Below are 144,179 nucleotides of genomic sequence, written 5' to 3'. Positions count from 1 at the left end.
TATGTGGTACCAAGGATTTGAACCCTGGGCTTCTTGCATGCTAGACACACACTCCCTGTCCCCAAAATATTTTTAATTTAAAAGTTTAATTAAAGCGAGGTAACAGTGACTTACGACTATAATCCCAGCTATTCAGGAGGCTAAGCTTTGAAGCTCTTGGTTCAAAGCCAGCCTGAGCAGGACTGTCCATGAAGACTCTCATCTCCAATAAATACCAAACTGTGGCTCAAGTGGTAGGCTCCTTAAACAAATCAGGGGTAGCAGCTGGGTCCCGAGTTCAAGACCAGGGGAAAAAGATTAATTGATCATTCTAAACCCTCACTGAATGATATGCTTTGTATGTCTCATTATTAGACATAAAGCACAAACATACAAAATACCTCATATAAAAATTAAAGCAGGCTAGATGCCAGTAGCTCATGCCTGTAATCCTAGCTACTGAAAAGGCTGAGATCTGGGGATCATGGTTCACACAGTTCAAAGTCAGCCTGGGCACCTGCAAGACTCTTATCTCCCCACAATAAAACTGGTGCTGTGGCTCAAGGGGTAGGGCAGTAGCCTTGAGCTTTTTGAAAAGCTCAGGGACAGTGCCCAGACCCCAAGTTCAAACCCCACAACCAACAAAAACAAAACAATACCTTAAAAACAGATATATAAAATATCTTATTATATTCAATTCATAGTGAGGCAGAATATTAGAGAAAAAAGGTCAAAAGATATTGATGCATGCCAACTACATTATATTTCTAAGAGCACTTTCAGGACATCACACCTCTAGCAACACACAATCTCAATGACGTACATGTGCCAGCTACAGAAAAGCCCGTAAGAACAGACTACTGACTGACTGACTGGCAACTCTCACTGCTTTATTCTGTGTAAGCCATTAGACAGATACTTTGACTCTTTAAAAGAGGTTTATAAAAATCAGCTAATTCACTAGGTTACTGTGGCTCATGCCTGTAAACTTAGGAGGCTAAGGTCTGAGGATTATGGTTCAAAATAAGCTTGGTCAGGTAAGTCTGTGAGACTTATCTCCAATTAACAATCAAAAATCTGGAAGCAGGGGCCGGGAGTTTAGCCTAGTGGTAGAGTGCTTGCCTAGACATGGGAACCACATACATAGAAAAAAAGCTGGAAGTGGTGTTGTGGTTCAAGTGGTAGAGCTCTAGCCTTGAGCAGAAAAGCCAAGCCAGAATAATGTCCTGAGTTCAAGCCCCAGTACCAGCACAAAAAAGCAAAAACGAACAGCTAATCACCCCCATAGAAAAAAAATCACAGATTGGTCAATGATTTAAAATAAAGGGTACAGTTGTAAAACTTCAAATGTACAAACAAAAATCAAAACAAAAAGTGATGAAAGCACTGACAGAGCCAGTTCTTGGAATTCAGATTTCATCTCTTATAGCTTACTATATCTTTGGACAGTTGCATGCACAAAGTCCTGGGTTCAATTCCTTGATACCACATACATAGAAAAAGCCAGAATAAGTGCTGTGGTTCAAGTGGTAGAGTGGTAGCCTTCAGCTAAAGAGTTCAGGGACAGCACCCAGGCCCAGAGTTCAAGCCCCAGGACTGGCAAAATAATAAAATTTCAGCCATGGACACAAAACAAGACACAGTGCTGTCACTGATTCCAGCAGTTCCACATTTTCAGGCCAAACTCTCTACCATGCTACTCAGGACAAGTTAATAACATTAGCATGCTGATAAACCAAATGTTAATAATACAGTTGGCTCTTATCTTTGAGTTCTACATCTATTAAACTTAAAAGCAGATGAAAATACCCTAAAAACATTGCATAATATTTACACTGTGTTTTATAAGTAATCTAGAGAAGATGCAAAGTATATGGGAGGATATGGAGATATCCTATTCAAATACTAGCACATAATCCCTTATTGTATATCAAAGATGTGAACATCTGGGGACCTTGGTGTTTGTGGGGCTACCAGACCCAGTCCCTCCCCCCACCCCAATGGATACAGAGGAACAAATGTGACTATAAAATCTTTACAAAGGCTATTTTCTCAGTTTCATTTGAGACGGTATTACTTCTTGAAGATTAAATGATAGCCGAGAGCAATATCCAGCAACATCCTGACAAAGAAACAATTGTCTAATTAATCTTCCAAATGAAAAAAAGCATTATTTCAAAAGGTCATACATACCTTGCAACCTTGACCATCTTTGGATTATGTTGCTTCACCAAGGAAAGCAAGGTCTGCATTGTTTTGCCAGTGTCAATTATATCCTTTAAAAATAGAAAAGACATTTTAAATGATAGAAAATACAGCACATTTGTAGTCACTATACAAATACATAATACCCAAACCTCAACATTCAGACATTTTGTCATGGCACAATGGCATTTCTTAACAGTGTAGTAGTTCTCATGAAAATTCACATACTCTGGTTAGTCAGTAAACTGTAAGCCATGTGGGCCTTACTTAATAAGTACTGAGACTGCCAATCCTTAATACTAGAATTTTCTAGGCATAAAGGGGTCAAGAACAGCAAATTTAATTACGTACATGTGAATATTGTCTACATCTGTAATCTTTTGTTGAGACAAGGTCTTGCTATGTATTCAACACTGGTCTTGAACTTGTGATCATGTTAGAAAGGTATGTTACCCCATTTTTTTCTTTTGTACAGGTTTTGGGGCTGGGACTCAGACAATGTTTCTTATCTTTCTTTCATTCAAGGGCTAGCACTCTACCACTTGAGCCACAGCTCCACTTTTGACGTTTTGGTGGTTAACTGGAGATAAGAGTCTCATGCAGTTGACTGCCTGTACTGGCTTTTAACTGCAGTCCTTAAATCTCAGGCCTCCTAAGTAGCAAAGAAGTCATTAGCCTTCCGTACCTGGCTTGGCCACTTCTTTGTTTTGTTTTGTTTTGCTCAGCCACAGGACTTTAACTCAGGGCCCGGGAGCTGTCCTTGAGCTTTTCTGCTCTAGGCTAATGCTTTAACCACACTGAGCCACAGCTCCACTTGTAGTTTTCTGGTTTTTAAATGGAGATAAGAGTCTCACAGCCTTTCCTGCCTAGGCAGGCTTTGAATCATGATCTGCAGATTATCAGCATCCTGAGTAGGATTACAGGCATGAGCCACCAGCACCCTGCTTATCCACTTCTTTACAAAAGGAATTTTAGATTTTTTTCTTCCTAAATTCAAGACAGGGACTCTCTCCTTCCCAAATCTCTGTATTTGGTTAACAGAACACACTTTCCAAAATACTATTTGTATCATCTTAAAAAGTATCCAAATGAATAAGGTTTTCCTAAATGTCTTTAAAGTGAATCTGGGCTATTCAGTAAAACAGTAGGGCATTATCCAAAACTACCACCCATAAAACCAGGGGCAGGATATGGCTGGCCATTCTTAAATCATTTACTACATGATGGGACAGACTTATGTATGTGTCTCTGCATTTTCCCTTGGCCTCCTGAGGCTCTTTTGCCTGCATTGATGGCTGTGAATGACGTTACAAAAACCCAAATGGTCCTTAGCAGAAACCATAAACCATAACCCTGATGCTCTTCATTGAAACCACCCACTCTTTAGGAATTTTAAAACACAGAAGTGGTACAGTGCCTCAAATGGTAGAACTCTTCTCTTTTGTTGCCCTTTGGTTAATCTCACATTGTTACAGTATCTGACTTTATTACCTGGCATATTGTATATACATTGGTTTATTTGGAATAGGAAAGGGGGAAAACAAGATGATTGGGAGGGGTGGAGGAAGGGAAATGGGGACAAACACATGAGAAAGGGTATCAGTGTGAGAAGTAATGCACCTACTATCTGGCGAATATAACTCTAAACCCTCTATACATTACAATAAAAAAAGAAAAAAAATTTAAAAAAGAACATAATATCTTGAACACTCGTTTGTTAAACATGGCATTTGAAATATGATGTAAACTAAAAATAGTTTAAAAAAAGAACATAATAGCCAATCTAAAATAGTGCATTTACAATATTCATTGATTCTTGAATATAAAATAGCATTTATACAAAAATTATTTGCCATATAACAATTTTATATTTCAGAAAGCAAAAAATTAAGCAAGGCACTAAATTATACAAACACACACACCTTGTCCATTATCAGTAAAGCAAATCATTAAGTAGTCTCCAATTTTTTCTTTCCCCAAACAGTAACTATACAGCCCAGGCTGGCTTTTGAGATCCTCCTGCCCAAGTCTCCTGGGCACTAGGATTACAGGTTCTCTCCCAGCCTGGTCTACCTTCACTATATTGACAGAACACAAGCCTACCATAAAACTGATGATGAAAAGTTTCTTTTCCTGGCTTACCTTTAGGATGCAGAACATTAAGACAGAAAAGTCATAAATACTATATTAAAATTAAATGTAGAACTTACTTCAACAATCAAGACATTCTAGGAGAAAAAGAGAAATGAGTATCAGTACATTTGTACTTCAATAATCAGTAGAATTACATCATAAAAAGCTCTAAGGAAATCATTCAAATTCTTGTTTGTGGATACTTTACAAAGCAAACTCTGCTTGAAACAAGCCAATTTGTTGGCACTGGATGTCCTTAGTACTGAGATTTTCTTTTTTGCCAAACCTGGGGCTTGAACTCAGGGCCTAAGCAAGTTCTTGGTCTTTCTCAAGGCTAGCTCTACCACTTGAGCCACAGCACCACCTCCAGCTTTTTCTATATATGTGCTACCAAGGAATCGAACCAGGATCTTTGTGAATACTAGGCAAGCACTCTACCACTGTGCCAAACTCCTGGCCCCAAACTCCCAGCCCCAGAACTGAGACTTTTTTTTGTTGGTCATGGGAGTTGAACTCTAAGCCTGGGTGTTGTCCCTGAGCTCTTCAGCATAAGGCTGCCACTCTACCACTTGAGCCACAATGCCACTTCTGGTTTTCTGGTGGTTAATTGGAGATAAGAGTCTCATGAACTTTTTAGAGCCTGAGCTGGCTTTGAAGGGTGATCCTCAGATATTAGCTAGGATTACAGGTGTGAGCCACCCTGGCCAGCAGTACTGAGATTTTTTAAACAAAAAGCTGCAGGGCATGTTGGCTCACACCTGTGATCCTAGCTACTCAGGAGGCTAAGATCTGAGAATCAGAAATTTTGAGATGGCAGCTGAAGGCTCACACCTATGTTCCTACTCAGGAGGCTAAAGATGTGAGGATTCTAAGTCGAAAAAGCTATTAGTGGCACTGCAGCTCAAGTGGGAGGGAGAGGGAGAGAGAGAGAATTCAGATGTATCCATATTTTTGGATTATACAAAAGAAAGATATTAATACTTCCTCCTCATAAAAACCCTCGCCCCATTTTCATTTCAAAATTCCATACCTAGAGGATTCCTTAAGAGAAAATATCATGCAATAGTTACTTCCCAGAGTAAAGAAAGGTTCTATCATTTCACATATTGATTATACAGGAAAATCTATACTAAGCTGCTTATTTGTTGTTCCAATTAGTATTTTTCTTTGGGGGGGGGGAGGTAGGCTAGAACTCAGGGCCTGAGTACTGTCCCTTAGTTTTTATGCTCAAAGCTAGTGTTCTACCACTTGAGCCATGGTTTCACTTCCAGCTTCTTCGGTGGTTCATTGGAGATAAAGTTTCCCAAACTTTCTTGCCTGGTTGGCTTTGAACTGAATTCCTCAGATCTAGGATTACAGGTGTGAGCCAACAGTACCTTGCACAACTATAGTTTATTATCTAACAACATACTTTATCATGACATCAAAATTTTAATGCTCTACATATTTTTCTAAACTCGTAGTCACCAAGCACACAACACATCCACTGTCTCTATCTATCTGTTTACCTTGTCTGTCTATCTACCTACATTCCTACCCTATGTTTTTTTTTTGGTGTTACTGTGGTTAAACTCAGAATCTCACACTTGCTGGACTGGTAGTCTACCATTTAAGCCATACCCTCAGCCCTAAATCTGCATTTTTCTATTTTTTTGCCAGTCCTGAGGCTTGAACACAGGGCCTGAGCATTATCTTTGGGCTTTCTCAAGGCTAGAGCTCTATCACTTGAGCCATAGCACCATTTCCAGGTTTTTTTTTCTATGTATGTGTACCGGGGAATCGAACCCGTGTCTTGGTGCATGCACTCTACCACTAGGCCAAACTCCCAGACCCTAAATCTGCATATTTCTACTTTTCTTTGGCCAGTCCTGGGCTTGAGCTCAGGGCCTGAGCACCGTCCTTGGACTTTCTCAAGGCTAGAGCTCTACCACTTGAGCCTCAGCACCACTTCTGGCTTTTTTTTTCTATGTATGTGGTGTCAAGGATTCGAACCCGGGTCTTCGTGCAGGCTAGGCAAGCACTCTACCTCTAGGTCAAACTCCTGGCCCCATTTTTTTTGCCAGCCCAGGGGTTGGAAGTCAAGAGCCTGTGCACTGTTCCTGAGCTCCTTTAGCCCAAAGCTAGCACTCTACCACTGAAGCCATAGCGCCATTTCTGGCTTTTTTCTGTTTATTTGGTACTGAGGAATAGAAAATAGAGTTCCACATATGCTAGGAAAGTACTCTACCACTAAGCCACATACCTAGCCTTCTTATATTTTGTCTCACTAACTTTAGTGCCCAGGGTGGCTTTGAGCCATGATCCTCATATCTCAGACTCCTGAGTAGCTACGATTACAGATGTGAGCCCCCAGCACCCAGAAAAAATCTATATTTTTTTTATTCTTTTTTTTTTGCCAGTCCTGGGCTTGAGCTCAGGGCCTGAGCACTGTCCTTGGACTTTCTCAAGGCTAGAGCTCTACCACTTGAGCCTCAGCACCACTTCCGGCTTTTTTTTCTATATGTGGTACCGAGGAATTGAACCGGGGTCTTCATGCATGCTAGGCAAGCACTTTAACCACAAGGCCAAACTCCCGGCCCCCAAAATCTATATTTTACTGCAAGTTTCTTTTTTCCCCCAGTCCTGGGGCTTGAACTCAAGGTGTGGGCACTGTCCTTGGACACATTTTGCTCAAGCCTAGTGTTCTATCACTTGAGCCACAGCGCCACTTCCAGCTTTGTCTGTGTATGTGGTACCAAACAATCAAAGCCTAGGCAAGCACTCTACCACCAGTGTATGTTCCTGGCCCCTCTACAAGTTCTACAACAGCTATTATAATTCATATATAACTGACAAGTATATTAGGAGAAAATGCTTGGAATTTTTTACTAATTAAAAGTGAGGCGATTCACTGGTCATGTATTAAAAGTAAACCTATAACTTTGTAAAGCTTCAGTTATTTCCAAGTGTCAAAGAATATCTCTCAAGGCTGGATTAGTTCAAGGATATAATGGAGCTAGGCTAAACCATTCCTTTTGGCAAGCAAGTTATATTCGTTTTCTCATTGTGGCCCATCCTCAATGAAGCAGCTGCTAGTGACAACTGCAGTTTACAGACAAGAAAAATTAACCTTACATTTAAAACAAACTCAGAATATGGGGAGAAAATAGAACAGATACCAAATTTGGGGCAATCCAAAGGCATACAACAGATGAATAACTATGTTCTTGCTTTTTTGCATACAAATGAATACATATGTTTTTGTTTTTTTATTTTTAAGAGATTATCAGTAAACTAAATTTCAAATATATTAAATACTGGTTTTAAATAGCTATCAAACTGTTCAAATGAATCCAGCATAGTACAAAGAACACAGATCCAGGAACTAGACGTTTTCTTGGTGCAGCTTTATGAGTGAATTTCAATATCATTTTTTACAGAAAAGGGTTAAAAACTTCACAAAGAATGATAGCTGCTGCACTGGGACAGAATTACAGAGTGGAAAACAGCATGGAATGAGGAAATAGACCCATTTATTATTTGAGTGTTGCTTCTACTACTAAGTAGACAATTCTGAGCAAGTCATGACCAAAAACGTTTTAGTATGATACTGATAAAAATCCAAGTCCAGAGAAATGATATTTAATCATTCCTATTCAAAACTAGAGCTTTATTACAATTCAAAAACTAAGAATTGCAATCACTAAAGGTTTACTGTATGTCAAGTACCTATACCCCTATTCAATAAGAGAAAACAATGAGGCTCAGAAGACTTACCTAAGATAATAAAGATAGGCAAGTAGAAGAAAAGAGAATTGAACACATGTGTATTCAGGATCAAAATGCCATCTTCTCTGCCAGGGTTCAACAGCTCATGCCTGCTCAGGATACTGAGATCTGAAAATCCCAGTTCAAAGCTAAAGTACCAGCACCTACACAAAGTCACTTTCAAAGCAGAGACTTAAAAGATAAGACAAGGTCAAAATAAAAATAAATCACAGGTCTTAAATGCTAGGCCTCGAGGCCAGGAGTTTGGCCTAGTGGTAGAGTGCTTGCCTAGCATGCACGAAGACCTGGGTTCGATTCCTCAGTACCACATAGATAGAAAAAAAGATGGAAGTGGTGCTGAGACTCAAGTGGTAGGGCTCTAGCGTTGAGAAAGTCCAAGGACAGTGCTTGGGCCATCAGCTCAAGCCCAGGACTGGCCAAAAAAAAAAAAAGCTAAGCCTCTCCGGGCTGGGAGTTTGGCCTAGTGGTAAAGTGTTTGCCTAGCATGCCCAAAGACTTGGGTTTGATTCCTCTGTACCACATACACAGAAAAAACTGGAAGTGGTGCTGTGGCTCAAGTAGCAGAATGCTAGCCTTGAGAAAGTCCAAGTACAGTGCCCAGGCCCTGAGTTCAAGCCCTAGGACTGGCAAAAAATAACAAAAAAACAGGCACAGGAGTGTGAACTAGTGGTAGTGTGTTCGCCTAACATGCATGAAGCCCAGGCTTCGATTCCCCAGAACCACATATACAGAAAAAGCCAGAAGTAGTGTTATAGCTCAAGTGGTAGAGTGCTAGCCTTGAGAAAGCTCAAGGACAGTGCCCACACCCTGAGTTAAGCCCCAGGACTACCAAAAAAAAATAGACAAATAACACAGCAAAACAATACTAGAAAAATTTTTCACATATTAAAGAAACTGTCTTGCCAAGGGTCCGTAGCTATAATCCTAGCTATTCAGGAGGCTGAAATCTAAGGGTCATGGTTTGAAGCCAACGTGGGCAGGAAAGTCTGTGAGACATTTTCTTTTGCCAGTCCTGGGCTTGAGCTCAGGGTCTGAGCACTGTCCTTCGGCTTTCTCAAGGCTAGAGCTCTATCACTTTGAGCCTCAGCAAAACTTCTGTCTTTTTTCTATGTATGTGGTACCGAGGAATCTAACCCGGGCCTTTATGCGTGCTAGGCAAGCACTCTACCACTAGGCAAAACTCCCGTCCCCAGTCTGTGAGACTCTTATCTCCTATTAATCACCAGGCAACCAGAGGGGCATGGTGGCTTAAAGTGGTAGAGTGCTAGCTTTGAGCAAAAAAGCTTTGGGACAGAGCCCAGCCAACCTCAAGCCTCAGAACAACAACAAAAATTGTCTTTAGCTGGGTACCTGTGGTTCAAATATGTATTCCTAGATACCCAGGAGGCTAAGATCTGAGGTTCACAGTTCAAAGCCAGCCCAGGCAGGCAAGTCTGAGACTCTTTATCTCCAATTAATTATTCTGAAAATGCCAGAAACGGCCCAGTGGCTCAAATGGTAGAGTGCTAGCCTTGTGCACAAAGAAGCTCAGGGACAGTCCCCAGGCCCTGAGCTCAAGCCCTAGGAATGGAAAAAAAGAAAACAAAACACCAAAAAACCTGTCTTAACATCTCTACATAAGGGAGGGGTAAACGGGAGAATATGAGGGAGAGGATAACAGACTTTAAAAAAAATGTACTCTTGGGAGGAGGTGGAGGGAGGGAAATGAGGACAAAAATGTGAGAAGGGGTATCAACGTGTGAAAGGTAATGCACTTACTATCTGGTGAATGTAACTGTAACCCCTCTATACATAACCCAACAATAAACAATTTTAAAAAGAAAAGAAAAGATCTCTACTGGGAATGTGGCTTGGTGGTAGAGTGTTTGCCTAGCATGCAAGAAGCCCTGGGAGCTGGAGATGGTGCTGTGGTTCAAGCTGTAGAGTGTTAGCCTTGAACCAAAGAATCTCAGGGAGTTCTAGCCCCAGGACTGGCAAAACATTACAAATTAAAAAAAAAAAAAGATCCCTACAAGTATTACATCACCTAATTGAATTAAAACTTCTTTGTAAAACTACTTTAGGATAATAAAAATTAAAATTAAAAAATATAAGATCTCGGGCCGGAAGTTTGGCCTAGTGGTAGAGTGCTTGCCTAGCATGCACGAAGACCCGGGTTCGATTCTTTGGTACCACATGCATAGAAAAAAGCCGGAAATGGTGCTGAGGCTCAAGTGGTAGAGCTCTAGCCTTGAGAAAGTCCAAGGACAGTGCTCAGGCCCTGAGCTCAAGCCCAGAATTGGCAAAAATAAATAAATAAATAAAATAAATTTTAAAAAATATAAGACCTCGGCTGGGAGTTTGGCCTAGTGGTAGAGTGCTTGCCTAGCATGCATGAAGACGAATGCCATGCATGAAGCCACTATACCACACTCCTGGCCCTTGTTTCAATTTTTGTGATATTCTAATTTGAACCCAGAACTTTTCTCTTTAGATAGGCATTGTATAACTTGAGCCACTTTTCCATCCCTTTTATCTATAGTTATTTTTGTCAGATATAGAACATTTGTTCCTGGGCCAGCACTGGATCATAATCATCCCTTCCTATACCACCCCCATAGCTGTGATCACAGGAATGACTCAATGAATCTTGTCTCAATATTTTAAAATTTTTCTCTTTTCATTTTTTCTTTGACCTATTAGTTATTAAGGATCACATTGTTAACTGAACATAATATTGGTATCAAGGTATTTAAACATCTTGTGTGTGTGGTACTGGAGGTTGAAACTAGGACTCCACAAATGCATAGTAGGGTATTCTATTACTGGGCAACTTCCCCAACTTTTGAATATTGTTCTTTTGACATACTGCATTATTTTTTTTTCTTGTGCCAGTCCTGGGGCTTAGGCTGAGGGCCTAGGTGCTGTCGTTGAGCTTTTTATGAGTAAGGTTAGCGCTCTTCCACTTTGCGCTTCCACTCTACTTCTGGCTTTCTTTGGGGGGGATGCTTAATTGGAGGAAAGAATCTCATGGACTTTCCTACCTGGCTTTGAATCTCAGTCCTTAGATCTAAGATCCCTGAGTGGTCAGGATTATAGGTATAAGCCACTGACACCTGGTTTACACTAAAATTTTTATTGAGTAAACAGTGACAAATGGTAGAATATTGCTTTTCTCTTTGATAATCACTTATTTACTTGCAGACATTGCCAAGTAAGAGATTGATCTCTTTGTTGCCAGTCCTGGGGCTTGAACTCAGGGCCTGGGCATTATCCTTGGGCTTTCTCAAGGCTAGTGTCTACCACTTGAGCCACAGTACCACTTCTGGCTTTTTCTGTGTATGTGGTAGAGAAGAATCATATTCAGAGCTTTGTGTATGCTAGGCAAACACTACCACTAAGCCACACTACCCAGAGATGGATCTGTTAATGAAACACTTCAGTGAAGGAGATTATTTATACATCCGCCATATTGCATGTCAGAAAATTAAAAAACAGAAGTATTCTTTGAAAAACAGCATGGAATTACAACATACAAAAACTTCCCATAGTCCCCCAAATCACATAACCAGTAAGTGGAATAGCTTTCATTTGAAGACAGACATCAAAGTTTCTTTTTTATTTTGGCCTTTAGATTTTAACGTTCACTTTTATTTAACTGGGTATCCATAAGAAAAGTTAAATGTATAACACGTGTGCTTGCCTAGCATGCACGAAGACCTGGGTTCAATTCCTCGGTACAACATGCATAGAAAAGCTCTAGACTTGAGGGAAAAGCACAAGGACAGTGCTCAGGCCCTGAGTTCAAGCCCCATGACTGGAGAAAAAAAAAGAAATTGTGAATGTCTTACTCAGGGCCTGGGCATTGTCTCTGAGCTCTTTTGCTCTACCACTTTGAACCACAGCATCATTTCTTGTTTTCTGGCTGTTAGTTGGAGATAAGAGTCTCAGGGATTTTCATGCCCAGACTGGCTTGGAACTGGCATCCTCAGATCTCAACCTCCTATGTAGCTAGGATTACAAGTGTGAACAACCAGCACCTAGAACTGTGTGCCTATTTTTTAAGAAGAAAGCTCTCTTGGGCTGGGAGTGGTAGTGTGCTTGCCTAGCATGCACAGAGCCCTGGGTTCGATTCCCTGGAACCACATACACCGAAAAAAACCAGAAGTGGTGCTGTGGCTCAAGTGTCAGAGTGCTAGCCTTGAGCAAAAAATGTCCAAAGACAGTGCCCAGGCCCTGAGTTCAAGCCCCAGGACTGGCAAAAAAAGGGTTCTCTTTCTTTCAGCTGTAGTGGCAAACTGTTGAACTCTTCTTTTTGGTATACAACTTAGGAAAATGTAATTAATTCTGAGTATTTGCAAAAAACTAACCATTCTTTAGTTATACAACGTAAACTGCATCTTGGTCATGGATTAACAGTGATATAAAGTTCTCTTTCCTTTCCCTTCCAGACACATACCTTTCCAGTTAAAGCTGAGAGGTCATCTCCACCGATGACTTTTATGTCCCCTGTTGACTGATCATTCTAGTTAAGAAAAAAATACCATATATATGTACATTATTATGTATACAGACACTAGAAGACTTAAGATCTAATGTCCACAGCATTATGATATTCTACATGGTAGGAATTATGTTTTCAGAAATGAACTAAATAACTTTCAAGTAGAGATTAGTGAAAATGAAGTCCTAAAAATAGAGCACACCCATTTTCTGAGAGCGAAGTATTACTGAAGCCACCAATCATCAGTTACAGTCATTTTGAAACCACAAAGACAGTTATTAGCATGACAGGTGTCTGGTTCTGGCCCTGTACAATTCCCATGTGACAAGCAAGTTGGAAGGACTAGTTTATATTACCTCCAACCCCAAGGATATGTCCCTCAAAATTCTGGCCCAGGCCCAGGTCTACTCAGCACTGTCTGAGAAATCAGGTCTGATCAGTAATCCTTTAAAAGGCATAACTCCCTAGCTCTCGTTTTTCTGCTACCACAGAACCCATCAGAAACCCGTATAGGAGTTTCAAAAGGGAATACTTAGTGTTCACTTGAGTTTGAGTGGTGTTAAGTTTACTTTGGATGTGCTGGATTCAAGACTAAAAACTCGGTTGAAGACAGGTGAATTAACAGCCTGAGCCTTCCCTGGCAGACAGCAAGCCATACCATAAAGGCATAGTAATTATGATGGCATGGTACCAGCACACTAATTGACAGACATCAAGGAACAAAGTAAAGCCCAGAAACAGACCCAGTAATATTAATTTAGTGTATGATAAAGATGGCATTTTGAGTCAGTAAGAAAAAGATGAATTATTCAATAGGTGGTGTTTGGTCAACTACATATCCATTGGGGAAAAATAAAGTATGGGCCCTACCTCACAGCATGCACAAAAATAAATTCCAGATGGATTAACATCTAAATGCAAAAAATAAAGCCATAAGCAGACTGGAAGAAAATGTAGGAAAGTTTTTGTTCCACATTCTTAGAAAGGGTAAAAATTCAGAATATATGAACCCAAAATGAACAGATCTGTGACAAACATTGTCAATACAGATTCCACTCTAAAATAACCTATAAGAAACTGGAGAATAAACACAAATGGAAGAGGTCCATAACATATACACTGATTCCTATTTGAAAAATACTAAAAGTGATCTGTTCACACATTCATATTCACAAATTTAGCTTCAATGATATTCATAGGAAATAAGCCCTCTAGTGGTGAAACTATAAATTGGTACCACCTCTTTTGAAAAGGATATAGCAATACTTACTAAAATTACAAACATGCATGCCACTTTTGGCCCTGTAATACTGTCTACAGGAATTGATGCCACAAAAACATTTACTAGGGGCAGAGAGTTTTGCCTAGTGGTACAGTGATTGCCTAGCATGCATGAAGACCTGGGTTCAATTCCTCGGTACCACATACACAGAAAAAAGCCGGAAATGGTGCTGAGGCTCAAGTGGTAGAGCTCTAGCCTTGACAAAGTCCAAGAACAGTGTTCAGGCCCTGAGCTCAAGCCCAGGATTGGCACAAAAAATTACTAACATCCAACGGTACATTTAACATCTATTAACTGTTCACCAAAAATGACTAATGTCACCGGGCATGGTGGTCACGCCTGTAATCCTAGCTACTCAGGAGGCTGAGATCTGAGGATTGAAGTTCAAAGCCAGCCAGGGCACTAAAGTCCGTGAGACTCTTACCTCCAACTAACCACTAGAAAAGTGAAAGTGGCACTGTGGCTTAGGGGGTAGTACGATAGCCTTGATCTGAAGAGCTCAGGGACAATGCCCAGGCCCAGAGTTCAAGCCCCATAATGGACAAAAAAATGACTAGTCTTTTAATAGGTAATCACTTCAGTTAATAGTAATATGGTCATACAGTAAAAAGAATTGGGGGGGGGCCTAAAAGTGTAGCCTAGTGGTAGAGTGCTTGCCTAACACACAAAGCCCTGAGTTCGATTCTTCAGTACCACATAAAAAGAAAAGGCTGGAAGTGGTGCTGTGGCTCAGAGGTAGAGCATTAGCCTTGTGAAAGCCCAAGGACTGTACCCAAGTCCTATGTTCAAGTCTCAGGACTAGCAAAAAATTTAAAAGAATGCATTTGTTTTTGAACAGTGTCATCCCTTCCTGTTTTATGTGTGGTTTTGTGAAGGTACCAGGACTTGAACTCAGGACCTTGCACATTTGCTCAGTTTTTCTACTTATAGCTGGATACTCTACTATTTGAGCCATACCTCCAGTACCTGTTTTCCACTGTAAATATAAATTAAGCCATGCATGATAGACCACAATTACTTTTCCAGCACTCAGAAGAATGAAACATGGGGGCTGGGAGCATGGCCTAGTGGTAAGAGTGCTTGCCTAGCATGCACAAAGCCCTGGGTTCGATTCCTCAGTATCACATATACAGAAAAAGCCAGAAATGGTGCTATGGATCAAGTGGTAGAGCACTAGCCTTGAGAAAGCCCAAGGACAGTGCTCAGGACCTGAGTTCAAGCCCCAGGACTGGCAAAAAAAAGATACAAAAATGATCTGGGGCTGGAGGAGTAGCTAGTAGAATGCTAGTTGAACAAAAGGCACTCAGTTCAAACCACAGTATTACAAAAAGAAAAAAATCCGGTTTTAAGTGCTCACATTTGTAATCCTAGCAACCTAGGAGACTGAAATGAGGAGGACCATGGTTTAAGGTTTGCCCTACAAAACACTGAGCTCCTAGCCTGCCATCCCAACTATACAGGAAGCATAAACAGGAGGTTCATAATCCTGGCTGGCACACGCAAAAATATGCCTTATTCAAATAATAAAGAAAAAGGACTGGAGGGTATGGCTCAGACTGTTTGCCTAGCTACCACACCACCCTCAGTTTAAAGCCCTAGTCTCACACAGACAGGCATATACACATAAACACACAAAAAACCCTGTAATGGAAGCATAGTAACATGAAAGAACACTAGGAATACCAAGTCACAGACCAATGGGATACCAGCAAAACTGTGATTTGATTTAGAGGCCCAGCACTCAGGAGGTTGAGGCAGGAAAATTAAGAGCCACTGGTGGCTCATACTTGTAAGTTTAGCTGCTCAGGAGGCTGAGATCATGACTCAAAGCCGTCCTAGGCAGGAAAGTCTGCGAAACTCTTATCTCCGAGTAATCACAGAAAAATTGGGAAGTGGTGCTGCTCAAGTGGTAGAGCTTCAGCCCTTGAGCAAATAGGAGCTTAAGGACATCACCCAGGTCCAAAATTTGAGGCCCAGGACTAGCCAAAAAAGTAGGTAGGTCTGGGGCTACCTAAATTCCAAGGAAAGAAGGGAAGGAAAAGAAAGAGGGGGATGTAGAGAGGAAGGGAAAAGAGGAAAAGAAAAGGGGGAAGTTGGGAAGAATACATTTTATGTTGGGCTGAGGGTATAGCTCAGTGGTTGAGCGCCCTGGATTCCATTCTCAGCACCAAAAGAAGTAAACCAAAACACAAAACTAAACCCCCATGCAACTACTATATGTTGGAACTAAATATATGTAATTACCAAAAACACCTAGAAGTGGAGCTATAGCTCAAGTGGCAGAGGGCTAACTTTGAGCAAAAAGCTTGGGGGAATAATACCTACATCCTGAGTTCAACCCCAGTACCAGCATGGGCAGTACCAGCACACACACACCAAAAAAAAAACCCCAAAAAAACACTCAGAAGATTTAGTGAAATTTGTTTGCATTTCCATTAGAAATCTTGGTAAATATTGCCATCTACTGTAGAAATGTGGTATTACAACCAAACTTCAATTTATTCAGAGTAAATACCCCCAAAACAAAGTGGGTTTTTTTTTCCTTTTTAAAAAATAAAGTTTATTAGATCATAACGTTGTCTGAATTTACCACCTTTGTCAAAGTCAATTCCAAGCTTCCAACATAGACTATAATTCCTTTATCAAAGTCAGAAACTTATGGATAGCTTCCGAATCAACAGTTGACCTTTCACTAACCAGGCAAACTTCCTGAAATAACTGTAGTGACTGATTCATCTTCTCAAATTCTCTTGCTTTTCTATGTCCCTTCTGAATAACTTCCTCTGGAAGATGTGCAAGCCTTGCTGCATTAAAGCCATAGCTCTTAGGACAAGCTCCCTTAATGAACTTATACAGGAAAGTAATTGTCTCCTGGCTGGGATCTTCACCTTCGTTTTCTTTTCTTTTTTTTGCCAGTCCTGGGCTTGAGTTCGGGGCCTGAGCACTGTCCTTGGACTTTCTCAAGGCTAGAGATCTACCACTTGAGCCTCAGCACCACTTCTGGCTTTTTTTCTATATGTGGTACCGAGGAATCGAACCCGAGCCTTCATGCATGCTAGGCAAGCACTTTAACCACTAGGCCAAACTCCTGGCCCCCTCAGTCGTTTTTCTACCATGCATGCCATATGTCCTAAGCGCACAGAAACATTTTTAGAATAATCTTCTACTAATTAATGGTAATGGGTAGAAAACAATGTACGACACTTTATGGTCTCAGCAAGTACTTTAACAACAGGATTTGCTATTGCTGTCCCATCAAATGTTGCAGTACCTCTTCCTAATTCATCCATAAGCACTAGGGAATGTGCTGTTGCATGCATAAGAATGCTGGCAGTTTTACTCAATTCAACCAAAAATGTGCTTTCACCTGACATTATCCTGTCTGAGGCACCAAGTCTAGTAAACACTGGATCAACTGGTGTGAGCCTACATACTTTAGCAGGTACATAACAACCCAACTGGGCCAGTACAGCTAATAGACCAGCCTGTCTTGTAAGTGTGGATTTGCCTCCCATATTTGGCCCAGTAATAAGCACACAAAAAGCTTTGCTACTTTCCTCCTCTTCCTTGCAGCCTATTAGAATGCCATTAGGAATAAAATCATCTCCAAAATATCTCTTTGTAATGCAGGGATGTCGTGATCCCTTAAGCTCTAAGAACGGGAGAGTGTTTTCTTCTGGTAACAAAATTACTGGGCGACACATAGGACCATCACCTCCTTCACTATAGTTAGCTAGGCACAGTAAAACATCCAACACTGCAATGCATCCTACAGCAGACTGCCAGTCCTTGTAATTTTTATCAAAGTTATAGAACAGTCGCCGCATACAGTCTCTATGTTCTTCAGCATTTATCAGATTAGCCAACTTTTTCTCAATAGTTTTGGTCCAGTATCGTTTACAACCTTTCCTGGTAGATTTCAATTCATATTCTTCTGGCAGATTCCTGGTGGTAAAATTCTCTGGAATTTCCAACTGGTAACGGTTCCTACCAATCCCCCAGTACTCAATGCTCCTACAGCCAATTCGATTACGCTGTTTCTCTAAGTACTCCAGGAGGCTCTGTTCATTTTCTCTTATGTCAGCAAGTACTTGGTCATAATCAGTATCAAATCCTGCTTTGGGAATTATCAATCCAGTCTTTCGAGCCTTTTCGTGGTCAAAGGCTGTATCCCATCGGTTCAGTTCTGCAGTTAAGTCAGGAAAGAGACCTTCAGGATTTTTTGCCTGTGGAGTCACAATCTGCCTAAGAGTTTTAGACTTAAAACCTTCAGTGACTTCTCCCATAATTCTATAATTTTACATATTACTTTGAATCCTTCCAGAGCAGAAAGAAAATCAATTGTCTTTTTTTTACTGTATGTGGTTTCTTCTTACATTATAGCCCTGCTGTCTGGGTGGTCGTGGTTCTTTAAGGGAAATCCAACATGATGAATTTTACTCAGGAGTCTCTCAAGATCTGGAAGCTTTTTTAGAAGGTCTGCAACTTCAGAGATTTTGTCAGGTGGTACCATGAGGTCTTCTATGGCATCTAAGTGATCATTGATGGCAAAAGGGCTACAGACTGGGGCACAAAGCCATTGTTTCAGAAGTCGCTTTCCAAAGGGAGTATGGCAGGTATCAATCCTCTCTATCAAGGTCCCTTCAGTAGAACTATTTGTCCCATTCAGAAAAATCTCCAAGTTGCTTAATGTCACTGCATCTAGCACCATACGCTGCCTGGCTTTAGTAAAGATAGCATCACGTTTTGTAGTACCGGCCATATCAAAATCCAAAGGAATATATTCCTCAAAATTAGCCATAGATAAAAGTTCCTGATCAATACAGCATTTTTTTGAGGTAAAAGACACAACCACCGAGAGCAGAAAGGGCCAACTCACTTTTCTCTCCTGGTGTCAATCCAATGGAATCTGAATCTGAAGTCATACCTTTAAGCACTTGCAGCAATGCAACTCCACTGCCCTCACTTATCTTTTCAGTAAAATATCCTTCTTCAAGGAGTGTTCTTAAAGTTTTAGTTGCACCCCAAAATTGGGAGCCAGGTACCAGACCTTCCTGAAAAGAAGATGATAATGAACCCTTCAGAAGTATCTTAGTTTCTGCTGAAAGATTTCCTTTACCAAATAAGAGTTGTACTGGAGGATAATGTGCTACTAGAGTCCTCAACTTGGAACAATGGCGATCATCTGAAAACTGACCTATGAAAAACTTTCCCAGTGAAGTATCAACAAAGCATACACCATACACACGACTGTGGCCAGCAAATTCTTCCTCTTTCTCTTTGAGGCTACGAAGACACTTACTGTAGTTCTCAGAGGGCTCACCTTGCAGCACACTGTAAGTCTTTGTACCCTTGGTAATGATCCTACAAATTTCCCTCCTTACAACCCTATCAAACCTAGATATATGTGCCATCTTCCGGCATCTTGCTTCCATCATTTCTGGAGTTTCAGTCTGTTCCACTCGTGCTACTTTATAGCCCTTCTGTACCAAGGAATCTGAGTATCTTCCAAATGCTATTTCAGGAAAACCAGAATGAGCCCAACTGCCTTTCATGAACACCAGTCCCAGGTCATTGACTCCAATAACAGCATCCATATGATAGAGTTCATAGAACTTCCCCACCTTATAAAAGATGACAAGATCAAAATTTTGAGACTTAATTTGCCACCACTTCCTCATCCCAGGAGTACAGGAATTAAGGAAATCTTCAGGCACAGAGTAGATGGATCAAAATCTGGGTGATCAGGCCACCTCTTGCGTTCATCTCTTCTCTTTTCCTTCTAAGCCATTCTAAAGTTTCATGATACCAGACAGTAGGGGAGCTGTTGTCATCACCTCCACTCACATGGACTTGGGATTCAGAATTCTGAGGGGCAGAAAAACCACTCAACGTGGTCTTGTTTCCCAAAAGTCCAGTTATGCATTTGGTGTTTCTTTTGAACTTTTCCTTTTAAATGTGCTGCCTCCAGTCACCATTCTCTTCCGCTTTGGAGCAACTTTGACAGGGCTGCTCAGACCACCACTCTCACTGTCTCCCATTGCACTACTCACTTTATCATTGCTACCCTCCTTAGCATCGGGCTTGAATTCCACGTCAGTCTCCAGCACTCTCCGAGTCTGATAGGACCCTTCTTTTTTTGCTTGCCGGCTGTTTCTCCTAGGTCCTTGCTTCTGAGGCTGCATTTCATCTTCACTCTCCTTTTCTTCACTCTTATCTGATACATAAGTTGCACCTACCTCTGTGTCTTTCTCATCTTCTGTCTCTGAGGGCTCATCATACACTGCCATTTCAAGCCTCTTAATCTTGTCTTTCTTTAAGGCTTCATCTGCCCGTTGCATTGCTCTGAGTATTTCAGACTTTGAACTACAAAAATGACCGCCCTTTTGGGCTTCCTGTGATTTTGAACCTGTATATGGCTTTAATAGCCTTTTGCTGACCCAACCCTTGCTGGGTTGTCATCAAAAAACTGCACATGAACACGGGTTGATTTCCCTTTCTCCCGGATGAATGTGCCATCAAAGGGATGGTTGTAAACCAGGCAAGGCCACCAGGGGTAACCCTCCATCTTGGCCCAAACTAAATCAACTGGTGAGAAGTCGCAGGAACTGCTTGCCGGGGCCGCAGGCTGAGCCGAGCTCCGCAGCCTTCCATTGAGATTCTTGGCTTTCGACAGTGACGACTGGGGCCCGGGCTCAGGCCCAGCCTCGCTCTCGCGCGCCCCCCCCCCTCCCCCGCCTTCTTGGCATTATTCAGCGCCGAAGACTTGGGGAAGAAGCTATATAGCGTGCTCTGTCACGACATTGCGATGGTCGGAAAACCAAAAAATATAGAAGGCTTCACGAATTTGCGTGTCATCCTTGCGTAGGGGCCATGCTAATCTTCTCTGTATCGTTCCAATTTTAATATATGTGCTGCCGAAGCGAGCACGGTTTGTTTTTTTTTTTAATGTTTTTTTTTCCTTTTTTTTTTTTGGTTGGCTGTAGGGCTTGATTGAACTCAAAGCCTGGGCACTGTCCCTGAGCTCTTTTGCTCAAGGCTAGCACTCTACAACTTGAGTCACACTCTACTTTCGGTTTTCTGTGGCTAATTAGAGGAATCTCGAGAACTTTTTACTGCCCAGGGTTGGCTTTGAACCGTGATTGTCAGACCTCAGCGTCTTGAGTAGCTAGGATTACAGGCTTATGCACCAGCACCCAGCTAGTATATTGTTTGTTTGTTTTTTACCAGTTCTGGGACTTGAACTCAGGGCCTGGGGACTGGCCCTGAGCTACTTTTTGCTCAAGGCTAGCCTTCTAGCACTTGAGCCAATTTCACTGTCAGCCTTTTTCTCTTTATATGTTACTACAGAATCAGATCCAGGGCTTCATTCATGTGAGGCAAGCACTCTATCACTAAGCAACATTTCCCCTTGTGCATTCTTTTTTTGCCACTACTGGGTCTTGAACTCAGGGTCTGGGCACTGTCCTTGGACACATTTTTCTCAAGGCTAGCTAGCGGCCTGCCACTTGAACCACAGCACCACTATCAGCTTTTTTCTGAGTATGTGGTACCAAAGAATTATAGTCAGGGCTTCGTGTGTGCTAAGCAAGCACTCTGCCACTAGGCTATACTCCCAGCCACTTGTACACTCGTTTTTTAAGAGAAGTAAACATCCAAACACTGAAGTGTACCCATCATGGAAAAATACCCCACAAAGGTATAATTGATGGGGTGAGAGGCAAGAGATCTCCAAACATTCAAATGCTCTACCAACATCCAAATTTAAACATTCCTGTTGGCCCCAAGATTTTTAGCTTGTGTTTCATCTCTAGCGAACATATCCATCGTTCCAATGGAGGTTAAGAAAAAATATTTAAGAGTAAGGGGGCCAGAAGTTTGGCCTAGAGGTAGAGTGCTTGCCTAAGACCTGGGTTTGATTCCTTGGTACCACATACACAGAAAAGGCTGGAAGTGGCGCTGTGAGGCTCAAGTGGTAGAGTGCTAGCCTTAAGAAAGCTCGAGGACAGTGCTCAGGCCCTGAGTTCAAATTCCAGGACTGGCCCAAAAAAACCAAAACCAAAAACAGAGTAAGGTAGGAAGTTGTGAAAGAGTTCAAGCACTATAATCGCCACAAATGTAAAAGGTCTTTAAAAAAGGGCTGGGCATGTGGCTTAGTGGTAGAGTGCTTGCCTAGCATGCATGAAGCCCAGGGTTCAATTCCTCAGTATCACATACACGGAAAAAACTGGAATTGGTGCTGTGGCCCAAGTGGTTGAGTACCCTCGAGCAAAGGATGCACAGGGACTGTGCCTAGACCCTGAGTTAAAGCCTTGGGACTGGCAAAAAAAGAGTAATGGCACATGAGTTAGAGATTTGACTCAAGTGGTAACACGTTAGCATTGAGTGAAAAAGGCAACACAAAATGGAGGGACAAAAGGTAAATAACTGCAGCAGCAATAGTCATTAGCTGTGGCTAAAATTGGTAGAGCACTAGCCTTGAGCAAAAATGTTCATGGGCTGGCCGGGAGTTTGGCCTAGTGGTTAAAGTGCTTGCCTAGCATGCATGAAGATCCGGGTTTGATTCCTCGGTACCACATACATAGAAAAAAGCCGGAAGTGGTGCTGAGGCTCAAGTGGTAGAGCTCTAGCCTTGAGAAAGTCCAAGGACAGTGCTCAGGCCCTGAGCTCAAGCCCAGGACTGGCAAAAAAAAATGTTCATGGGCTGGGAGTTTGGACTACTGGTAGAGTGCTCGCCTAGCATGCATGAAGACCTGGGTTTGATTCCACAGTACCACACACAGAGAAAAAGCCGAAAGTGATGCTGTGGCTCATGTGGTAGAGCTCTAAACTTGAGGAAAACCGAAAGACAGTGCCCGGCCCCTGAGTTCAAGCCCCCAAATGACAAAAGAGAAAGACAGAGAGAGAGGGGGGAAGGGGGGCAGAGAATATGTCACTACTTGACCTATCTGGCTGTCACTCTTTATACTAACAATTTAAAAATGAAAATCCAAGCAAAATGTGAAGCCCTAGGTTGAAGCCTCATTATCAACATAGACATGGTTTTTCAAAAGATAAAAGTCTACTTACTAAAATATTGGTGTAAGTGTTCAAATTATATATAATTGTCAACTGTGAATCGACTGTATCACCTGAGTGTCTAGAGGAAAATAAAAACCTCTGTTCCTCCTTTCCTGTCTGGAATGGGCTTCCTATTTACCCTCTGTAGGATCCCCACCTTACGTACATTTTTGGGGGGGTGGGGGGTATATACCAGCGGTTAAAATCAGAGAGAAGCTGGGCATGGTGGCTCACGCCAGTAATCCTAGCTACTCAGGAGGCTGAGATCTGAGAATCACAGTTCAAACCTAGTCTAGGCACTAAAGTCCGAGAGAGTCTTATCTCCAATTAACTACCAGAAAACCAGAAGTGGTGCTGTGGCTCAAGGGGTAGAGCGACACTGCCCAGGCCCAGAGTTCAAGTCCCACAACCAACAGGGGGAAAAAATCAGAGCCTCATGCTCCCACTCACCTTGCTTACTCACACTGGTGTTGTTACACCAACCTGGCAATATAACCTCATCTTTGATTTCAATAATGCTACTAGGAAAAAATAGTGTGTAGGAAGAGAGCCACCTAATGAGTTGCTCCAGTCATCTCTTTTCCCTCCTTTCTCATTTTTCAGAGGCCTGAAACTAACCTTGAAGTGTTTTATCAAATGGTAACCCCACTGTACAACACTGGGGCTAAGAGCATGGCCTAGTGTTAAAATGTTCACCTAGCATGCATGAAACCCTGGGTTAGGTTTCTTGGTACCATATACACAGAAAAATCCAGAAGTGGTGCTGTGGTTCAAGGGTAGAGTGCTAGCCTTAAGAAAGCTCAAGGGCAGTGCCCAGACCCTGAGTTCAAGTCCCAGGACTGGTGGGGGGAGGTGGGGGAGAACTTTGTATAAATACATATCCTTAGCATTTGTTTCTTCTACTTTATCTTCATAGGTGAAACTATGAAGATAAAAGGAAAAACAAAGTTTTCCCTAGAAATTGTGAAAACCTCTATGCAGCAACAGATTCCAGCTTTGGTACTAACGACCCTGAGTTTATCCCCAGCAGTGTGTCGGGGGGAATATTTGTCTGATAACTTTTCCACACAACATGCCTAACATGCATGAGGCTCTGAGTTCAATTACTCAATGCCACATAAACAGAAAAAGTGGAAAGTGGCGCTGTGTTTCAAGTGGTAGAGTGCCAGCCTTGAGCAAAAGAAGCTCAGAGATAGTGCCCAGGCCCTGAGTTCAAGCTCCAGGACTGGCAAAAAAAAGCCTCAAATAAAATTCATAGCAGAGGAAATATACTTGCATATTTAACTGACATATTTTTCTGAATGTCACAGGGCCTTAGAGACAATGAAGGCCACTGAATATATAGCACAGTATTTTATTTCAATTTTTCTAAGATTCACATTCTTGCTTTAATAAAAGTGCTGTCTTTCACAGCAGATCACACACAAAAAAAGGAGGGCTGGGAAGATGGCTCAGTGGTAAGAGTACTCAACTCCCATGCATAAAGTGCTGGGTTGGTTTCTCAATACCACATACACAGAAAAGGCTAGAAGAGGCGCTGTGGCTCAAGTGGAAGATTGCTAGTCTTGAGCACAGAGGCACCCCAGGCCCTGAGTTCAAGTCCCAGGACTGGCAAAAAAAAGTAAGGCAGGTATACTGGCAGGCCATGCCTGTTATCAGGATGCTGAAATGGGATGCTCAAAGTGCTGGGATGGCTCAAAGCCAGCTCAGGCAGAAAAGTCCCCATCAGACTCTCATCTCCAATTAACCACTCAAAAACTGCAAGTGGCACTGTGGCTCAAGTGGTAGAACACTAGCCTTGAGCACGACAAAGTTCAGGGATAGTGCCCAGTCCCTGAGTTCAAGCCCAACAACTGACCAAAAACAAAAGTAGAGCCAGGCAGGGCATCAGTGGCTTGTGCCTGTAATCTTAGCTATTCAGTAGCTTGAGATCTGAGGATTGTGACTCCAAGCCAACCCAGGGCAAGAAAGTTTGTGAGACCCTTACCTTCATTAATTACCAAAAAAAATCCTAAGTGGAGCTGTGGCTTGAGTGGTACAACAGTATAAAAAAAGTTCAAGACAGTGTTCAAGCTCAATGTTCCAGTCCTGGCACAAAAAAAATAATAATTTGCTGCAGTTGTATTGCTTTGTTAAGGATGAATTGTATTAATTAGAAAATGCAAATTTCATTTTGAAGAAAAGAAACATATTCTCATATGGTATAATGGATATTATATAGTCTGGGAATATTTAGTAGTATATGGAGTATTTATTATGCTCAGTACAGACTCAGCAACTTGAATTCACTATTTCAAATTGGTAATATAAAATCATAACTAATACCAATGTTAATTATACTACAATTTTAAATTTATACTTTAAGTTAAGCTGCCTAGTTTTTTTATCTACAATTTTATTGTTATTATTAAAGCATTATGCAAAGGAAGCTGCCTGCTTTTAAATGCATATATAAATATATTAATTCTGTGATGTTATTCAATTATTAAGTAGGTTAGAAATGTTACAAAAAATCAGTGAAGAGCATCTGGAATGATTTCTTTTTTCTATCATTTAGTAATAAAATTACAGAATTTCATAGCATTGATATTACTCTACATGAAAATTTAAAATTAAATTTTTTTCCTTATATTTTTTTACCTCAAATAATTTTTTGCTTATGTTTGAGATTCAAGGTTTTTTAACTAGTTTAGAGTTCAGCCCAAGAATGCTCTATGATCTAAAACTAATAGGGAAAATTAACAGAAAATGGAATTAAAAGGTCAAAATGTTTCTTCCTCTCCTTATTGCTTTTATAGCTGCAAAAAAAAAAAAATATATATATATATATATATATATATATATTGCCAGTCCTGGGCTTGAGCTCAGGGCTTGAACACTGTCCTTGGACTTTCTCAAGGCTACCACTTCCAGCTTTTTGCTATGTATGTGGGGTGCCAAGGAATCAAACCCACGTCTTCGTGCATGCTAGGCAAGCACTCTACCACTAGGCCAAACTCCCGGCCCCATGCAAAATATTTTTTTATAAAGTACTAAAGCTTATTTTGCTTGTTCTTCCTTTAAAAATTATTTCATAGCTAGGAACTGGCAGCTTAGGTATTTAATCTTAGCTACTCAGGAGGCTGAAATCTAAGGACTGCAGTTCAAAGCCAACCCAGCATGAAACTCCATGAGACTTTTATCTCCAAATAACCATCAAAAATCTGGAAGTAGAATCATGGTTCAAGGCATAGAGTACCAGCTTTAAGCACAAAAGTTCAGGGACAAGGCTCAGTCTCTGAGCCCTAGTATGAGCCTGAGCCCTAGAACATGTACAAAAAAATATTCTGAACAAATTCTATAAATGAGTTTTAAGTAGTAAAAAAAAAGGGTAGGGGAGGTTAAGCAAAATCAAAGAAATAAATCATACCAAATGCATATTTTGACTCTAAGCAACAATGCTATTAAAAGTTGGCCAACTGGCCAGGATCATGGCTTGGTCATAGAGTGTTTGCCTCGAGTGCATGAAACACTGGGTTTGATTGCTTGGTACCATATACACAGAAAAAGCCAGAAGTGGTATTGTGGCTCAAGTGATAGGGTGCTAGCCTTGAGAAAGAACAAGGACAGTGCCCAAGCCCTGAGTTCAAGCCCCAGGACTGGCAAAAAAAGATAGCCAACTATACTGCCAACACCTATACTGATAGAAAAGTAAGTCAGAACAAAATGTCAACCAATAAATCACTAAATTCTGTGGAATAAGAATCTAATTTTTATGACTAAGTAGTTTATTCCAGAAAGGCTCTGAAAAGTTAAAAAGAGATGTAAGTAGGCTATAGCTAAGTCTTCTCCTGAAATACAAAGAGGGAATGAACTCCAGGGCGAGGTGTCTTTGCCTCTTTTTTCACTTATGTAAATGACTGTATGGAATATATGATTAATTTACACATTCGTTATCTGGGTCTCAAGGCACAACTGTTTTTAACACCTTGAGATTCCTTGAGCTACAGTTAGAAGGCAGGGGAGGGGTGCAAGGAAACTAGGAAATCATGAGAAACAGGATTACACTTTAATGTAAGCCTTTTAGTTATGTAAGCAGAATTCAATTAAACAAGAGATGCTCTCTATGACAAAAAAAGAGATGTAAGTAGGAATATCATAGTACATGGGCATAAAGAATTTAATGGGACAGAAAAAAACATCTATGACAATATTTAAATAGTTGCTCAGTCAACCACAGAGCTGATCAAAATATAGAAAGAGCTATCTCAGTTCCTTGCTTTCAAGATGACAAAGTAAAAGGGGAACAATAGTCATGCCAAAAAAAGGGACCCATGGGCCAGGTGTGGCCTAGTGATAGAGTGCTTGCCTAACATGCATGAAGACCTGGGTTCAATTACTCAGTACCATATACACAGAAAAAAGTCAGAAGTGATGCTGTGCTGAAGTGCTAGCCTTGAGGAAAGGCCAAGGACAATGTTCAAGCCCTGAGTCCAAATCTCCCAGGACTAGCAAAAAAAGGGGGAGGGACTAAAACCACAGGTAGCCTGTTTTCTGTATGAACTGTATTCCATGAATGTATACCAAAGACCAATGCCACTAAGAAGTTCATTCAAAACACTGGGAAGGGCGGGGTACTGGCTCAAAGCCAGGTTGGGCATAAAAGTCCGTGAGACTCTGATCTCCAATTAATCACCAGAAGTGACACTATGGTGCAACATGGTAAAGTACTAGCTTTGAGCTGAAGAGCCCAGGGAGACAGTGCTCAGGCCCAGAGTTCAAGCCCTATGACCAACCAAAAAAAAAATCACTGAATCACTGAAGGCCACAACCACCTGAGATGCTTCCCAAGCTGTATGTGAAGATATGTTATTATGTCCGTTGTATCACTGATACCAAAATGATTAGAAATCAGTCTTGTAAGACCTAGAATGAATGAAACCCCTGCCTCAGATTATACCTGCTGGTGGTATCCCAGGACCTCCAGCAAAGCCCATGGAAGGGGTGCAGGACTGAAAAACGCTATTCTCCAGGAGAAAAAAATACAACAGAAATCTGTTTGAAAAAAGAAAAGAGATTCCCTATACTTGTTTGTTAAACATGACATTAAATATGATATAAAAATCAATGTTAATAAATTCTTTAATAAATTAAAAAGAAAAGAAAAGAAAAAGAGTGCTTGCCTAGCATGCAACGACTGGGGTTTGATTCCTCAGTACCAGACACAGAAAAAAACCTAGAAGTGGTGCTGTGGCTCAAGTGGTAGAACTATCTAGCCTTAAGAAAGTCCAAGGAGGGCCGGGAGTTTGGCCTAGTGGTTAAAGTGCTTGCCTAGCATGCATGACGACCCGGGTTCAATTCCTTGGTACCACATACATAGAAAAAAGCCAGAAGTGGTGCTGAGGCTCAAGTGGTAGAGCTCTAGCCTTGAGAAAGTCCAAGGACAGTGCTCAGGCCCTGAGCTCAAGCCAAGGACTGGCAAAAAAAAAAAAAAACTTAAAAAAAAAAAAAGAAAGTCCAAGGACAGTGCTCAAGTCCTAAGTTCAAGGCCCAGAACTGGCCAAAGAAAATTAAAAAAAAACAAATGATGATCACCAGATGCCAGTGGCTCATACCTCTAATCCTAGCTACTCAGGAGGCTGAAATCTGAAGCTTGTGGTTCAAAGCCAGCCCTGGAAGGAGAGTCCATGATACTCTTATCTCCATTAAACACTCAGAAAAAGCAAGAAGTGGTGCTGTGGCTCAAGGGGTAGAGTGCTAGCTTTGAGGAAAAGAGCTCAGGGACACTCAGGGACAGAGCCCAGGCTCTGAGTTTAAGCACCAAAAACAGAAGTGAAAACAGAAAAAAAATGATGATAGTGGTTCCAAGCCAGCCAGGTAGGAAAGTCTACGAGATACTGATCTCCAATTAACCACTGAAAGTGCAGCTGTGGTTCAAAGTAGCAGAGTGCTAGCTTTGAGCAAAAGAGCTCAGGAATAGAGCATAAGCCCTGAGTTCAAGCCCATTGACAGAAGAAGAGGAAGATGAAGAAGGGTGAGGAGGGGAAGAAGAGGGGGGAGGATTAAGTAAAATTAAGATGTAAATAGTTTGGAGAACTTCAAAAAATAAAGATAAAACCAAACTTGCTCTTACTTTTTAAACAAAAACATATATTAACTATACTTACACAGTAGCTCTTCAGTCTGATAAAATCTACAGTCATAGGAATGGATCTATCACTATTTCTATTCAGTGCCTTAATGTAATCCAGCAGATCAGCAAAGAACTTATAGCCCCCCTTGAGTACACAGAGGGCTACGATGTGATGTCCTCCCATCTCTTTCATCACATCTCGAGCAAGCCTTTCCGTCCTGTGGAAATATAATCAGAAATTGAAAACAAAGTTCCATATATTTAAGCTTCATTAGCATCCAACATAAAAAAACACATCCTTTTATCCCCATGACAGGTATCTTTGCTTCATAAATCAAAAATTAAGCTTATGTATCTATTTAGTTTTTAAAGAAAATAGTCACTATGGGGGCTAGAGTTTGGCCTAGTGATAGAGTGCTTGCCTGGCATGCATGAAGGACTGGGTCCAATTCCTCAGTATCACGTACACAGAAAAAGGTGGGAAGTGGTGCTGTGGCCCAAGTGGCAGAGTGCTAGCCTTGAGGAAAAAGCCTAAGGACAGGGCTCAGGCCCTGAGTTCATGTTCCAGGATTGCCAAAAAAAAAAGGTCATTATATAAATAAGTGATGTCTCAACCTTGTAATTCTCCTACCTTCTAAGTACTAGAATTACATGTGTTTGTCATAACATACCCACTCAAGCAAAATTAAAATGCGGTATCTTTAAAATTCATGTAAATATGATCCCTGTGCTGGTGACTTATACCTGTAAAGCTACTACTTAAGAAGTTAAGATCTGAGGATTTCTGTCTAATGCCAGCCTGAGCAGACAAATCCAAGAGATGACTAGCAAATTGACCAGCAAAAAGCCAAATGTAGAGATGTGGTAGTGTATGACCCTGAGTTCAAATCCCAGTACAGGGCTAGATAGACACAATGGACACTATATCATTACCAGTTTTAAATTGGAAATACAAAGATGTCACTTTACTTTTCAGACTGGCAAACTGACTAAACTATTTCTCCACTATACTTTATTAGAGATTGTGAGAGAGTATACCATTGGGAGTACACAATGATATAATTTTTGAAGGATAATATACAATGAATAACTTGCTTCTGATAGATTTATGTCCCAAAAGCATGGAAAAGGATATCTCTCTAATATAGTAAGTAAAGGCAAATCAATAGATTCTAAGTATCCATCAACAATGAATTAAAAGCTATGGCATATCTATAAATAGAAATGCTGTGCTCTCTCTGTATTTATATATTTATATTAATATATGTCTCTATATTTATATTAGATATGTATGATAGTTCTTGATGTACTAATATGAAAAAGTCTGATAAAATTTAGTAGTAAATGATAGTACATATATGTATTAAATATACAGGCATATAACCATATTTACACATAGTAACTATAAATACACAGCTGATGTCTAAGAAACGTTTAGATTTAGGTGTTAAGAGATGTGTTTTCCATTTGCTGACTCCATAAATAAAATGCCTTTTTTTGGTCAGTTATGGGACTTAAACTCGGGCCTGATCCTCAGATCTCAGCCTTCTGAGTAGATAGGATTAGAGCTATGAGCTACCAGCACCCAGCCTAAAATGCTTTATTATTCCAAGATCAAGATTATAACATTAACATTTGTACACAAAACTTTTAAGGTACACTTAGATTTTTTAAATGAAATTTGAGCTGGGTGAGGTGGTTCATGCTTCCAATCCTAGCTACCCAGGAGGATGAGATCTGAGGATCATGGTTCAAAGCCAGTCTGGCAGGAAAAGTCCATGAGACTCTTAACTCCAATTAACCACCAGAAAACCAGAAGTGGCACTGTACCTCAAGTGGTAGATTGCTAACCTTGAGTGAAAACCCCACGACAGAAAGATTAAAATTTTAAAATAAACAGAAGAGCCAGACACATAAAGCAAATATTTAAGAAAATCTTTTTACTCTTATAGAGGAGAAATATTTCAAGCTAGATGTGCATAATAATGAAAATCTGACTGTGCCTTCATATGATTTACTTCCAGGATACTACTCTATCCAGGACTGAGAAATCAGACTGAAAGATTTCATTTTTCCAACCTCCTTTCGATGTTTATTTTACTCCCTATAGATTCCAAAATGCTGACATTATACTACATAATTATTAAGTCTCCCTCTTTTTTTTGCCAGGACTGTGGCTTGAACTCAGGGCCTGGGCACTGTCCTTGCACTTTTTCAAAGTGAGTGCTCTACCACTTGAGCCACAGCACCACTTAAGGCTTTTTTCTGTGTATGTGGTACTGAGAAATCAAACCTAGGCAAGCACTCTACCTAAGCTATATACCCAGCTCTCCCTCTTTTGTTTTTGTAATGATGACTTTAAAATAAAAAATATTCAAATCAACAAGTTGGCCACGTTTATATTCAAATATCAACTACTCAACAATAATTACTGGCACATAAAATTAATTTTAAAAAATTTAAAATTTCAGGGTGGGAGTTTAGTCTAGTGGTAGAGTGCTTGTCTAGCACACATGAAGACCCGGTTCAATTCCTCAGTACCACATACATAGAAAAAGCTGCAAGTGGTGCTGTGCCTCAAGTGGTAGAGCTCTAGCCTTGAGAAAGCCCAAGGATAGTGCTCAGTCCTGAGATAAAAAGCCTAGGACTGGCAACAAAAAGTTAAAATTTCTATTTAAGATCTTACCTGTCCATAATCAGTCCATGGGGTATAAATACCCTTTCCAAATCCTCAATGTAATGTTTAGGTATGCAGAATAAATCTAGGTCATAGCCTGGTTCATCATCACTAATCTGAAAAAGAAATAGAGTTGTTTCAAATCAAAGCATTATAAGACACAGTTAACTGGTTTTAGATGGTAACTACAAGACAAATTTAGGTATGAGATTATAAAAAAAATTGTTACTTCTTTGTGTATGTGCCAGTCCTTGGGTTTGAACTCAGGTCCTGGGCACTAGCCCTAATAAACTTTGTGCTCAAGGACAGCACTGTACCACTTAAGCCACAGCTCTACTTCAGGCTTTCTGGCAGTTAACTGGAGATAATAGTCTCACTGACTGCCCCAGCTGGCTTCAAACCATAATTTTCAGATCCCAGCTTCCTGAGTAGCTAGAATTATAGTCATGAGCCACTGGCTCCAGCTAGAACTGTTAACCGTGCAGTTGTAAATTTCCTTATGTAGTAATAAATCCTTCTATATTATAACATTATCCTCCTGTAGGAAAAGCTTATCTTAGGGCCTAGAGTTTGGCCTAGTGGTAGAGTGCTTGCCTAGTATGCTCGAAGACCTGGGTTCAACTCCTTGATACCACATACATAGAAAAAGCCGAAAGTGGTGCTCTGACTGAAGTGGTAGAGTACTAGGCCTTGAGAAAGCCCAAGGACAGTGCTCAGGCCCTGAGTTAAAGCCCCAGGACTGGAAGAAAAAAAAAAAGAAAGAAAAGCATATCTTAAGAGATGAATAGTTAATGAAAAGGTGAGTCAGGCACTGGTGGCTCACACTAATCCTAGGAACTCATTAGGCTGAGATCCAGAAGGTCTTTGTTTAAGAAAAGTCCATTTCCGGGGCCAGGAGTTTGGCCTAGTGGTAGAGTGCTTGCCTAGCATGCATGAAGACCCGGGTTCAATTCCTCGGTCCCACATACATAGAAAAAAGCCAGAAGCGGTGCTGAGGCTCAAGTGGTAGAGCTCTAGCCTTGAGAAAGTCCAAGGACAGTGCTCAGGCCCTGAGAAAGCCCAAGACTTGCAAAAAAAATATGGAAGAAAAGTCCATTTCCAAAATAACCATCAAAACATATCAGGATGCGGGGCCGGGAGTTTGGCCTAGCAGTACAGTGCTAGCCTAGCATGCACAAAGCCCCGGGTTCAATTCTTCAGTACCACATACACAGAGAAAGCTGGAAGTGGTGCTGTGGTTCAAGTGGTATGGTGCTTGCCTTAAGAAAAGGCCAACAGGAGTTTCGCCTAGTGGTAGAGTGTTTTGCCTAGCATGCACAAAGACCCGGGTTTGATTCCTCGGCATCACATATATATATATATTTTTAAAAAGCCGGAAGTGGTGCTTAGGCTCAAGTGGTAGAGCTCTAGCCTTGAGAAAATCCAAGGACAGTGCTAAGGTGCTGAGCTCAAGCCCAGGACTGGAAAGAAAAAGAAAAGGCCAAGGACAGTACCCAAGCCCACAGTTCAAGCCCCACATCTGATCAAAAATTCAGGCTGGAGGCATGGCTCATGTGGTCAAGTACCAACTGAACAAGCAAGCCCAACAAGCTCAAGATTCTAAGTCCATGCTGGGCGGAGTGGCTCATGCCAGTAATCCTAGCTACTCAGGAGGCTGAGATCTGAAGATTGAGGTTCAAAGCCAGGTTGAAGTCCTTGAGACTCTTTATCTCTAACCACCAGAAAACTAGAAGTGGTGCTGTGGTTCAAGGGGTAGGGCAGTAGCCTTGAGCTGAAAAGCTCAGGGACAATGTCCAGGCCCAGAATTCAAGTCGCACAACCCACAAAGAAAAAAAAAATCCTAAGTCCAAACTATAGTGCCTAAAAAAAAATGAAACACAGGCCGGGAGTTTGGCCTAGTGGTTAAAGTGCTTGCCTAGCATGCGCAAAGACCCGGGTTCGATTCCTTGGTACCACATACATACAAAAAAGCTGGAAGTGGTGCTGAGGCTCAAGTGGTAGAGCTCTAGCCTTGAGAAAGTCCAAGGACAGTGCTCAGGCCCTGAGCTCAAGCCCAGGACTGGCAAAAAAAAAAAATGAAACACATATGAAATTTAAGCTGGGCGCCAGTGGCTCATGCCTGTGGAGCCTAGCTACTCAGGAGGCTTAGATCTGAGGATCATGGTTGAAAGCCAGCCTGGGCAGTAAAGTCTGTGAAACTCTTATCTCTAATTTACACAGAAAATTTGAAGCAGTGCTGTGGCTTAAAGTGGTAGAACTTCAGCCTTCAGAAGAAAAAAAAAAGCTAAGAACAGCAGCCAAGGCCCTGAGTTCAAGACCTACAACCAACAAAATAAAGTATTAAGTCAATCATCTTTCATGAAGTTTAGGATTTGAAGTCTTCAGGTTACATACAACGTAAGCAGTAGGGAAATGATTTAATTTACTTTAGGTAAGTCACTATGAAAAAAGGAAAATGTTTAAAGAGTTAAGAGATGTGGCCAAATGTTAGGCATTTTTTTAAAAAGTGACATGCATGAGGAAATGTATTTTTCTCTCCTCCTCTGATTTTGTTTGAAAATTTAATAATGTATTCTTCTCACAAGTTAAAATATACCGGTCAAGAAACCTAATCTGAAACCACCTGAAAAACAGAAGTGAAGCTGTGTCTCAAGTGGTACAGCTCTAGCCTTGAGCTGAAAAGCTGAGTCAGTGCCCAGGTCCAGAGTTCAAGCCCCACGAATGACCAAAAAAAAATACGTAAATATATGGAAAATTCTCCTGGGCACCAGTGGCTCACATCTGTAATCCTAGTTATTTAGGAGGCTAAGTTCTAAAGATCCAGGTTCAAAGCCAGCCCTAAGCAGTAAAAAGTCCATGAAACTTCTAGTGACTCAAAGTGGTAGAATGCTAGCCTTAAAGAAAAGAGCTCAGGAACAGCACCCAGGCCATGAGTTCAAACCCTACAACAGATCAAAAAATTAAAAAGAAAGAAAAGGGGGGAAGAGAAAAGAAGAGCCAGGTGCAGCAGCTCACGCCTGTAATGCCAGCTACTCAGGAGGCTGAGATCTGAGGATCAAGATTCAAAGCCAGCCTGGGGAGGAAGTCCATGAGGCTCTTATGTCTAATTAACCACCAGAAAACTATAGTAGGGCTGTGGCTCAAGGGTTAGGGCAATGGTCTTGAGCTGAAGAGCTCAGGGACAGCACCCAGGCCCAGCGTTTAAGTCCCACAACAACAACAATAGAAACATGACCTGAGAAGTGGAACTGTGGCTCAAGTGATAAATTGCTAGCCTTGAGCACCCAGGCCTTGAGTTCAAGCTCCAGGACCAGAAAAAAAAAAGCCAAGGATGATTTTGCTGAGCACAGTTGGCTGATAACTTTAAATGCCAGCTACTGTGGAGGCTGAGATCTGAGGATCATAGTTCAAAGCCAGCCTGGGAAAGAAAGTAGGTGAAGAATCAATCACAGAAAAAATCTGAAGTAACACTGTGGCTCAACAGGTATAGCACTCCCCTTCAGCAAAAGGAGCTCAGGGACAGCACCCAGGCCCCGAGTTCAAGCCCCAGGACTGGCAAAAAAAGTAAGAAAAAGAAAAAAGAAAAAAAAACTGCACTGTTCTGGCTGGGTGACAGTGGCACACGCCTATGACTGAGATCTGAGGAATCTGGTCCCAAGCCAGACCAGAGGGACAAATCTGAGACATTTACCTGCATTTCACCAGCAAAATCTGGAAGTAGAGCTATATATAATTCAAGTTACAGCATGTCAGCGTTGAGTGAAATGAAGCTAAGAGAGAGCTCATGGCCTGGACTTCAGGTCCTAGTAACCAGGACCAAAAAAAAAAAAAAGCCCTATTTCATCACAAATACAAATTGCCTTTTTTTATATATCTCACAACAGTGGGGAATGTGACAGAAAGCTAAATTATCCTTTAAAACCTATACTCCTGAGCCAAGAGCATGACCTAGTGGTAGAGTCCTTGTCTTGCATACATGAAGACCTGGGTTCGATTCCTTGGTACCAGACGCACAGAAAAAAAAAAAAACTCGAAATGGTGCTGTGGCTCAAATGGTAGAGTGCTACCCTTGAGGGGGGAAAAAGCCTAAGGATATTGCTCAAGCCCTGAGTTCAAGCCCAAGGACCAGAAAAAAAATACTCCTATAAGCTTGAAATTATTACAATCAATTATATAATCAACAACTTAAAGTGATTTCAAGTCAATACTCAAAAACTGTTTTAGTGGGATCCACTTATTTGTTGTTTTTAGATCCAGTCTCTGACATACAAAATAGTTAAGGATACCAATGAAGCCAGGCACCTAGACCAGAAGATCAATGGAACAGAATAGAAGATCTAAAAATGAAACCACATGCCTACAGTCAACTTATATTCCACAAAGGAGCCAGTGATACACAGGGGAGTAAACACAGCCTCTTCAATTATTGGTGCTGAGAAAACTGGGCAGCCACATGCAAAATACTAAAAATTGGTCCCAGCCTAACACCATGCATAAATATTAATTCAAAATAGATCAAAGACCTCAATATCGGACCTGAAACCTTGAAACTGCTGCACAATAGAGTAGGAGAGACACTGGAACTCATAGGCATTGGTAAAAACTTCTTGAACGAAGTCCTAGGGCCACAACAGATTGGAAAGAGACTCAACAAATGAGACTACCTAAAAATAAAAAGTTTCTGCACAGATAAAAGCATAGCTACTAAAGTAGAAAGACAGCCAACTGGGAAAAGATATTTACATCAGACAAATGCTTAATATCCAATATCTACAGGTAACTCAAAAAACTAATCCCCCAAAACCAACAAACAAATCACTAAATGGGCAAGGGAACTAAAAGAGAGACTTATCAAAAGCACAGGTAAAAATGGCAAAGAAACATATGAGAAAATGCTCATCATCCATGGTCATAAAGGAAATGCAAATAAAAACAACTCTAAGATATCACCTTACCCCAATCAGAATGGCCAATATTCTGAACTCTAACAACTGCAAATGCTGGCGGGAATGTAGGGAAAGAGGAACCCTACTGCATTGCCGGTGGGAATGTAAACTACTACAACCACCTGGATGGCAGACTGAAGATTCCTCAAAAAACTAAAAATAGATCTTCCCTGTGACCATACCTCTCCTAGGCATGTACTCTGAGCATCATAACCCAGGATATGATAAGGACACCTGCATAGCCATGTTCATCGCTGCACTATTCACGATAGCTAAGTGATGGAAACAACCGAGATGCCCCACTACAGATGAATGGATATAAAAAAATGTGGTACATATGTACAATGGAATTCTACATAGCCACCAGACAAGATAAATTATGTATCTATGGCATACAAACCTTCAGCCTAATTTTGATTATGTTCTAAAATCTAAGTGCCAGTGATTGTATATATAGATTCCCATCTTGAATACCTGTTTAACACATCATTTGAAATATTATGTAAAAATCAATGTTAATAAATTCTTTAATTAAAAAAAATAATGGCATTCTCTGGGAAGTGGATGGAACTAGAACAAATCATGATGAGTGAGATAAGGCAAGACCAAAGGAATAAAAGGTGCATGGTCTCCTTGATATGTGGATATTAGATCCAAACAGTACAAGAGTGATGACTCAATATTCGAGTATATAAATATAACTACATAGACATATAAATCTATAATGGGATATATTTCTATAAGCATACTGATATATTATATTGGTTGATATGTATCTATGACATACAAACTCAGTTTAATTTTAATTTTGTTCTTAAACTTATGTGACAGTGATTACATATAGAGATTTCACTCTTGAATACTTGTTTGTTATACTTGACATATGAAATACAATGTAAAATAAAAGTTAACCACAAACCAGAAAAGAGAAGGACCCCAGTGGAATTGAAGAGATAGAAGTCAAAATAACCACTAAAGAAATGACAGAATTGGCCAATTAAATAAATGGAGAGACACAGAAACAATGTCAAGAGTACAAAGAAGAAATTGACAACCGGGCACGGTGACTAATGCCTATAATCCTAGCTACTCAGCAGGCTGAGATCTGAGGATCACAGTTCAAAGCCAGCCTGGGCACTAAAGTCCTTAGGAAGAGAGAGGGAGAGAGAGAGAGAGAGAGAGAGAGAGAGAGAGAGAGAGAGAGAGAGAGGGAGGGAGGGAGGGAGGGAGGGAGGGAGGGAGGGAGGGAGGGAGGGGAAGGGAGAGGGAGGGAGAGGGAGGGAGAGAGGAGAGAGGAGAGAGGAGAGAGGAGAGAGGAGAGAGGAGAGAGGAGGGAGGAGAGAGAGGAGGAGAGAGGAGAGAGGAGAGAGGAGAGAGGAGAGAGGAGAGAGGAGAGAGGAGAGAGGAGAGAGGAGAGAGGAGAGAGAGAGAGAGAGAGAGAGAGAGAGAGAGAGAGAGAGAGAGAGAGAGAGAGAGAGAGAGAAACAATATCCAGGACTCCAAAAAGGATATGGAGGGGCCAGAGTATAACCTACTGGTAGAGTGCTTGCCTAGCATGCACGAAGACCTGGGTTCGATTCCTTGGTACCACATACATAGAAAAAAGCTGGAAATGCTGCTGTGGCTCGAGTGGTAAAGCTCTAGCCTTGAGAAAGCCCAAGGACAGTGCTCAGGCCCTGAGTTCAAGCCCTAGGATTGGTGAGAATAAAAGAAAAAAAAGAAAAAGCTGGAAGTGGTGCTATGGTTCATGTGGCATAACAGTAGCCTTGGGAAGCTCAAGGACAGTGCCTAGGCCCTGAGTTCAATCCCCAGGACTGGCAAAAAAAATAGAAACACTATACATCCCATTATAACACGAAATTAACATCATGAGAATTGATCTGTGAAGCATAGAAGGTTCAATTTCCACATTGCAAAGCACAGTGGAATGCCTAGGTAACAGAATAAGTGAAATGGAAAATTATCAGGAGTTGAGCATAAAACAGAGGAGCTAGGGGGAAAAAAGTCAAAATGGGAAAAACAGAATCTACCAAAGGAAAATCCAAGAATTGGCAGACTCAAATTTATAAATAATTGGAATCCATGAGGGCAAAGAATTCAATACTAAAGCCAGCGAAAAACCTATTCAGTAAAATAACAAGAGAACTTCCCAATCTTTTTTTTTTTTGCCAATCATTGGGCTTGAACTCAGGGCCTGGGCACTGTTCCTGAGCTTCTTTTGCTCAAGGCTAGCATTCTACCACTTGAGTCACAGCGTCACTTTTGGCCTTTTCTATATGTGGTACTGAGGAATCAAATCCAAGGCTTCATTGATGCTAGGCAAGTACTCTACCACTAAGCCACATTCCCACCCAACTTCCCCAATCTTAGAGAAAATCTCACCCACCGTGCAGATGCATACAGAACTCCTACTAGGCAGGATCCAAGAAGAAACACTTCTAGACACATCATAATAAAAACATTAGATTTGAAAAGCAAGGAATTGATTTTAAATGCTGCAAAATCAAAGAAGGAGCTCTATTACAATGGAAAAAATCAGAATCACTGCAGATCTCTCCATACAAACTCTCAGGACAATGACAGCTTGGAATTGTATAATTCAAGCCCTGAAGATCAACAACTGCCCACCCAAACTGGTTTACCCAGCGAAGCTATCATTTACATTTGACGGTGAAACTGAAACTATCCAGGACAAACAAAAATTAAAGGAATTCATGAACACTAAACAAGCATTACAAAGAACAAAGGAAGTATAGAATCTGAAGAAAACAAGGAAATACATTAAATAAAAATCACTGGAGGAGAAATTTAGTTAAATGCAGGAAGAGGAAAGAAGCAAAGTACATAAGAAAATGTCTCTCTATCATTTAAGTATTAATGGACTCAATTCCCTGATTAAAACAAAAAGAAGAGCAGATTGGATAAAAACAAGAAAGATCTTAGAAAAGCCCGGAAGTGGTGCTGTGGCTCAAGTAGTGGAGCTCTAAACTTGAGAAAGCCCAAGGACAATGTCCAGCTCCTGCGTTCAAGCTCCAGGACTTAACAACAACAACAAAAAAGATCCATCTACTTGTTGTCCCCAAGAGACCCACCTCACAAAGATAAAAACAATCCCCAATAGACTCACCTCACAAAGATAAAAGCAATCTCCAAGTGAAGGAATGGAAAAAGATCTTTCATGCAAATGAATCCTCCTGGAAGGCAGGAGTAGCCATATTGATACATGATAAATCAGATTTTTCATTAAAAGCAGCAAGAGACAAACAAGGTCAGTACATAGTAATAAAAGGAATGATCCATGAATAGGAAATCACAGTCAATACCTATGCAACCAATAGTGAGAACCTAAATATGTTAAACAAATACAGACAGGACAGGATAGACTCAAACCCAAAAATAGGAGATTTTAATACCCTGTTCTCACCAAAGGACAGGTTAGCTAAACAAAAGAAGATTCTAAACTAGAGCGGGGTGTGGTAGCTCACGCCTGCAATCCTAGCTACTCTGGAGGCTGAGATCTGAGCATCAAGTTTCAAAGCCAGCCCAGGCACAAAAAAGACCTGAGACTCTTATCTCTAATTTACCTCTAGAAAATGGGAAGTGAGTCTTGGCTCAAGGGGTTGATGAGCTCAGGGACAATGCCCCGGCCCAGGGTGGTAGCCTTGAGCTGAAGAGTTCAGGAACAGCGCCCAGGCCAAGCCCCATGACCCACAAAAAAAAAAAGATTCTAAACTAAATGACACCAGTCTGGTTTCTGAGCTGAAGAGCTAAGAAACAGCACCCATAGACCCAGAGTTCAAGCCCCACAATAAACCAAAAAAAAGAAAAAAAAAACAATGCAGCAATCACTCAAACACATGGAGGCTGAAAAGCATACTACTGAACATCTGGGTCACAGAAGAAATTAAGAAAGACATTGGAGGCTAAGAATGTTGCTTAGTGGTAGAGTGCTCACCTAATAAGCAAGAAGCCCTGAATTCGATTCCATAGTACCAAATAAATAGAAAAAGCCAGAAATGATGCTGTGGCTCAAATGGTAAGGTGCTAGCCTTAAGTAAAAGCAGCTCAAGGACAGTACCCAGGCCCTGAGTTCAAGCCCCAGGACTTGAAGGAAAGAAAGAAGTAAAGAGAGAGGGAGGAGGGAGAGGGAGGGGAGGGATTAGAAAGTTCGTATACTTCAATGAAAATGAAAACACATCACAAGAGAACCTCTGGGATTCACCCAAGGCACTGCTGAGGGGAAACTATATGGCTCTAAGTGTACACAAAGAAAACAGAAAGTGGTCAAGTAAATAACTCCATGATGCAATTAAAACTGCTTGAAAAACAGAACAAATCAAACCGAAAGCTACTAGACACAGCAGGGCAACCATGGCTCACACCTATAATCCTAGCTACTCAGGAGGCTGAGATCTGAGGATCACAGTTCAACGCCAGCCTGGGCACTAAAGTCCATGAGACTCTTATTTCCAATTAACCACCAGAAAACCAGAAGTAGTGCTGTGGCTAAAGCAGCTGAAGAGCTCAGGCTCAATGCCCAGGTCCAGAGTTCAAGTCCCACAACCAACTAAAAATAATAATAAAATAAAACTACTAAACAGAGAGAGAAAGCAAAGATTCAGGAGAAATCAACAAAACAGAAATTTAAGCTATACATAAGAGCAAATAAACAAAAAGATCGTTTTTTGGAAAAATTAATAAAATTGACAGAGGTTGGAACACCACCTTGTCAGCACTTGGAATTCTGAGCAGGCCATAGGAAGGTTAAAACAGCTTGGGAAAGGGTGAAGAGTCAGGGGTACCACACACCCTCCTTTCCTTGGGCTGGCAGCTGTGGCCAGGACCTTGACAACTTAACCTTGGGGTAAATATATGGAGACCTCATCTGGACTTTCCCTGGGATACAGCCTCCGGTCCCAAAAGAATAAGGGAACCTGTTTGAAAACTCTGGTTTAGCTCTGATTGTAATATTAATATATATGCTTTATTTTTGCATGTATCCATGGTAACCTTCCTTGTGTGAACTCAAAAATGCTTGCTTGTGAGACTTGGGGCCAAGTATAGGAGAGCTTTAGGACCCTTGGTCTCCCCGCTTTTTATCAGTCTGCCTATGTCTCAGTGTTTTCTCAGGATGCAATTGGCAACATTTATGCACACATGAAATACTGCAGTGAAACCTCTGAATAATTAACATAAATTTTAAGAAAAAAATTTAAGCAGGGTACCTGTAATCCCAGCTACTTAGGGGGAAGAAAACAGGAGGATTATGGTTTGAAGCAAGATTAGGCAGAAAAGTTCATGAAACTCTCTTCAATTAACTAGCAAAAAGCTGGCCTAAAAGGGCATCAGAAGTGGTAAAGCACCACACATTCAAGCAAACTTATTAAGTAATCAAGTGTGAGGTCGAGTTCAAACCCTGATACTGGCAATAATAATAATAATAACCCTTTATGAATATATATGAAAATGAAAATGATCACACTGCATTGTACTTACAACTACTTAAAATAAAAAATAGCTGAAAAATGAAAAAAAATAGCTGGGCACCAATGGGGATAGTGGTTCAAAGTCAGCCCAGGCAGGAAAGACTTTTTTTTTGTCAGTTGGGAACTTGAACTCAGGACCTGAGCTCTACTCCTAAGCTCTTCCATTCAAAGATAGTGTTCTAACCCTTGGAGCCACAGCACCACTTCTAGCTTTCTGGTAGTCAACGGGAGATGAAAATCCATGGATTTTTCTACCCGGGCTGGCTTTGAACCATTGTCCTCAGATTTCAGTCTCCAGAGTAGCTAAGAATACAAGTGTGAGCCATTCGTCCCAGGCATATACGACTCTTATCTCCAATTAACTATCAAAAAGCCAGAAATGAAACTCTGAATCAAATGGTAGACTACCAGCTTTCAGTAAAAATAAAAAGGTCATGAATAGCACCTAGTCCCTGAGATCAAGCCCCAGGACCAGCACAAGTAATAATTAAACAATAATAATTTTAAGTGAACAGAAAATGTTATTAAAATTGGCTTGAGGATGAAGACAAATTAGGGAAAATGGAGGGATATCTTATTAAGATATTAATTATATTCATATACATACATATCAACATGAAAATCCCTGTGCAGCTGATTGATGCCCTGAATCCAAGCCCCATGACTAACTAATAAAAAAAACCCTATTACTTTATTCAGGTTGCACTAACAACATATCACAAACTGGTAGTTTAATTAATATTTCTCAAAATTCTGAAGACTGGGAAGTTCAGAAACAAGGTACTGACAAGGTAGGCTTCTTTCTGAGGCCTGTTAGCTCCTGACTGTCTATTCACTTAAAATCTTGCAGCAATCTTCTCTACTACTTCTTTTCTTTCTTAATAAGAAGGCACAGCCAGGCACTGGTGGCTCATGCCTGTAATGCTAGCTACTCAGGAGGTTAAGATCTGAGGATCATGGTGCAAACCCAGCCAGGGCAGGAAAGGCCATGAGATTCTTATCTCTAGTTAACCACCAGAAAACTGGAAGTGGTAATGTGGCTCATAGTGTTAGAGTACTAGCATTAACAAGAAAAGCTCAGGGACACATTGCAAGCCCCATGACAACAAAAGAGGAAGAGGAGGACAATGACAAGGACAATGAGGATGACGAGGACAAAGAAAAGGAGGAAGAGGAGGAAGAGGAGGAAGAGGAGGAGGAAGAGGAGGAGGAACAGGAGGAGGAAGAGGAGGGGGAGCAGGAGGAAGAGCTGGGAGAGCAGAAGGAGGATGAGCAGGAGGAGGAGCAGGGCCAGCAAGGCCAGTAGGAGGAGGAAGAGGAGCAGGAGGGGGGAAGGGGAAGAGGAGATGGAACAGGAGGATGAGGAATAGGAGGATGAGGAGGAAGAACAGGAGGAGGAGGAGGAGGAGCAGGAGGAAGAGTAGGAGGAGGAGCAGCAGGAGGAAGAGGAGGAGGAGTAGGAGGAGGAGGAGGAGCAGCAGCAGCAGCTTGTACTAGGACCTGGGAAGTGTCCCCTTAACTTTTTTTCTAAAGGCTAGGTGATGTACTATTATATTAGTTACAGTTCCACATGGTGGTTAATTAGAGCTAAAACTCTCACAAATTTCCCCACCCCAATCCTCAGACTGCAGCCTCTGGAGTGCTGAAATTACAGGTATGAGCCACCAGAGGGAGTGCTTTCAAGTAATCCTTTCAGAAGGACATCAGGGGTCCAGCCTCAAAACCTTAAATCTCACTCCCAGTAGCCATCTCCTGATACTATCACATTGGGATAAAGGCTTCAACATACGAATTTGATGGGATAGCACACAAATGCTCCAGCCATAAAACAAGCACTGAAGCCAAGCGCCAGTGGTTCATGCAAAACTACTCAGGAGGCTGAGATCTGAGGTCCGTGGTTCAAAGCTAGCCTGTACAAGAAAGTCTGTGTAACTCATCTGCAATTAATCACAGAAATGGCCAAAAAAAGATAAACTGGGCATACCAGCACATACTTATCATCCCAGGGATATGGGATACTGAGACCAGGACGATATCAGTTTGAGCAGATTTCAGACAAGCAGAATAGTCTAAGAGACCTCATGTTAATGGAGGAATATGGGCATGGTGGCATGCACCTATCACCTCAGCTACCGCAGGAAACAAAACATAGAGAGGACTGAGACCTCCAACTTCATGACCAATTAGGAAATGAGACTATCTTGAAAATAACCAGCATAAAATGGGTTGGAGATAGGGCTCAAGAGTAGAACACTTACCTAAGTAAGCATTAAGGTCCTGAGGTTCAAACTCTAGTACTGCAAAAATAGCTAGAAATCACAAAGTGGTTTTAGATGACTTTAGGAGAAAGTGTCCAATTCAAAAATATTTGTGCTATGGCCAGTAGTGTTAAAGGTAAAAGGTAGCTTCCTCTAAATCTACTATGGCCCTTTCGAGCTGAACTGAAAACCCCAAGAACATGTTGTTAATAGCTCTGAATTACTTAATAAAATTGCACAGGCAGTTCAGAATTCTGACTGCATCATTGCTTCAGCAGTTCTAAAATACAAGTCTCAGATTCTAATCTATTTGTGATAAATATCTAGTGATAAAATCTGACAGGTACTTTATTTGTGCTAAGCCTGGGGCTTGAAGTCACTGTCTGAGCACTGTCCCTAAGCTATCCCACTCTCCAGCTAGCACTGCATAATGAGCCGCCGGTCCACTTCTGACATTTTTGGTGGTTAATGGAGCTAAGAGTCTCACAGACTTTCCTCCCCTGGGCTAGGTTTGAAACACAATCCTCAGATCTCAGCCTCCTAAATAGCTAGGATTATAGGCATGAGCCACCAGTTCCTGACCACAAATTCTTTTTAAGTACTTTTATTTTAGGCAGTATTTGGAGTTGAACACAGGGCCTCATGCTTATCCACTGTTTTGTTGAGATAGAGCCTGACCTTAAATTCATAATCCTTCCATTTCAGACACCCAAGTACAGGCACTGAATACCGTGTCCAACACAAATTCTTACTATTATGTTGTCTTATTTGTAATAGTAGTCTCAATGTGAAAATAAAGTGCATTATCCTGGCACTGATGGCTCATGCCTGTAATCCTAGCAGTTCAGGAAATTGAGATCCAAGGAGTCTTCGTACTCGCAAATATGACCTTTTTTTAAAAAAACAATAGAAACTAAAGCAGTCCTACTTACAGATGAGAAGTTGATGTTGCAAAGGTTGTATTAAAGATTAGTGTCCCAAGGCACCAAAATCCATGAGACACTTATCTTCAATTAACCACCAGAAACCGGGAAGTGGCTCTGTGGCTCAAGTGGTAGAGTGCTAGCCTGGAGCTGAAGAACTAACTAAGGGACAGCACGCAGGCCCAGAGTTCAAGTCCCACAACCGACAAAAAAAAAGATTAGTGTACATTTTATTTATTCCCTATCAGTCATGGGGCTGGCTTTGAACCATGATCCTCAGATCTCAGCCTCCTAGCTAGGATTATAGCTGTGAGCCACCAGTGCCTAACATTAGTGTAATTTTCTTCATTACGGTATTTTTAGGTAATGTACTTTTTTGGTGCCTCGCTCCACCACCTGAGCCACAATGCCACTTCCAGTTTTCTGGTGGTTATTTGAAGATAAAAGTCTCAGGGACTTTCATGCTAGGGCTGGCTTTGAACCATGATCCTCAGATCTCAGCCTCCTGAGTAGCTAGGATTACAGGTATGACCCACTGGTGTCCAAATTAGGTGGCATATTTTTATTCATAACAATTCAGACATATTGGGTCGGGAGTTTGGCCTAGTGGTAGAGTGCTTGTCTAGCATGCACGAAGACCCAGGTTCGATTCCTTGGTACCACATACATAGAAAAAAGCTGGAAGTGGTGCTGAGGCTCAAGTAGTAGAGCTCTAGCCTTGAGAAAGTCCAAGGACAGTGCTCAAGCCCTGAGCTCAAGCCCAGGACTAGCAGAAAAAAAAACAATTCAGACATATTAAAATATCAAGAAAGGGCCGGGAGTTTGGCCTAGTGGTTAAAGTGCTTGCCTAGCATGCATGAAGACCCGGGTTCGATTCCTCGGTACCACATACATAGATAAAAGCCAGAAGTGGTGCTGAGGCTCAAGTGGTAGAGCTCTAGCCTTGAGAAAGTCCAAGGACAGTGCTCAGGCCCTGAGCACAAGCCCAGGACTGGGAAAAAAAAATAAAATAAAATAAAATATCAAGAAACACCAAAGTACATAATGTGTTTCATTCTTAGGATAATTTGTATTAATACTGGACGGGAGAACCCCCAAACTAAAATTTACTGATGCAAATATTCTTAAATGGGAAAAAATTAAAACTAATAATATGTTCATCTTCCAATTTTATATCAGCTCCACAACTAAATCATATATAATTTGTTTGCTTTCCCATCTAAGGGCTAAAATGATAAGAGTGAATATCAAAGCTGGGCGCAGTGGCTCATGTCTGTAATCCTAGCTACTCAGGAGGCTAAGATCGGAGGATGGCGGTTCAAAGCCAGCCAGGGCAACAAAGTCTCCTCTTAACTCCAGTTAGCCACTAGAATATGAGAAGTGGGGCTTTGGCTCCAGGGGTAGGGCAGTAGCCTTAAGCTGAAGAGCTCAGGGACAATGCAAGCCCGAGTTCAAGCCCCACTACTCACACATACACACACACACACGCACTAAAGAATATCAGAATCTTTACTATTCAACATGAGGATAAATTATGACACTCTAGGCAAGAGTCCATAACTACACATGTGCAGGATATGAATAAACCCAACACCATAAGCTTTCCTTTTGCTAATGTGCATGGTGAGATAACAAGACATGCTTACTCTGGACAAAAAAAAATATACCTATCAAATATCAGAAGCACATTTTTAAAGATGATAGTTCCATAGTGACTGGAAGTGTTTCTTTTTTTATTTTTTGGACAATTGTGGGGCTTGAACTTAGGGCCTAGGCACTGTCTCTGACCTTTATCGCTCAAGGGCAGTGTTCTACCACTTTGAGCCTCAGTACAACTTCCAGGTTTATGGTAGTTAATTAAAGATGAGCCTTTCCTGCCTGGGCTGGCTTTGAACCGTGATCCTGAGATCTCAGCCTCCAGAGTAGCTAGGAATACAGGCATGAACTACTACTGGCAGCTGGCCTGAGATGTTTCCATTCGTATTAGTAGTACTGCCTTTTTTTGTCGGTTGTAGGGCTTGAACTCTGGGCCTGGATGGTGTCCCTGAGCTCTTCAGAACAAGGTTATGGACTTACCCCTTGAGCTAAGTGCCACTTCTGGTTTTCTAGTGGTTAATTGGAGATAAAACTCTCAAGGTCTTTAGTGCCCAGGCTAGCTCTGAACTTCAGTCCTCAGATCTCAGCCTCCTGTAGCTAGGAGTACAGGTATGAGCCATAGCACTCGGCTAGTAGTACATTTTGGGGGGGTGGGTCATGGGGCTTGAACTCTGGCCTGTGCACTATCCCTGAGCTCCTCAGCTCAAGGCTACCGCCCCACCCCTGGACCTGGTTCCTATCTCTGAGCTCTTCAGCTCAAGGCTACTGCCCTACCTTTGAGCCAAAGCCCCACTTCCAATTTTCTAGTGATTAACTGGAGATAAAAGTTTCTAGCTTTGTATTGCCCGGGCTGGCTTCGAACCTAGATCCTCAGATCTCAGCCTCCCGAGTAAATAGCATTACAGGCACCAGCAAAATTATTTTAAATGTTAGTAGTCACTGGGAAGAAAATAACTAATGAGTCTCCAACTATTGCTATTAATGGTAGTGATCAACACTTGTGTGTATTCTGAGTCCACATGATATAGTTACACTATAAAAGCACATCTTCTGTATCCTACAGGAGTGAAAATGATAAGGCCCATTTACAGTCAAATAACTACAGGAAATTCGACTGGGTGTGGAGTCACATGCCTGCAGTCCTAGCTACCTGTGAGGCCAAGGCAGGAGAATCACTAGAGTCCAAGAGTTTGGGGCCAGGCTGCGCAACCTAATCAGATTCTATCTTTTAAAATATTTTTAGGGCTGGGAATGTGGCTTACTGGCCTTGCATGCTTGAAGTCTTGGGTTTGATTCCTCAGTACCACATAAACAGAAAATGCCAGAGGTAGCACTGTGGCTCAAGTGGTAGAATGCTAGCCTTGAGCACAAGAAGCTTAAGGACAGTGCCCAGGCCCAGAGTTCAAGACTCAGTACTGGCAAAAAAAATTATATATATATATATATATATTTTTTTTTTCTTTTAAAAAAACTTTAGGGCCAGGAGTTTGGCCTACTGGTAGAATACTTGCCTAGCATGCACGAAGACCCGGGTTCAATTCCTCAGTGCCACATACATAGAAAAAAGGTGGAAGTAGTGCTGCAGCCCAAGTGGTAGAGCTCTAGCCTTGAGAAAGTCCAAGGACAGTGTTCAGGCCCTAAAGTCAAGCCCAGGACTGGCAAAAAAAATCTTTAAGGGGCCAGGAGTTTGGCCTAGTGGTAGAGTGCTTGCCTAGCATGCACAAAGACCAGGTTTCAATTCCTCAGTACCACATACATAGAAAAAGCCAGAAATGATGCTGTGGCTCAAGTGGCAGAGCAATAACCTTTGAGAAGCCCAAGGACAGTGCTCAGGCCCTGAGTTCAAGACCGAGGACTGGAAAAAAAACTTTAAATAATACAAGAAATCTCCAAGACAACCCTGCTAATCTGGTAGGTCCTTTTCCCAGATATTGCAATATGCAGACATATACTATAGGATGAAAACAAAGCCAGCACTCTCCCCGTAATCCCAGCTACTCAAGAGGCTAAGATCTGAAGATCTCGGATCAAAGCCAGCCCAAGCTGGAAAGTCCCTGATACTCTTATCTCCAATAAGCTACTCAGAAAAAGCTGGAAGCTCTGCTGTAGCTCAAGTGATAGAGTGCTAACCTTGTGTACAAAGAGGCCCAGGAACAGCATCCAAACCCTGAGTTCAAGTCCCAGGACTGGAAAAAACAAAACACAGAAAACAAAATGAATCTGTAGAATGCATGACACTTTTCCCTTAACAAAAAGAAACCCTTACAATAAACTGCTCCTTTTCTTGAGGTCAAAAGAGTAATTTCGGGGCTGGGAGCGTGGCCTAGTGGTAGAATTCTTGCCTAGCATGCACAAAGACCGGGGTTCGATTCCTCAGTACCACATACACAGAAAAAAGCCAGAAGTGGCGCTGTAGCTCAAGTGGTAGAGCTCTAGCCTTGAGAAATCCCCAAGGACAGTGCTCAGGCCCTGAGTTCAAGCCCCAGGACTGGCAAAAAAAAAGTAATTTGGGAAGAATGATGGGAAGGGTAATATTACTCAATAAGCATTGTACTCATATATACGGAACTGAAACCCCTTAGTACAACTATTTAAATTTAATAATAAGCCAGGCACTGGTGACTCACACTTGCACTCCCCGCTACTCAAGAGGCTGAGATCTGAGGATCACAGTTCAAACCCTGGAGAGGAAAGTCCATGACTCTTATCTCCAAATAATCTCTAGAAAACTGGAAGCCAGAGTTCAAGCCCCACAACCAACTAAAAACAAAATTAAATATAAAGTAAAATAACTGGGCACTAGTTGCTCATGCCTGTAATCCTAGGTACTCCAGAGGCTGAGATTTGAGGATGACGGTTCAAAGCCACACCAGGCCAGAAAGTCCTTGAGACATTTTTTTTCTTTCTTTTTTTTTTCTTGAGACTTTTTATGTCCAGTTTACAACCAAAAATAAACCTGAAGTGAATCTGTGACTTAAGTGGTAGAACACTAGCATTAAGCAAAAAAAAAAAATCAGGGCGGGGCCAGCACGTTCAAAGTCCTGTGTTCTATTTCTTAGTACCACATACACAGAAAAAGCTGGAAGTGGTGCTGTGGCTTGAGTGGTAGAGTGCTAGACTTGAGAAAGCTTAAGGACAGTGCCCAGGCCCTAAGTTCAAGCCTCAAAACTAGCACATGCACAGGCACACAAAAGCTCAGGGAGAGCCCAGGCCCCGAATTCAAGCCTTAGGACTAGCACCTAAATAAATAAGTAGATAAATAAATGTTTTGCCCAAGTGCCAATAGCTCACATCTATAATCCTAGCTACTCAGAAGGCTCAGATCTGAGGACTGTGGTTTAAAGCCAGCCACAGCAAGAAAATTCCCAGAGACCAAACCACCAAAAAAAAAAAGGGTGGGAAGGATGGGACTGTGGCTTAGTGGTGGAGTACTTGCCTAGCATGCATGTAACCCTGAGTTCAATTCCTCAGTACTACATAAACAGAAAAAGCCTAAAGTGGTGCCTCGGCTCAAGTAGTAGAGCACTAACCTTGAGCACAGACAGGCTCAAGGACAGAGCCCAGGACTACACTTCAAGGAACGTGATGGCAGGGGGGAGCCAGAACTGGAGGTATGGCTCAAGTAATACAGCACTACACTAACGAGAAAAGGTCAAGAACAGTGCCCAGGCCCCTAGTTCAAGCCCGGGTCCTGTAAAACCAAAAAAAAAGTTACTTTTGTCTATACCTACAGATAACAATAATATTGTGTGGACCAATTTTGAAAACAAAAATATCACCAACAGATGACTGGGGGTGTGGCTCAGTGGTAGAACATGTGGTTACCACGAGAGGCCTGATTTTAAACTTCAGCCCATGTGGGTGCACAGCATGTGTGGATACACACACAATCACTAATACATCAGGCATGGTAGTATATTATATACATCTGTAATCCAAATACTTAGGAAGTCCTAACTGGATAATTGTGAGTTGTAAGTCAACCTGCATTTCCCTATATTGAGACCCAGTCTAAAATTATCACAAGCAAGGTAATATTAAGTTAGCATAATATTTCTAGCACTGCTGTCCTGAAATTTAGAAGACATAGTTAAAAAAGACATGGATTTTCATGTTTACAAAAACTCTGATGCTTTTGGCAAAATGAGATTCTATAGGGCCTTTATTTTGTGTATACTATGACTTCCCACTTGCCAGGGAAATACTGGCTACTACTACTATTTGAAACATCCCTAGTCAGCTTGTTCTAAAATGAGTTACAAGCCACATGGGTTGTATTAAGCCAATCTGGAGGCTAATTTCATCAAACAGATCTAGGGCAAGTTACTACACTTATCTTAAGTCTCCAAGGTCATACCTGTGTTGATCTACCCATTGTGTAACTTTAGGGCATTTACATTAGATAATGTTTGCAAAATATTTACTTGCAGGCCAAGACAGAATAAGCGTTTAACATCTATATAGTCACTAAGTGTTTAGTGGTTAAGATCAGAATGTGGGACAGATAAATTTGATTCAAATACAGGCAGAGAGGTTGAGTGGCCTCATATTTTCTTTTAAAGAACAAGTTAGTAATACACAGAGGTCCACAATCAGTAAGTAGTACTTAATAAGCACAATTTAACTGCTTGTTATTGCTAACAGGCAAACAATTTAGGGGAAGGAACTTTAAAAAAGAAACAGGAATTTGTAAAAAAAAAAACAAAAAACAACAAAAAAAAACAACGAATTCCTAGATGGTCAAACAAAACTAACAGGCAGTTACTACAAATGCACTATAGGCTGGGATACGGATCATATCCCTTTGTTGACTACTGATAGCAAATTACCATATTATTACCTGCCTTTCTTTTTAAAATGTGTTTATTCTGGAAGTGGTACTGTGGCTAAAGGGGTAGAGGTAGCCTTGAGCTGAAAAACTCACGGACAGCGTCCAAGCCAAGTTCAAGCTCCAAGACCAACAAAAAAATGTATTTATTCTCTGTACCCCACTTTGTGCTGGGGATTTAATGCAGGACTTTGTGTATGCTAGGCCAAGTCATACAACTGTACCACATTCCCAGCTTCTCTTACTCCTACCAACTATATGACCCAGGGACTGTGTGTTATCCAGTTTAGGACTTAGACCATTCTTCATTCTGTAAAATGGTATTAATGATCATAACTTCCTGGGTTGTTTTGAAAATTAGTTAGGACCACATATATAAACATAATGATGGGTACAATTAGTAGTGTCCAATAAGAGACCATGCAAGGTTTATTGAGACCATCTTACAATCTTTTCAGCAACACCAGCAAGTAATTACTTTTAAAAGAACCAAAAACCTAGACAGGTAAAGATGTACAAGACAACATAGGTGGCTCAAGCAAGAGTTCAGGCCAAGGTCCATTAAATGACACTGCTTTTTACATTAAACCATAATGCCTAATATGAAACAGAATCATTTTTTTTATTAGGGCTCAAGTGGTTATTTGTTCATTCACCAAACCACAGTTGAGAACTTTCCATAAGCCAGGTATAGTGCTATACGTTGGAGTTAGTGTTGTTTCCTAGGTTACAAGCCAGGTCTGTAACTCGGTACAGAGGTTGACTAGCCCAAGGAAAGCCCTAGGTTCCATCCCCATCCCTGCAAAAAATAAAAATAGAAATAAACAAAGGTTGTATATGTGGTAGACGCAGTCAACAGGTAACAGGTAACCGTTAAATCAAGAATAATAATCATTAGAAACCAGCCATTTTAACAGGTGGCAGAAAGTTGGCCTATTTTAGCGTGTATAATCATAAAGGTTTGTTTTTTTTATATATTTTAAAGAACGAATGAAGGTGGAGACAAGGTATCAGACGCTGATTGTGGTAATGATGTCCTTGAATGTAAGGGTCAGATCAATCTTATTTACAGTGTCTCTCACACACATACACAACACGGAAGAAGGAAAACGTGCATCAGAGAGCATGGGATCTCGACTTGGTCGTGTGTAAACTCAAGGCCCACTCCCCTGAGTCATGTGGAAACGTCTGTACTAGTTTCTGGGGTAACGCTGGCTTGGTCACCGTTCACGAGGCTAGGGGGGGGAGAGGAGTCTCTAAAGCAATGTGCATTTCCCCCAAACAGGAATCATAGCACCTGCAGGTCTAAATGGCTCGACCCAGTTGTCCCACAGCCATGCGCTCGCACGCGGTCGTACACCACCGTTGAGTCCTCCTCAGGGAGCGGCTGTGGACCTCCTCGCCATCCCTCTAACTTTGGTGAAATGGCCTCTCCCGAAAAAAAGACCCCACGCCCTCACCCCGCCCGAACCTTCTAGAAGCAGCCCTCAGCCCCTCCCCACAGCACGCTTTCAGGAGGCACATGTTCACCCAAACGCCATTTCCACCTTCTTTACCGACACGCAGTCCTCTCTCCCAAGGATTTCCCGGCAAGGGCTCCTTTCCGAACCCCGCCATTCCGTCCTCCTCGCCGCCGCGTGTGACGTCAAGCCAAACTGGGGAACCTGTAACCGTCCCCGCCCCCGGGGGTTCCCCCAGGGCCACCCATGCCTGAACACGCAATGCGGGCCCCGGCGCCTCTGGGCCCAGCCGCCCGCTGCGGCAGCCGCTGCCGCTCAGTCCCCAGCCTCGTGGGCCTGGGCCCGGCTAAGCTTAGACACTCAAACTGCTTACCACAACGCCAGGGCTACGGGTCGCCATATCAGAGTCGGCCAGCTTGACGGCTGATGGTAAAACGGAGGAAGGAAGAAGCTGGTGAAGCAGCAGACGAGGAGGTGGAGGCGCTACAGGAGGCAGCGGCGGCGGTGGCGCGGCGCGGGAAAGCTGAGGGGTTCGCTCAAAGCTCTTTGCCTCCTCAGCAACCGCTCAGAGCAGGGGAGCGACAGGCCCCGCCCCCAGCCCCGCCCACGCTGGCCATGGCGCTGCTTGCACTGTCCGCGGCGCGCCCCAGCCAGCTCCTACCAGACTGTTTAGGGCTTTAGGTAGCCCTGGGGATTTTTTTTTTTTTCCGGAAGAAGCGGAGGTTTCTCCTGGCGCAGCCGCTTATTTCTTTTCCGCAGTGTCCCAAAAGGTTCCCCAAAATTCTCTAACCTTCCTAAGCCTGCATCCCCCCCACCTCCGCGCCCTACTAGTGGGACCACGTTCCGCACGTTCTATTTACCACTTGCCTCCAAGGTGAGTAGTACCGTCCCAAGACTTTGCTCTATATCGTAGTTTCCATTTTTGATTCGTCGCCCCCCAGGTTGGTTTATTTTTATTTATGAATCCTTCCCTGGTTGTAAGAATTGAGATCTAGCACCCTATCACACCCTGTTGTGGGTCCAAATCCCAAAAGAACACGTAACCCTGTAAAAGTCCGAATGTTGGAGCCTCTTTTTAGCTCAGTAAATAAAATGAGCTAATTAAAGTACATAAACATGATCACTATGGCAGTTAAAGAAAAACGAGGCAAGGTAGGGACAGTACTTACTACAGTATACAATCAATAAACGAGACGTACTACCGTAACTGATCTTCATTTTCTTATACGTAGTAGAAATACAAAATCGTCCACTAGGTACACACAACTAGGTCAGGTAAGCAATCAACACTCATTGCTAATAATCTCATCTATAAATGCAGCAGCACTATCACAACACTCTCTGTTCTTCATCTTTACTAAGGACACTGAAAAATACAAAGATATATGTGGCAGTAGATTTGTAAAATGGATTTAGTCGTTGTATTGCTCTGAACCTCAGTCTCTTTCACCTGAATTGAAGATTACTAGAGTGACTCTGACCTGTGAATCCCACCCACTCCTGGGGTAAAGGAGAAGGAAGGAAAATCCTATGGAACTTCAGGCTAACTTAGGCCACAGAATGAGAATTTTTCGTAAAGAAAAATGAAACGAAAAGACAAAAGGATAATCCAGGCACTACTCACTTACATATGTAATCCTATCCATTCAGGAACCTGAAATCTGGATGATGGGAGTTTGAAGCCAGCCCTTGTACTAATGACTTGCAGAGAGTGTCTACAAAATAACTGGCAAAAAAGCTGAGCTCTAGGTGTAGCTTAAATGATAACGTGCCAGCTACGAAAAAAGCAGAAAAACAACTTGATAGAACAGTTCAAGGACCTGCGTTCAAGCCCCCACACTAATTTCTGCTATTAGAAGTTAGTATGAGAGCCCAGGAGTTTGGCCTAGTGGTAAATAGAGTGCTTGCCTAGCCTACATGCAGACCTGGGTTCGATTCCTTAGTACAACATACATAGAAAAGCCGGAAGTGGTGCTGGGTTCAAGTGGTACAGCGCTAACCTTGAGTAAAAAGAAGGGACAGTTCCCAGGCCCACAGTTCAAACCCCAGGAGTGAAAAAAGAAAAAGAAAAGTTAGTATGACAGCTGGGAATGTGGCTCCGTGGTAGAGTGCTTCATTTTCATGAATGAAGCCATGGGTTCGATTCCTCAATACCATATACACAGAAAAAGCTGTAAGTGGTGCTGTGATTCCAGACTTGAGCAAAACAAGCTAAGGGACAGTGCCCAAGACCTGAGTTCAAGCCCCTAGATTGACCAGAAACAAAAAAAAGGAAAAGAAAGCATAAGAATTTCATTTTTGGAAAAAAAAATTTGGGCCAGTCCTGAGACTCAAACTAGGGGCCTGGGCACTGTCCTTGAGCTTCCTTAAGGATATCACTCTCCCACTTGTGCCACAGTACCCCTTCTGGCTTGTTTTGTGTATGGGATACTGAAGAATCAAATTCACGGTTTTGTGCATGGTAGACAAGTACTATACCACTAGGCCACATTCCTGGCCCCTGTAAAATTCATTTTTGCAAGCTATTTAGCACAGTACTTGCCCATTATAAGTGCTTAAGAAATGCTAGCTATTACAATTTTAGTGTGAATGTGCTAACTCTACACTTCCTATTTTCTCTGCCTTCCCAATCTCTTATGGACGGGCAATAAGCTATAAGAAAGTGTTGGATGGGGCCGGGAGTTTGGTCTAGTGGTTAAAGTGCTTGCCTAGCATGCATAAAGACCCGGGTTCGATTCCTCGGTACCACATACATAGAAAAAAGCCGGAAGTGGTGCTGAGGCTCAAGTGGTAGAGCTCTGGCCTTGAGAAAGTCCAAGGACAGAGCTCAGGCCCTGAGCTCAAGCCCAGGACTGGCAAAAAAAAAAAGAAAGTGTCGGAGACATTCTCGCCTTCACTGAATTCTTAGCATAAGAATGTGCCTGCATAGTTCCTTGCCCTAAGGTCACTAAGCAACTTTTTCCTGCTTGTCTTGATATGTAAACATCCTACCACCTGACCTCCTACCCTGAGCAGTACCCCAACCCCCTCTTGCCACTCCTGAAGAGGCATATAAACCCCTGTGTGAAAAATAAAATTCGCAGCTTGATTAGAATGCTTGTCTTGCTGCCTTCTTCGTGTCTCCTGTCCCTTTCATTCCTCCCTCTAGGTTCTTGGCCCTAGTTGACATCCCGCCGGACGGGACAAGAAAGGTTCTTGTAGGCTTTAAATTGATAGAGATCTGAATTCATATTTTGAATTCACTGTCTAGTGTTGTGGATTTGAGCAAGGTCGTTGATTGCTGTGTGCCTTAGTTTCCTCACATGTTAAACAAAGATATTAGCCCTCACGACAGAGTGTGTTAAATGATTTAACAAAATAATGTGTACAAAATGTACTAGCAGAGAACTTGGTTCAATATATGATAATATCAAAGTTGTGTGTTCCTTAATTTTGCCTTGAATAGCTCTTTACACTGTTTTTCCACTCCATTTTCTAGCTTATGGACATTTGGGCAGTTTGCAGAATTGAGCTATTAGAAATGGTGCTGCTATGAACATTTCTTTACATACCTTTTGTTGAATATATAAATGCTTTCTATTTGGTACCTTGGGGTATTGTACTAAAACAGTGCAAAATAGTACATTCTCTTTGCATTGTATTATTGTGTTGCTCTCAATTCTGATGATTTGCAGTTACTCCTAACACTTGTAGATTTAGCTACTCACATTCACTCATTTATTTTTCCCTTTATCCTTCCTTCATTTCTTTCTTCCTTAATTCCTTTCCTCTGTCCCTTCCTCTTTCCTTTCATCCTTTTCTGCCTTCCTTCACATGCTAAAGAATAAATCCAAGGTCTCCAGCATTGTAGTGAAGATTTCTTCGACCAGGTAGGTGCCAGTGGTGCATGAGTGTGATCCTAGCCACTCAGGAGCCTGAAATCTGACAGTGGTAGTTTGAAGCCAGCCTCTGCAAAAAAAACATTTCCGGCCGGGAGTTTGGCCTAGTGATTAAAGTGCTTGCCTAGCATGCATGAAGACCCGGGTTCAATTCCTCGGTACCACATACATAGAAAAAAGCTGGAAGTGGTGCTGAGGCTCAAGTGGTAGAGCTCTAGCCTTGAGAAAGTCCAAGGACAGTGCTCAGGCCCTGAGCTCAAGCCCAAGACTGGCAAAAAAAAAAAATTTCCATAAACACATACTTCCACTTAACCACCAGAAAGCCAAATATGGCAGTTTGGCTCATGTGGAAAGTTAAGGTACCCAGGCCCTGAGTTCTAGCCCCATTCTGTACTGGCACACACTCCAGCACACACAGAAGCAAACACACACAAACTTTTTTTTGCCAGTCCTGGAGCTTGAACTCATGGCATAAGCACTGTCCTTGGGCTTTCTCACTCTTTCCGAGATAGTGACGAATTGAAAATCGGTCTGAGTGCATGCTAGCCAAGCACTCTACCACTAGGCCACATTCCCAGCCCTAAAATGCATGTTTTTTAAACTTCATTTTTCATTTTTTTGTTTTTTTTGCCACTACTGGGGCTTAACTTCAGGGCCTGAGCACTGTACGTAGACTTTCTCAAGGCTAGTAGTCTGCCACTTGAGTCACCGTACTACTTTCAGCTTTTTTTTCTATGTATGTGATACCAAGGAATCGAACTCAGGTCTTTTTGAATGGTAGGAAAGCACTCTACCACTAGGCCAAACTCCTGGTCCCAAAACTTTGTTTTTCAAAAGTAAAGATGAAATGAAATGATTATTAATAATTTTCAGAGGATACTACTGAAAATAATTTTCTCATATAGGAGAGCTTAAAAATGGTCAATGTATAGGGCCGGGAATTTAGCCTAGTGGTAGAGTGCTCACCTAGAATGGATGAAGGCCTGGATTCCATTCCTCAGTACCACATACATAGAAAAAGGCTGGAAGTGGTGCAGTGGCTCAAGTGGTAGAGCTCTAGCCTCGAGAAAACCCAAGGACAGTGGTGTTCAGGCCCTGAGTTCAAGCCCCAGGAGTAGAAAATAAAATTATCAATGGAGGGCTGGGTGTTTGGCCTAGTGGTAGAGTGCTTGCCTAGCATGCATGAAGACCTGGTTCGATTCTTCTTTACCACATACATAGAAAAGTTGGAAGTGGTGCTGTGGCTCAAGTGGTAGAGCACTAGGCCTTGAGAAAGCCCAAGAATAGTATTCAGACCCTGAATTCAGTCCCCAGGACTGGGGGAACAAAAAGATCAGTGGAAGTTAAAATGGGGCTGGAGATGGGGATACAGCTTAATGGTAGAACACTTAGTTATTACTGTGTGAAACCCTGGGTTTCATATCTAACACCACAAAATTTAAGAAGAAAAAAGTTCCTTCTGTACTCTTGCCTTTTCAGAAACAATTTGTAATCTACTTCTTTGGAAACAATTAGGAATTTTTTACCATAACTAATTGAAATGATGGTTTGGTTTAGTAGGTTTTCTTAATGTTTATATGCCATTACTGGTTACTGGAGCTTGAACTAAAGGCTTTTTTCCACTCACGGATGGCACTCCAGCATTTTAGCCACAGCTCCACTTGTAGATTTTGCTGTTAATTGAAGAGGTCCAAGATTTGTCTGCCTGGGCTGGCTCTGAGCCATGATTGTCAGATCTTAGCCTCCTAAGTAGCCATGAGTGTCTGGCTTCTAGTAGTTTCTTTTTTCTTTCCTTTTTTTCCGGGTATGGGATTTGAACTCTCGCCCTGGATGCTGTCCCTGAGCTCTAGGCTAGTGCTATTCCACTTTGAGCCACAGCGCCATTTCCAGTATTTATTTGTTTTCCAGTCCTGGGGCTTAAACTCAGCCTGGGCACTATCCTTGAACTTCTTTTGCTTAAAGCTAGAACACTACTACTTGAGCCCCAGCGATACTTCCAGCTTTTCTTTTGTTTATGTGGTACTGAGGAATGGAACCCAGGGCTTCATGCATGCTATGCAAGCATTCCACCACTAAACCACATTCCCAGCCTGAAGTTTGCTGGTGGTTAATTAAAGAATCAGACTTTCATGCCCTGGCTGGCTTTGAATGGAAATTCTTAGATCTCAGCCTTCTGTGTAGCTAGGATTACAGGTATAAGCCACAGATATCCACTTCCAATTCTTTCTTTTTTTCTTTCTTTCTTGCCTCTCTTTCTCTCTCTCTCTCTTTCTTTCTTTCTTTCTTTCTTTCTTTCTTTCTTTCCTTCCTTCCTTCCTTCCTTCCTTCCTTCCTTCCTTCCTTCCTTCCTTCCTTCCTTCCTTCTCTTTCTGCCAGTTCCAGGGCTTGAATTCAGGGCCTGGGCACTGTCCTTGAGCTTTGTCAAGGCTAGCACTCTACCACTAGGCCACATTCCCAGTCCTCTAGCACTAGGTTTCTTGAGCATTAGTTTAAGCTAATGGAAATTTATGTCTTACAATTATGGAAAATTGAACTCCAAAATCAAGGTCATGCCAAAACTGGTTTCTTCTGAAGCTTCACTCCAGCAGATGGCTACCTGCATGGTTTGAACTTCACAGACTTCAAAGTCCATTATGAGTGAGGCAAATTAATGAGCTGTAGATGTACACCACAAAATGAATAACTTGGCCATTGGCTCAAGGACATTCAGACTATCAGCTGTATGTTCTATGGCAGGGCTGGGAATATTTTACACTCATGTGACTACAGAATTTCCCATATCCACTAATCTATGCACAGCTTCCTTTTATCTTACGGCTTCAGCATTTTTAAAAGTGGCAGGTAGAGCAGGTGTACCTGCAAGAATAAGATGGCGAACATTCCACTCCCTCCGGGGTCTTCAGTGAGTTACGGATCCTTAACCTCCGGAGTCTGAATGGCCTTCTTATATTATCAGTTCCATTACCCAACATACTGTCCTTTTGAAAGAGCAGTGTTAGTTATGATACATTCAGAAAAGATTAGAATATCTAAGGATTATCACTGTCTTCATTTTACCCTGTGCTAAAATGAGGTCTCAGTTTTGCATGTGTGTCTCACAAGTTAGCCGATAAGACCAAGGAAGAAGCCTAAATTAAAAAATTGCAATCCAGGGCCGGGAGTTTGGCCTAGTGGTTAAAGTGCTTGCCTAGCATGCATGAAGACCCGGGTTCGATTCCTCGGTACCACATACATAGAAAAAAGCCAGAAGTGGTGCTGAGGCTCAAGGGGTAGAGCTCTAGCCTTGAGAAAGTCCAAGGACAGTGCTCAGGCCCTGAGCTCAAGCCCAGGACTGACAAAAAAAAATAAATAAAAATAAAAAATTGCAATCCATCGGCTTCCTCCTGGCTTATTTCAGTGCAATGTACTAATTATTATTTTTTTAGTCAATTGTGAGACACCTGGGTGCTATTGCTGAGTTTTTTCAGCTCAAGGCTAATGCTCTATCACTGTGAGCCCTAGTTCCACTTCTGGTTTTCTGGTGGTTAAATGGAGATAATAGGCTCAACAACTCTCCTTGCTTGAGCTAGTTTTGATTTGTGCTCCTCAGTTCTCAGCCTCCTGAGTAGCTAGGATTACAGGCATGGACCATTAGCACCCAGTTTGTATTAAAATTTAGATATCAGAAAATGGAAAAAATTGAGACAAGTGTCAAGTTGGATAAAATGCTGGAAACAGAAACGAGGACGGTGTAGTCATTCAATATAAGAAAGCTAGGATAGGGAGTGCATTCCTATGTAGCTCACAGTAGCTCATGAATAGGAGGATTGTGACCTAGCTGCAATGTAGCGCCTGTTCTTTTTTCTCTAGCCACCCTAATTGGATGAAAACTATGAGGGATCTTTGGTTGATGCTAGTTTCCTGATTTCCTAGATACATTTGGTTCTCACTTGAACCACACTCTCCCACACTTCTGGGAAGTCTTTGTATCCCTCAGATTCAACTGTGCCAAGAAGACTAAGTCACACCCTGGCTCAAATACAGAACCTGTTTTATCGGCTAGGCTGTGAAAACTGCTGAAGAAAATTTCAGAAGCAAAAATTGATAACTCCACCACAGATTTCTGGTCTTCATTCATAACTGAGATCTCAACACACCTCCACAATCCTTTACAAGTTATAAATCAGCTCTGTGCCTTGGACCTCCACTGTTTGTACTCTTAAAAGATAGGCTTTCCAGGCTGGGAAAGTGGCTTAGTGGTGGAATGCTTACCTAGCATGCATGAAGCCCTGCATTCGATTCCTCGGTACCACATAAACAGAAAAAACTGGAAGTGGTGCTGTGGCTCAAGTGGCAGAGATCTAGCCTTGAGCACAAAGAGGCTAGGGGACAGAGTGAAGGCCCTGAGTTCAAGTCCCAGGACTGGCAAAAAAAAGACAGGCGGAGCTGGGAGTTTGGCCTAGTGGTAGAGTGCTTGCCTAGCATGCACAAAGACCTGGGTTCGATTTCTCGGTACCATATACAGAGAAAAGCCAGAAATGGTGCTGTGGCTCAAGTGGCAGAGCTCTAGCCTAGAGGAAAGCCCAAGGACAGTGCTCAGACCCTGAGTTCAGTCCCCAGGATTGGCAAAAAAAAAGATAGGCTTTCTGCAATATTCACAATAACCAAGATATGGAAACAATCCAGATGCCCCACAATAGATGGGTGGGCCTGAGCATTGACCTAGAGCTTTCTCAAGGCTAGCACTCTACCACTTGAGCCACAGCACCACTTCCAGCAATTTCTGTGTATATTGTAGCAAGGAATCAAACCCAGGGCTTCGTACATGCTAGGGAAACACTCTACCATTTAGGCCACACTCCCAGCTATAGCACTGATTTTAAACCCAACTACCACCCTCCCACACACACACTAAAAAAACAAAAACAAAAGCAAAAAACTTTCATGAGCTCTTTTGTGACTGAACACATGGAGGTGTTGGAAAGGCATTGGGCCCAGGAATGAAAACTTCATCTACTCCCCATAGCTTGCTGTATGCATCTCTTCCATTGAGCTGTTTATCTGGATCCTTTTAGTCTCTTTTATAACATATGGTTTATTAATGTTTCCCTGGAGTTTGTGAGCTGTCCTAGCAAATTAATCCAACTCCAACAGGGCATTGGTGGGAGCTCCTCCCCTCTCTTCCCCATTTAGTGCTGGTTGATCAGAAGTACAGGTTACAACCTAGGACTTGGCAACGGCATCTGAAAGGAAGAAGGGGGTAGTGTGTAAGACTGAAGCTTTAACGTGTGGGGTCTGATGTTATCTCCACTCATACATATTCTGCTGGTGTCTGCTCTGGAATTTCTTGGTGGGTGGGAGTTTCCTACACATCTGGCCACAGAGAGGCTCTGTGCTATATTCAATGCATACAGAGTAGGAGAAACAGATTTTTCCCTATTCAAGTGTCTTACATCCAAACCATCTTTAGTGTTTTACTAGATGGTTGTAGCACCCAAGGTTTTCCCCAGTCTCATGGCCCACAATTTGTTTGTTGGCCCGGCAGTCCATTCCTAGCACTGCAAATGAAAAGGAAAGAAAAAAAATTAGATATGATGGCTTGGAGTTTGGCCTAGTGGTAGAGCACTTGCCTAGAATGCAAAAAGACATAGGTTCGATTCCTCAGCACCACATACATAGAAAAAAGCCAGAAGTGGTGCTGAGGCTCAAGTGGTTGAGCTCGGGCCTTGAGAAAGTACAAGGACAGTGCTCAGGCCCTGAGCTGTAGCCCAGGACTGGCAAAAAAAAATTAGGTATGATAGATATGATTCATATATTTTTAATGAACTCAAACAGTACACTTTATAATTTTAGGCATATAATATAGGGAAATCTCTCAAGTGAAAGAAAGAAGTGTGCTTTCCTTTCGTTAACCTGTTATTGTGATGAAATGAGACCTTTTCAAGTAGAGCAGTGACAAATTTATGTTAATGTTCATATGTAAGAACAACAAGGTGACTATTAACAAATCAATTTCAAAGTTTTTTTTGTATCATTACTGGGGTTTAAAACTCAGGGTCTCATGTTCTTGCTCATGGCTGGTGCTCTACCAGTGGAGCCATGACTTCAATCCAGCATTTGTCTGATTAATTGGAGATGGAGTCTCACAGGCCTTTCTGTCTGGCCTAGCTGAGTTGCCATCCTCTCAGTCTCAGCCTTTTGAGTAGCTAGGATTCTATGGGTGAACCCCCAGAGCCCTGTCAAAGATTTTGTCACTCTGTTTAAAATCCCTCAGTTGTTTGAAAGGAACTATACTATACAGTGAAGAACAGATTTTAACACCTAAGAATTTGTTTAGGTCTTCTCTGTTCAAAACAAGTTCTGATCTCAGAACAGATAAGTCCATTCACTCTCACTATTCCTGAATAGGGTTTATCTTTCCCCTCCATTTTGTTTTTGTTGTTGTTTTGCCACTCCCAAAGCTTTAAGTCAGGGACTAGGCATTGTCCCTGAGCTTCCTTTGCTCAAAGCGAGTTCTCTACGACTTGAGCCTCAGGACCACTTCCGGCTTTTTCTGTGTATGTGGTTACTAAAGAATTGAATTGGAAGCCAGGTGCCAGTAAAACTAGCTACTCAGGAGGCTGAGATCTCAGTTCAAAGCCAGTTCAGGTATGAAAGTCCAGAAGACTCTTATCTCCAATTAACCACCAGAAAGCCAAAAGTGGTGCTACGGCTCAAGTGGTAGAGCGCTAGCCTTGAGCTGAAAAGCTCAGGGACAAGGCCCAGACCTAGCATTCAAGCTCCACAATCCGAACCCCGCCTCCAAAAAAAAAAGGAATAGAATCTGGGTCTTCACACGTGCTAGGAGAGCACTCTCCCACTAGGTCACATTCCCAGCCCTCCCCTCCATTCTGATATATATTCTTTTTTGTTTCTTTTTTTTTGGTGGTACCAGGACTAGACTTAAACTTGGGGCCTCAGCTTCATCTGCCTTTTCTTTTTTGTTTTTGCCAGTCCTGGGGCTTGAACTCAGGGCCTGAGCACTGTCCTTGGGCTTTCTTAAGGATAGAGCTCTACCACTTGAGCCACAGCACCACTTCCAGCTTGTTCTATGTATGTGATACCGAAGAATCAAACCCAGGTCATAATGTATGGTAGGCAAACACTCTACCACCAGGCCAAATTCCTGGCTCACCTAGCTTTTTTGCCCATGGCTAGCATTCCACCATCTGAGCCATACCTCGTCTAGCTTTATTGCTAGTCAATTGGAAATAGTCTCTTGGATTTGTCTGCTTGGGCTAGCTATGCACCTCAATTCCAAAATCTCAGCCTTTTGAGTGGTGAAACTTATGGTGATAAGCTGCCACCCACATCTAACAAAAACTTTCAGTTATTATAATAAATGAGCCATAACCACTTGGCCATTCAATGGGTGGTTCTGCTCTCCTTTCATAATTGCCTGTTGGTCTCTGTTACAAATTAGTTTCCACTGTCCAATATGGTAGGCATTAAGCATAGATGACTATTTAAATCTAAGTTGGTTTAAATTAAATGTTAAACTCTGGCTCTTCAGTTCACCTGGACACATTTCAGATGTTCAACAGCTCCTTGTAGCTTAGTGGAACTACCTTGAATAGTACAAACAGAGAATATATCCATTGTTATATAAAGTTCTGTGCAGCCCTGGGTAGTTCTTCTGGAAGGAATGGCAGGACGTCTCAGAATGTCAGCAGAGGACTGCACTAGAAACCAGCTTCTCAATGTAAACCACTGTTGCTGCCAAGTAAATGGTCAGTCTATTTCAGCGCACCTGCCCCAGGGCTAAGACTTCCAGGAATATTTTAGTGCAGAAGCAGATGGCTTCATGAAAGCAGACTCCTGCTATAAGTAGGAAATACAATGGAACAGGGTAAAAATGACAGAAGGAATCCAGTGAGAATTCTTAGGGAAATTTGTGTGTGTGTGTGTGTGTGTGTGTGTGTGCTGGTCCTGGAGGTTGAACTCAGGGCCTAGACAATGCTCTTGAGCTTCTTTTACTCAAGGCTAGTGCTCTACCACTTGAGCCACAATTCCATTTCTGGATTTTTTTAGGATAATTTGAGATAAGAGTCTCACAGACATTCCTGCTCAGGCTAGCTTTGAACCATGACCCTCAGATCTCAGCCTCCTGAGTAGCTAAGATTACAGGTGTGAGCTATCAGCTCCTGGTTTTAAGTTTTGTTTGTTTTTTCCCAGTCCTGGGGTGTGAACTCAGGGCCCAGGCACTGTCTCTGAGCTCCTTTTGCTAAAGGCTAGTGCTCTACCACTTGAGACACAGAGCCACTTCCAGCTTTTTCTGTAGACCTGGTACCGAGGAATTGAACTAAGTCACATTCCCAGCCCCTGGGAGTTGTTGTTGCTGTTGCTGTTGTTTTCAGCCATGGGGCTTGAACTCTGGGCCTGGGTGCTGTCCCTGAGCTCTTCAACCCAAGGCTAGCACTCTGTCACTTGAACCCAAGCACCATTTCTGGTTTTTTGTGCCCGAGCTGGCTTTGAACTGTGATCCTCAGATCTCAGCCTCCTGAGTTAGCCAGGATTACAGGCGTGAGCCACTGGACCTGGCTGGAAGTTGTTTTTTTAAGTTCTATTTTCAGACAACCATAGACGGACAAGCTTTTTTCTTTCTCTCTTTTCTTCTTTGATTTTTTTTGGGGGGGTCTACTTCCAACCCTCAACCCTCAGTTTAACAATGTGTGTGTGTGTGTGTGTATGTGTGTGTGTGTGTGTGTGTGTGTGTGTGATGCTGGGGATGAATCCAGGACCTCACACACGCTAGATAAATGCTCTACCACTCAGCAACAACCCCCAATCCGTCAAAAATCATTGTTTTGACTACATTGTCTCCACAAATAATCATTACCAATGGACCTCTAACCTAGACTTCTCAACAAAAACCATGTTACTTCAGTTATCTGATTTGTGCACTGATTGCTCTTAAAACCTTTAAGGGAAGAAGCAGAGGAGAATGGAGAAAGGAGATAGCTTAAATAGTCATATGGCCTCAATATAGTTAAATGTTTTCTTCCCCACTGGGGGAAGAAAAAGTACAGTAGCTGTGCCAGGAGTTTTGAATGGTAAAATTTCTGCCTACCCATCAATAGAGGGAGCATAGTCTCCTGGTTACATCAGGGAAGGGTGAATGACCGGAGAAAGTCACAGGAACAAGCTGTACTTGAAGCAAATGTGGAACCTAACACTAGCTGGTTAATTAAGGACCTGATCCGGGTGCCAACAACGTGGATGGACTGCACCCAGGGCTGCATGCCAGAGATCCCACTGTACATGTGCGATGTGATTATACTTGGAAGCGCCTTCCTAAGATTAGAAGCTAGCTTAAAGGAATACGAGCAATAAGAATGGAAACAATGCTAATAATGAAGATTATGCTACCTTCTCACCATTTCTTAGACGTTTTTATAAAGCTATTGATTAGACATAGGGATGTGTTCAGGGCAGAGCACAAGCTTGATATATTCTAGGCCCTGTGTGTGTGTGTGTGTGTGTGTGTGTGTGTGTGTGTGTGTGTGTGTGTGTGTGTCTGTGTGTGTGTGTGTACATAACTGTGCCTGCTCATGCTGGTCCTGGGGCTTGAACTCAGGGCCTTACACCCTCGCTTGGCTTTTCTACTCAAGGCTACCATACTACCACTTGACCCACAGCTCTAACTTTTGACTTTTTTGCTGGTTAAGAGGAGGTAAGAGTCTCACTGTTTTGTTTTGTTTTCTAGGTGGTCTGGTTTTGAACCAGGATCCTAATATCACAAATCTCAGCTTCTTGAGTACCCAGGACTAAGCCACCAATACCCAGCTTCAACTTACTTATGTTTTATTCTGGTTCTGGAGCTTGAACTCAGGTCCTGGGCACTGTCCCTGTGCTTCTTTTGCTCAAGGCTAGCACTCTACCACTTAAGCCACAGCACCACTTCTGGCCTTTTCTGTTTATGAGGCACTGAGGTATTGAATCAAGGGCTTTATGCATGCTAGGCAAGCTCTCAACCACCAAGCCCCATTCCCAACCCCTATCTAACGTTTTGACTTCAAGATGATTTCAAGATGTGTTTGTGCCCTCTCCATCTGTGTAAATTACAACCATTGCAGAATTCAAAACACTGGATATTTGAAGATCATCAGGGATTATTTTAAAAATTGAGGGGTTGAATAATAGTATTGTAACTATATTTCTAAGTTATTTCTATTGTATTTTGGAAGTGAAGTATACAATATCTTTTGGGATTGCTTCAGATTAAACCCTGGTGTAGTGGGTGAAGGGCTGGAAAGGGCTATATGAAATAGGATGAAGGCCAGGCACAGGTACTCATGCCTATAATCTTAGTTACTCAGGAGGCTGAGATGTGAGGATCATGGTTCAAAGCCAGCCCTGGAAGAAAAGTCTGTGAGACTCTTATCTCCAATCAACACAATAAACAAAACCAGAAGTAGAGCTGTGGCTCAAGTGGTAGAGCCCTTGCCTTAAGCAAAAATGTCCAGGGACAGGCCTGAGTTCAAGCTGCAGGACAAGCACAAAAAAGAAAGAGGAAGGAAGAAAGGAAGGGAAGAAAAGGGAAGGAAAGGGAAGGGAGGGACAGGGAGAGAGAGAGAGAGAGAGAGAGAGAGAGAGAGAGAGAGAGAGGGAGAAAGTGAAAGAGAAAGACAAAGTGAGGGAAAGAAAGAAGGAAAAGAAAAGAAAAATAAACAGGATGAGAAATTAACTTGAAAAATGTTGAAACTGGGTAAAATGTTCATGGTAAAAAAAAACCTGTGAAGGCATAAAACAATGGGCTTTATGAAATGTACACAAAAGTCTTTGACTTAGAAATTTCTGTTTTACAAATTTATCTTAATAATCAGACAATAGAAAGCTGTATAGACAAGAATGGTCACTTCATCATGATTTTTTAGACATTGCGCATGCAACTCATAAGAAGAAAAGGGCTGAACGAGGACACGGTTTGCCATAAGGAAGTTCAGTGGGCTGTGAACCAAACAAAAATCAAGGAAAATAGAGATGTAAAGTGGGAACTGAGCTTCCTAGAAAAATAGATGAGGAGAAAAATGGGGTAAAGCTAGTGTTGGGAACACATGCTAATTTTTTGGGGGGGTCAGTTGTGGGTCTGGGGGCTGTCCCTGAGCTCTTTTGCTCAAGGCTAGTGCTCTACCACTGAGCTACAGCACCACTTCCAGTTTTCTGGTGGTTCGGGCTCTGGCTAGCTTTGAACCGCTATCTTCAGATCTCAGCCTCCTGATTAGCTAGGATTACAGGTGTGAGCCACCAAAGTGATGTGTTGGTGTGAAGAACTATTTTTCTCTGTATGTTATTGATGAGATAACTGAGGTAGAGACTCAATAAATATCATGTTTCAATGGAATTGGAACCCAAGCCACTCAAATGTCAAAGCTAAGGGAAAGGGGTTATTTTGAGTAATAGTTGTGGGGTTCTACCCCAAACTCAAGTGGGCCTCTAATGAGAAGGCATATAATGATGATGACAGGCATGCATGGCAAGTGAAAACCACTCTCCTCTTTGGCCAAGAAACAAAGAAGAGAGCAGGGTTCCACAATCTTCTACAGGGGTGCACTTGCAACATTTACCTCTTTTTTTTTTTTGCCAGTCATGGGGCTTGAACTCTGGGCCTGGGCATTGTCCCTGAGCCCTTCAGCTCAAGGCTAGTGCTTTACCCCTTGAGCCATAGCACCACTTCCCGTTTTCAGTGGATTAATTAGAGATAAGAGTCTCATGTCCTTTTGTGCCAGGGTTAGCTTTGAACCTTGATTCTCACATCTCAGCCTCCTGAGTAGCTAGGATTATAGGCGTGAGCCACTGTGCCTGGCAACATTTATCTCTTAAAAGTTCCATCGTTTCCTAAAGTGCTACCTTGGGGACTACTGATCACACCATAATATTGGTGTTCTTCTCTTTGCCATAGTTTTCTCACCAGTCACCATCTACTGCCGTTGTAAGCTATCACCAGTACTCCACATCAGTCCTTAGTCCCTGAAAGCCTGGACAATCAACTCTTGTCTGCGATATTCCTAACTCAACCTACTAGCCACTCAAGTATGAGTCCCAAACTAAATTTCCCAGAACTGTTTTAGCTGTATAATAATAATAATAACAAAAACAACATGAGGGGCCGGGAATTTAGCCTAATGGTAGAGTGCTTGCCTAGCATGCTTGAAGATCGGGGTTTGATTCCTCGGTACACATACATAGAAAAAACTGGAAGTGGTGCTGTGGCTCAAGTGGTAGAGCTCTAGCCTTGAGGAAAGCCCAAGGACAATGTTCAGGCTCTGAGTTCAAGGCCCAGGACTGGGAAAAAAAAACATGGTCAAAGGGTTAGAGTTGTGTGCTCCCTTCTCCATATCCACTTGCTAAGTGGATCATTTTGTCTTCTGAAATCCATCCTGTATTGTTATTGCTGATAAGCTAGTGTAGATTCTACTTTGCCTTTATAACCTTTGCCCAGATTCATCAGTCTTTAGTCCCTTTGTTGTGTGTGTGTGTGTGTGTGTGTGTGTGTGTGTGTGTGTGTGTGTGTGTGTGTGTGGTTTACTGGCAACAACACTCTCAAAGGACTTTCTTGATGAACTGGCTTCAAACCATATTTCTCATTTCATAGCCTCTGAATGACTAGGGTTACAGGTGTGAGCTACTAGAGCCTAGCTTTCTTTTCTTTTCTTTTTCTGATCCTGGGGCTTGAACTCTGGGCCTGTGTACTGTCCATGAGTATCTTTGTGCTCGGGGTTAGAGCCCTATCACTTGAGCCACAGCACTACTTTCAGCTTTTTCTGAGTATTTTACTGGAGTTAAGAGTTCCACAGACATTCTTGCCTGGGCTGGCTTTGAACTGTGACCTTCAGATTTCAGCCTCCTGAGTAGCTAGGATTACAGGTGTGAACCACCTGTGTCAGTCCACCTTCCCTTAGTTTATAAGCTAATTATCTTTTTTTTACAGCTACAAAAGCCTGATTGATACAGCAGGAAACACTTTGGCTAGAGGTAGAGACAATAGTCAGAACACAAATGGTCTTGATGGAGTGAAAATTAAGGTAAGAGTTTCCACAAGGGCAAGGGCACCAGAAGAAAAAAAAAATGTGACTATTTTAAGTTCTGTGTTGATCTTTCTAGGAAGTGACCCATATACTGTTGGCTGCTTTTCCAAGTTTCAGGGACTGGAGTGACCCCAGTAATTAAAGCATTCCAAAGACTACAGAAAAGGTTGTGCTCAAACCTCTCTCTAACCCTGTCTCTTTCAATGGAGAAAGAACAGCTGTGAAGCCCTCTTCGTAAGCAACATATTTTCATAAATGCACTCTCCCAGCATCCTAAGCATGCTGGCTAACTGCCAGAAGCCACTGAGACACATGAGCTAGGTTGAAATGCTTAAGAACAATTCTAAGTGATGTCTACAAAGAATGCTGTTATTTGAGGATAATGCCAAAATTCCAGCTCTCTGATCTGTATACATTCAGAAACTGCTTATCTTTTGTGCTTGCTCTCTAATCAAGAACACATGTGACAAAAGTCCAAAGAAAGACTGCTTCCTGGTAACACTAAATCAATACTAAATACAGAACATAAGCCTATTGGGTTTAAGGATCAGGGATGTTGGAAAATTAAGCCTTTGTGTTAAATTGTCTTGTTAACCTCAGAGAGGAAAATGACAGCAGCTCTCCTGTTTGTTGCTCTTCCAAGTTAGACAAACACTGTCTAACGAATTCACCCAGTTTTGCTGCCCTTCTTGAAGGAACTTAACAAACCTAGGAAGGATGAGTGGAAAGAATCTTGATTAAAGCATTGTGCGGGTTTATGGTAAAACATTTAAAGTTTATTTTTGCAATGGTATAATCTGACTTAAATCTTTGTTCAAATAGTTACCCCATTACTATAAATACTAATTGGTAAGAGGTGATTTTGAGTATTAAGGGGAAAAAACATTTTTCATGTGACACAATTTATTCTTGACTACATCCATTTTATTCTTTATTTAGAAATTTTTAGTGACTGACCAGCATAATCGATTATGTGTTTTTTTAACAATAATTTCTTTTCAGATGTTCAGGCAACTGTTGTTTGAAATTGTTAAATGGGAAAAAGATCATTTTTTAGTCAATGAGCCAAAAATGTCAAGTCAATTTTTCTGTAAAGCAAAAACAAGTAGTTGAAACATAAAAAAAAAGTAATCAGACAATAGTGGCTTATGCCTATAAGCTACTCAGGAGGATGAGAGCTGAGTATTCAAAAACAGATTGGGCAAGAAAATCCATGAGGCTCTTATCTCCAGTGACCACGCAAAAAACTGAAAATGGAGCTGTGGTAGAGTGCTAGCCTTGAGCAAAAGAAGCGAAAGGGACGTGACCAGGTCCTGAATTCCAAGCCCCAAGACTAGTAAAAAAAAATTAACGAAAAGTAAAAACAAAGTTCAAATAATGTTTTCTTATTTCACAGAATTGATCAGTTGCAAGACATAATTGTAACTATATGGATAAGAACCATAACACAACAGGTAAGAGCATAGAAGCTCTTCAACAAAGTATAACACACCCCTTCATGTGTACTGGGCTGAATCACTCAGACACTGATGTGTAGAACAGGTCCACATAGCCTTAATGGCAGTGATGAATAATTGATTACTCTTCAGCAATCAAGAGGAAGGGAAAGGATGGACTAATCACTATAGCTGGTAACACATGAGACACTTTTTTTCCTTCATATAAAGTGTTTTACAAATGAAATACAGAGCCTGGTTTCACAGAGACAACTTCATGTCACATTGGGGTACTACTTTATATGGGCTTCACAACAAAACCAAAACCCCACAGTGTGTGTTAAAAAAAGGCACCATATAGCTGGATGTGGTGGCTCACGCCTGTAATCCTAGCTACTCAGGAGGTTGAGATAGGAGGATCTCAGTTCAAAGCCAATTCAGGCACTAAAGTCTGTGAGACTCTTATCTCCAATTAACCACCAGAAAACGGAAGTGACTGCTATGGCTCAAGTGGTCGAGTGGTAGCCTTGAGCTGAAGAGCTAAGGGACAGTGCCCAGGCCCAGAGTTCAAGCCCCACAACCAACAAAAAAGGGGGGCACTATACTAGGGCTGGAAGCATAGCCTAGTGGTAGTATGCTCGCCTAGCATGCACGAAGCCCTGAGTTTGATTCCTTGATACCACATACACAGCAAAAGGCAGAAGTACTATTGTGGGTCAAGTGGCAGAGCACTAGTCTTGAGCAAAATGTGTCCAAGGACAATGTCCAGGCCCTGAGTTCAAGCCCCAGCACTGGCAAAAAGGCACTATACTGCTTGGCGATGGTGGCACACACCTTTAATCCTAGCTACTCAGTAGTCTGAGATCTAAGGATCATGGTTCAACGCCATTCTGACCAGGAAAGTCCATGAGACTCTCATCTGTCTGTCTGTCTTTCCTTCCTTTCTTCCTTTTTTTCTTTTCTTTTTTTGGCAGTCCTGGGGCTTAAAGGCCTAAGCACTGTCCCTAAGCTTCTTTTTGCTCAAGGCTCAAGGGTAGCACTTTATCAATTGAGTCACAGTGTCATTTCCAGCTTTTTCTGTTTTTGTGTGGTGCTCAGGAATCGAACCCAGGTCTTCATGCATGTTGGGCAAGCAATCTACCACTAAGCAATACTCCAAACCTCTCCATGAGATTCTTGTCTCCAATTAACCACCAAAAAGCTCCCAAACCAAAACCAGAACAGAAGTAGAGCTGTGGCTCTAAGTGTGAGAGCACTGGCCTTGAGCAAATAAGCTCAGGGACAGTGTCCAAGTCCTGAGTTCAAGTCCCAAAATAAACACAAGTCAACAGAATAAAGACCCCACACTTCTTTTTACTAAAAAGCAATCCTTTGAAGTGGAGAAGCTGGAGGAGTTAATCCCACTGTTCAATGGACAAAAGGTTACAAAGAACATGAGAATGTATGTGTGACTACATAGAACACTATTATTTTTTTTAATTTTAGGCTAACCTTCACTCTATTAACATGTATAATTCATAATTGTTGGTATTCTCATAAAATCACAAAACCATCAACCATTAGTTCCTGATATTTCATCACCCTCCCTGAAAAACACTCTCTTCTAGGCAGGGTAGCTAACACCTGTAATCCTAGCTACCCAGAGGGGCAAAGATCAGGAGGATTGCAGTTTGAGGCCAACCCAGCCAAAAAGTTAGCAAGACCTCATCTTAATAAAAACAAATTGTGGTGAGGCATACGTGCCTTCCTAGCCACAAGAAAGTGGGAGGCTGAAGGAGTATCGGTGGAAACTTGAAATGGCAAATGAAAGTGAGACCTTACCCGAAAAAAAAGTAATCTAAAGCAAAAAGGGCTGGAAATATGGGATACACTGTACAGTTGGCCCCAGAAGTCCAGCCAAAACAACAACCAAAACCTTCTATACCTGTTCATCATCATTCATTTTCCCATCTCCGTTAGCCCCTGGCAACCCCTAATTGGCCTTCCATCTCTCTAGATGTCTCCTTGGAAACTTCATATAAATAGAAACATATCATTTGTGGCCTTGTGTCTAGTTTCTTAGTGCAATATTTTCAAGATTCATCTACACTGTAATGTGTTATCAGGAATTGCTAGTATATCTTACTTGTACTTAAAAATCTATAAATGGTTCTATTTATTTATTCATTTGTTTATTTACTTTGGTTCTGACTTTTTTTTTCCCAGTCCTGGGCTTGAGCTCAGGGCCTGAGCACTGTCCTTGGACTTTCTCAAGGCTAGAGCTCTACCACTTGAGCCTCAGCACCACTTCTGGCTTTTTTCTATATATGTGGTACCGAGGAATCGAACCCGGGTCTTCATGCATGCTAGGCAAGCACTTTAACCACTAGGCCAAACTCCCGGCCCATGGTTCTGACTTTTAAAAGGGTAAAGTACCCTTCTGTACAAATCATTTTATTGAAAACCTCAAAGCCCACAGCCATAAATTCAATGTCCATATTTCAGTCCCATCGATTTCTTACAACACTCCTTATACTTGGCTTACTGTACTGTCTCTAGGATCTCATTTCAAAGAGCATCTCAGTAAATGTCCTTTGTTTTTATGTGATTTTGATTATACATAGGAGACTTACCGAATTTAGCTGCCTGGATTTTTCCTATCTCATCCAGAAGCATCATAAAAGACATTCACACACAGACACAAAAAGGTACAAAGGCATGATTTGAAAGTTTGGGATTTATTGTCTCTATTTTATTATTTTTTGCCAGTCATGGGTTTGAACTCAGGGCCTGAGCACTGTCCTTGGGCTTTTTCCTCAAGTCTAGCATTCTATCACTTGAGCCACAGCACCACTTCCAGCTTTTTTTATGTATGTGGTACTAAGGAACCGAACCTTGGTCTTCGTGCATGCTAGGCAAGCACTTTACCACTAGGCCAAACTCCCAGTCCCTGTTTTATTTTTGTGCCCATCCTGGGGTTTGAACTCAGTGCTTGTGCACTGTCCTTGAGCTTTTATTTCCCCCTCAGGACAAGTGCTCTACTCCTTGCTCTACTTCTGGCTTTTTTTGGCAGTTAATTGGACATAAGAGTCTCATGGGCTTTCTTAACCAGGCTGGTTTTGAACCGCAACCCTTGGATCCCAGTCTCTTTAGTAGCTAGGATTACAGGCATGAGCCACCAGACCCTGGCACCCTGGCTGTCTTTGTTTTGTTTTTAAGACAAATCAGTTATGCAGCTAGGAGTTTCTTTTGGGGGGGTTGTTTTCAAAATCACCTTCTAATTAGGTTCAAGAGGTATGAATCTGTAGGTGTCTGAACCATTATGTAATGCCAGTTATTTTAATTCTTTCTTTTGTCAGTCATGGAGCTTGAACTCTGGGCCTGGGTGCTGTCCCTGAGCTCTTTAGCTCTAGGCTACAGCCCTACCACTGGACCTGGGCATTGTCCCTGAGTTCTTCAGCTCAAGGATATGGCCTAACCCCTGGAGCCACATCCCCACTTCCTGTTTTCTAGTAGTTAATTGGAGATAAGAGTCTCAAGTTCTTTAGTGCCCAGGCTGGCTTTGAACCGCTATCCTCAGATCTCAGCCTCCTCAGTAGCTAGGATTACAGGCATGAGCCTCTGCACCAGGCTTTAATTCTGTTTTTTACTATTATAAAGGAGATGTACAGAAAGCTTCCAGTTACATTGTCAGAGGTAATGAGTACCTGTAACTTACTTTCTACTCCAAGCTACTCTCAAACTCACAATCCTCCTGCTTCAGCCTTCAGAGCGCTGAGATTACAGAAGCATTGACCATGCCTGGCCATCAGCTGTCTTTTGTGGTGTGAGATTCTAGTACACAGACCATATGTATGTCAGTAATCTTCACAGTAATTGGTAATTTATTGTAGTTTTTATATTCTGATTAAAATTTAAGAACACAATTCTGCCTTATATAGTTAACATTCTGTCACCTTATTATCTTAGCAAGGCAAGATTATATAATATTTGTCTCCACAATTGAGGACTGTAACATAGGTGTTTTTGATTCCGCCCTCTTATAAAAATACAGACTGGCCATTTGCTAGCTATAGAATTTTTGTTTGAGCTGGGCACAGTGGTTCACACCTGTAATCCTAGCTACTCAGGAGGCTGAGATCTGAGGATGAAGGTTCAATGCCAGCTTGGGCACAAAGAGACCTGAGACCCTTATCTCCAATTAACCTCTAGAAAATGGGAAGTGAGACTTGGTTCAAGGGGTAGGGTGGTAGCATGGAGCTGAAGAGCTCCCTGAGTTCAAGCCCCATGACCCACAAAAAAATTTTTTTTTCTTTTGACATTCTCTATTTCTTTGCTTGGTAATGATGTCAGCAATTGCAATTTCTAGGAACTACAGTCAGAACCAATATATAAGTGCTCAGTAGTTTTGATTTTCTTTACCAATCTTTGTGTTTCTCATTATAGTAATTAAAAATGAAACTTCATAGTGAATTTTAAATACACATACCACTTGCACTAAATCACAGTATTCTACGATCCCTTTCCCCCACCCCGAGTGATAATACAGACTGGGAGTTGTATCTGGAATGGGAGATTTCCACTAATTAAAACATTGATTTCTGCCCTGGATAGGAGCAACCTCAATATAGGAACACAGTACCAGCAGGAAGCAGTTGATGAACTGTGAGGGAACTTAAATGGCGAGGATATTAATCCTGTATCCTGGTACCCATAAGATAAATTGTACTAGGAGTTTTTTTTGGGGGGGAGGGTTGAAAATCACTTTCTAATCAGGTTCAAGAGGTATGAAACTGTAGGTATCTGAACTATGATATAATGCCAGTTATTTTAATTATATTTTTATGATTATTATAAAGGTTATGTACAGAAGGCTTCCAGTTAGGTAATGGACACATTTCTTTTTGGACAATGTCATCCCTTCCCTCATGTTCTCTCAGGACATAATGATAATTCTATTGTATATAAAAAGATCATCACTTCGCCCTATGATAAAACCTTTGTATTATGGAACTTGGAATGGAATTCAAAATCAAGTATTTTGAATTCCCCACGGTTTTTTTTTTTGTGCTGGGTGAATTTTGTTGTTGTTTTGGTGCTGCCAGGCACCTGCTAGGCTGGCAGCTACCACTGAGCTATATTCCCAGCTCTTTCCCCACATTTGTTGAATGAGAAAGCTATCAAACAGATTAGCCATTTTATCTTGATGTAAAGCAAGACTAAACGTAATACAATATTTTGTGAGCGTCAAAACTTCATTAGAAGACTTCTCAGAAAAAAAGACATACAAATATGAAATTCATAATTGATTTATTGAATGAATAGTATATGCAAGAATACCAATAAAAGGAACTAATACTACAAACTACAATTTGAAAATAAAGCCAATATAACAGGAACAAAATATACATAACATGAGAGGAATGTTTGATTTTTGACCCATGATGCATTCCACATTTTCACAATTAAATTCTGTTCAAACAAAACTATTCCTTGGTCTAACCTTAGTGCTTTTGAAAAAAGCAACAACATGCCAGAACGCTTTTTACTTTTGCTTTGAAATTCACACATTTGTTCAAGTACATAGATTCAGATTCAATAGTAGATCTACAGCGCTTATTACTCTGTTCGTATCTTGAGTAGCATGTACTTCTGCGCAAGTATGATTTGAAATTTCTAAAACTGCTGATCCTTGCAAGAGAATTTAAGTTGTGGGTTTTCATAAATTGAGATGAAAAGCAAAATTCACGCCCCCCTCCCTTCTTTCCCCCCCAGGAACAAAGAGCTCTTATTAAAGTCTAAAACTCAAGTCTATCCTTCTGCTCTAAAGAACATTTGTTACTAACATTTTCTGGTAAGGTAATAAATGCTCCAGAATCATCTTCAATATACGCTTGCAAAGGTTACACTGTTTAATACTCATAACAACAACAACAACAACAACAAAAATGAAAACAAAAAAGGGGGAGAAAGAAAGAAAGAAAATAAAGAAAAAAAGACACTGAAATTGCAGGCTAAAATATGCATAAAAGACAGTCATGGCAGTATTTTTGGAAAATGGTGTAAATGTCATATACTTATCAAATAATGTCATGCTTATTAAAACTACAGTTAAGGACTTAAGAGATGTACAGTAAATACACTGCTGAGGTCCATTTATCTAAATATTAATACCACAATGTAATTACTACCCAGAAGATGACAATCCTACATGGGAACACAAGTACTGTACAATTTTTACATTGTAAGGCACTTTTTACTCAGCATTTGATGAAAACATAGGTAGAGAATCAAAATATTGGAGGCTTACAGCCCAACGTGATACTTCAATGTGACTTCAATTTACATTTCAATTTTTAATGGAGGATTTAGCCAATCACACCACAGTGAGAAAAAACAGGTAGTCAACCACCTATCTAGCCAACCAAAAGGTAAAGTGCTATTCTGGTTGGTAGTAGCAGAAAAGGGCTGAAGAAACCCATACCAAGTCCTATATCTTACTACACAACAAATTCATCAACTGACAGCTATCATAGTTGAAGTTTTTACATAATAATTGACTGGCCAATTACCCCTGGTACCTTCCTTTTTTGTTTTTTTTTCCTAAAAAATGCATTACAGTAGTTGTCTAAAAATGAAGGATATCTATTTCTCCATGGGTAAGTTCTATGGCACACAATGTAAAAAATGATCTAGACACAGTGATTTCAAGATCTTTAAAAATAATATTTTTCAAGCTGTTATAAGGAAATAAAGTACAGATCCTTTGGGAAAAGTCACATACCTTGGTAAACAAACATTTAGATCTGTCCTTGTACTTCAAGTCATGACAAATTTTGAAAATGAATCACACACAAATGGTGGCAAATTAAATGCAAAGGGAGAAACATACATAGCAGTCCACTACTAAAGCTAGTTTCCTTCTAAAAAGAACAATAAAAGAGTTAAAAGAGAGCAAGCATTGAGTCCCTTGTTTGAAGTAAATGTGCGAACACACACTTGACAAATTGGATGCAAAGGGACGAGCACTTATAAAATTCAGTCATTCAGCACAGTGTAATTTTCCACCTGTATATAGTTTAAAAAATGCTGTTCTATCAGCTCATTATGCAGTCACATCAATATGTGTTTTCTTACTTGCAAATTTGCTCTATTGTGGTAGGTGGAATAACAACTCAGTAATCAGAATCCCTACCCTTTCGTCTTATGGTGCTATGTTACTAGCAGGCAGACCACAACTACACAACTACACAACTAAAGTGTTTCGTTTTGTTTTGGTTTGGTTTTGGTTTTGCCCTAAAGAAACATATAAATGTGCTTCAGCAGGTAAGTGGAAAAAAAGATCACTAGCTAAAAAAAAATGCCAGTGTAAAAATCCTTTTGAAAAAAGCTGGGTTCTTAGGCTTTCATAAACAATCCTGATCATTAGTTAATGACACAATACCAAACCCCAGTAAGAAGAAAAGCAGGGCCCGGAAGCCCATAAAACATACAACCAAAGCAATGACTGAAAAACATGGAAAACATTAAATCAAGTTTCTAAAATAGTGGTCACAACATTCAAAATAAATACTGTTTTATGCAAGACTGTTTTTCACTCTTACAGCCCACGAGCCCTCCTTAAATACTCTGGGTCAAGATGTGAAGCGTTCCTCAAACAGGGCACTTGGGAGGAACCCGTTTTAGACGTGGGGTCTTAAAAGTCCTTAGCAAGTAGTAACCCCTTTCATCTCAAAGAGGTTTAGTTTGCGGTTGCCAAATGGTACTTTGAACCTGGAAAAAGGATTCAATCATTTTTGCCAGAAGCTCTTGGTGTGAGTTGGAAAGAGAAGAGGTGGTATTGTCAAAAGAGAATTTTGGCATAAGCACTGGAGAGCATCAGAGCTTATAATCACCAGTTGCCAGCGTCCACGGTGGTGAGTGAGCCCAACTTTAACAGGAACCAAAGAAAAGCTGGAGCACACTTCTTGGAAGTGACTTTATAGCATGTGCTGTCAAAGCCAAGAGAGAAGAAGGAACTCTTCATTTCTAGCCTCCATTACTTGAGGGTGAAAAAAAATCTCCACAAAGGGTCATGGTTGCATTGTAAAGTAAAATTTGCTTACGTTTTCCCTTGAGCATGAATCCACTAAGCCAACTTAAACACGCTAAACAGTAGAACTTCATTCAGTCCAGAAATATAGTTTAGTTCATTTCAATGTCTGCTTTAACTGATGCCACTCTACACAGGGTTAATAGTGTTTTCAAACTGCTTCCCAGAAACTGCAAGCTACAGCTACGTAATATCAACATGTCAAACTCAGCCATTTAGTGAAGGCTTTATATAGAACAAACAGGATGCTTTTAGGCAGTTCAATGAAGGATCTAAGAGTTGGGCAGTAAAAAGTTACAAACCCTTCTGGATTTTAGAAAACAGTGGAAAAAAAAGAATAGTAGTTATAGATGTCTTATTCATTCCCAGTTTTCTAACTCTGTCCCATGAACCTGTTTAAAAGACGATAAAAAAATGTAAAATATGATGCTTGACAGCAATTCAATCAACATAATGTTATCGAGGGGAATATTTTACTGATTTGACATTAGAACTACGTTTACTGATAAAGTAGATAGCTTTATTTTTTATGGTTACAAAATTGGCTAGTAAAGAAAGAAAGAAAATAAAAAAAAGAACTATGCAAGCCTAAACAATCCTCAGCATTCCGGAAACATGCTCTTAGCCAAACAGAATAGAATTTGAAAAAAATTGACTGCATTTCATTACTTCACTATGTATTTATCAGTGTTTTTTATCCTGATAACAGATATGATATAATTAATTTTCATACCTAGTTCCCATTAAGTTGCTGCTGCATTAGTTGTTGCTCAATTTCTACTTTTCCTCGGCTTTTACTCTCTCGTTCCTCATCTTCTTCATCTCTCTCATCATTTCCACTATGGTTTTTACAATATAGTCTACAATGATGAAAGACAAAAATGTCAAAACCCTTTGTCACTTTGATGAGAATACATGCATGCAATCATTCGTGGAAGAGCTGGGTCCCATGTACTACAGGTAAGACATGGGTATTGCTAATCATTCTCTCTGTCTGTCTGTCTGTCTGTCTGTCTGTCTGTCTGTCTGTCTTTCTGTCTCTCTCTCTTCTCTTTTCTTTTTCCTTTTTATTGGCAAGTCCTGGGGCTTGAAATCAGGGCCTGAGCACTGTCCCAGAGCTACTACTCTACCACTTTAGCCACAGTACCACTTCCTGCTTTTTCTATATATGAGGTACTGAGGACTTGAACCCAGGGCTTTGTGCATGCTGGGCAAGCATTCTACCAGTAGGTCATGTTCCTGGCCCATAAAAGCACTTTTTTTTTGTTAGTTGTGGGACTTGAACTCTGGGCTTGGGCACTGTCCCTAAGCTCTTCAGCTCAAGGCTACCGTCCTACCCCTTGAACCACAGCACCATTTCTGGTTTTCTGGTGGTAAGTTGGAGATAAGAGTCTCATGGACTTTTGTGCCTGGGCTGGGTTTGAACCATGATCCTCATGTCTCAGCCTCCTGAGTGCCTAGGATTATAGGCATAAACCACCACGCCTGGCTAAAAGCAAATTTTTTTTGGTGGTGTAGAACTTAAACTCAGGGCCTGGGCACTGTCCAGTTTTCTGGTGTTTATTTAAAGATGAGTCTTGTTGATTTTCTTGCCCAGGCTGGACAATCCTCAGATCTCAGCTGATTGAGTAGCTAGGATTACAAGCATGAGCAAACAGCACCCAGCTAAAAGCAAATCTTGAGCCAATTAAAAACATAGGAAGGAGTCGGGAGTTTGGCCTAGTGGTAGAGTGTTGCCTAGCATGCACAAAGACTAGGGTCGATTCCTCGGTACCACATACAGAAAAAAGCCAGAAGTGGTGCTGTGGCGCAAGTGGTCGAGCTCTACCCTTGAGGAAAGCCCAAGGACAGTCTTAGACCCTGAGTTCAAGCCCCAGGATGGGCAAAAAAGAAAAAAAATATAGGAAGGCCGGGAGCATAGCCTAGTGGTAGAGTGCTTGCCTACCATGCATGAAGCCCTGGGTTCGATTTCTTGGTACCACATACACAGAAAAAGCTGGAAGTGGTGCTGTGGCTCAGGTAGTAGAGTGCTTAGCCTTAAGCAAAACATGTCCAAAGACAGTGACCAGACCCTGAGTTCAAGCCCAAGGAGTGAAAAAAAAAAAAGGAAGCCGGGCAGTGCTGGCTCACACCTGTAATCCTAGCTACTGGGGCTGAGATCTGAGGATCACAGTTCAAAGGCAATTTGGCCATAAAAGTCCATGAGACTCGGCTGGGAGTTTGGCCTAGTGGTAGAGTGCTTGCCTAGCATGCACAAAGACCCGGGTTTGATTCCTTGGTACCACATACTTAGAAAAAGCCGGAAGTGGTGCTGATGCTCAAGTGGTAGAGCTCTAGCCTTGAGAAAAATCCAAGGACAGTGCTCAGGCCCTGAGCTTAAGCCCAGGACTGGCAAAAAAAAAAGTCTATGAGACTCATCTCCAATTAACCATCAGAAAATAGGAAGTGGTTCTGTGGCGCAAAGTGGTAGAGTGTTAGCCTTGAGCTGAAGAGCGTTGGGACAGCACCCAGGCCCAGAGTTCAAGTCCCATGATCTATGGGGGGAAAAAAGGAAGCTTCAGATATGTAGATGAAATACATCAATTATTAGAAACCCCATACGCATAATTTGCAATCATATATCAACACTGCTACTTTTTGCTCATATTTCTCAAAACAACTGTACTCAAACCTTTCAAATGCCTTTTGGTCATGACCACCCTGGCATTTTGCTAGAATATCTTCATGAATTATACCATTTCCCACATTATATTTGGATGTGAGTCTCTTAAACTAGTCTGGTACTTTCAATTCATTGTGTGTGTGTGTATGTGTTGTGCTGGTCCTAGGGCCTGAACTTAGGGCCTAGGTACCATCCCTGACCAAGGCTAGCCCCCTAACACGTGCACTTTCAGCTTTTTGGTAGTTAATTGGACATAAGATTCTCATGGACTAGGGCTGATAAGGCTAGCTTTAAACTGTAATCCTCAGATCTCAGCCTCCTGAACAACTAGAATTATGGGCATGAACCATTAGCATCCTGACTGGTTGAGATGGGATCAGATGGTTTCTCACCTGTGTCTATTCCTGCTTCATTCAGGTCTCTCCTATCCCATATATACAAGCTGGGAAAAAAAATAAAGCCTAAAGATATGGTTAGCTTCTGCTTCAATTTTGGTTGTTCAGTCCAGACATTTTGTAGTTCATTCTTCATACTTCAAGAGGCATGTCATTTCACACTGTGCCAATATCAGTGACACTTTGTTCAATCCTGTGGCTAGCAGTCCTAGTTCACAATTATGATGGTGGGTGTGTCCCCACCCCATGTTTTTTGTTTTTTTTTTGCAGTCATGGTGCTTGAACTCTGTGCCTGGGTGTTGTCCCTGAGCGCTTTACCTCAAGGCTAGTGCTCTACCACTTGGAGCTACAGTGCCACTTTCAGTTTTCTGATGGTTAATTGGAGACTGTTATGGACTTTTGTGCCCAGGTTAGCTTTGAACCACAATCCTTGGATCTCGGCCTCCTGAGTAGCTAGGATTATATGCGTAAGACATCAGGGCCTGGCATTTTTATCCTTTTTTTGTGTCAGTATACTAAGGATTGAACTCAGGCCTCACGCTCTTGCTTAGCTTTCCTATCTATTTTTCAAAGTTTTGTGTGGTTCTAGGGTTTTAACTCAAGGCTTTGCACTGTCACTTGGATTTTTCACTGAAGGCTGGGGCTCAACCACTTGAATCACATCTCTACTTCCAGATATTTTTTGCCAGTCCTGGGGCTTTAACTCAGGGCCTGAGCACTGTCCTTGGGCTTTCTCAAGGCTAGAGCTCTACCACTTGAGCCACAGTGTCACTTAAGGGTTTTTTTCCCTGTGTATATGGTACTGAGGAATCGAACCTAGGTCTTTATGCATGCTAGGCAAGCGTTCTACCACTCAGCCAAACTCCCCACCTCCTTCCAGATATTTTTTGTGCAGGTCCTGGGACTTGGACTCAGGGCCTCAGCATTGTCCCAGAGCATTTGTGCTTGAACCACAGCTCCACTTCCTACTTTTCATTAGTCAACTGAACATGAGTCCCACAGACTTTTCTGCTGAGGCAGGCTGGACTAAAACCACAATCATATCTTAGTCTTCTGAGTACCTAAGGATTACAGGTGGGATTCACTGGTTATTGGCCACATTTTTACCTTTTTATGGCATTATTATTCATTTGTGGATTATTTCCCATAGTCCTTTATGTGTTCTTCCTGAGTCTATGCCCAAATCACAGCTGCCAACTGATCAAATAAGACCTGCACTATGACAGAGTATGTTTATGATGGGAGGCTGGTTATTTCGAAAATTCATATTCAATAAATGAAAATACAATGTAGAACAAAACAAAATAAGCATAAATAAAAATCATTATGTCCTCCTTCACTTTTTTTGGCTTTGGGTAGATTTTTTTTCTGAGATAGGGCCTTCCTATGTAGCCCCAGGACTCAAACTCATAATTCTCCTGTTTCACTTCCTGAATGTTGACATTACAAGAATGGACACCAGGCCTAGCTTCCCTTGCCTTTTTTTTTTTGCCAGTCCTGCGGCTTGAACTCAGGGCTTAAGCACTGTCTTTGGGTTTTTCCTCAAGGCTAGTGCTCTACCATTTGAGCCATAGCACCATTTCTGACTTTTCTATGTATGTGGTACCAAGGAATTGAACCTGGGTCTTCATGCATGCTAGGCAAGCACTCTACCACTAGGGCAAACTCCCGGCCCCCCTTCCCTTGCCTTTTAAATGATATATCCAGTCAGGACTTGGAAAAGGATGCTAAGCAATGAAAGCCATATTGGAGAGATAGTGATACCATTTTATTCAGTAGTAATCTATGCATGAATTCCTCTCACAATCCAAACTACTTGCATGTAGATTCTCATAGGAAGTCTAAAATCCACATAACAAATTTAACAAACAAACTTAAGTCTTGTGCCAGTGGCTCCTGCCTATAATCCTAGCTAGTTATGAGGCTGAGATCTGAGGAGGGAGGTTGAAAGCCAGCCCATGCAGGGAAGTCCACAAGACTATCTCCAATTAACCTGCAAAATGCTAGACTATGTTCACAACTCAAGGGTTAGAATGCCAGCTGTATGCAAGCAAGAGCATAAGACCTCGAGTTCAAGTGCCCATACTGGCACACATATACAAAAACACATTTCAGTGTGAAAAGTAAAAACAACAATTCAGTTCAATCCAACTCAGCATAGACCCTAGTACAAATACTTTTGCTTAGAGATAGAAAACCATGCTTGAGTGGCTAACAGCTAAAAAGTTAAAATAGCTGGGTGCTGGTGGTTCACCTCTATAATCCTACTCAGGAGGCTGAGATTTGAGGGTCACAGTTCAAAGATAGCTTGGGCATGGAATTCCGTGAGACTCTTATCTCCAATTATCCACCAGAAAACCGGAAGTGGCGCAGTGGCTCCACTGGTAGAACACTAGCCTTGAGCTGAAGAGCTCAGGACAGTGCCCAGGCCCAGAGTTCAAACCCCACAGACAAAAAAAGTACAAATAACCTAAATAAGGAACCAATAAAACAACTATAACAAATATATATACATATATATTCTATTATATATAATAGAATACTATATAATCATCAAAACAAGTGTAAATATTTGTCACAAAAATGTTTCATATAGTAAGTGGAAAATAATTTATAAAAGTATATTATAAGGAGGACCGGGAGTTTGGCCTAGTGGTTAAAGTGTTTGCCTAGCATGCATGAAGACCCGGGTTCGATTCCTTGGTACCACATACATAGAAAAAAGCTGGAAGTGGTGCTGAGGCTCAAGTGGTAGAGCTCTAGCCTTGAGAAAGTTCAAGGACAGTGCTCACGCCCTGAGCTCAAGCCCAGGACTGGCAAAAAAAAAAGTATATTATAAGGAAACATTGTGGGGGGCTGGGACTGCTTGCCTACCATGCATGAGGCCCAGGTTCTATTCCTTGGTAGTACCACATACCCAGAAAAAGCTACAAGTGGTGCTGTGACTCAACAGGTAAGAATACCAACCTTGAGAATAGCCCAAGGACAGTGCTCAGACCCTGAGTTCAAGCCCCAGGATTGGCAAAAAAGTAAACATTGTGGGCTGGGAATGTGGGTTAATGGTAGAGTGCTTGCCTAGCATGTATGAAGCCCTGGGTTCAATTCCTTGGTACCACATTCATAGAAAAATCAGAAGTATTGCTATGGTTCAAGTGGTAGAGCACTAACCTTGAGGAAAGCTCAAGGAACTAGACCTTATCTGGGCGTTGTCCCTGAGCTCTTCAGCTCAAGGCTACCACCCTACCCTTGAGCCAAGCCCCACTTCCCATTTTCTAGAGGTTAATTGGAGATCAGAGTCTCAGGTCCTTTTGTGCCCTTTGTGCTGGCTTTGAACCTTGATCCTCAGATCTCAGCCTCCTAAGTAGGTAGGATTACAGGTGTGAGCCACAGCTCTGGCTCCTCTTGATTTCTCTGTCTAGAACATTTCCAGTCTATTCATCCATCCTTGGCCTTCATATCTCTCAGCTTAGGTACTATTTTCTTCAGTAAATCCTTTTTTTTTGCCAGTCCTGGGCTTGAGCTCAGGGCCTGAGCACTGTCCTTGGACTTTCTCAAGGTTAGAGCTCTACCACTTGAGCCTCAGCACCACTTCCAGCTTTTTTCTATGTATGTGGTACCGAGGAATCAAACCCAGGTCTTTGTGCATGCTAGGCAAGCACTCTACCACTAGGCCAAACTCCCGGCCCCTCTTCAGTAAATTCTTAAGGACATACTCCCTAACTCTTCCTTCTTAGATATTCTAAGAAGGAACTTAGAATAACTTCTAGTTGTAACTTCTAGTTTATAACTGTATTTCCTTGTCTAGCCATTTGATTCATAGGTCTCTGTATAGTTTATGATGTAGCAGACTGTGTCTAGTCTGATTAATTCCTAATTAATGACTAACAGAGTGAACATTAATATTGGAGGAGATATATATATAGTCAAGAAAAAATCCTTATAGAAAAACTTCAGAAATGAATAATATTATTCAATAGTGGGCGGGGATGGGAGGGAAACCCTAGGAGACAGTGAGAGAATAGTTGACATTATCCCAAAAGAGATGTACACCTTACCTGACATATAACTGGAACCCCTCTGTATATCACCTTTATAACAATTTTAAAATAAAAACAATTAAAAAAAAGAATACTGGGTTGGAAGTTTAGCCTAATGGTAGACTGCTTGCCTGGCATGCATGAAGACCCAGGTTCAATTCCTTGGTACCACATACATAGAAAAGTCGGAAGTGGTGCTATGGCTCAAGTGGTAGAGCACTAGCCTTGAGGAAAGCTCAAAGACAGTGCCCAGGCCCTGAGGTCAAGCCCCAGGACTGGCAAAAAAAGAGAATACTTTTAGTATTCATGATTATACCACCTAATAGAGATTGAGCAAAGTTGTGCTATCTATTTAAGGGATATTATTTATTGACATATTTAACCAAATGGAGAATTCTTTGTTTTTCTTACTTGTAAATGCCTCGTGACATATTTTCAATGTATTTAGCTTTGTCTTGTACGCCACAGTGGTAATGGTAGGTTTTAACACAGGCTTTTATTTCACATCCAATAGTAGCACCAGGCTGACTGCAAAGTGTACATTTCTGTTAAAAAGAAAGAGAAAACAATCATAAGCAGTCTTTACCAGTTTAGGCAATTTTATTTATTTGCTCTGAGTAATAATCTCAGTAAAACATTCCAGTGTAAAAATAGCAGCCATTTTCTTCTGAAAAAAGTATACCAATAAACCTATTATCATATAGCACATAATTAAAATTGTACGTTCCAGAAGAGAACTGATATCCAGATAGATAACATATTCCTTGTCAATGCTTACAATAGAAACTACACTGTATATTTCAGAGATGATTTTTTTTTGGCAGTCACGGGGCTTGAACTCATGATCTAGGCGCTGTCCCTGAGCTCTTTCACTCAAGGCTAGCACTCTACCACTTTGGGTCACACTGCCACTCCTGGTTTTCTGGTAGTTAACTGGAGGTATAAGTCTCACAGACTTTCCTACCCAGACTGGCTTTGAATTGTGATCCTCAGATCTCACCTTCCTCAGTAGCTAGGATTACAGATGTGAGCCACTAGCACCTGGCTGATTTGTTGTCTTTTCCTTCCAGATACCATGTTCTTTCTGATTATGATTGAAGAAAAGAATGAGAACAAAGGAAAGCAATCTTCTCAGAAGAAGGAAAATTAGGCAAAAGGGCAGAGGGATACTAAAAGGGCTAAAATCATTTCCACAGTTTTCATTTTGGCCCAAGTCATCCTCACCTAAAGAATATTCTGAGATGGGCTAGGAGTTTGGCCTAGTGGTAGAGTGCTTGCCTAGCATGCATGAAGACCCGGGTTGAATTCCTCAGTACCACATACATAGAAAAGCCAGAACTGGTGCTGTGGCTCAAGTGGTAGAGCACTAACATTGAGGAAAGCCCAAGGAAGTGCTCAGGCCCTGAGTTCAGTCCCCAGGACTGGCAAAAAAAGAATATCCTGAGATGGCCAGGCATGGTGGCTCACACTTATAATCCTAGCTACTCAAGAGGCTGAGATCGGAGGATCAAGGTTCAAAGCCAGCCTGGGCACAAAAGGACCTGAGCCTCTTATCTCCAATTAACCTCTAGAAAGCAGGAAGTAGGGCTTGGCTCAAGGGTAGGGTGGTAGCCTTGAGCCGAAGAGGGACAACGCCCAAGCCAAGTTCAAGTCCCAGAACCCACAAAAAATATTCTGAGATGGCTAGGAGAGTGCCTTAGTGGTAGTGTGCTTGCCTAGCTTGCACGTAGCCCTGGGATGGATTCTTTAGCATCACATACACAGAAAAATCCGGAAGTGGTACTGTGCTCAAGTGGTAAAACACTAGCCTTAAAAAAGCCCAAGGACAGTGCACAGGCTTGGAGTTCAAGCCCCCAGACTGAAAAAAAAAAAATAAGAATATTTGAGAAGCTGGGTGCTGACCATTCACACTTTTAATCCTAGCTACTCAGGTGGCTGAGATCTGAGGATCAAAGCCAGCAATGGCAAAGAAGTGTCTGAGATTCTTATCTCTATCTAATTAACTACCAAGAAAGCAGGAAGTTGGGGGCCAAGTGCCAGTGGTTCACGCCTATAAACCTAGCTACTCAGGAGGCTGAGAACTGAGAATCACGGTTCAAATCCAGCCTGGTACAAAAGTCCCTGGGACTCTTATCACCAATGAACCATCAGAAAGCCAGAATTGGTACTGTGGCTTAATGTGGTAGAATGCTAGCCTTGAGCTGAAGAGCTCAGGGACAGTGCCCAGGCCCAGAGTTCAAGTCCCACAAGTGACAAAACAAAAAAAGCAGGAAGTGGAGCTGTGGCTCAAGTGGTAGACTGTGAGCTTTAAAATGGAAAGACTTGGAAAAAATCTTATTAAGTAAAGTAGGCCAGACCCAAAGGAACATAGGCTAAATGGTTTCCCTCCTCTGTAATAATTAGTACACCTCTAGAACTCTCCTAGCAGAGGATCACAATAGCTCAAAACCTAGGTACATAAAGTCATATAGAATGAGACTAAATGAAAGGACCTCCAGGATATGGAAACAAGAGCTTCATCTTGTGTGATTGTTGCTCTTAATGTACTATGTTATTTCTCTACTGCTTTGTTGCGTTTTGGTTAATCTCATATTGTTACTGCAACTGACTTTGTTACCTGGTATACTGTATATACATTTATTTGTCGATTGAAATAGGAAAGGGAAGGGGTGAAAACAAGATTACTGGGAGGGGATGGGGGGGAGGTGGGAACAAACACATGAGAAGGTGTATAAATGTGTGTGAAGTAATCCACCTACTATCTGGCGAATGTAACTGTAACTCCTCTATATATTACCTCGACAATAAAACAATTAAAAAGAGACCAAAAACAGAGAAAAAAACTCATCATCCAGGCCATAAATTCAAGCCCCAGGACTGACACCAAAAAAAACCTTTGTCAGATAAAAAGTGACTGGCTAGGGTGAGAGTTTGGCCTAGTGGTAGAGTGCTTGCCTAGCATGCACTAAGTCCTGGGTTCGATTCCTCAGGACTACATACATAGAAAAAGCTTGGAGTGGTGCTGTGACTCAAGTGGTAGAGCTCTAGCCTTAAGAAAGCCCCAGGACAGTGCTCAGACCCTGAGTTCAATTCCAAGACTGGCCAAAAAAAAAGTGACTGGTCAATGTAGGATTTTAATGCCAAGTAAATTCACAAAACAGTGAGTTAAACAGATTTTTTAAAAATATAGAACACCTCCCAGCCTTTCCTCTAGTAAACTCTTGAAATTTGTTTATTTATTTATTTAGTCATGGGCTTGAACTGTAAGCCTGGGTGCTGTCCCTGAGTTCTTTAGCTCAAGGCTAGTGCTCTGCCACTTGTGTCACAGCACCACTTCTAGTTTTCTAGTGGTTCATTGGAGATAAGAGTCTTACAGACTTTCATGCCTGTGCTGTCTTTGAACTGTGATCCTCAGATCTTACCCTCCTGAGTAGACAGGATTATGCGTGTGAGCCACCCACACTCTGCAACACTTCAAATTTATTGAGCTATAGAAGTTCTTTTATTTTTGGTGTGGTAGGCCTTATATGTTACCAATTACCCTAATCTTCAACAAAGAAAAACAATAAATTGACCATGAGATCTATTTTCCTTCTCACTATTTGAATTTTTTAATGTGATATGATATTGCTACATGATAAGAGAAAATAAGTTTCCTGTTTTAGTCTAAACGTTCTGTTTTTAAATGTCTGAGCTAGTACTGGGGCTTGAACTCTGAGCCTTATATTCTTCCTTAGCTTTGATTTTTTTCTAAAGGCTGGCATGCTATCATTTGAGCCACAGCTCTACTTTTGGCTTTTATCTGGTTAGAATCTCATAGATTGTTGTGCCCAGGCTGGCTTGAACCTCATTCCTCAGATCTCAGTGTCTTGAACAGCAAGGTATGGGTCCTCAGCACCAGGCTAGGTTCTCATTTTTAACATCTTAAAATAGGAAGTTTGACAAAGAAAGGGTTACTGCTAGTACAGTCAGATGAATATCCTAAGTGTCTGAAATCATGACATGAAAGACAGAAGGTTTTTTTCAGTGGGAGGATCAGATTCAGTGTCTGACTGCAAACATCAGCCATCCATTAGAACCTATCTGATAGGACTAAGTACAAGTACAGATGACACAGTCCTACCAGTGAACAAGTTTTATCTCCCCAAAAGTTAAAACTGAACTAATCAAACCTTTGCTTGTAATTCCCACTTTAAATGGAAATATGGAAGATAGAGAAGTGACGTATCACAAAAAATTTAAAAAATAGAGAGCCTCCTACAAGGCAAGGGTTCATTTCCTTTAACAAATACCAGCACACGTACAAAATAAAACAAAACAAAAAAGATACAGAGCTGGGCACTGGCTCCCCATGCCTCTAATCATAGCTACACAGGAGGCTGAAATCTGAGGATCCCCATTCAAAGCCAGCCTGGGCAAAGTCTATGAGACTCTTATCTCCAATTAACCATCAGAAAAATGAAAGTAGCACTATAGCTCAGAGTGGTAGAGTAGTAACTTTGAGCAGAAGAGCTCAAGGGCTGCCACCCAGGTCCTTAGTTAAGTCCTATGACCAAAAGAAAATTTCAGGCAACACGAATCCAAGGCATAAGTGAAATGAGAGCCAACACATCTTGATAGCTGATGAATCAAAGTGAAGAATGCACGTGTGTTACTAATCTTTTTAATTTTGAAATGCTTAAACATTTTCACAATCAAAATTGTAAGTTCTTCCTAGAGATAAGTGCTATTTTAAAGACTGCATTCCCGGCCAGGAGTTTGACCTCGTGGTTAAAGTGCTTGCCTAGCATGCATGAAGACCCAGGTTCGATTCCTTGGTACCACATATAGAAAAAAGCCGGAAGGGGTGCTGAGGCTCAAGTGGTAGAGCTCTAGCCTTGAGAAAGTCCAAGGACAGTGCTCAGGCCCTGAGCTCAAGCCCAGGACTGGCAAAAAAAATAAAAAATAAAAAGATTAAAGACTGCATTCCATTTTCATAAAGCTTAAGGGAGTAGCTGATCAATAAAGATGCCAATATTTCAGAAAGCTACTTAATAATTCAATAATTTTAAAACATGAAACTAAAGTCCACGCATGGTGGTTCACACCATGTCTAAGCAAAAAGCCAACCCAGGCAAAAAAGTTACTGAAATTCGATCTCAACAAACAAGCTGAGTGAGTCTATGGTATAAACCTGTAACTCCATCATCATAAGGAGTGTAGTCAGAGAGGTGGTGTTAGGAGGATCAAAGTCTCAGGCTGAACCCAGGCAAAAAAGTAAAACTCTATCCAAAGAATTAATAAAGCAAAACTAAGGTGGGGACATGGCTCAATTTTTAGAGCACCTGCCTAGAAAGCTCTTACAATATTACCAAGTAAATAAATATAATCTAAACCCTGAAAATAAAGTCAATTTTATAAAGGAAATTTTAAAGATATGATAAAACAGTATAATAGACATAAACGTCTATGTTGACTTCAAATAGAAGACTCTAAAATGCTTTCCTTTTGCAGAGCACTGATGGCTCATCACTGTAATCCTAGCTACTCAGGAAGAGGAGATCTGAGGGTCCCAGATCAAATTCAGCCCTGACAAAAAAAGTTCATGAGATTTTTATATCCAAGTAAGTACCAAAAGAGCTGGAAGTGGGGCTATAGCTCAAATGACAGAGTGCTATCCTTGAGCAAAGAATGCTCAGAGACAGTACCTGGCCCCCGAGGTCAAGTGCCAGGGCCAGCACACCCACAGAGCTTTCCTGTTATTGAAAAAAAGAATTAAGATTGGAGAGGTTCTAAAAGCTATAATAGGTTTATCGAATTTTTTGCCAATCCTGGGGCTTGAACTCAGCGCCTGGGTACTGTCCTTGAGCTTTCTCAAGGCTAGCACTGTACCACTTAAGGCACCTCACCCCTTTTGGCTTTTTCTGTGTATATGATGCATGATAGGCAAGCACTCTATCCCTAGGCCACACTCCCAGCTAGAGGTTTATGGACTTTTTTTTTTAATTAAACAAGCTTAAACAATATATTTAAACTTAATAAGGTTTCTCAAAGTTATCTCATTTCTTTCATCAAAGGGCTTACAAAAACCCGGGCAGTGGCTTATATCTGTAATTCTAGCTACTCAGGAGGCTGAGATCTTAGGATCACGGTTCAAAGCCACCCTGGGCACTAAGGAATGTGAGACTCTTATCTCCAATTAATCACTAGAAAATGGGAAGTAGGGCTGTGGCTCAGGGGTAGGATGGTAGTCTTGAGCTGAAGAGCTCAGGGACAATACCCAGGCCAGGCCCAGAGTTCAAGCCCCACGACCAAAAACAGGGGGGAGGGGCTCACAAATATCCTAAAATATAAACCTTTCCCATATAGCTCTCGTAAGAATCAAGTTACATAGAATAAGGAGTGAGCTTTAGTATTAGCCTTTTTTACATTATAAATAAATAGTATTAACATATGGATTACTTCATATTAAATTTCTTGATGACGACATATTTGAGACATATTCTAAATTTAAAAGACTTGAGTAATATGCTACAACATAAATACAAAAATCACAGACCATCCTTTTTCCTCGCTTAATCTCCTGGAGTACTGTTTTAATATCAAAGTCTCCAAATTCTGCTCTTGATGTGGTTGTCAGCTGCACAGTGCCAGAGGAGAACAACTAGAAGAAAATACAGGAACATTACCATTTATAGTCCTAGGAAAGATGAAATCATATGTCAAATGTGTTATGTGATTTTAATTTCCACAGGAAAGGCTGACTTCTTCCCCTTAATAATCTAATACCAACACAAATATTTTATATATGTACATATGATTACAATATGACTCAAAATAAGGTCACTGAAAAAAACCCTAAGATTGCTGGTAAGATCTATTTAAATATCCTGGTTTATACAATGAAAGTTTCAGCATCATACTACGTGTCTCAACTGTTTTACATTCCAACAAAGCTATTAGGTCTACATTTTTTTTTGCCAGTTCTGGGGCTTGAACTCAGGACCTGGGCTCTGTCCTTGAGCTTTCTTAAGGCTAGTGAGCTTCCAGCTTTTTCTGTGTATGTAGTACTGAGGAATTGAACCCAGGGTTTCATGAATGTTAGGCAAGCATTCTAACATTAGATGACACTTACAATCCATCCTCCTCCTTCTTCTCCTCCTCCTTCCACCCTCCTCCCCCTCCTCTCCTTTTTCCCCCTCCTCTTCTTCTTCCCCTCTTCTTCCTTCCCCTCCTCTTCCTTCCCCTCCTCTTCCTCCTCCTCCTCCTCCTCCTCCTCCTCCTCCTCCTCCTCCTCCTCCTCCTCCTCCTCCTCCTCCTCCCCCTCCTTCTTCTCCTTCTCCTTCTCCTTCTCCTTCTTCTCCTTCTCCTTCTCCTTCTCCTTCTCCTTCTCCTTCTCCTTCTCCTTCTCCTTCTTCTTCTTCTTCTTCTTCTTCGTCATGGCTAGAACTTTCCCACTGCAGCTACAGTACTACTTCTAGCTTTTTTGGAGTAGTTTTTTAGAAATAAGAGTCTCATGGCCTTTCCTGCCCAGGCTGGCTTTGAACCATGATCCTCAGATCTGAGTAGTAGCATTACAGGCATGAGCCACTGGCACCCAGCTAAAACTATTTATCCACCATGGGGCCTCCAACTCAGGGCATGCGTGCTGTCCCTCAGCAATTTTGCTCAAGGCTAGTGCTCTACCACTTTGAGCTAGAGTACCACTTCTAGTTTCTGTTGGTTAACTGGAGATAACAGTCTCATAGCCTTTCCTGTTTGGGATCCTCTGATTTCAGCCTCCAGAGTACCTAGGGTTTACGGACATGAGCCATCAGCACCCAGCCTAAAACTCTTTTAAAAGGCCAATTTAAACTAGTGATACAAATCAGAAACACCTCCAGGTTTTTGGTTTATTCTGAAAACAGACATTCCTGCTATGTTCTCGCAGGGATACTGGACACACATATTTTAGAAAAATCCCACGTAAATCTGGTATGTACTCTAGTCAATCCCTTTTTATAGGTCTGGGTGCTGGTGACTCACATCCATAATCCTAGTTACACAAGAATCTGAGATCTGAGTTCAAAGTCAGCCTGGGTGAGAAAGCCCATCTTGTTTCCAATTAGCCTACAAAAAAAGCCAGAAGGGGCCAGGAGTTTGGCCTAGTGGTAGAGTTCTTGTCTAGCATGCATGAAGACCCGGGTTCGATTCCTCAGTAGTATATACATAGAAAAGCTGCAAGTGGTACTGTGGCCCAAGTGATAGAGCATTAGCCTTGAGGAAAGTCCAAGGACTTGAACTCAGGCCCTGAGTTCAAGCCCCAGGACTAAGTTCAAGCCAGAGTGGAACTGTGCCTCAAGTGGCAGAATGCTAACCTTGAGCAAGAAAAGCTAAGGGATATTCCCAAACCTAAAATTCAAGCCCCAGGACTACTCCCCCTCTCACACTTACACTCACACACACACACACACACACAGACACACACACACACACATACACATCTTTTTACATAAACATAATTTTAGAAATGTAAGCAGAAGTGGATGAGTAATTTAATATAATTGAATAAAATATTAAAAGTTAAAAATATTTGTGCATTCTGAAAATCAGCCCTGGATCTGCAGTTGCAAAAATAAGAAATGTATCTGTACCTTATTTTTGTCTTCCAGGAATTTTAGAAGACTATTAGGGAAGCTAGGTTCATAAATAAACAACTATAATATACTGTTCTAATTATAGCAATATTAAGTGATTTATTACAGTATACGAGAGGTCTTAAAGCATGTTTTTTGTATGTGCAGGTCCTAGGACTTGAACTCAGGGCCTGGATACTATCCTTCAGGATTTTTTTTTGGCTCAAGGCTAGCTCTCTGCCACTTTCACCACTGCTCTAATTCTAGCTTTTTGGTGCTTAATTGGAGATAAGACTCGGTTTTTCATGCCTGGGCTGGTTTTGAACGATGATTCTCAGATCTCAGCCTCCTAAATAGCTAGGACTGCATGCATGTGCCACCAGCGCCTGGCTCTTTAAACATCTTTAAAGACACTGAGGAAGATGAAATTTTTGTGGTTGTGAATTAACTATAATTACAGTGATACTATATAACACAAACTATACAGTGTAGAACATATTATAATATGTTAATTATTATAATAGAGTACTTATATCAATACATTATACAGTATGTTATAATAAATTATGCTCATATTGTAATTATTATGATTATCAGTTAATTATAGATTATTTCAATATGGTAACTGTAATTAGTCTTACTTGAAAACCTACAAAAATATAAATGCTGTTCTTTGAAAAAAATTTACACTTTATTAAGATTTGAGATTCTAGAATACTGCTATTCATGAGTAAAGCATTAATACTGAGGGAGAGCTACTCTACTTGATTACTAGCTGAATGATTTTCAAAAACAGTTGGGCTTAAAAGCACATGAAAAGAGCCATACTTACCATGCACTTATAATGTGCAGCTGCCTTCTTGGCATTAAATATGTGCAGTTTTCCTCTGGCTTCATTTTCTTCCTCCCCTACGTGACAAAATCCACATTTAGGCCGAGTGTCACTAGGGCTGCTTCTGTGGGGAGACCTGTCTCTCTGTAAATGCCAAAGGGGGGGGAACACAATAAATTTTTCTGAGTACTTGTAGCTTTATAGCAACTCAAACTGTAAGCCTTCCCCATAGCTGAAATGAAATATTCACATTTCAACAAAAAATAAGGTTCTGCCAGCTTTCTACTTACATAGGAGCTACTTTCCATTTCATCTGTTCCATGGGAAGATGTGGACCTGGTATCTTCTGACACTCCTTTAAAATTAGTTTTTCTTGGTCTTCCTTTACGACTTTTCTTTTTACTTTTGGGGGATGAGGGCTCCAGTTCATGCTCATTAAAACTTTCTTCTAAATCAGCTGTTTTTAAAAAATGAATAAAAGCTTTATATAGCTCAATCTTAAAATGAGACTATGGGGGACAGAGAATGTGGCTTAGTGGTAGAGTGCTTGCCTCGTCATGCATGAATCCCTGGAGTCGATTCCTCAGTACCACTTAAACAGAAAAAGCCATGGGTGATCCTGTGGTTCAAGTGGTAGAACATAGCCCTGAGCAAAAGAATCTCAGGGACAGTCTCAGGTCCTGAGTTCAAGCCCCAGAACTGGCAAAAAAAAAAAAAAGAACCTGGTCGTAGTAGCTCACGCCTATAATCCTAGCTACTCAGGAGGCTGAGATCTGAGGACCTAGGTTCAAAGCCAGCCCGAGCATGAAAGGACCTGAAACTCTTATCTCCAATTAAGGTCTAGGAGTGGGGCGTGGCTCAAGGATAGTTTGGTAGCCTTGAGGTGAAGAGCTCAGGGACAATGCCCAGGCCATGTTCAAGCCCCATGACCCACCAAAAAAAATGAGACCACGGATCCTTAGAATGAAATTGTTCATACAAAGGAAGAGCCATAGCTGGGTGCTGGTGACTCACACCTGTAATCCTAGCTACTGAGGAGGTTGTGAGCTGAGGATTTTGGAAGCTGGTTGGAAGCCAGTCTGAGTAGAAAAATCTGTGACTCTTATCTTCAATAAACCACCAAAAAGCCAAGTGGTAGAGTACTAACCTTGAGAAAAAACAAAACAAACCTAAGGAACAGTACTCAGACCCCACGTTCAAGCCTCAGGGCTGGTATGCATGTGTGTATGCGTGCGCGCACGGGCACACACATGTGTATGCGCGCACAGGCACACACACACACACACACACACACACACACCCCTTTCAATATCACAAGGAAAATAAAACTTTTATACCCTATGGGTAACAGAAGGATTCAAAATAATCAAACTATATTATGTCAATGAAACACACTAATTTGTACAATTAATCTCCACTAATAAAAAATAAAATTAGCACTCTAGTGACAAACTAATATTCTAGGTAGTGATTTCAGTTACAAGACTTTATGTGTAAGTCACTGAAAATGCCCATGAAAACATACATATAAAGCTAATTACAAGGACCCATGCTTAAATTTTTCATGGTTGCCACCTATTACTTTTATCTCCCTAATTCAAAATTATAAAAATGTTGTAACACTTAAAAATTGCCTTTTCTAATTATAAAAGAACTAGCAGCATTAAAGAAGTAAAAGTCCTCCTTCTGCCTCCTACTTACACCTGCTGTGCAATTCTAGCCAGCCTCCTCTTCATCACACTGCCTCATCTGCTCTCCCTAGGAAGTAACCACTGGTAGTTGCTTCTTTCAGCCTCAGATTCAGTGCTATATTTGAGTCTTGGATTTATTTGCCTCATACAGAACTGCCTTAGATCTGAGACCTACCTCAGGCCTACCTCCTTGTGTAAATGACTTGAGTTCCTTCATATGAAGTATTTAGAACAGTATTTGCTTATAAAACACTCTCAATAAATGTCAGCAATTGCTTTCTCTAGGCAAGTGGTGTGTGTGTGTGTGTGTGTGTGTGTGTGTGTGTGTGTATCCCCAACCGGGATCTTGAACTCAGGTCTTGAACTGGAGTGAGGTGGAATCTGAAAGTTGTTTTGATTTGCATTTCTTTTATGGCCAGAGATATTGAGCAGGAGATATACAGAGGGTTTACATTTATACGAGTCAGGTAATGAGTACATTTCCTTTGGTACAGTATCATGTGTTCCCTCATTCTCTTCCAGTCTCTCCTCCCACCTCCACCCACAAGTTGCATAGTTTACTTTCATCAGCATCCAGTGAGCTCCACAGCTGCACTTTTCACCCCTTTTGCCTTGAGTTCTGCACCCTCCCCCAACCCCCCTGAAGATATACACGTGAATATACCATGCATAAGGTAAAGAAGACAAAATCATCAAAAACTAAAAGCTAAAAGAAAGAGGTCTTTTGTTTCCATACCTTCGAGTTCATTTCAGTACATATACTATTTTATATAAGTATGAAGAGGCACTTAAGCACTGTGCCTTTGTCTTTCCCTCCTAAGTATATATTTTCAGTCTCATTGTATGTATCTAGAATCCTGTACAATTTATCATAGCCCACTGTATTTTAGAACTAATTTCTGTATGTCAGATGGAATGTGCTCTGTTTATCATTCTGAGCTTGGCTTACCTCACTTAATAGGATTTGTTCTATGATCCAGGTCTGAAGTTTTTGCAACTTATCTAAACCTCACAACAACCCCATAAATTCTTATCAGTCATCTCCCCAATCCCTACCACTATTGTAAAAATAAAGAAGTTCGGGAAGATTAAGTAACTTTGGCCAAAGGCAAGAAACTACAGAGTGGGACAAATTTTTATCAATGCGTAACTACAAGTATGTTTTGAAAATGATAATACTCATTGTCATTGAAATGCTTGTTTCTACATGCACCTGGAAGTTAGAGAACAGATAGTTCAGGCCCTGAGTTAGCCTAGTGGTAGACAGAGAAGGAGAGAGAGAGAGAGAGGGAGGGGGGGAACAGTTATGCATATGATAACATATATACTGAAACACTGAACTGCTCTGGACCTAAACAAAAGAAACTCATACTAATGTTTGCTTTCAGTAAAGGAATTTGGAAAGTGAGATACAAGGATGAGGGTGGAAGGAAAGCCTATTTAAGTGTGCAGCCTTTTCACTGGTGATATTTACTATTACAGTACAGCTGCAATTTTGAAAAATCCAAGTAGATGACAAAATAAGATCCTGTTCCTAGTCTTTTAAAAACACAGCTCTCACCAGGTACTGGTGGCTCACTGCTATTATCCTAGGAATCAGAAGGCTGAGATGTGAATATTGTTGTTCAAAGCCAGCCCGGACAGTAAAGTAGTCAAGATTCTTATCTTCAATAAATTATACAACATGCCAGAAATGGAGCTGTGGCTCAAGTAGTAGGGCCCTAGCCTTGAGCAAAAGATGCTCAGAGACAGCATCCAGGCCATAAGTCCAAGCCCAAGGACTGGAAAAAATGACACACACACACACACACACACACACACACACACACACTCCCCACTGGGGCTGGTAGTTTGGCTTAGTGGTAGAGTGCTTGCCTAGCATGCACAAAGACCCAGTTCAATTCCTTGGTACCACGTACATAGAAAAAGCCAGAAGTGATGCTGTAGCTCAAGTGGTAAGGTTCTGGCCTTGATAAAAATACCAAGGACAGTGCTCAAACCCTGAGCTCAAGTCTAGGACTGGCAAGAAACACACACACACACACACACACACACACACACACACACACACACACACACACACACACACACACACGCGCGCGCGCCTCGGTTACCTGGGGATGAGTCTCACGGACTTTCTTGCCCAGGCTGGCTTTGAATAATGATCCTCAGATCTCAGCCTCTTGAGTAGCTAGGATTGCAGCTGTGAGCCACTGTGCCTGGCTCTCAGATGTTTTTATCAGTTTTACTTTACTTAGGTCATAATGGAGCAAGAAGAGTAACTCATCTCTGGGTACTAAAAGTCTCATCTGTTCATTAATGGATTTCTTTTTTTAAATATTCTGATTTTTATTTTTATTTTATTTATTTATTATTTTGCCAGTCCTAGGCTTGAGCTCAGGGCCTGAGCACTGTTCTTGGACTTTCTCAAGGCTAGAACTCTACCACTTGAGCCTCAGCACCACTTCCAGCTTTTTTCTATGTATATGGTACTGAGGAATCGACCCTGGGTCTTCATGCATGCTAGGCAAGCACTCTACAACTAGGGCAAACTCCCTGCCCATTAACAGACTTCTTAACCAATGTTTCCCTCAGCTTTCATCGTCTTGGAGTAAGGTCCTTTTTCTGCCCTCCTCTGAAGGTGTCACAATAGTTAATAGTGTAAACAGAAAGGACCGCCAAGATAAAACATGTAACTGCCATTTAACTGGACAAAAAGCAAACTTTCCTCATCTATCAAATGAAACTGAAAAAGCAATGCCTTTCTTTTAAATTTTCTTTAACAAGTGTCTGGGGAAGTTGTTATGACAGCTCACACCTATAATGTGGGTACTTAGGAGGCAGAGAGGCAGGAAAATTGTAAGTTTGAGGCAAGCCTGAGCTATATAGGGTGTTCAAATGTCATTCTGGTTAATACAGTGAGAGCTGTATTCAATAAAGCCAAATCAAAATGAAATAAACAAAATCCACAAACATTGGGGCCCCAGTGGCTCACACTTATAACCTTAGCTGCTCAGGAGGCTGAAATCTGAGGATCCTGGATTGAAGCCAGCCAGGGAAGGAAAGTCTATGAGATATTTTTGCCAGTCCTGGGGCTTGAACTCAGGGCCTGGGTACTGTCTTCTGGCTTTCTCAAGGCTAGCGCTCTACCATTTAAGCCACAGCACCACTCTAGCTTTTTTCTATGTATGTGGTACCAAGGAATTGAACCCAGGTCGTCGTGTATGCCAGACAAGCATTCTGCCACTAGGTCACGGTCCCCCGCCAGTACGTGAGACTGTAATGTCCAATTAAGCACCAAAAAGCCAGAAGTGGAGCTGTAGCTTAGTTGGTAGAGCACTACCTCGATCAAGAAACCACCTTGAGCAAAGCTAAGGGGCAGAGTGCAGGTCCTGAGTTCAAACCTGAGGACTAGCACACACACATACACATACATACGTACACAAACACACACATACGAACACAAAACAAACAACTGACTTTGGAAAAATGATTTGTGCACTATGGAGTTCTATTCATTTGTAACTGCTCATCAAGTAATAGGTAGAATGTAAAGTCTTTGTCAAACACGATTCTTTTCTAAATTCTCCAAGGTGCTCACACCAAGCAGGTACTCAATATATGTTTGCTGGAATTGGAACCAAAGAAAAGAGATAAGGTTTTCAAAGCTGGGGTAAGGGATGGGAGTTTGGCCTATTGGTAATGCTTGCCAGCATGCCCAAAGACCCAGGTTCGATTCCTCAGTACCACATACACAGAAAAAGCCAGAAGTGGTGCTGTGGCTCACATGCTGGAGCTCTAGCCTTGAGAAAGCCCAAGGACAGTGCTCAGGCCCTAAGTTCAAATCCCAGGACTGGCAAAAAAAAAAGCTGGGGCAAGTACCAATTGTGTATATTTAAGGTGGCTGACAAAGGAAAAGGAATAATTACTTGAACTGCCATTTCTCATACAATAAGCATGTGAATTTATTCTGTACACTCTGTGTGCCTAGTGAATTCAGCTATGTGATTCTTCAGGAAAAATATCAAGTAAAGGATGTATATGATGCATATGCATTAGGTATCTACATATGCAAATTTGTGGCAGGCATCCAAAATACATTATTCTTAATTAGGTGTGCTAAAATATGTCTGAAAAATACACACTTCAAAATAATTCAGATGGGGGAATGATGAAATAAGATTGGCTATGAGCTAAAGATTGCTGTCTGGCTGATGAGTACATGGGGATTCATTATGTTGTTCTAATTTGTGTACATTTTTTGTGTCAGTTGTGGGACTTGAACTCTGAGCCTGGGCATTGTCCATTGAGCTTTTCAGCTCAAGGCTACCACCATACCCCTTGAACCATAGTGCCTCTTCCAGTTTTCTAGTGATTAATTGGAGATAAGAGTCTCATAGACTTTAGTACCTGGGCTGGCTTTGAACAAAGATTCTCAATTCTCAGCCTCCTGAGTAGCTAGGATTACAGATGTGAGCCACTGCACCTGACTTTACTATGACGAAACGTTTATCAAGCACACTAAATGAAAGCTGAGCATACAGAGTATACAAATAGTGCCATGTATGAAATGGTCAATAAATCTGGTGAATATTAAAAAGACACATGGAGGTGGCTCACACCTATAATCCTGGCTACTTGGGAGGCTGAGACTCAGTGGGGGGAATCATGGTTCAGGGCAGCATAGGAAAACACTCTAGACGACTTCTCAACCAACAGCTGAGCTTAGTGGTATGGCCTATGTTTGCCATCCCCCACTGTATGGGAGGCTAAGATTGGGAGAATTGTAATTTGAGGCTGGCCTGAGAAATTCATGAGATTTCATCTCAAAGAAGCTGGGTGTGGAAGAACACATGTATCATACTTACTATGACAGGAGGCAAAAATAGATGGACAGAAAGTCACAGATTGCAGTCCAGGAAGGAAATGAGAACTTAATCCAACAGTACAGAGCTAGAAGAGCAGCTCAAGTGATACAATGCTTTCCTAGCAATTGCAAATCCCTGAATTCAAATACCAGTTGCCAAAAACATGAAATGAAGGGACTGGAGTTATGGCTCAATGATACAGTGCCTGTTAGCAAGTGTGAGGCCCTGAGTTCAAATCCTAATACCGCCAAAAAAGACTATGAAATCAGTTCTATGAAATAAATATATTACAAAATTTTCCAACTGTATTTTCAGAAATATAATTTAAATTATGTTGTCTTCCAAGGAAAACCACTTGAAAAGATGAGTAATAAAACAGGTAGAATTTTAAAGGAATAATGACAATGGTATAAAATACCACATTGATTAAACAGTCTAATGCCAGGAATATTACTAAGAGCTACCCATGTATTATTTAATCTTTGAGATAATCTTTGCATCCCACCCTGGTTCTACTTCCAAGGTTTTGGAAGACTCAATGAGTTTGGGGTTCAGTGTATACTTGTATTTCTGCTTTTTTTTTTGCCAGTCCTTGGCTCTAGCTCAGGGCCTGAGCACTGTCCTTGGATTTTCTCAAGGCTAGAGCTCTACAGCTTGAGCTTCAGCACCACTTCCAGCTTTTTTCTATGTATGTGGTACTGAGGAATTGAACCTGGGTCTTCGTGCATGCTAGGTAAGCACTCTACCACTAGGCCAAACTCCCAGCCCTCTGCTTTATTTTTCAAAATAAATTACATTCTGAAATTGTCATACATGTATACAATGACATGTATATATTGTATCATTGTTCTTTTCTCTATGTTGTTTCTTCTTCAGTGTATATTTGTATAGTGTTGGGGCCTCTTGTTTCATTGGTACAGAATATATTTATGTCAGATTCTAAAATTTGGAGTATAAGTTTTATTTATTCTTGCCAGTCTTGGGGCTTGAACTCAGGGCCTGGGCACTGTCCATGAGCTTCTTTTTGCTCAAGGCAAACATTCTACCACTTGAGCCACAGTACCACTTCTGTTTTTTGTTGTGGCTCTTGTTGTTTATGAAGTACAGAGGAATTGAATCCAGGGTTTCATGCGTGCTAGGCAAAGCCTCTACCACAAAGCCATATCCAAGTTCATAAGTTTACATTTTAAAAGTATATCAGGCCAATGGGGCCAGGAGTTTGGCCTAGTGGTAGAGTGCTTGCCTAGCATGCACGAAGACCCAGGTTCGATTCCTCGGTACCACATACTTAGAAAACGCCAGAAGTGGTGCAAAGGCTCAAGTGGTAGAGCTCTAGCTTTGAGAAAAATCCAAGGACAGTGCTCAGGTTCTGAGCTTAAGCCCAGGACTGGCCAAAAAAAAAGAAAAGTATATCAGGCCCAGGTGCAGTTGACTCAGGCTTATCTCCAATTAACCACTCATAAAACCAGAAGAGGAGCTGTGGTTCAAAGTGGTGGAGCGTCAGTCTTGACCAAAAAAGGATTCAGGGACATTGCCTAAGCCCTAAGTTCAAGCCCTAGAACAGATAAAACAAATACCATCAATTACACTAACATTTGTTTTGAAAAACATGAAAACAGATCTCTCACTATTAAGTTTCACAGAGCAAAAATGAAATCAAAATGACTGTATACTTTATATTGGCTGCAGTGACTGTTGTCTGCCACTAGATGGTACTATCATCATCAGAAATATACGATACAATAGAAGGCAGTTAATTAATCAATATGTACTAATCACCTTTAAATAATGCAAATATCCTGTCCCAGTATGTTCATAGTATAGCTTATGAGTCTTGATCCTCAGTTACTAACACATGTGGCCACTATACAATCTTAAAAATGTTTTGTAGCCGAAGCCGGGCATGGTGGCTCACGCCTGTAATCCTAGCTACTCAGGAGGCTGAGAGCTGAGTATCATAGTTCAAAGCCAGCCCCGGCAATACAATGCCGAAGGACATTGCTCAAGGACAGCACCCAGGCCAGGGTTCAAGCCCCATGATCCTCCCCTCCAAACTGTTTTGTAGCTCAAGCAAGGATCTTATGCCTATAATCCTAGCTACTCAGGAGGCTGAGATCTAAGGATCCTTGTTCAAAGATAGCCATGTACAGAGAAGTACACAAGACAACTATCTCCAATTAACTAATCTCCACTTGAGAAAAAGAAGCTAAGGGACAGTGCCCAGGCCCTAAGTTCAAGCCCCATGCCTGTAATCCTGGCTAGTCAAGATCTGAGGATCTCATTTCAAAGCCAGGCTAGGTAGAAAAGTCCATGAGACTGTGCCCTTCAATTAACCAGCAAAAAGTCTGAAGTGGTGTGGCTCAAGTGTAGAGCACTAACCTTGAATGAAAATATTAAGCAAGACTAAGTGATATTGAGTTCAATTCCTAGAAGTAGGACAAAAACAAAACACAAAACCAATGGATAAGGTTATTACAATGTAACTAAAAATTTCACAGAAAATTGGATGATCACAAAATCTACTAGTATTCCTAAGTTTACATTATCTGCAATTGTTTTGGAATCGAGGATTCAAATTATCAACCTCACAGAAATGTGATTCCTTGCATCACTTATGAATGTGAGATAAAATTTCAATTATATACTTTATTGAGATCTTTGGAATTACTCTTTTTTCAAAGTTTAGATCTTTACTCCATACATTAGTTTACATTAAGACTTTTCTTAATTCTAAATATATTTTGAATTGAGATCTGAAGGTAAAAATTCACAAAGAACTGTTACTCATTTTATTTAAATTCCTATTTGAAAGTGGAAAGTGGTGGAATGACATACCTTCAGAGTTATGTGCAGTTTTCTTGTGTTTTCGACAATAAACCCTTAAAAAATGAAGATATAAAAATTATCAAGTATACAAATAAATTCAATATTCAAAGTAACAAATGAGTAATATACTTTATCCCATTTATAAGGGAGATTTTTTGTTTGCGAGTCCTGGGGCTTGAACTCAGGGCCTGGGCACTGTCCTTGGACACTTTTTGCTCAAGGCTAGCACCCTGCCATTTGAGCCAACAGCACCACTTCTAGCTTTTTCTGAGTATGCGGTACTGAGGAATCAAACCCAGGGCTCCGTGCATGCTAGGTGAGCCATCTACCACTATACTATGCTCCTGGCCCCAGAGATTATAAAAGCTTATCATGAAGCTTTCTCTACCCTTTCTTTGAGCATTAAATTCCTTATCAAAAACATCTTTTATGATGTGACCATGGAATGCTTTGAAATATGAAAACTTAGAAAAGTATGATTGCTCAAACATTGTAAAGACATGTTCAATAATTACATGTAAATTCCTTGTGAAGGTTTCTCTCGGATCTGAGCTTTGTCATGCAATGCGCAATGGTAGTGGTACGTCCTATGACAAGTTTTCACATCACAACCAATTGTCGCTCCAGGACAGTGGCACAAAGAACACATCTACAGAAAAATGACAAAGTGCTATTATTAGTATATGAGTTTCCTAAGGCTGCGATTAACAAGTTTAGAGGCCTATCTATCAATGTCTGTCAAGCAAAACAAACTGATTATTGAAAAACATTATAATTACTAGTTCTTTTTCTTGCTTTCTTTCTCAGGAATTATTTCCATAAAATTATTCCGGTAGTATTTTTCATGACCAGGTTATACAGTGACAAAATAAATGGAATGTTGTAAATGTCTATTATTTCTGTTTTTCTTTTGCCTGTTATTATGGCTAAGAGGAAATTTGAAATACAGCAAATCGGAAATGTGAGCTGAATATAACATTAGAAAAGTGACAAGACCTTCATTTTTTTTGCAATCCAGATCTACATAGATATGAGTAACTAGGGAAAAATATGCAAGAAATGTGTGTATGTTGGGCTGGGAGTTTGGCCTAGTGGTTAAAGTGCTTGCCTAGCATGCATGAAGACCCAGGTTCGATTCCTTGGTACCACATACACACAAAAAAGCCGGAAGTGGTGCTGAGGCTCAAGTGGTAGAGCTCTAGCCTTGAGAAAGTCCAAGGACAGTGCTCAGGCCCTGAGCTCAAGCCCAGGACTGGCAAAAAAAAAAGAAATGTGTGTATGTATTCACGTGTACATGTATGTACATGTGCATGTGGGCAGATCCTGAGGCTTGAACTCAGGGCCTGGTTGCTATCCCTGAGCAATTTTGCTCAAGACTAGCCTTTTAACACTCGAGCCAGCTCTACTGCTAGCTTTTTAGGGGTGGTTAATTGGAGATAAGAGTCTCAAGAACTACCTGGGCTGGCTTTGAACCATGATTTTCAGATCTCAGTCCTGAGTAGCTAGGACTACAGGCGTAAGTCACCAATGTCTGGTTAAATGATTTTGCCAGTTCTGGGCTTGAACTCAGGGCCTGAACACTGTCCTTGGACTTTCTCAAGGCTAGAGCTCTACCACTTGGGTACCGAGGAATCAAACCCAGGTTTTCGTGCATGTTAGGCAAGCACTCTACCACTCGGCCAAACTCACAGCCCCTGGCTAAATTATTTTTTTCCTAATAATTTTCAGGCATTAGTGTCTCATACCTATAGTCGTAGCTATTCAGGAGGCTAAGATCTGAGGATGGCAATTTGAAGCTGGCTTGGGCAGGAAAGACCATGAGACTCTTATCTCTAATGAGCCAACAGAATTTGAGATGTGGCAGAATGTTATCCTTGAGCACAAATACTCAGAGACAGTGCCCCAGCCCTTGACTTCAAGCCCCAGGATCAGCATAAGAAAACAAAAATTCAATGAGGACCAGGAGTTTGGCCTAGTGGAAAGAGTGCTTGCCTAGCATGCATGAAGACCCAGATTCAATTCCTTGGTACCACATATACAGAAAAAGCTGGAAGTGGTGCTGTGGCTCAATTGGTAGATCTCTAGCCTTGAGAAAGCTCAAGGACAGTGCTCAGACACTGAGTTTAAGCCCTAGGACTAGGGGAAAGAAGAAAATAAAGAAAAAAAATCAATCAGAATCTTCAAGGAAAACCCTCACACAATATTTGGAAAGCTGACAAAATCAATTTAAAGTGAAGAAGTAGAAAGGATAAAAGGATTAAATAGTTTTTAAGTGTCTGGAGCTCTGAGAATATTTTGTGACCTCCAGTTGATTATACTGAGAAAATATGCTCATCTATTTCAATTTAATCTGTTATTTAACTCTTACATTATGAATTTAGGCAAAAGGATAACAGAACAGTTTTTTCAACAGCTTTTAATAAACTTTACCATCTGAATTTATTAGACAATTCCTACTGATGAACTCATGCTCTTTATTTAGAAAAAAATCTTTGAAAAAAGTAACAAATGACTGTTACCAGTTTTGCTTCAAACAGCACAGCATACCTATCTCTTTAAGCTATAAATGTCATACCAGAATGAATGTATATAGTATGGTAAAACTTAAAAACCGTTCATTTGTTTCCTGGCTGCTAGATATCTCTTCTAAACTCTAGTGTATTACTATAATCCCAGCACTCAGAAGACTAGATTTTGTATGTAATTTTATAAACACAGCCCAGTGTTGGCTATACAGTGAGATGCTATCTCAAAGACAATACAAATCAAAACAAAAATCCTCAACACTTACTAACCTAATTTTTGGACTACATGGCCCCTAAGTAATTGTAATGTACCAACAGATAAACTGCATCAACTGCCTTGGTGTATCAACAGACTAGTTTCTTTTTCTTTTTCTTTTTCTTTTTTGGTCAGTTGTGGGGTTGAGGTCTGGGCTCAGGCACTGTCCCTGAGCTCTTCAGCTCAAGGCTAACATTCTACTACTTGAGCCACAGCACAACTTCCAGTTTTCTGGTGGTTAATTGGAGATGAGTCTCTGGAGCACGATCAATAGATCTCAGCCTCCAGAGTAGCTAGGAGGCTAGGAGTAGCTCAGAGTAGCCAGTGTGAGCCACTGGCACCACCAAAATTTCGTACATTAAGCAAATCAGTCAAGCTCATGCAAGGTATCACTAACAAATACACATCTGTCAAAAACAACTAAATTCTAATGGCTATGACCTATAATCCTAGCTACTCAGGAGGCTGAGATCAGAGGCTCAAGGTTCAAAGCTAGTCAAGCAAGAAAGTCAGTGAGACTCTTATCTCCTATTAACTATCAAAAAAAAAAGGAAAGACAAAAAAATAGCAAGCCTGAAGTGGAGTTGTAGCTCAAGTAATAGAGTTCTAGCCTTGATAAAAAATGCTTATTACTCAGTCCTGGAGTTTAAGCTGAGGCACATCACAAAAAGAAAGAAACAAAACAAAAATAAATGCTCTCAATAGGAGGTACTTCCCAGAAAACTTGAGAGTCAGGACCCATTATTAGTCATTGAAAAATATCCTGCTTCCTCAAATAAATATCAAAAATTGAAAGTATTGCTGCAAAAAAGAAGCACTGTCAAATTACCAAGCAAGGAAAGCTTTCAGAAGGCTTATAAATTCTGGGGGAAGGAGGGCAGTTGTCCTGTAGCTCAATAAGAAGTTGTACAGTTTTACTTAAATCACTTTTAAGATTAGGAAATATACTTGCGGTAAAAATTTTAGAAAACACAAAAGAGAACAAATTTTTAAAAAATCATTCATATTCACCAAGCAGAAATACCTTAAAGTGTTGCAATGATTACATGAAAGTATTTTTCTCTGTTTGTTCTTAAAAATTATTTTGCAGCACTAAGGATGGAATGTAGAACCTCATATGTGCCAATGGCAAGCAAATTTTCGACCCCTAATCAATCCCAGGGGCTTAAACTCAGGGTGTGAGCCTTTTCTGGCCTTTTCTATGTATGTGGTACAGAGGAATCAAACCCGGGTCTTCGTGCATGCTACCAGAGGACAAACTTGCAGCCCGAAAATTAATTAACTAATTTTTATTTACTTATTTATTTTTTGCCAGTCCTGGGACTTGAAGTCAGGCCCTGAGCACATTCCTTGGGTTGTGGGACTTGAACTCTTGGCCTGGTGACTGTCCCTGAGCTCCTCAGCTCAAGGCTACCGTCCTACCCTTGGAGCCACAGATCTACTTCCCTGGCTTTATTTTTTTGAGTATGTGGTAGCAAGGAATGAACCCAGGTCTTTGTACATGCTAGGCAAGCATTCTTCCCACTAGGCCAAACTCCTGAAGTATATTTGAAACTCTATCTAAAATTGGATTGGATAGATCCAATGAGATAGGCATTCTCATATCTTGTTGGAAACCAGTACACACTGGAAAGCAATTAGACTTCTCTAGTTGTGTTTGTGTGTGTGTGTGTGTGTGTTACACTGTCCCTTAGCTTTATCACTGAAGGCTGGCACTCTGCCACTTAAATCACAGCTCCAATTCTGGCTAATTGGAGATAAGTCTCATGAACTGCTTGGGCTGGCTTTGAACCATGATTCTCAGATCTCAACCTCCTGAGTAGCTAAGGATTACAGATGTGAGCCACCAGCACCTACACGTTTACTTTTTTTTTAATCAGAGAACTTTTTCAAAGTTTATATCCTTATATAAAAGTTTATATATTATTTACTTTAAGAAATATAGTCAAAACATAACCAGGTTCTGCCTGGTTATCTTCAATTTTCTACCAAAAAAAAAGTTCATATAGAAAAAAGCTGGCAGTAGTGCTGTAGCTCAAGTGGTAGAGCTTTAGCCTTGAGAAAATCCAAGGACAGTGCTCAGACCCTGAGCTGAAGCCCAGGACTGGCAAAAAAAAAAGTTCAAGGAAGCCAAGTGCTCACACCTGTAATCCTAATCTACTCAGGAGGCTAAGATCTGAGGATCAGGGTTCTAAGCCAGTCTGAGCAGAAAAGTCTCTGTGCAACTCATCTCCAATTAACCACTCCAAAACTGGAAGTGGCACTGTGCCTCAAAGTGGTAGAGCACTAAACTTGAGCAAAAGAGCTCAAAGACAGCATCGGGGCCCTGAGTTCAAACCCCTAGACTGACCAAAAGAAAAAAAAAAGTGCTGGGCACGGTGGCTCATACTGGTAATCCTACCTACTCAGGAGGCTGAGATCTGAGGATCACAGTTCAAAGCCAGCCCGGGCACTAAAAAGCTGGAGAGATTCTTATCTCCATTAATCACCAGAAAACCGGAAGTGGCACTGTGACTCAAGGAGTAGGGCCTTGAGATAAATTGCTCAGGGACAGTGCCCAGGCCCAGAGTTCAAACCTGATGACACACACACACACACACACACACACACACACACACACACACGCAAACTCAGAGACAACACATCAACACTGTATAGTCCCCCAGACCAGGCAAACATACACACACACACACACACACACCACCACCACCATCACCACCACCATCACCACCACCACCACCAGCACCAGCACCACCACCACCACCACCACCACCCACAAAATATAATTATGTACATCGATTGTAGATTTAGAGAAGCCTGAAATGTAAAATAACCCATGGAAAATAGTAGGAAATTATTTCATTTAATTATAGTATGCTCATATGAAACAATATTCTATAGCCACTCTTGTCAAAGAAAAAAAATACTTTGCTCTTTTTGGTAAGAGGCTCTTGCTTGGAATCTGTCTGCCTCAGCCAACCTGAGTGATGTTATAGGCATGCATAACCATACCAGGCTTTTAAGACAATGGCACAGAAAAAGTTATTTATACTGTTAAGTCAAAAAAATGGGATAGGATACCAAATTATGCATACTAAGCTCTTAATTATGCTTATTGCACATATTTTTTAACAAGTGGAAGTGATAGAGGAAAATGTTGAGTGGCTATCACTGGATGGTTGGTTTTCCTAATTTCCTGCATTTTCTGATTTTTCTACAACAGGCTAAAGTACTTTGTTATACAAAGAGTTATTTTTAAATGTATCAGGAATACTCTATTAAATGTATGCAATACCTGCTTTGCAGTCTGGTGAGAATAAAACAGAAACTGAAAGTTCCAAATATGTCAAAATAGTTTTGGGGCCTGGCTATAAATGTAGATGTGACGAAGGTAACCAGCTCAAGCTACTATGGTAAAACAAATCCGTTTTATAAATAACCAGTTAAGTACAAGAGCTATGATATTTTTTTTTGCCAGTCCTGGGCTTGGGCTCAGGGCCTGAGCACTGTCCTTGGACTTTCTCACGGGTAGAACTCTACCACTTGAGCCTCACCACCATTTCTAGCTTTTTTCTGGGTATGTGGTACTGAAGAATCAAACCTAGGTCTTTGTCCATGCTAGGCAAGCACTCTACCACTAGGCCAAACTCCTGGCTGATAATTCTTTAATGTGAACAATACCTGATTTTGCTTAATGTCAGCTTCATTCAAGGAAAATAGAGAAAGATCTACCAATAAAAACATTTTCATTTTGAAAAATACTTCACAAAGTTAATATATTTTTTGTGAAGGTGATTTTGTGAGACAGGGTCTCACTACGTAGCTCTGATCTCACAATCCTGCATCAACCTTCTAAATCCTGGAATTATAGGTAGGTGTATACCACCATGACAGGCAAGAGAAGAATTTTACTGAAGTAGAATTTATAGGATCCATTTTAAGCAGCATTCATATACAAGGATATATCTGATGATGTGCTAACGAAATAGCAACAATTAACCATAAGAATACTAAATTAAGGTACCAGTGGCTACTGCTGGTAATCCTAGCTACTCAGGAGACAGAGGTCTGAGGGTTGAGGCTTGAACCCAGCCATGACAAGATAATCCACGAGACTCTAATCTCCAATAAACTACAAAAAGAAAAAAAAGCCAGAAGAGGAGCTGTTGGCTCAATTGGTAGAGCACTAGCCTTAGGCAAAGGAAACTCAAGAACAGCACCCAGACCCTGAGTTCAATCCCCAGGAGTAGCAAAATATATATTAGACTAAAATTTAAAAAACTATATTTGGGCCGGGAGTTTGGCCTAGTGGTAGAGTGCTTGTCTAGCATGCATGAAGACCCAGGTTCAATTCCTTAGTACCACATACATAGAAAAAAGCCAGAAGTGGTGCTGAGGCTCAAGTGGCAGAGTTCTAGCCTTGAGAAAGCCCAAGGACAATGCTCAGGCCTTGAGTTCCAGCCCCAGGACTGGCAAAAACAAAAAAACAAAAAAAAACTATATTTACTTTCTTGCCTATAAATACAAAAAGGGGAAATAACTGTTACGTTCACCTCTTCTATGTTACACTCTAACATCTAAAATAATCTATTTCCTTGAACTCTTATGTACTGAGACATATAGTGTTAATTTTTGTTCTTACAATTTTACTTCCTTCTATGGCTAATTATTTTTTTATTAAAAATCACGTATTTTTATATCAAATCCTTCCAAACTAAATTATTTTGTGTGATGCTCGATATTAAACCTAGAACATCTCACACATTAGGCAAATGTTCTACCACTGAGCACTAAATTACTTTGGGGTTTTTTGGGGTTTTTTTTTACTTTCTTTTTTTTAGACAAAATTATTTTGAAGACTGTGCATTACAAAGTAAGGCTGAATAAATCTGCTGACTAGAAGCTTACTCTGTTATTGAAGATTTGAATATCTTACAGCATATTTTTCTCATTTATGTTTATAAAAATCTCAGCGTTTACATAATTATCTCCAGGCACTTCTAAAAATATTTATAAATCAGGCACAGTATACATCCTTATAATCCCAACACTCAGGAGGCTGAAGTAGAAAGATGTTTGAGGCCAGCTTGGGCTACATGGTAAGACCCTATGTCAAACAAATGAGCAAGCAAACAAAAAATCTGGGAAAAATCCTTCTTTAAAGGTATAAGTGAGCAGACAATCCAGTTGAGTGAGTATTGGCAAGAATGTTCAGAGGGGAAAATTTTTGCTTTGCTAGAAACAAGCATGAGAATTAAAATTAAAAAGAAAAGTAAGCCAGATGCTGGTATCTCACATATATAATCCTAGGTACTCAGGAAGCTGAGATCTGAGGTTTGTGGTTTGAAGCCACGCCAGAGAGGAAAGTCTGTGAGACTCATATCCACAACTAATTACCAAAAAACTCGTAAGTAGAGCACTAGCCTTGAGCAGAAAAACTCAGGGATAAAGAACGACATCGCCCCACTTGTAAGGAAATGGACTTAGAAAAAAATCATATTAAGTGAAGTAAGCCAGACCCGAAGGAACATAGGCTCAATGGTTTCCCTCATTTATAATAATTACTACAAACCTAGACTCTCCTAGCAGAGGATTACAATAGCTCAAACTCTGGATACATAAGGCCATATAGGATGAGGCCAAATTAATGGACGTCAAGGACATGGAAACAAGAGCTCAATTATGAGTGACTGTTGTTCTTCTTTTTTCTCTTCGCTTGTGTTGACCTTTGGTTAATCTCATATTGTTACAGTATCTGGCTTTGTTAATTGGTATATTATATATATATATATATGTTCATTTGTTTATTTGAAATAGGAGGGGAAAAATTTTAGGGGAGGGGGTGTGGGGAGGGAGGAGGTGGGGACAAAAACATGATAAGGGGTATCAACGTGTGAGAAATAATGCACCTTCTATCTGGCGAGTATAACTGTAACCCCTCTATACATTAAAATTAGAAAAAAAAAAACCCTCATATATAGTACCCTGGTCCTAAGTTCAAGTCCTAGGACTGGTAAGTGCACGTGCACACGTACACACACACACACATACACACACAGAGTAAATAAGTTCAGAAACTAGACAAGTAGCTAGTATGGCTTTTCAAGCTGTTAGGGAAAATAGAAATAAAACAGAGAACATCTCTTGAAAACAGAATTAGAAATGAGATCCTTCCAACCACAACCATCATTACTGTCATCACCACAGCAAGGTATCAGTTGACAAGACCCAAATAAAGATAGCAAAACTTCAACTGAACAGTCCCTATTCATATTAGTCCCTTAGAAGAATGACTATGAGACACTATTTATCAGCTTGCTAACATCCTACCCCTGGCTACTTCCAATGTGGGAAAATGAAAGTTAACCAGAGAGGGTTTTTTTTAATTGGGGGGGGGGATGTGCATACACACACACCTTATCTCCAATAAACAAACAACAAAAAAAACAGAAGTGGAGTTGTGGCTCAAGTGATAGAGCACTGTCCAATAGCTAGGATTATAGGCAAGAGCCACAGGCGCCTAGCTAACCTGACAGTTTTTAAAGACCAATGGGGTATTGCCTTCCCTGCCTCCAAGGCCTGACCCATCTATAAATATGCTGTTCAAAGCTAATTTCCTTCCCTCAACAAAGGTATAAATGTAACTCCCAGCTTATTTCACTTATAACCTAATTTCATACTCTTCTCTTTAATGAGAATGATTTAATTATGTTATACTCACCGGGTAGGATACTGTACAACTATTAAAGCAGACCTTCTGAAAAAACGGACTTGTTGAATTGAAAGCCCTCTGTACAATTACTTAAATAACAAAACAATTTTAATACATTAAAAAAAGACCTTTGGGGGAAAAAATCAATATTTTTGAGTATTGCAATAGTAAAATACTGAAGGTGTGAAAGTAAACTGCAGAATTTCCAACTATGGACAATCTTAATTTTGTATTCCTGTTTAAAAGACAGCCAAAAACTGCTAGTGATTTTTCTTTTAGCATTCGTATTCAGTTTGATTCTGGTAAACCAAGTTAACTTCAGTCAACAATTACAGCTCCAAAGTGGGGAAACTGGAAAAAAGAGGGTCTGTCCTATTGGGCTTTTGCATGGCAATTCTAGGAGGATACTATTCTAACTTAGATTACTGAGTGCCACATAATCAGTCTCAAGCTGACCTACAGAAACTAAGTCATGCATGAGTGGAGATGCAAGGAACTCAAAGACTAAGACTTAGCTAAAGTACATTAAAAAAAAAAGACAGCGTGGGCTAGGAATGTAGCTTTGTGGTAGAGTGCTTGTCTAGCATGCATGAAGTGGCGCTGTGGCTAATTAAGCAGTAAAACACTAGCCTTGAGCACAAAAGCTCAGGGACAACATGCAGGTCCTGAGTTCAAGCCTTATGACTGACAAAAAAATTCACCTACATGGCATAACTGAAGTTTTTAAAATTCCAGATTATATGAATACATCCACAATATATGTACATTGAGTTCTACAGATGATAATGAACCAACCTAGTTTTGTTTCTTTTTGAGACCCTCAACAGAAGATCCTCTGGCCTTAACATTCCAAGCAATATTTACTTCCTTTCTTCCCCAAATACCCTAAGGCAGCTGTCCTGAGGATCCAACCAGTGCAGCACTTGTTTAGTAAATACAGTGTAATTGGAACACAGCCCTTTTTTATTTCTCTTTGCAATGTCTATGGTTACAACTGAGATCACATGACTGGCAAAGTCTTAACATTATCTGATCATTTGTTTAAAAAAATAGCTTCTAGGGGGGAAGATATCGCTAATCTCAACACAAGAGGTTAAGGCAGGAAGAGCATGAGTTCAAGAATGGCCTGGATTAAATAGTAAGATCCTGTCCCATAAAAAGTTTGTCTACAAACAAACAAACAAACAAAGCATGCCTCCCAGTGTCCTAGGGCTCTGGTGTACAGCCAAAGGCATTTGTTAAGTCACTAAGGAATCTTTTCTAATGATACCAGTCTGCAAATTATCCCCCTTTATGTACTACTGCTTTCAGGACTTCATTGTCTGCTGAAGCAGCACAGCACTGTGGCTGCTCACTCAGCCTGCATGAAGTCAAGCACTTGGCTTTTCCTTGAAACTTTACCTCCCTCCTTCACTTTCCATACCATCATACTTCTGGTAGAACACATTTCATTTGTCACAGTTTTTGTACTTGGACTAGGGCTTTGGCTCTATCCCTGAGTCTTCTGTTGTTGTTGTTGCTGTTGTTTTATATACTGAATGAAGGCTGGCACTCTTTACAACTCAAGCTAGTGCTCCAATTCTGGCATTTTTATGGTTAGCAGCAGACTTTTCTGCCCAGTCTGACTTGGAACCACTATCCTCAGATCTCAGCCTCCTGAGCAGCTAGGATTATAGGTGCCAGTTACCAGTGTCCAGTTCAAACATTACTTTCTATGGAGCCTTCTAACTTCTCAGATAAATCACCTCTGGTCTTCTTTCTCAGCTACCCTGTACCATTCGTTACTTCTAAACCTAAGCTACATTACTCATGTTTATATCCCAAGTACCTAACACTGTACTGGGCTCGAAGATATAGATGGATGAATTTTAAAATTTAACTGATGAATACAATGTATAAAGAAACAAAAATACAACCTGAATGTTGGTGGCTCATGCCTGTAATCCTAGCTACTCATGAAGCTGAGCTGTGAGGATCACAGTTCAAAGCCAGGATGGACAAGAAAGTCTGAGATGCTTATCTACAATAAACTACTCAGAAAACCAGTAGTGGTGCTGTAGCTCAAAATAGTAGAGTGCTAGCCCCGAGTGAAAGATCTTAGGGACGGCACCCAGGCCCTTAGTCAAGCACCCCCCCCAAAGAGAAAGAAAGGAGAGAAAGAAAGGAAAGAAAGAAAGGAAAGAAAGAAAGAAAGAAAGAAAGAAAGAAAGAAAGAAAGAAAGAAAGAAAAGAAAGAACGATAGAAAGAAACATTACCATACACTACCATATTGGGGAAGTGGAGGACAAAAATAAAAACTGTAATTTTTCAGGCATTCATAGCTTTCCACCATTGTGAAGCAATAACCAACACAATTTTTCTATCTATACTTCTCTCCTTTGCAAGCAGCCAAAGGTTCTAGCAATACTAAAATAATGATCAATCAAAAGAGAAATTGTTTGTGCGCTGGTCATGGGGCTTGAACTCAGGGCTTAAGCACTCTCCCTGAGTTATTTTGCTCAAGGCTAGTCCTTTACTACTTGAGCTGTAGCTCCATTTCTGGCTTTGAATGATTGCAGAGCAGAACTTCACAGACTTTCTTCCTAGAGCTGGCTTCAAACTGCAGTGCTCAGATCTCAGACTTCTGAGTAGTTAGGATTACAGGTATGTGCCACCAGTGTCTGGCAAAAATAGGAAGTTTATGCTATTCCATGACTTCCCTGGTCAGCCTATACCTAGCCTACTATTAAGGGTTCACACAATCTAATTAAAGCTTTCTCTTTCTTGTTCTCTTCCTTCTCCTCCTCCTCTTCCTCTTGTTTGAACTCAGGGCCTAAGCACTGTCCCTAAGCTTCTTTTAGTCAATGCTCTACCACATGAGCCACAGCGCCAGTTCTGGCCTTTTCTGTGTATGTGGTACTGAGGAATCAAAACCCAGGACTTCATACATGCTAGGCAAGCACTCTACCACTAAGCCACATTCCCAGCCTAGCCCTTTCCTTACTTGAACTTCATCCAGTAATAAGTGCCCACTTGTTGGGACACTTTTAAATTTCTTTTTTTGCCAGTCCTGGCATGAACTCAGGGCCTGAATACTGTCCTTAGGCTTTCTTGAGCCTAGTGATTTCCCACTTGAGTCACAGCACCACTTCCAGCTTTTTCTCTATATGTGATACCAAGGCATCAATCCTGGATCTTTGTGAATGCTAGGCAAGCACTCTACTACTAGGCCAAACTCCCAGCCAGTGGAACACTTTTGAGCACAAAGAAGAAATTAAGCACCATGCTAACTGTTTTCTACACATTACTCCCTCATAATCCTATTGTGGGCAAAGAGAATATATATTTTTACTATCCCAGAGTCCATAGTACAGGTTGGAAGGAAAGCTTGCAGATACATACTAAGTGCACTAAATTCTGGTTGTACAGTCTGACAGAGAAGCAAAGCTCAACTTGTTTGTTTGTTTATTTTGTCAGTCATGGGGCTTTTACTCTGGGCATAGGCACTGTCCCTGAGCTCTTCAGCTTGAGGTTGGACTTTAGTACCCAGGCTGGCTTTGAGCCTCAATCCTCAGATCTCAGCCTCCTGAGTAGCTAGGATTACAGGTGTGAGCCACTGTGCCCAACTAAAGCTGGACTTTTGAGCTGCAACTCAAACAAAAAAGGACTGAGCTAGGATGATGGTGGGTGCCTATAATTCTAGCTAGTTGGGAGGTAGAGATCAGGAGAATTGAGTTTCATAGCAATCTTACACAAGAAGCTTACAAGATTCTATCTCAATAAACAAAAATCTGGGTGCAAGGGTGTGCCTCTGTCATCCCTGCCACCTGAGAACTATAAACAGGAGGATTGCAATTCAAGCTGACCCAGGCAAAAGCAAGACTATTCAAAAAAATAACAAAAGCCGGGTAAGGTAGCTAATGCCTGTAATCCTAGCTACTCAGGAGGCTGAGATCTGAGGATCAAGGTTCAAAGCCAGCCCAAGCACAAAAGAACCTGAGACTCTTATCTCCAATTAACCTCTAGAAAATGGGGAGTGGGGCTTGGCTCAAGGGTAGGGTGATAGCCTTGAGCTGCAGAGCTCAGGGACAGCTCCCAGGCCAAATTCAAGCCTCATGACCCCCCCCCAAAAAAGTAAAAAATGCAAGGAGGGTGTTACGGCTCAAGTGGTAGAACACCTGTACAGCAAGTACAAGACTCTGAGTTTAAACTTCAGTACTACCAATAATAATATAAACAAAATCTAGACAGAAGTTTTATGAAATAGCTAAGAAAGGGACCCACAAACAAGCAAGCACATGCACAGCAGTAAGACAACAACAATATGTCCAGAGCTGTTGGCTCATATCTGTAGTTCTTGCTAATCAGGAGGCTGAAATCTGAGGAGCGTAGTTTGAAGCCAGCCTGGGCAGAAAACTCTGAGAGACTGATCTCCAGTGAACCAGAAATCCGGAAGTAGCACGGTGGCTCAAAGTGGCAGAGCAGTCGCCCTGAGCAAAAGAGCTCAAGGACAGTGCCCAGACACTGGGATCAAGCCCTGTGACCTAACAACAATGAAGATAGATACAGATACATAGTATCTATAAGAAATATCATTTAGGGCAGGGAGTTTGGCTTAGTGGTAGAGTAGTTGCCTGGCATGCACACAAAGACCTGGGTTCGATTCTTCAGTACCACATACATAGAAAAAAGCCAGAAGTGGTGCTGAGGCTCAAGTGGTAGAGCTCTAGCCTTGAGAAAGTCCAAGGACAGGGCTCAGGCCCTGAGCTCAAGCCCAAAACTGGCAAAAAAACAAAAAAAACTGCAGTTGTCTTAAACCTTTTAAAACACACACACACACACACACACACACACACACATACACGCGTGCGCGCATGCGTGCACAAATTTTAAACTCAACCAAGCTGTGATAAGTGGAATGGTTAGTGTTTATACTGTGGTGTGTTTTTATTACCACAGATAATGCTTTCTTTTTTCAGTTGTCTTTGAAGGAAAAAAATCTTCAAATGCAGTGGCTTTATGTAGCATCATGTGCATCGTGTTTTATCAAAACTGGAGAAGGATGGGGTCAGGAGATTGGCCTTAGTGGTAGAGTGTTTGCCTAGCATGCACAAAGGCACGTGTTTGATTCCTCAATACGACATACATAGAAAAAAGGTGGAAGTGGTGCTAAAGCTCAAGTGGTAGATCTCTAGCCTTGAGAAAGTCCAAGGACAGTGCTCAGGCCCTGAGCTCAAGCCCAGGACTGGCAAAAAAAAAAAAAACTGGAGAAGGTTTAACCAATTAGACTTAGAGATGGAATGTAACTTTGCTAACAGAAATTGCTCTTAAATTCCTGCACAGGATATTCCAATTTTCTCTGAGGCCGGGAGTTTAGCCTAGTGGTAGAGTGCTTGCCTAGCATGCACAAAGACCCGTATTCAATTCCTCAGTACCACATACATAGAAAAAAGCCAGAAGTGGCGCTGAGGCTCAAGTGGTAGAGCTCTAGATTTGAGAAAGTCCAAGGACAGTGCTCAGGCCCTGAGTTCGATCCAGAACTGGCAAAAAATTAATAATTTTCTGTGAGCACACTAAAAGTAAAAATAAATGTAAATAAAATGTAAAAAAAACAACATTCCATCTTACTTTATTCAGAATGTCCAATATCATGATTATAAACAATAAGAAATGCAGGTAAGAATGTGGGGAAGAAGCAATCTTAATATGGTATTGGAAGAATATAAATTAATATAATCATTATGGGAAAAAAGTATAGAGATTCCTCAGAAAACGAAAAATAGAACTTTCTTATGAGTCAGGATACTAGTCCTGGGCACTTATCTGAAAGACTGCAAGAAAGGAAATAATAAAAGCACCTGGATTCCCCACTTTATGGCAGCTCTATTCACAAGTCATGTAAATAGCCTAGATGCCACACAAAGTACAAACCTATCAACAAATGGTGCTGAACAACCTGAAAGTTCCATTCAAAATAAGATAAGCTAGCCAGGTGCGGTGGCTCATGCCTGTAATTCTAGCTACTCAGTAGGCTGAGATTTGAGGATCGGGGCTCAAAGCCAGCCCAGGCACTACACAAAGGCGAGAAACTCTTATCTCCAACCAATCACTAGAAAACTGGAAGTGGCGCTGTGGCTCAAGGGGTAAGGTGGTAGCTTTGAGCTGAAGAGCTCAGGGACAATGCCCAGGCCCAGAGTTCAAGCCCCATGACTGATTTAAAAAATAATAATAAGACAAGCTGGGTGCTGGTGAATCACGACTGGAATCCCAGCTACTCAGGAGGCTGACATCTGAGGGCTATGGTTCAAAGCCAGCCTGGGCATTAAAGTCCAGGAGACGCTTATGGCCAATTAACTACACCAAAACTCGAAATGATACTGTGGCTTAAAGTGGTAGAACACTGGCCTAAAGCTGAAGAGCTCAGGGACAGTGTCCAGGTCGAGTTCAAGCCCCACAGCTAACCCTTCCCCCCCCAAAAAAAATCTCAAAGTCAGGCATACACACATATGCACACACAAGAATACTTTCCTATCACATTATAAGATTGTGAGGATTAAATATGACCACATATTTAAAATATATAACTGCATCCTTAAGTACATATTGTGGTCAATAAATGTTAGCTATTTGTATTCTAGAAAAAGCAGAAGATAGTCAAAGAATTTCTTAAGACACATTTGAAAAAGAGAAAGAGTCGTGTAAAGCATCATGTATATAAAGGATTTTTTTTCTTTTTTGTTGGTAATGGAGCTTGAACTCAGGGCCTAGGCTCTATTTCTCAGCTACTTTGCTCAAGGTTAGGGCTCTACTACTTTGGGCCACAGTGCCCCTCTCAGTTTTCTGGTGGTTAACTGCAGATAAGAGTCTCAAGACTTTCCTGCCCAGACTAGCCTTTAACTGTGATCTTCCGAGCTCAGGCTCCTGAGTAGCTAGGGTTAAAGGCTACAGCTGACAGCATCTGGCTTGAAGCACCATTTTAATGAGTTAGAAATGACCCAAGATTTCCATAGAAGAAAACAGACCCAGAATAAATGGTTTAAATTGAGATATGATGGAGTTATTTAGAAAAATGAATTTCTCAAATCTGAAGTTTAGGTATCACTGGTCTTGTTTCAGGTTAGCTGGGTAGACTCATAATTTCCTGGCATCTTTAAGAACATATCCAGTTGCCAGTGGTGCAAACTCAGAAGAATGAGATGTGAGGCTTGAAGCCAGCTCGACAGAAATTCTTATCTCCAATTAACCAGGAAAAAGTTGAAAGTCGAGGTGTGGCACAAGTGGTAGTCTCAGCCTTCAGTGAAATTTTTTTTTAAAAAAAGGCCAATCAACTGGGGAGGGAAATGGGTACCAAGACATGTGAAAGGGTATCAATGTATGTGAATTAATGCACCTTCTATCTGGCAAATATCATGTAACCCTTTTACTAATTACAATAAAAAAAATAGAAAAAAAGGCCAATCAAGAGAGCAAGGCTCTGACTTCAAGCCCAGCACCTTCACAAAGAAGAAAAAGCAGACAAAAATATTACCTTGAATGGCTTAAAGGTATTCTTGCCTAGGGCTAAGTAAGGTGAATTAAATGTCCTCCTAAACTGTTTCTGTTCTTGCAATCTGGGACAGAATCTGACATAGGTACCAATTAGTCAAAGTAGCTAGCCAATGCAATCTTTTTAGTGATCTTACTATGTAGCTTTATATTCAAAGATAACAGTCTTCAAAAAAACTGCTCAAGTGTCAGACAAATTCACAAAAGCAATGGTAATTTATAAATTTGCCTGGGAATCTGCTTCTTGTCTAATTATCTGGAGAATCAGAATAGACAGTACAGATGTGCTGTCTCCATATGGTTCCAACAGGATCTGGAAATCATTTTGAGGAAAGTGTGTATCTAAACTTCAAAATCAGGGGCTGGGAGTTTGGCCTAGTGGTAGAGTACTTGCCTATCATGCACGAAGACACAGGTTCAATTCCTTGGTACCATATACATAGAAAAAACCCAGAAGTGGTACTGTGGTTCAAGTGGTAGAGTTCTAGTCCTGCGAAAGCCCAAGGATAGTGCTCAGGCTCTGAGTTCAAGGCCCAGCACTGGCAAAAAAAACTGGCTAAACTTCAAAATCAGGGCATCAAAGGACAGAAATGGTATACTCTATCAAATATCTCCTGGTCTATCTTGGTGGTTATATACTGACAAATGATGGAAAAGAGAGGTGAATATGTTTATGCAGAATAATATTTGTATTTTTTGCCACTTCCAGCTTTTTCTGTGTATGTGTTACTGAGGAATCGAATCTAGGGCTTCACGCATGCTAGGTGAGCACTCTACCACTAGGCCAAACTCTAGGTCCAATGAAGAGCATTCTTTTGATTTTTTGATGGAAACCTTGGAAAACATGCATATGGCTAAAAGAACATAGGAACCGTACACTGGCATCTCCTGTGCTACTTAGTGCTCTTAGTGCTCCTATCCTCTCAAGACTTAAACTGAGCAGATCGTGTGTGTGTGTGTGTGTGTGTGTGTGTGTGTGTGTGTGTATGCGTGCGTGTGTCATACCTCAAGCCTCAGCCTCTTTTCTGTGGGGCAAAAGTGTACACCATTGAAGACAATAGCAAAACAGTCCTGAAATTACTCAGGAGTCAGTGCTCCTGCTTCTGATTATTTTCAAAGGGTATTCATGACCTACTTTTCACCAAGAAATGCAAATGAACAGAAACCATGGCAAACAAGCTCACAGGATAAAAGGCCTCCAAAAGGCAATGAGAACTGGGCACCAGTGGCTCACACATGTAAACTTAGATACTCAGGGGGCTGACATCTGAGGATCATGGTTCAAAGCCTGCCCAGGCAGGAAAGTCTGTGAGGCTCTTATCTCCAGTGAACCACAGAAAACAGGAAGTGATGCTGTGGCTCAAATTGGTAGAGTACTAGCCTTGAACAAAAGAATCTCAGGGACAGCACCCAGCCCTGAGTTAAAGTCTCAGTGCTGACAAAATGAGAATTAGGGAGGGAGGGAGGAAGGGAGGGAAGGAGGGAAAGAAAAGAGACAATTATAGCAAGGTCCTGTTGGCTCATGCCTGTAATACTAGCTACTCAAGAGGCTGAGATCTGAGGATTGTAGTTCAAAGCTAGGCAGAAGAGTCTGTAAGTCTCTTATGTCAAATTAACCAGCAAAAAGCAGGAAGTAGAGTTGGGGTGGAATGGTAGACTGCTAGCCTTAAGCATAAAAATAAACCTCAGTGACTGCATCCAGGCCCTGAGTTCAATTCACAAGACTGGCACACACACAAAAAGGCAATTACATATAATTTATCAATCTATGTAATGCTCTGCAGTTTTTCTCCCTTCCATTTGATTTATGGCCGGCCCTTTTATTGCTTAGACAAATCTATACCAGGACAAGTAAATGAAAATCTAGAATTTCAGTTACCTGGAAACATACTTTTAAAATCCAAAATAATGAAAAGAACCAAAGTGGAAGGTAAAAAGACTCCAGAAAGATTATTTCAAAGTAAAATATATAAATGTTGGTCTCCTATTCCTGATGGAAGTTATTTAAATTGTGACATTTGAAGATAGAAGAAAGGAAGCAAAATTATATGCCCTGGCTTAATAACACTCTTACTGTTGCTCCTCAATGCTAAATGTCCTCAGTAGCAATTGGCTCCTGAAATAAGTGATCACTTTCTTTTTTGTCATGGGGCTTGAACTCTGGGTGTGGGCACTGTCCCTGAGCTCTTCAGCTCAAGACTACCACCGTACTCCTTCAGCCACAGCCCTATTTCCAGTTTTGTAGTAGTTAATTGGAGATAAGTCTCATGGGTCTTTAGTGTCCAGGCTGGCTTTGAACCACCATCCTCAGATCTCAGCCACCTGAGTAGCTAGGATTACAGGTGTGAGCCACCACGCCCGGCTTGTTGATTTAAAAAAATTTTTTTGCCAGTCCTGGGGCTTGAACTCAGGGCTTGGGCACTGTCCTTGGGCTTTCTCAAGGCTAGAGCTTTACCACTTGAGCCACAGCACCACTTCCAGTTTTTTCTGTTTATGTGGTACTAAGGGATTGAACCCAGGGCTTCATGCATGCTAGGCAAGTACTCTACCATTAGGCCATGCTCTGGGCCCCAGTGATGACTAGTTTTAAAGTGATGCTAGGGATGGAATCCACTGAAGAAATCCTTTACATCTTTCATAGCAGTTTTTAATAGTGCATTATCTATTGACAGTTGGTAAAAAGAGAAGGTTCGTGATTTGTTAAGGTTATATAATGTGTGTGCAGCAGTTATAAAAACATAGGCCTGATACTCATGCCCTATCCACTCAGGAGGATGGGATTTTGAGGACCAAGATTCAAAGCTAGCCTAAGCAGGCAAGTCTGTGAGAATCTTATCTCCATAAACTACCAAAAATGTCAGAAGAGCCAATAAGTTTGGCCAACATTGTGAAGTTGAACAACAAATGTTGGCAGGGAAAAAGGAACTCTACTGAGCTGCTGGTGGAAATGTAAACTAGTACAACCACCTGGAAGGCAGTCTGGAGATTTCTCAAAAAACTAAAAATAGACCTTCCCTATGATCCAGCCATACCACTCCTAGGCATGTACCCTGACCATCATAACCCAGGATATGATAAGGACACCTGTACAGGTATGTTCATCGCTGCACTATTCACAATAGCCAAGTGATGGAAACAACCCAGATGTTCCATAATAGAATGCATCAAAAATTGTGATATCTATATACAATGGAATTTTACAAAGCCATTAGAAAGAATAAAATAATGTCATTTGGCCATTCATGGTGGCTCATCCCTGTAATCCTTGATACTCAGGAGGCTGAGATCTGAGGATCAAGGTTCAAAGCCAGCCCAGGCCCAAAAGGACCTGAGACTCTTATCTCCAATTAACCTCTAGAAAATGGAAAGTGGGGCTTGGCTCAAGGGTAGGGCAGTAGCCTTGAGCTGCAGAGCTCAGGGACACTGCCCAGGCCCGGGGGTAGTGTGGTAGCCTTGAGCTAAAGAGCTCAGGGACAGAGCCCAGGCCGAGTTCAAGCCCCATGACCCACTAATAATAACAATAACAATAATAATAACAATGTCATTTGCAGGGAAGTAGATGGAACTAGAACACATCATGTTAAGTGAGGTAAGTCAAGCTCAAAGACAAACAGTCCATGTTCTTTCTGATATGTGGAAGTTACATCTAAAATACACACGGATATGATAAATTATACAGGATTCCATACTCACACACAGTGAGACCAGAAGAACATACTCTTAGGATAGAAACACAATGGCTTATGCCTAAGTGTCTCTTCATGTTTATATAAAATAATAATGGGCTGAGAATGTGCCTTAGTGGTAGAGTTCTTGCCTAGCATGCATGAAGCCCTGGGTTCGATTCCTCAGTACCATATACACACAAAAAGCCAGAAGTGGTGCTGTGGTTCACGTGGTAGAATGCTATCCTTGAGCAAAAAGATCAGGGACAGTGCCCAAGCCCTGAGTTCATCAAGTCCCAGGAGTGAAAAAAAATATAAATAAAATGATATACATACTAAAATGAACTCTAAGATATGGAAAAAAATTCTTTATTTTTGAAGTTTTTAGTTTTTGATGATTGCCTTTTTTACCTTCTGTATGGTATGTTCATGTGTATATCTTTGGGAGGGTGGGGGAGAACCCAAAAGTCTCCCCTTAGGAAAACCCAAGGGAACGTGTGAAAAGTGCAGCAGTGGAGGTCACTGGACACTGAAGAAACTGAACTATACAACTTGTGAGTGGAACTAGGAGGGAGGGACTGGGAGAGGAGAGAACAGAAGACACCATATGAAAGGAAATGGACTCATGACCTGACTCAAGTAATTGAAATTCTTCTGTACATCACCTCTAGAATAGCAATAAAGCAAATTAATATTTTAAAAAATCCAGAAGAAGAGCTGTAACTCAAGTGGTAGAATGCCAGTCATGAGCATAAGAAGCTTAGGACAAGCCAGGTGCTGGTGGCTCATGCCTGTAATCCTAGCTACCCAGGAGGCTGAGATCTGAGCATGGCTGTTCAAAACCAGCCCGGCAGTAAAGACCATGAAACTCTTTCCTCTAATTAACCATCAGAAAACTGGATGTAGTACTGTGGCTCAAAGTGGTAGAGCAGTAGCCTTGAGCTGAAGAGTTCAGGGATAGTGCCTGGGCCCAGAATTCAAGCCCCATGACCCACCAAAAAAAAAAAAAGAAGAAGGCCTGAAGCATAGCCTAGTGGTAGAGTACTAGCCTGGCATGCATGAAGCCCTGGGTTCAATTCCTCCATACCACATACTCAGAAAAGGCCAGAAGTGGAGCTGTAGCTCAAATGGTAGAGTGCAAGCCTTGAACAAAAAGTGTCCAGGCCCTGAGTTCAAGCCCCATGACTGGAAAAAAAGAAAAGAGCTCAAGATAGCAACCAGGCCCAGGCCCTATGTTCAAACTCCCAAACCAGACCCCTATGAGGTCCTGGGTCCAGTCCCTACCACCATAACTAAATACATACATACAGACATACATAGACAGCCCTAGTATGCTTTGTATTAGTGTTCAGTGATATGCACAAGAGTATGTATACATACACACACATAATCAGTGCAGTGGAAACCACCCACATATATTCTCTATTTTAAATAATTTTGTAAGGTGAGTTCAAGCATTATCTTTTTTACAGGTAAAGGAAACACGGTTAGAGGAGTAAGTTATTCAGGATCACCCAACTAAAAAATGTCAGAATTGGGATAATTTTTTCCCAGTCCTGGGGCTTGAACTCTGGGCCTGAACACTGTCCTTGGGCTTTCTCAAGGCTAGAGAGCTAACATTTAAGCCACAGCACCACTTCTGGCTCTTTTGTTTTGTTTTGTTTTGTTTTTAATATATGTGGTACTAAGGAATCAAACCCGGGTCTTCCTGCATGCTAGCCAAGCTCTTTACCCCTAGGCCAAACTCCTGGTGCCAGAATGACTGGGATTTTTTAAAAATACAGTTTCCTGCCAGGTACTGTGGCTCACACCTGTAATCCTGGCTACTAAGGAGGCTGAGATCTGAGGATCATGGTTCAAAGCCAGTCTAGGCCCTAAAGTCCATAAGACTTTTTTTTTGGCAGTCCTGGGCTTCAGCTCAGGGCATGAGCATTGTCCTTGGGCTTTCTCAAAGTCAGAGCTCTACCACTTGAGCCACAGTACCACTTCTGGCTTTTTGCTATGTATGTGGGACTGAGGAATCAAACCTGGGTCTTCATGTATGCTAGGCAAGCACTCTACCACTAGGCCAAACTCTGGGTCCCTAAAGTCCATAAGTCTCTTATCTCCAATTAAAATACTCCTCTCAACACAAAAGCTTAGTGTGAGCTAGCACTAGTGGCTCATGCCTGTAATCCTAGGTACTCAGGAAAGCTGAAATCTGAGGACCAGGGTTTGAAGCTAGCACAGCAGGAAAGTATGTGAGATTCTCATCTCCAATTAACCACCAAAAAGTTGGAAGTGGGGCTATGGCTCAAGTGGTAGAGTGCTAGCCTTGAGAAAAAAAATACCCAGTTCCTGGCACTGATTTAAGCCCTAGGCCTGGTGTACACATGTGTGAGCACAAGTGGGTATGTGCACCCCACATACACACATACAGACATACAGAGTTTAGTACGGTGGTTCACATGTGTAAGTGTGGGTTGACAAGACGAATAAGGAAGAGGACCAATTCTCTGAGGCTAGCTTCAGGCAAAACTCAAGAACCTCATGCCAAAATTAAAGCAAAAATAGCTAGGGTGTGGATTAAGTGTTAGAGCATCTTCTCAGCAAGTACAAGTCCCTGAGTTCAAACTTTACTACCAACAAAAAAAGTGAAACTGGGGCCGGGAGTTTGGCCTAGTGGTAGAGTTCTTGCCTAGCATGCACGATGGCCCAGGTTCGATTCCTCGGTACCACATACATAAAAAAAAGCTGGAAGTGGTGCTGGTGCTGGAGCTCAAGTGTTAGAGCTCTAGCCTTGAGAAAGTCCAAGGACAGTGCTCAGGCCCTGAGCTCAAGCCCAGGACTGGCAAAAAAAAAGTGAAACTTACTATTGCTATCTATTTACAGGGTGGCAATAGAATGATAAAGTATTTTCATGGGGCCAGGAATGTGACCTAGTGGTAGAATGCTTGTCTAGCATGCACAATGTCCTGGGTTTGATTCCTTGTTAACACATACACAGAAGTGGTGCTGTGGCTCAAGTGGTACAATGCCAGCCTTGTGCAAATGAAGTTCGGGAATACTTTCCAGGACTGAGTTCACTCAGGACTGGCAAAAAAACAAAAACAAAAACAAAAAACAGTTAAGGTGTCATTAAAACTAAAATGGTTATATGAAAGAGTCCTATAAAGCTGGTCAGAAAACTATTTAAAACAGTGAAACACTTGATAGTGAAGTTAATGAAGGTAACTTAATGGATATTATTTAAATAAAGGGCTTAAAAAAGAAAAGTAGCTACTTGAAAATAAATCCTTCAATTAATTCAATGATGTTCCAAATCATCATTATCACAAATATCAATTGAGATGACACTCCATTTCTAATACAGTAATACACTATCCTACCAGTGTGGTCACTGGTCATGAAAGTAACAAATTACATGATCTATGTGCTGCTGCATAGAAACAATTGTATAATTCACCACAGGTTATCCAAAGTCCTAAGTGCTAAATCATATAGCTAAACCACAGTAAAATACTCTGCTCAAAAAGTGGGATCATTTTCATGTTGACATGGTCCTGTCATCTTCCTTTGTAATAACCATAATAATTTTAGTGAAGGTGGAAGAGAAAAACATGCCAGGATTATTTTTAAAAACACATATGTGAAGACTAATTGGTATATGCAAATTAAACAAATGGCTTGTTTTGTAAGTAATCATGGCCTGTATAAAGATTTTTATTCTTTTTCAAAAGGAAAATATTTGAATAATATAAATATTGATTTACTCCTTTTTTTGTTGAGTGGTAAATAAATTAAATCCAGCTTTCCATTTAATGGGCTAGGGAATATTTTTCTAAAAACCTTCAATTTATAATTCTACTCAGTGAATAATGCAATACATTCTAAAATAAGCAATTTCTTCTTTAATGAGTTTAAACTAATTTTTATACTCAAGAGGCAGAAATACCAACTTACCAGCTTTGTGCCTCTTTTAATTTCCTTTTGGACATCTTCAATAGAAAATCCACCAAGACTTTCATTATCAGAGTGTGATGATACCAAAGCAGATGAAAAGAGCTATAAATTACATAAAGAAAATAAGATTTATATATGTAGAGCTACATTTAAAGTTGTTCTACTAAAACCAGAAGGAAGATGTTAAATTTAACAATAAGTGGTCTACTAAACACAACAGAACATTAGTGACAAAACCATTTCTTCACTGAGTGGCTTTATTTCTGTATTGAGAAATACTCATACACTATGAAGCTGCTCTCTTAGGAATGGCTTGATGGTTTAGAGAGACTGCCCAGATACTTACCATGCACTTGTGGTGTGCTGCCACCTTCTGGTTTTCAGATATTAGTAACTGTCCACATTCCTTGTCTCTATTTGACTTACAAAAGCCACATTTGCGCTGTCTCGTAGGCCCTTTTTTCTGTTCAATTGAGCTTGACATGATTTTTATATTGCTGTTAGAATGTCACTTTAAGCCTCAAGAAATGCTACAGAGAGGAAGAATGGCAACAAATAGTTAATTACATTTTAAAATCAATTTGTACAGAGTTCCGTAAGTAGTTGACTGTTTGATCTAGGATTTAATATGTACACTTAAAATGGCTACTTAGTAAATATCAAAACCCAAGATTATTTCAATTATACACAGAGAGAGACAGACAGACAGACAGAGACATAAAGAGAGCGAGAGAGAGAGCGAGAGAGCGAGAGAGAGAGAGAGAGAGATAGAGAGAGAGAGAGAGAGAGAGAGTCACCAAAAGGGGAAAAAAACCATTAAATCAAGTGTAGAGAAATTGAAAAAAATCTAACTGCTTTCAAATTAGGACCATGTGAAATAATTACTTTTTGTTGGTAAAAAATGTACACTCAGCTGGGTCCTAGTGGCTCATGCCTGTAATACTAGCTACTCAGGAAAATGAGATCTGACAACTGTAGTTCAAAGCCAGCCCAGACAGGAAAAGTCCATGAGACTCTCATCTCCAATTAATTACCATAAAATGCTAGAAGTAGAGCTATAGCTCAAGTGGCAGAGCACTAGTCTTCAGCAAAAGAAAAGAAAACTCAGTGACAGTGCCCTTCAGAGACTAGGATCAAAAAAATTGTAAAATGTAACCAGGCATGGGAGCATACTTGATTATCATAGGACCTGGGAGGTTGAAAAGGAGGAATGAGAGCTTGAAGATAGCCTGGGAAAAATGAAGAAAAGAACAATGTACAATACTAAATCATCATCCGTTGGTAGCAGTTAGTAAGAACATTTTAAGTACAGTGAGGTACCTATCAAGGAAATAAAGAATTATGTATCTAAGAGAAGAACAAAAACTACTAAGAAAGCTACACAATATCCAGAGGGAACAGAATTCTATAACTGCTCAATTTCCTTAAGTTCACATATTACTAAAGTATTTTTAATTACTAGAAAAAAATGAATTTACTTAACCATGGCTTTGGAGAACTTATTTTTAAAAACCTGAGTTATTTTCAAATTTAAAAAAATAATGTAAATAATTCTTAATACATTGATTTTTTATTTGTATTCTATTCATTTTACACAAAAATGTGTCCTCAAATGCAAGCGTTAGGACCCAGTTACATAAAAGGTATATACTATATGATTGAGATTTACTTCATGCCTACTTATTAATTAAAGTCAGAGGTATTCTAACTGCAGTAATTCCATATGTCAATTAGTATAACACTGCTTAGTGGAAGGCATTTTTTTCTGAATGAGCTTATATTTGTTCAAATGATAATTATAGGTAGCACAGACAAAAGAAAAGGGAAAGAAAAGGTGTAACACGGACGTCTTCAGATTTAAATGATCATTTTCAACATCAATTCTTAAGAGCCTGTGTACTTATTCCAAGCCTAAGAAATTCAACACCCAGTATGCAATAAACCACATCACAATCAATAAAATCTCAAACTAAATACGTTTATTAAATTATTTCATTTTTTTTGCACATTTAACCCTTAAAAACTATGCTGAAAAAACATTGACTCATTTAACAGTGCACAGTAGCCTTGTGAGAAGTATCTCTTCACCTGTAATAGGACCAGCAAGATAATCTTGTGTCTCCAAACCATTGAATGCTATTCAACATAAAAATTTAGATAACTCATTAAAATTTTATGTGAAGTTATCAAGAAAATATCTTCTCATTAATTTATGTCATCTAGTATTTTCTTTTTTCAACAGAAGTCTAATAGATCTGACAAGTAAATGTGTGCCTTGATGACTTTAAGAAAGTCTTAAGGCTGTCCACAATTTTAAATACCTCAGTCTTCCCAGTGGCATGAGATACTTTTTAATAGTACTGGATTCACAGCACTGAGTATAAACTCTGAACCTGATTGAAAAGAGGCAGGATTCTGTTTAGGATTAAAGAGAAAAAGATAGAACAGAGAAACAAAAGAAACAAAAGGGGAAGTGTGTCTGCATTTGCTCAGGCAAATATGTGTTCAGTTGCTTTATCAAGAATAGAAGTGCCCAAATTTTCAGAATTATGCAAAACAGCAAAATTCACAAACAGCATCAAAATCTGCTATTCAAGTGTTATATTAGTGTTTGTTATTATCATGAAAGAAGAACAGACATTCTGAAGTCACCATGATGTATTCAGCATTTCTGCCGGCCATCCTGGCCAGTAGAAAGCAAGGCGCCCATTGTAAATCTAATCTGCATAGATATCTTTAATATGCAATTTGTACACAATCCTAGCACTGAGTATAAAACTGCTCTAAGGCAAGTAAAAATATGAGAGTGGAAATTTACTTTTTACTGTAAAATTTAATTCTAAAATGAAATTTCCCCAAATTCTATCCATGTTGAATTATTTGTCATTCAATTAATAAACAGGTAAATTTCTCATCCTAATTTTGAGAATTTGCTTTTCTAGATATGAAAGACACCAAAATTTAAAAGAGGGGGGGGGAAAGCTACTCCTTATTCTTCATTCCAAAATGTTCTTTTGTATTTCCCTGTAATGACTTTAAATATAATTTGTAGAGTGAACAGAGCTGCATAAAAAAGTGTAAGAAACCAGTTTTAAAAGTTTCCCCAATATGTAATGACTAAATGGATTTTTCCACTAAAATTCAAATAATGCGTCTGTGCATATCTTAATGATGTTTTACAGCCTCCTTCCTTTATAAAACATGAAGTGGAGAACATCATGGAAACAATGAGTCCTGGCAAAAATGTCTATCAGAGACATACAGATTTTTATCTCATGCTGTCACATTTGTGGTCTCTTGTAAGTAAAATTAGGGCATTCCGAAGAACATTACTAAGAGTGTGGTAATGATTCCAAGATATATGGTATTTTCCCTTAAGTGTACTAAGGTTTTTCGGGGCTACCAGCGATCAAAGTTTGGTGCTCGCTCCCAACAATAAAAAACCTTTTCCTTTAAAAAAAAATCTGAAATTACGGACAGAGTAGGAAAGTAGCAATAAAAAGATAGCAATAATAGCATGGAAATTATAATTGAAACGTCTAACTGAATACGAAAAAAGCAGATTAGGCAGGTTGAAGCAATCAATAACATTTCTGATTTTTCCAAGATGCTTAGGAGGTACCAAGGTAGAAATGGCTTGAAACATCGAGGACAGCATTCACGAAGTTGAGGGCTCATTCAGTGTTTGCTATCTGAAAGAACATTTTCAGAGAAAAAGAAAACAAAACAAAAACTGCAGTTCCGGAAGAATAAAACATTCCCTACGCAAGCCAAAATTTAATATACAGATCCAGATACATCAACGCGATCGTCGAGAAGATACAGTTAGGAAAAGTTAGAGTGTAGAGAAAGAAATCCGTAAGAGGTGTACCGGAAGGGCACCTGAATTTGGTTGCACGATATTGTTACATGTTTCGTACTCCTTTTTTTTTTTTTGCGGTTATTCAAAAGGAAACTAAAGGAATTTTCCAGTTGTTTCAAACCCAAGGAGTAGAGAAAGAATTTAAGCTATATGAATATGATCTGGTATTATGTAGTAAGCAAATAAAAAGAAAAAAAAAGGATTCTGTGAAACCCAAGCGATTGTTTGAACTTCCACTTGGAATATTGAAATGCATGGAAATTGCAAAAGAGTACCATGGCTGCTAGCCTATATCATAATAAAGGAAGGTAAAGCTAGCATACCCAATCTTCTCCGTTATTTATTCTCCCATTGCACAATTCGATTCCACGATCTCTATGTAATCCAGGCGCTAGATAAAACTCGAGAGAAAGTCTCTTGCTCTAAAACACTTCAGCAGGTCCCTTTCCGTGTTTAAGTCGGGGTCTCCTCATCGTCCTTTCACCACGCTTTCCCCAAGGTGGCCAAACAGCACCCCCCCATTTTCCCTACGCCCCCTCCCCCAGGAGGTGGTCCTTGCTTTTTCTCCATCAGTTTCACCCCTCATTTCCCTACCCTGGGAGTTTTTTTCCCCTTCATTCCGTAAAGGCAAAAACCCTCATTGCCATGCTAACAATTCTTTTCCCACTTTCTAAAGCGGGAGTCACCGTCTTTCCCAAAACATGTTCGAAGGCAACCGTCAAAGACTTAAAAAAAAAATCCTAGTTTTTTTTCTCCCCCCCCCTTCTCAAAGGTTGCACCCTCCACCCCTGAAGTCAAGGCATAAGCTTCCCTTCTTCCCCCAGGTACCCCCAAAGCACTTTCTTAGCAGCCATGGTGTCAAGTGCCTCCAATGAGCGGCGCTTCTGGGGTTCCTGACAATAAAGGAAGACCACCAACAGTCGCCCCTTAACAACAGGCAGGGGCGGCGGCCTGGCTACCGCCATCCTCCTTGTCTTCTCCCGCCTGGCAGAGAATGGGGGGGGCCCTGGGTTCCCTGGGTACTCACCACTAGGGCCCCGAGGCGGATGGCAAGAGAGAAGCGCCAATGAGGGGAAAGAGAAAGAAGTCGGTCTCCGTTCTCCAGCACTGCCTGAGAGCGGGGCTCTGTCGCCGGAGGTTGTTTCCTTTCATTCGAGGAGAGACAGGCTCGCCGAGCGCCCTTACGTCGCCTCCCCCTCCCTTGTGCACGCACACGACCCACATAGCGTTGATACGTCCTGAGCGTGCTGCGGACTTTGGTTGGCTGCAGAAACAGGGAGGTGGAAGCAATGAGGACACGGCGCATGTGCATAGGCCATTCTCTGTACGGATCGGGTAGCAGACCCCGCCTCCTGCTCGAGCGCCTACCTTCTATTCTCCGCTCCGCCGCTCCGCCGACTGTTTGGGGCAGCATCTAAGGGACCCGAGAGAAAGAGATCGCAAGATTGCCCTGAAGTTGGAAGGAGAAGGAGTAGAGTTAGCGACAAAAAACCATTGCAAGCGAATTTTGGGTAGCCACATGGCAACAGTGATTCAAATAAATAGGCCTGAGATCCCTTGCACTTGCTCACCCAGGCCCTTCCACATCCATTATTTCATTGTAGTCTCGTGGTATCCCTTTGAGGTCCTCTGGTCGCCTCGTTTTACTGTCCGCAAAGACAGGAACTCATATGTACTTAGTCTACCTACATTTCAGTCCTTGTGCAAATCATTTTAACCTCTACACCTTAACCCTCATTTTTATCATGCAAATACGAATATAAGCATATGTCCCTGATTTATGGTGAAGAATGAGACACTGCAACCAAAGAATGTACTACTATGTACTGTCCCCTGGCGTACAACACACCCTTTATATATCCCTGGGTTGGCACAGTCAGGCAACATAAGCACTCTCCTTTACAACACGCAGATAAAGCAAAAGCCTAAAACATACCTTTTTGTCTTGCATATAGTGGAAACAGTCTACTTGAATTTGAATCTCTGTTCCCTCAGTTCCAGCTGAATGACCTTGATCACATTACATTACCTCTCTGTCCCTCAGATTCATCTCGTCCAAAATGGAGAACATAATGTTATACATGTCAAAAGGTTGTTGTGAAAAAGGGGTTGATATAATATATAAATTACAGACAATGATACCTGGGCACATACAATACTCTATTATAAAAAGCAACTTTTCTTATTTACTTCTGGCCTCACAGACTGCAAGCCAGTCGTTTTTTTTTGTTTTTTTTTTAACACTGCTGAACATTTAAATACATTCTTTAAGGAAAAGAAACTCTTGTTTTCATTTCTTTTGCAGCGAAGGTCTATTTCCACTGTTTTAATATCTCCACTCTTGTGTGAACCTTCTACATTTTCTCTGTAATGTTCACCTTAAAATGTAATCCACAAAAAGACAGTGAGTGTAGTTTAGTGTCAATCCCATTCAAATAGGTATACCACAAAAATGAACAAATCACTCATTATTTACCTGCAAAAACTCCTCCTTGTATCAAGGCTCTGTACTTTAAGAAAGAGTGGCTATATTTTTGGGAGAAGATCCAGATTGTGTATTCCAAACATTTATGGTATATGTAAAAAACAGGTCCACCAACATCATGTTCTATCAGCTTTAGAAGCTAAGAGGCTGACAAAGATAATTATGTAAGTGAAAAATATAAAACTCATACACTATCTTTTCAGGTTATGCCAAACCACACCTCTCTCTTCTCTCTCTCTCTCTCTCTCTCTCTCTCTCTCTCTCTCTCTCTCTCTCTCTCTCTCTCTCTCTCTCTCGTTCATTTTTCCTTGCATTCATTTAAACAAATGTTGATACAATAGCCATTTCCAAAACTACTGTTTAATACACAAAGGTGACACATATCAATATAGCTCATACTCCACCCTTAAACTCATGGTCTAAAACAAGAGACAAACAAGGAAACAAATTCAGTATATTGTCATAAACACTATAGAAAACATGTTTGCTAGACACAGTGGCTATCACCTGTAATCCTAGATACTCAGGAGACTGAAACCTGATGATTATGGTTTGAAGCCATCCTGGCCAGGAAAACCTATTCCATAAGACTGCATTTTTCCTCCAGTTAACCAGCAAAAAGCTGGAAGTGAAACCGTATCTCAAACAGTACAACACCAGCCTTGAGAAAAACAAACCCTAAAACACAGCACCCAGGCCCCCAGTTCAAGCCCCAATACTACTAGCATACACCCATGAACACACACACACCCAGGCCCCCAGTTCAAGCCCCAATACTACTAGCATACACCCATGAACACACACACACACACACACAGATACAAATATCTTCTGCCTCTAATTTACAAAGGGCTAGGCTAAGGCAGGACATTGGAATGAAAGGCAGGACATTGTAATGAAAAAGACACACCTTGTTGCCTTGAACTATTTACAATGTAGCAAGAAAATGAGAAATAGATTACAAATTGCTATAATGTCTTAAATGGTAAAAAGAAACTACAGAGACAGTTCAAGAAAGCAAGACATAGGTGACTTCAGTGATTTTTCAAGTCCAACTCTGGGAGCCAGTTTCCATTAGCAATGACTGACAACAGCAGGCTGTTATTTCAAAGGCTACAGAAAGGAGTCAGATTGTGATAGCCTGTTCTGAATGCTTGTGTGTCTAACAGGGATCTATTAATCTCTTATTGATTCTCAAGTACACTCACACAAATACGCTTTCTTTTTTTTTCTTTTCTTTTTTTCTTTTTTGCCAATCCTGGGACTTGAACTCAGGATCTGAGCACTGTCCTTGGGCCTTCTCAAGGCTAGCACCCTACTACTAGGGCCAAAGAACCACTTCTAGTACTGAGGAATCAAACCCAGGCTTCATGCATGCTAGGCAACCACTCTACCACTAAGCCACATTTCCAGCCATTTTCATCTACTTTCTAAACCTAAAGTTATTTATTCAATTACATCTCTTTGGTTACATTCTGGAAGAACTGATTACCTACTTAATCTTCATTATAGCAGCATCAATTGCCCTGATTTCATTTGCCCTCATATATACAAGTCTCATCTAGTTTCATTACTGGACAGAGCTCTTTGCCTACAATTGGTCTCCAGTCATTCATTCAGCAGGAATTTTCAGACATCTTTTCTATGCCACGTAATAGGCCAGACACTGGATACTGGAAAAGAAACAAGACATATTTGTTTTTCAATGCATCAAGTCGAAGTATAATATGATGGTTAAGCTTGTAATTCTAGCACTTGGGAGGCAAGAAGCAGGAAAATAAAGAGTTCAAAGCCAGTGTAGACTACATCATGAGACCTAATCTCAAAAAAGAAAAGCCCCATCAAACTGTATAACTTAAACACGTTATTTCTTTCTTTTATAAATTTTGGTTTATTTGTATATTTATTTGGTCATGGGACTTGAACTTAGAGCCTGGACACTGATGCTGAGTTTTCTTTTACTCAAGGCTAGTGCTGCAGCACATTGAGACACAGCTCTGCTTCTGTTTTTTTCAGATGGCTTATTGGAGACAAGAGTCACAGACTTGCTGCTTGGGCTGAGTTTGAACCACAATCTTCAGATCTCAGCCTCCTGAATAGTTAAGATTACAGACCTGAGCCTCCAACACCAATACATTTTTTACTCATAATTTTTTCTCAATAATGCTCTAGGTAAAGAGATAAAAAATAGAGAAAGAAGGCAAAATTCTTGCCTCCAATGAATCTTTTTTATTTGAATGAGGAAGAAAACCAGCTAAACAAATCTTCACTGCAATAGATCACTTGCTCTAGTAGAATTACATTACCTGCTCAGATCACTGTACTCTGTGCAGCCTAATCAGAAAATACATCATGGGAAGGCATAATTTGAAACTAGCTTGGGTAGGAAAGTCCAATCAAGCACTAGGATAACCAGCAGTGGAGCTGTTAGAATGCTTGCCTTGAACAAAGAACCTCGGGGACCATTCCTAGGTCCTGAGTTTAAGCCTCACAACTGTGGGGAAAACTCTCAATTTCTTTTCTTTTTTCTTAAAAAATTTTTTTGCAAATGTTAGGGCTTGAACTCAGGGCCTGAGCACTGTCCTTGGGTTTTCTCAAGGACAGAGCAATACCACTTGAGCCACAGCACAATTTCCAGCTTTTTTTCCCCTATACATGTGGTACTAAGGAATAGAACCTGGGTCTTCATGCATGCTAGGCAAGCGCTCTATCACTACGCCAAACTCGCAGCCCCAGCTTTTTTCTATGTATGTGGTACTGAGGAATTGAACCTGGGTCTTCATGCATACTACTCAAGCATTCTACTGGCCCTTCTTCTCCTTTTTCTTTTCTTTTTTTTTTCTTTTTTGGTACTTGGGATTGAACCCAGAATGTTGTACTTGCTAGGTAAGTACTTTGCTTCTCAGCTACATCCCAGCCCAGCAAATTCAATTGCTTTGTCAACTAAGAATAACTCCTTTGCTATTTTTCAGTATTTTCCACTAGGATACCAGCAGCAATTCTACTCCTGTGTAAATCAATGACTGAGCTCACCTATGAGCCTATTGTTTACAAACAATACTACGGTACTGTTTATTCATTCTCCAGATACATATTGGTCACTGACCAAAGATTAAATAAGAATGGGCATGGCTTATATTGGTATAGTGAGGGAGATAGACTTAGTCACTTAACGAATGTAACAACATGTACAACTATGGCAAGTACAAAAGAAGTATCACTTATTTTAAAATAGATTAAATAGTACTTTAAGTAAAAATAGGGGCCAGGAGTTTGGCCTAGTGGTAGAGTGCTTGCCTAACATGCACAAAGACCTGGGTTTGCTGTGGCTCAAGTGGTAGAGCCCTTACCTTGAGAAAGCCCAAGAACAGTGCTCAGGCCCTGAACTCAAACCCAGGGACTGGCCAAAAGAAGAAAAGAAAAAAAAAAAGAAAATTTAAATAGAAATCAGAACTGTTTGCTCTGTGTGTGTGTGTGTGTGTGTGTGTGTGTGTTACTGCAGATGGAACTCAAGACCATGCAAATGGTAAAGCATTCTACCATTAGACTACATCCCTAATACTGTAACTTTTGTTTTTGGGTCTGTTGAGTGGCTTGAACTCAGGGCCTTAGAGCTGTCGCTGAGCTGCTTTTTTTTTGTCAGTCCTGGGGCTTGAACTCAGGGACTGAGCACTGTCCTTGGGCTTTCTCAAAGTTAGCGCTCTATCACTTAAGCCACAGAGCTGCTTCCGGCTTTTTGTATGTATGTGGCACCAAGGAATCGAACCCAGGTCTTCATGCATGCTAGGCAAGCAGTCTGCCACTAGGCCAAACTCCCAGCCCATGAGCTTTTTTTTTTTTTTTCAAGGCTAGTATTCTACCACTTTGAGCCACAGCTGCACTTCCAGGTTTTTTTAGGTGGTTAATTGGAGATAACAATTTCATGGCCTTTTTGACCTAGCTGACTTTGATCTGTGATCCTCAGATCTCAGGCTTCTGATTAGCCAGGATAATAGGGGTGAGCCACCTGTGTCTAGATACTTTTTGTTATTTTCAAACTTGTACTAAATGTATTGGTAAGGCTTTGTCATTTTTTTTTGTGCCAGTCCTGGGGATTGAACTCAGGACCTGAGAGCTGTCCTTTGGCTTTTTCCTCAAAGCTAGCTCTCTGCCACTTGTGCCACAGCACCACTTCTGGCTTTTTCTATGCATGTGGCACTAAGGAATCGAACCCACATCTTTGTACATGCTAGGCAATCACTCTACCACTAGGCCAAACTTCCAGACCAGGTTTTGTAATACTTTTAACTCTTCTCACCCTATGCAGTTACCTGATTGAGCAGTTACCTTTATAATGGATCTTGTGGCTGATCATTCCCCTTATTTAGCAACTTGAGGATTCTAGGATATGGACAGGAAATTAGTTGATGTAGAGGAAGAATGGTTTGGAGATTTATGGATGTCCTTAAAATAGGATTTCTTGGTCAGACACTGTTCCAGTTGGCTTTAAATCATGATCCTCAAATGTCAGCCTCCTGTGTAGCTACAATAACAAGTGTGAACCACAAGCCACAGGCTCCTTTTCTTCTTTTCTGCCCCCACTCCAGTCTTGGGACTTGAATTCAAGGCCTAGGCACTGTCCTTGAGCTTTTTGCTCAAGGCTAGCACTCTACCACTTGAGACACAGCACCACATCTGTATTTTTCTGTGTATGTGATACTGTGACTTTGATCCTAAGTCTTCATGCATGCTAGTCAAGCATTCTATCACTAAGCCACATTCCCAGCCCACTTTTTCTTCTTTATTTAAATAACTTTTTTTACACCACTTTAGGCCTAGCAGTCCTCAAAATCTGGTTCAAGTGTCAACCCTCAGTGTGTCAGAAGCCATCACCGACCCTTCTCTGTTTTAGTGACATTCTGGCCAGACCTCTTTCTAATCTCTCCTTTTAATTGGTATATAATAATTATGCCTAAGGGTTTTGTTGTGATATTGCCATACATACACATAATGTAAACAGATCATATTCACCTACTTCATTTGCTCTTTTAGGATTTTTTATGGTTTATGAAGATGTTGTACAGAGGGGTTACACTTATTTATTGCTCTTTCTTAGTCCTTTGCCACTTACCATATTATGATAAAGATATATATACTACTCTATTTCCCACTAGACTGAACTTTTTGAAAGAAGATCACATCTTGCTCCTATAAATATCTATAGCACCTAGTACAGTGTTTCCCAGTAAATGTTTAATGGATTTTTTTTTGCCAGTCCTGGGCTTGAGCTCAGGGCCTGAGCACTGTCCTTGGACTTTTCTCAAGACTAGAGCTCTACCACTTGAGCCTCAGCACTATTTCTGGCTTTTTTCTATGTACATAGTACTGAGGAATCGAACCTGGCTCTTCACGCATGCTAGGTAAGCACTCTACCACTAGGTCAAACTCCCAGCCCCTGTTTAATGCATTTTTTCCAAGTGCATTTTTGATGCTGAAAACTTCTTTCCTATTTTCCAGGTCCTATATACTGTATTTCCTTGTTGCATATACCATCATGCAATGCATTTGGCACTTAATTATATACTGCATGCTATGTCTTATTCTCTGGTTGCTTTGTATGTTAATCTACCACTTTTTCCTTCTTCAGGCACTATGAGAAGAAATGACTATATATCCTAAGTAGATAATCCAGGTGGAAGCCACACCTAGCTCTCAGTTCATTCTGTGCAGCATTTCCTGGGCTTTGGGAATGCAACACTTAGTTACCTGAAATGAAGGCCAATGAAAAACAACAGGATTCATCATAAGGGCCTTAAATAGTACCATCACATAGTAGGTTTCCATGAAGTATTTGTTGAGGAAATGTAAATGAGGGTTTTTCCTTTGACGCTGGTTTTGCTTTTTGTCTTGTTTTAATCTGTCTTTAGGAGGGGAAAGGAGGCATCAAAATGGAGGGACAAAGGATGAACAAATGCATCAGTAGTGTTTATTAGTCACTATGTTGAAAAGTAACTAGCCTAGTGGTAGAGTGCTTGCTTAGTATGCACAAAGCCCTGGGGCTTGGACTCAGAGCCTGGGTACTGTCCTTTGGCTTTCTCAAGGGTAGCACTCTACCACTTGAGCCACAGCATCAACCAGTTCTGGCAGAAAGAAAGAAAGAAAGAAAGAAAGAAAGAAAGAAAGAAAGAAAGAAAGAAAGAAAGAAGAAAGAAAGACAGCTAAATAACTTTTGAGTGGAGGTGGGAGGGACAAAAAAGAGAGAGGGAAGAGGTGATATTGTCCAAAAACAAATGTACTCATTACCTGACTTATGTAACTGTAACCCCTCTGTATAACACATTTATAACAATAAAAAAAACTCTCAAGAGAAAGCATGATATTATATATTATATTCTTTAAAAGACCTAACAGAGAATTGTGTAAAAAAAACAAAACATAAATGTTCAATAGAAAGTATAGGCTACTAACTTAGCCTAGGTTTTCCACATTAACAAAACATGTGGTGGGCTGGTGGCTTAGTGGTATAGTGCTTGCCTAGCATGCATGAAGCCCTGGATTCAATTCCTCAGTACCACATACACAGAACAAGCCAGAAATGGCACTGTGGCTCAAGTGGTAGAGTACTAGCCTTGAGCAAAAGACATTCTGGGACAGTGCCCAGGCCCTGAATTCAAGCCCCAGGACTGGCAAAAAAAAATGCAATGTGTATCATTTCCTTGAAGGGCCATGAAACTGAGTTCTGTTACATTTCTTGATTCAAACTTCATCACTAGACTTTCCTCATGAGTAAACACAGGGGAATCATGATAGATGTGCTAGTCTCTAACAGTGTAGGCCTGGTATCCAAGAACCTAAGTTCCTACAATATGTAAAATGATGTATCAAATTGCTCTTAGTCGGGCACATGTGGCTCATGCTTGTAATCTTAGCTACTCAGGAGGTAGAGATTTGAGCCAAGCAAGACAGGAAAATCTATGAGACTCTTATTTCGAAATATCCATCCCCCCAAAAAAAAACTTTAAATGGAGCTGTGGCTAAAGCGATAGAGTGCGAGCCTTGAGCAAAAAGAATAGGGATCGTGCCCAGTCAGCTGAGTTCAAGCCTCAGGACCAGCACCCACACAAAAAAATTCTCCCACCTTTTAGGTACTTTAATTGGAAGTAAGTTTCAAATCATCTTGATTTCTATGAAGATCATAATGAACCTACAGAAAATAGAAAACCAAAAGGATTGCTGATACATTGCCTAAATAAAAACTAAAGTTTGCTCATCTATTTTTATATTCAGCAGACAGCGAAAATGCAAATTTTGGAAGTCAGACAGCAGTAGAACTCAAAATATCAAAAAGGGGCAATCAGATTAAACAATTTCTTTCTTTTTTTGCCAGTCCTGGGGCAAGCACTACACCACTGAGCCACCAGCTAACACAAGTTTTGTTAATGTGGACAACCTAGGCTAAATTAGTAGTCAACGCTTTCTATTGAACTCCTAGGTGACATTCCTGGACTAAACAATTTCTTTACTAAGGCTAACCTACTTGAAATGTAGTTTTCATTTCACAGTTTCAAGTTACTTCTGTAACTTCTATTAACTTATGATGACAGCCAATATACTTTATAATCTTTAGCAATGATGGAAATCCAGCTATAGATAAAACTACGTGATAACTTTATTAGTACAAAGGACTTGACTGACA

At 41.0% G+C, this 144,179-nt stretch overlaps 2 protein-coding genes, 1 non-coding gene and 1 pseudogene across 6 annotated transcripts in view; all 4 read right to left on the bottom strand.

The window, feature by feature from the left end:
• The window catches only part of Hprt1 (hypoxanthine phosphoribosyltransferase 1), a 58,693-nt gene extending 4,947 nt beyond the window's left edge, over positions 1 to 53,746 (bottom strand). The window contains exons 1-6 of the mRNA XM_090326816.1: positions 53,570 to 53,746; positions 31,709 to 31,815; positions 29,057 to 29,240; positions 12,524 to 12,589; positions 4,395 to 4,412; positions 2,173 to 2,255 (exon numbers count right to left, since the gene is read on the bottom strand). Of these exons, the coding sequence (XP_090182942.1) occupies positions 2,173 to 2,255; positions 4,395 to 4,412; positions 12,524 to 12,589; positions 29,057 to 29,240; positions 31,709 to 31,815; positions 53,570 to 53,596 (485 nt within the window). The 5' untranslated portion in view covers positions 53,597 to 53,746. The remainder of the gene's footprint in view (positions 1 to 2,172; positions 2,256 to 4,394; positions 4,413 to 12,523; positions 12,590 to 29,056; positions 29,241 to 31,708; positions 31,816 to 53,569) is intronic.
• On the bottom strand, positions 16,437 to 20,654 carry LOC150041560 (DNA mismatch repair protein Msh6-like; annotated as a pseudogene).
• LOC150041559 (U6 spliceosomal RNA) lies at positions 20,674 to 20,780 on the bottom strand. The gene has a single exon (XR_016533929.1). It is a non-coding gene; the product is annotated as a U6 spliceosomal RNA (small nuclear RNA).
• Positions 53,747 to 76,828: 23,082 nt separating the features above from the next.
• On the bottom strand, positions 76,829 to 135,224 carry Phf6 (PHD finger protein 6). Of its 4 annotated transcripts, none has more exons than XM_090325956.1 (11): positions 135,047 to 135,224; positions 130,504 to 130,687; positions 130,158 to 130,259; positions 106,048 to 106,181; positions 105,542 to 105,585; positions 96,438 to 96,604; positions 96,148 to 96,291; positions 93,260 to 93,364; positions 87,133 to 87,266; positions 80,361 to 80,487; positions 76,829 to 79,526 (listed from the first exon to the last, which is right to left on the bottom strand). In XM_090325956.1, the coding sequence occupies exons 2-10, from the start codon at positions 130,639 to 130,641 to the stop codon at positions 80,361 to 80,363; spliced, it is 1,095 nt and encodes a 364-aa protein (XP_090182082.1). In that variant the 5' UTR covers positions 130,642 to 130,687; positions 135,047 to 135,224; the 3' UTR covers positions 76,829 to 79,526. The 4 variants fall into 4 exon arrangements, with proteins under 4 accessions (XP_090182082.1, XP_090182079.1, XP_090182081.1 ...); XM_090325953.1 differs by having other exon boundaries at positions 76,829 to 80,019; positions 135,047 to 135,223; XM_090325955.1 differs by lacking the exon at positions 135,047 to 135,224 and adding an exon at positions 134,343 to 134,763 and having other exon boundaries at positions 76,829 to 80,019.
• Positions 135,225 to 144,179: the final 8,955 nt, after the last annotated feature.

This window comes from Megascapheus bottae, chromosome X (assembly GCF_031878675.1).
Source record: "Megascapheus bottae isolate mThoBot1 chromosome X, mThoBot2.hap1, whole genome shotgun sequence".
Taxonomy (NCBI): Eukaryota; Metazoa; Chordata; class Mammalia; order Rodentia; family Geomyidae; genus Megascapheus; species Megascapheus bottae.
This window is presented reverse-complemented; position numbering and strand designations above follow the sequence as displayed.

Bases quoted from the DNA above. Each gene is read 5' to 3' on its own strand.
- Phf6 (XM_090325956.1), bottom strand. From the start codon at position 130,641: ATGTCAAGCTCAATTGAACAGAAAAAAGGGCCTACGAGACAGCGCAAA. The intron at 106,182-130,157 runs GTAAGTTGGTAT...ATTTTTCTGTAG, and splicing joins TTAAAAGAGGCACAAAGCTG to ATGTGTTCTTTGTGCCACTG. The intron at 105,586-106,047 runs GTAATTATTGAA...TCATTTTTTAAG, and splicing joins CCTTCACAAGGAATTTACAT to GGTTTATTGTCGAAAACACA.